A 143613-nucleotide genomic window follows, 5' to 3' on the forward strand; every position below is an offset into this window, starting at 1 on the left:
CAACAAATTCCAGACTTTAATTGTGCGTTGAGTAAAAAAGAACTTTCTCCGATTAGTTTTAAATGTGCCCCATGCTAACTTCATGGAGTGCCCCCTAGTCCTTCTATTATCGGAAAGAGTAAATAACTGATTCACATCTACCCGTTCTAGACCTCTTATAATTTTAAACACCTCTATCATATCCCCCCTCATTGTGTGTCCCCTGCCCTTTGTACTTTTTGAAAGAGTAAACAACTGGTTAACGATTACTCGTTCCATACCACTCATTATTTTATAGTTCTCCATCATATCGCCCCTCAGCCATCTCTTCTCCAAGCTGAAGAGTCCTAACCTCTTTAGCCTTTCCTTATAGGGGAATTACCGTATTTTTCGCTCCATAAGACGCACCTGACCATAAGACGTACCTAGGATTCAGAGGGGGGGAATTAAAAAAAAAAATTGTGCTAAACCGGCTCTGTCCCCGGGCGTCTAGGCGTCTTATGGAGCAAATTAGGGGAGTGCATAACATTTTTTTTTCTCCCCATTTTGTTTTCGGGTCTGGGGAGGGCCATTTCGGTCCATTCCCCAGATCAGAAAACTTTTGTCTTTCTAATTCTGTGGGAAACATCCCCCCCCCCAAAAAAACCCCCATCCCAACCCTTTAAATTAATTAACAACCCCCCACCCTCCTGACCCCCCCAAGACCTGCCAAATTAATTAAATACAACCCCCCACCCTCCTGACCCCTCCCCTCCTGACCCTCCTGACCCCTCCCCACCCTCCTGACCCCTCCCTCAGGAGGGTGGGGGGTTGTATTTACTACAGCCCCCCACCCTCCTGACTCCCCCCAAGACCTGCCATAAGTCCCTGGTGGTCCAGCGGGGGTCCAGGAGCGATCTCCTGGATTTGGGCCGTCGGCTGCCAGCAATCAAAATGGCGCCGACGGCCCTTTACCCTTACTATGTCACTGGGGTCGACCAATGCCAGCGGTAGCCCCTGTGACATAGTAAGGGCAAAGGGCCATCGGCGCCATTTTGATTGCTGGCAGCCGACAGCCCAGGTCCAGGAGATCGCTCCCGGACTGCTCCTGGACCCCCGCTGGACCACCAGGGACTTTTGGTAGGTCTTGGGGGATTCAGGAGGGTGGGGGGCTGTAGTAAATTAATTTGGAAGGTCTGGGGGGGGTTCAGGAGGGGGTGGGGGTTTTGTTAGATTTTTTTATTTTTTTATATTTTTATATTGGGGGGGGGGGGGGAATTGCGTCTTATGGAGCGAAAAATACGGTATTCCATCCCCTTTATCATTCTGGTCGCCCTTCTCTGTACCTTTTCTAATTCTGCTATATCTTTCTTGAGATGTGGTGACCGGAACTCCCCTTGATCCTTTTTTACAAATTGGCATTACACTGGCAACCCTCCAGTCTTCAGGTACCATAGCTGATGTTACTGATAAGTTTACAAGTTTTCAATAACAGGACTGCAATTTCATTTCTCAGTTCTTTCAGCACTCTGGGATGTATACCACCTGGTCCAGGTGATTTGCTACTCTTTAGTTTATCAATTTGCTCTAGTACATCTTCCAGGTCTGCTTCACCTATACCAGCCCCCTCCTCTGCAGGTTGAGTCCTTGGATTCAAGAGCTGGCAGGACTCAGGCAAGGGTCACGTAGAGGACAGACAAAAGCCAAGGAGCAGACAGATCAAGGAAGGTGGCAGACAGGCACGTTGAGATCCAGGCAATGTTTCCAAGCGGGCAGCAGACAGGCACGGTTGTGAACTAGGCAATGATCAAGGCAGGCAGCAGACAGGCACAGTCGAAGTCCAGGCTGTAGTCAAACACGAGAGATCAATCCAGGGGAAAGGCAAGGCTGGGACAAAGCAGGGAGGAGCAAGGCATGACAAGGAGGGGCAGAGGCAAATTGGAGCAAGGCAGAGAAGACACGGCAGGCAAGACAAGGCAGCCTGAGATTAATCAAGGCAGGAGCGAACGAGGCAGGGACTAGCAACACACACTGCAGAGCTACAGGACCTGTTGCTGAGGCACGGTCCTGTAGCATGGCTGGGGTTTAAATCCCCAGCCGCGTGACATCATCAGTGAGGGCCTGCACTGTCGCTTCCTGCCGCATGGCTTAGAAGTAGCAGTGCATGCGCATGCCTAGGAGGAGCCAGCAAAGAGGAGTTATGACGGCGCCCGTTTCCTGGCGTCCCAGGGCACGTGCAGATGATCATGGGAGCATCCCGCGGCCGGCCAAACACGGCAGGAAGTCTGGCTTTACCAATCTTATAGATTTTTTCGAAGGTGTAAATAAAGATGAGCCTGTTGATTATTGTGTACTTGGATTTTTAGAAGGCGTTTGACAAAGTCCCCCCCGTGATAGACTCCTCAGGATGTTACAAAGTCATGGGATAGGAGGCAATGACCTGTTGTGGACTGATAACTGCTTAAAAGGCTGGAAACAGAGAGTAGGACTAGATGGTCAGTTTTCCAAATGGAGAAAGGTCGTTAGTGCAGCAGCACAGGGAACCTGTGCGGTTCCACATATTCATAAATAATCTGGAGAAGGAAAAGCGAGAGAAGGTGATTACATTTGCAGACGAGTCAACATTTTTTTCAAAGTTGTTAAAACAACAGCGTTTTGTGAAGCACTGTAGAAGGATCGTGTGAGACCAGGAGACTGGGCAACTGAATGGCAGATGAAATCTAATGTAGAAAAGGTACAAAGTGATGCAGATGGGGAAAAATAATCCCAGCTTCAGGTACACACAGTGCTGGGTTCTGTACTGGGAGTCACTCCCCAGGAAAAGGAGCCTGGAGTCCTTGGAGACGAGACAGTGAAATCCTCAGCCCGGGGCGTGGTGGCAGCCAAAGAAGCAAAGAGAAAGTTAGGAATGAACTGAAAAGAATGGAGAATAAAAGGGAAACTATCACACTGCCTCTGTATGGAGCCATTTTATGACTGCACCGTGAGTATTGTGTACAGTTCTGGCACCCTCAAGGCTCTTCTTTATCCCCGACCCTCTTCAATATCTACTTACTGCCCCCTCTGCCATCTGCTCACAAACCTAAAATTAACACACTACCTCTATGCAGATGATGTTCAGATATTGATCCCCATAAAAGAATCCCTGCCAAAAACGCTTGACTACTGGGAAAATTGCCTGAAATCCATAAAAAACCTCCTCTCCAGTCTGAACCTGGTTCTCAACGCTTCCAAGACGGAAATCCTTCTTATCTCCCCTGAACACTCGACAAACACCGATTTTACAGCTCTCGACCCACAGATTTCTCAAACAAGAGATTTAGGAGTTATACTAGACAATCATCTGAATTTAAAGAAATCAGTTAACAAAATCACCAAGGACTGTTTCTATAAGCTTCAAGTTCTAAAAAGAATCAAACCCCTTCTCCACTTCCAGGACTTCAGAACCGTCCTTCAATCTACGTTATTCTCGAAAACTGACTACTGTAATGCTTTACTCCTGGGACTTCCCATCTCAGCCACAAAACCTCTACAAATGCTCCAGAACGCAGCAGCCAGAATCTTAACCAACACCAACCGACGTGCTCACATCACCCCCATCCTCCGAAACCTACACTGGCTGCCAATAAAATACAGAATTCTACATAAAGCACTCACTATAATCCACAAAACCATCCACAAACAGCTCACCCTAGACCTTCAGACCCCTTTCAAACACCACTCTTCGGAAAGACCCATCAGAGAAGCATATAAAGGAACCCTACAAGTCCCACCTGCCAAATCCACCCGTCTAACATCCACCAAAGAACGTTCCTTCTCCACAGCAGGCCCAGTCCTTAGGAATAAACTGCCGACTGACCTAAGACTGGAACCCTGCCTTCTTACCTTTCGAAGAAAACTTAAGACATGGCTTTTCCTCCAAGCCTTCCCCTAACTCAAAAATGTCACGTCAGACTCAGCCCAAGGAATGGGATGTTTACTAATCCCATATCCCGTCATATATTATTACTAATCCCATATCCCGTCATATTATTTACTTGTAGTTAGTTCCTCTCTGTCTACTTCCTGGCTACTATAGCCCCCAAGTTCAATCCCCTTGTTGAATGTAACTTTGCTTGCCTCGGCTTTCTTGTTTGGTTTCACTTGTTAATCCCCAAGTTCCATGTAAACCGGCCTGATATGAATCCCTTTCATGAAGTCCGGTATAGAAATATGTTAAATAAATAAATATCATAAGAAAGACACAGTGGAGCCAGCAAAGGTGCAGAGGAAGGTGACAAAAATGATAAGGGGGATGGAGCATCTCTCCTATGGTGAGAGGCTACGCAGGCTGGGGCTATTTAGCTTGGAAAAGAGACGGCCGAGAGGAGACACGACAAAGGTTCATAAAATCAGGAGTGCACATAGAGGACGGTTATTTACCCTTTCAAATGTACTTATTTAAATTACTTTTATACCGCCTACACCAAGGCGGTTTACATATGCAACATACACAATAAGATAATACAAACATCACAGCAGAGATTTTAATACTAAAACAGGGGCACATTCCACGAAACTGACATCCAGCAGATTCAAAGCAAATCCTAGGAAATACTTTTGTCACTCGATAGTGCGCTGTCAAGCTGTGGAATCTGCTGCCAGAGGACGCGATCAAGGCGACGGGCGCAGCAGGGTTTAAAAGAGGGCTCGGGCAAGTTCCTGGAGGAAGAGTGCATGACACATTATTAGCCAGGAAAGGGATCTGCCGGGTACTCGCGGCCTGGGTCGGCCTCTGTCGGAGACAGGATGTGTGCGGGGGGACCCCAGTGGATCTTGTCCTATCCCAGCGTGGCGATTCTTATGTTCTTAAGGTGAGAAAGCGGACGCAGTGCCGGAGAGCATTTTGGGGACATGCTGTGACTCTCTATGAGTGTAACTTTAATTCTGAAGAAGAATGTGTGCGTGTTACATGATCATTTGAAATGTGTAAAGCTGCACACTTATGGGTAAGCGACATAGGAACCAGACAATACCGCGGTGCCTTGTGTTTGAAAACAGAGTTCTTTTGTAGGGGTTTACTGTCACTTGGGTCACTGCATGCATGCGCCTGGGAGAGAGAAGTTTCCTGAAAACGTGCAGCAAAGGAGAGAGGGGAGCAAGAGAATTTAAAGGGAAACCCTTAAATCCAAGAACTGAGAGTAAAAGTGCCAGAGGGAGGAGAGAGACCGAGGAGGCTGCAGGGGATAAAGAGCAGAACTTTCCTTTCTCTACCCCTACCTTCAAAGAAAGAAGCCTTTTTACAGGCGGGTTTCCTTATTGCAGGATTTCCTCAAGTCTCGGTTTTCCCGGTAAGTGAAAGCTCATCCTAAGAGAGGCGGGAGAGTTTGAGAGTAAAAGTCCTACCTTGTTCTCCAGCGCCTGCAGCCGCTTAGCATGAGCGGAGATTGTCTTCTCCTGGGTCCCTGAGCGCAGCTCCAGCGAGGAGATTTCCCCTTGAATCCTTTCCAACTTGCTGCTCATTGTCGCTTCCAGCCGCACCAGAACCATCCACAGACAGCCCAAAGTCCTGGGCTGCAGTGGATCTGGGAAGGGGGACGCGGCCACATCTGGAACCTCCTCTGAACTGGGGGGCTCAGCCAGAGGCTTCCCCGAGGAGGAAGGGACCCCCAATGTCGTCTTCCTAACCTTCCTGGGCTGGCCCACAGAACCAGCAGCATCCATCAGGGACGGACGAGATTCGGACTTTCCCTTTCTTTTCGATGTCCTCGGCATCAGAGACAGGTCGGGCTGAGGATGAAAGAAAGAGAGAATTTGGAGAGTTAATTCCCTCCTGTACCGGGCACTCTGGGAAGTAACACAAAACCCTGCAGAAAACACTCTCAGCACCAAAACCTCTCCCACCAACACATCAGTAACTGGCTGGACTCAAAAAGAAACAAACCTACCTAGGAAAAGGCAGCACTGCAAATACTGGATGGCACCTTAGAACAGCTGGCGGGAGGAGCCCAGCACAGAAGCTACAAGGCAGCAGAGCAAAAGGGAACTAGAAATCCCAGGAAATCAGACTCTGCGGGCAAAGCAACACTGGAGTCAGGAGAGACAGAAATGCATTTCCTCCTGCGCTGTGCAACAATGCAAAGAGATCAGAGCTGCAGGTTTCCCAGGGCTGAGAGAGGGAAATCCAAGACTTCCCACAAATAGAGGAGCAGGGAAAACTCCTGGGGGGAAAGAGGAGAATCAGCGGCTCCAGCAGCAAAATCTGTGGGCTCCTGCCACCAGGCCAGAAACGACCAGGAACAATACGGACCAGCACCTGAACACGGAAAGGATCCTCGTTTTCGTGCTTTCTGGATCCTGTAATTTTATTTTTCTCCTCTTATGTTAACCACTTCGTGTGCTACCGACTCTAAATAACTAAAAGCACCGTCATCCTGGGATCCTCCCCAGCAGCTTCTCTCCTACTGAATTCAGAGAGCGGTAAGGAGGAGGGAGGGAGGGAGGCTGGAGGAGATTAGAGAGGGGGGAAACAAGAGGGAGGGAGGGAGGCTGGGGCTGAGCGGCCTCTGACTGCTGCCATCTGCTGCACCCGCCCGGCACTGACAGCAGGAGCTGATCCTGCAGTGCAGGCAGCATCTGGGAAGGAGGGAGAGGGGAAGACCAAATCCGACCCGGAAACCCCAAGAAGCCCAACCCTGGAGAAAGAGAAACAGAAAAGCATTTCCTCCTGCGCTGTGCAAAACGCAAAGAGATCGGAGCTGCTGAGAGAGGAAAATCCAAGCCTTCCTACAAAAGAATGGGCTGAAAAAAACCCCTCTAATTCCTGGGGAAAGAGGAGAAACAGCGGCTCCAGCAGCAAAATCTGTGGCATCCTGTCACCAGGCCAGAAATGAAACCTGAGCAGGGAGGCCAGAACCTGAGACCTGGCCCTGATCTTTTACTTTCTGTAACCCGTATCTGTACCTGACTTATTACCATTTTGTAATTTTTCCCTTTTCCTTTTGTCATTGGCTGTGTTACTTTGGCAGCCAATCCTGCCAATAAAGTTGCCTGAATCTGAATCCCCTGCTGTCAGTGCTGGGCGGGAGCAGGAGGTGGCAGCAGTCAGAGGCCACTCAGCCTCCCTTCCGATTCAGATTCAAATAACTTTATTGGCATTGACAATTGTACATGTGCTACCCTTCTCCCTATGCTCCCTCCCTCTATCTCCCAGGAGAGACGCTGCAGAGAGAGGGCAGGGCTCGGAGTTTCTCTGATCCTGACTATCAGGCCGATTCAGTAGCCCCCGTTTGGATGCGCGTTTTCCACGCGCTATCTTTACCCCTTATACAGTAAGGGATAATAGCGCGTCCACAACGCGCGTCCAACCCCCCCCCCCTCGAAACTAATAGCGCCCGCAACATGCAAATGCATGTTGCGGGCGCTATTAGTTATTCCCACACGATACAGAAAGTAAAATGTGCAGCCAAGCCCCACATTTTACTTTCAGAAATTAATGCCTGCCGGCACCAGGAAAGTGTACAGAAAAGCAGAAAAAACTGCTTTTCTGTACACCGTCCGACTTAATATCTTAGCGATATTAAGTCGGAGGCCCCAAAATTAAAAAAAAATCAAAAATTAAAAAAAAAATTTTTAGATCGGCCGGCGGCCCGCGGGTTAGAAGACGGACGCTCAATTTAGCCGGCGTCCATTTTCCGAACCCGTGGCTGTCAGTGGGCTCGAGAACCGACCCCTGAAAAATTGAGCGTCAGCTATCAAACCCACTGACAACCGCTGCTCCTGTCAAAAAGGAGGTGCTAGGGACGCGCTAGTGTCCCTAGCGCCTCTTTTTACCGCGGTCCCTAATTTGCATCTTCTTCCCCCCTGAATCGCATGCATAGGAGAGTGACCTATGCGCACGCCGGGAGAGCGGGCACTCTCCCGCGACTTTTACTGAATCGACCCGCTCAATACAGAAAGTAAAATGTGCAGCCAAGCCACCTGTGGCATAGCCACCCAACTGACACGAACTGCAAGGCTATCGCGGAATCCCATCCCCGTGACAGTGATGAGGAGGACCCAGGCCTGGCGCGCCATCACGGCACACATGGAGAAGTGGTCCTACAGCCATATGGCCGACCGATCTTCCATCCCCCCAAGCAGGAAGATCAGCTGGCCTCTCCTGCTGCCACCGGCCTCCTGCTATCTTTGGGCCGTACGGCCGACCGATCTTCCTGTTTGGGGTGGGGGGGGGGAGAGCGGAAGCGCCGCACACAGCTTCTGCTCCCCCCCCAGCAGGAAGATCGGTCAGCCGAACAGCCCGAAGATAGCAGGAAGCCGGTGGTAGGAGAGGCCAGCTGATCTTCCTGCTTTGGGGGGAGGAAGCGGAAACTGTGCACAGGCTTGAATGTGTATGTGTGGATGAGATTGGGAGCCTTGGTGTGTGTGTGGTGAAAATCGGAGCCTGGGTGTGTATAGGAGTGAGAATGGAGTCTTGAATGTGTGTGGGTGAAAATGGAAGCTTGAATATGTGGGTGAGAATGGAAGCTTGAATGTGTATATGTGTGGGCGAGAATGGAAGCTTGAATTTGTGGGTGAGAATGGAAGCTTGAATATGTGGGTGAGAATGGAAGCTTGAATGTGTATGTGTGGGTGAAAATGGGACCTTAAATGTGTGTATGTGTGGGCGAGAATGGAAGCTTGAATTTGTGGGTGAGAATGGAAGCTTGAATATGTGGGTGAGAATGAAAGCTTGAATGTGTATGTGTGGGTGAAAATGGGACTTCAAATGTATGTATGTGTGGGCGAGAATGGAAGCTTGAATATGTGTATGTGTGATTGAGAATGAGCGTCTGGGTTTGTGTGTGTGGGTGAGAATGGGTGCTTGGATGTGCGTCTGTGTGTGCATAAGAATATAAGCCTGGGAAGGGTGAAAAGGAATTAGGAAATGAGCGACAAGGGACAAAATGGGGAAAAGAGACCAGGACCAACTGATTAAATAAATACAAAGATCAGACAACAAAGATAAAAATATATATATATTTGAGATGTTAGCAATTTAAATATGACACTCCAATTGATCAAAGTGAGGATACTGTAATTTTGTGTCAAACTGTATCGGAAAAACCCAACATCAGTTTTCAAACCAATCCCAGTTTGCCTTCACCTTACAAATTTCGACGCAGTACTGTAATAGGTACTCATATCCTTATGACCTTCATAAAAGGCATCATCGTAATTGCTTTCGCGTATATCAACTCTGCCTTATATATAATCATTTGGTCATTTCAGTCCCGATTTTTTAACTGAATCAGTTCATTATTATTTTTCAAAAAATTTTTTGTGTTTTCACTTAAAAGATTCTTTAAAAATATATATATATGGTGCTTAAATTCTGCACTTATCTTCACACTCTTTGTTCTCCAAGAGCACAATCAACACTAATGGAGAACAAAGAGTGTGAAGATAAGTGCAGAATTTAAGCACCATATATATATATTTATTATTTATTAGTTATTCCCGCGCGATACAGAAAGTAAAATGTGCAGCCAAGCCGGCACCGGGAAAGTGTTTTTCTGTACACCCTCCGACTTAATACCATAGCGATATTAAGTCGGAGGCCCCAAAATTAAAAAAAAATCAAAAATTAAAAAAATTTTTTTAATTGGCCAGTGGCCCGCGGGTTGGAAGACGGACGCTCAATTTAGCCGGCATCTATTTTCCGAACCCACGGCCGCCAGCAGGTCCGATAACCGATGCCGGTATAATTAAGCATCAGCTGTCAAACCCGCTGACAGCCGCTGCTTCAGCCAATAAGGAGACGCTAGGGATGCGCTAGTGTCCCTAATGCCTCCTTTTTACCGTGGGCCCTCATTTGCATACTGAATTGCACACGCTCGCCTTGGAGCGCCGGCTCTCCCGCGCATTTTACTGAATCGGCCCGTGTGTGGGATAGAAAGGGAAAGTGGGAATCTCGCCCCTCTCTCGGTGCTGGCAGGAAGGGGTCCGCTCCCTCCTCGGTGCAGCCTCTGGCAGAGCCCCCGGGATCAGAGGAGGGGGCAGGGCTGGCTCTGGATCCACTGCAGCCCAGGACTTCGGGCTCTCTGTGGATGGTTGTGGAGCGGCCGGAAGCAACAATGAGCAGCAAGTTGGAAAGGATTGAAGGGGAAATCTCCTCAGTGACCCAGGAGAAGAAAATCTCTGCTCAGGCTAAGCGGCTGCAGGCCCTGGAGAACAAAGTGGGACGTTTCCTCCCTCATCCCTCTTCCTCCCTCAAATAGACAGGAGAAAATCTTGCAATAAGGAAGAGACTTCTCTGTGAAGCTTGAAGCCCTTAGGGTTTGAGTTTGGGGGGAAGAAATGAAAGTTCTGCTCTTTATTCCCTGCAGCCCCTCTGCCTCTCTCCCCTCACACGGCAGCCGCTCCCACCCCCCTTTCTGGCACTTTTGTGGTTTTCAGGTTTCTCTTTATATTCACTTCTCACCTTAACTCTCTCCTTCTTTTCGGTGCCTTTGCAGTAACATTTTTTTACAGAGTTTCGGAAATGATATTAAACCCACAAGTGACACCCCAATTTTCAAAAGCAAGGAGCCGCGTCAGCTGGGGTTGGACACTGGGGTGGGGGTCCTGCGTAACTTTCCACATTTCAAGGCAAGGCGTGTGTTGCAAATGTGATCGTCATGCTGGCTACATGCTCACTATCTCAGAATCAAAGTTACACCAAATACAACCCCCCCCCCCCCCCACCCCCAAAATGCTGTACCCAGAGCTCCCCTCATTATGAGGTCTGTATTCAGTCACTGTCCGGATAGCAGGGTTAGCCTGATAAACGTTGGCTGCTAAGGTTAGAGGTATATTCAAGAGTGCAGCCACACTACTGAGTACGGCCGGCTATCTTTAGGGCAGCTCTATGACACGACCGGACTCAGCCGGTTAACTCTGAATATCAGCGTTAGCTGCTTAACGTAGCCAGCTAACTCAATCCCCCCCAGATCATAGCCAGATAACTTATTAGCCAGCTAGAATTCAGCCAGCTTTTTGGGACAGGAGTTATGGCAGGGGATGTTTCAGTGGATGGGGGATATGATTCCTGGCTTAGCTTCTATTACACAGGGTCAGGCATTATTGGGTTTAAAAATTCCAGGTATAGTGGAAGAACATAACAGATTGGCTCATTATATTTTGACAGCTACTCGTTGCGAAATAGCAAAAGTTTGGAAGTCATCTGGGGTTCCCACGGAAGCAACCATATAACTAAAGGTGGACAAAATATGTTTACTGTCTAAAATTACTGCTCATCAACACAAATGTGTCCTTAAATTTGAAAAGACTTGGCAAGTTTATTCAACATGGAAATCTGCACAGGACTCCGGTTCTACATCTTAGATCACTGTTTGATGTGATGCTCTATGTACATTATTTTCACAGCAGCTAGAGATATGGATTGTCTATTTGTTCTACCCTTGCATTGACTTCTACTTATTGTTACATATATAGGAGGCGGGGGGGGGGGGGGGGGGTTTGGGATAGAAAAACTGTCAGGGATAAGATGTCGGTGGGTGAATCAACAACACATTTGCCTCAAACGCTATCCATGGGGTTTCTGTTGTTTTAATCTCGATGTCTGTTATAATGATTTGTTTCTGTAACATTCTCATATCGTTATGTTACACCATATGATGTAACGGATTCACTGTTTATTAGTGGCATGATGCCATTCAAACATATATCAGACTGCTTCTGGTCCAGATTTTTTCCACATATAATGAGCGGGGGTTTTTAATGGTGGTTCCGATATTTGTTTACTGAGTAAATCTCCCATTTTGTTTTCTCTCAAGTAGCGATTCTTTATCTGATAACAGACACTCTCCTTTCATGTCAAATACACCTTATATTCAAGATTTCCGAAGAGATCTGGTATCCCCTTGTCTATTCTAGCGTTTATTTTTTATGGTGTACTTTTATTGTCTTTTTGCCCCCCTTTTTCTCTTTTTTTTTTTTTTTCTTTTCGTTTTCTGTGTTTTTATTTATTTATTTATTTTTATGCCATAAGCAGGGGTGCACTTCCCATACTTTTCCTAACCTTTTCCTAGGCTATATTCCCAGGGAATTAGTCTCCCTGTATTTTTGGTCCATCTAGACTGTCCCAGCCTATTTACCTTAGGCTGCATATAAGAAAATTATTACTTACCTGCTAATTTTCGTTCCTGTAGTACCATGGATCAGTCCAGACAGTGGGTTATGTCCCCAATCCAGCAGATGGAGTCAGCACAAGCTTTGAGGGGGCATATCCATATATACTACTACCCCCTCTGCAGGAGTTCAGTATCGAGTATATCAAAGCCAGAGTAGAAACCCCCGAAGGATCAAGTTTGTGGAAACAGATAATGAAAACAATTGTAACCGCAACAAGTAACTGCAAACATCCTACCAACTTGTAGGGAGCTGTGAAAAACAGCGAAAAGAAACGACTGTGAAGACACAGAACACTGCGAGCAAGAAGTAGCGCAGAGCTGAGCAGGATCAAGAACCCAAACGCGGTGGGCGTCTGGACTGATCCATGGTACTACAGGAACGAAAATTAGCAGGTAAGTAATAATTTTCTTTTCCCTGTACGTACCTGGATCAGTCCAGACAGTGGGATGTACCCAAGCTTCCCTAAATCGGGTGGGGTCCTGCGAGGCCTGCCCGGAGAACCTGCTCGCCAAAGTGTCCAGAGACCGAAGAGGCGAGGTGCAGGCGATAGTGCCTCGAGAACATGTGTAACGATTTCCAGGTGGCTGCCCTACAAATTTCCTGCGAGGATACCGAGCGAACCTCCGCCCAGGAAGCCGCCTGAGAACGTGTAGAATGCGCTACGATTCCGGGTGGGGGAGTCCGACCCGCCCCAATGTAGGAAGCAGCAATGCCGGCCTTCAGCCATCTGGCAATGGTAGTCTTCAAGGCCTGAGACCCCTTCTTAGGACCGGCCCAGAGTACGAAGAGATGGTCAGAGGTCCGGAACTCATTTGTAGCCTCCAGATAGAGGCGCAGAGTGCGCTTGACATTCAAGAGACGGAGAGACTTCGGCTCTGAGGAAGAGAAGGACGGCAACTCCACCGTCTGGTTCACATGGAATGCAGAAACCACCTTCGGAAGGAAGGAGGGAACGGTGCGAAGCGAAACTCCAGAGTCGGAGAAACGGAGATAGGGCTCTCTACACGACAGAGCCTGCAGCTCCGAGATGCGTCGAGCGGAACAGATGGCCACAAGAAATACAGTCTTGAGAGTGAGATCCTTTATCGTTGCGCTGCGCAGCGGCTCGAACGGTGGTCCCGACAGGGAGCGAAGCACAAGGTTAAGACTCCAGGAGGGACAAGGGTCCCGTAACGGAGGACGCATATGCTTGACACCCTTGAGAAAACGAGCAATGTCAGGATACTGTAGAAGAGAGCCCCCATCGCTCAACAGCGAACCAAGGGCGGCCACCTGAACCCGTAGTGAATTATAGGCGAGCCCTTTTTCCACCCCCGCCTGTAGAAACTGAAAGATCTGAGGTACAGAAGCCTTAGCGGGTCTCGTGGCCTGGCTGGTACACCACAGCTCGAACACCTTACAGACTCGAACATAGGCCGCCGACGTCGATGTCTTTCGTGCCCGCAATAGCGTGGATACTACCTCCTCCGGGTAGCCCCGACGCCGGAGGCAGCGCCTCTCAAAAGCCAGGCCGCAAGACAGAAGAGTTCTGCCTACTCGAAAAATACCGGGCCCTGATGTAGGAGCTGGGGGAGGTGCCCCAGCCTGATTGGCCCATCGATCACCAGCTGTAGCAGGTCCGCAAACCAGGATCGCCTGGGCCATTCTGGGGCGACGAAAACCACGGTCCCCTGATGGCTTTCTATTCTGCGGAGCATCCTGCCCACCAGGGGCCATGGTGGAAAAGCGTAGAGCAGAAGATGTGGCGGCCACGGGAGGACCAGGGCATCCTCTCCCTCCGCGCCGCGCTCTCTCCGGCGACTGAAGAAGCGTGGAGCCTTGGCGTTGAGAGCGGACGCCATCAGATCCAAGTGGGGGGCCCCCCACCGATGGACGAGAAGTTGCATCGCTTTGTCGGAGAGAGACCACTCTCCCGGGTCCAGCAGTTGACGACTGAGGAAGTCCGCCTGGACGTTGTCCACACCGGCGATGTGCGAGGCTGCTAGCCGGACGAGATGATGCTCCGCCCATTGCATCAGCAGCGCCGCCTCGAGCGCGACCTGCGGGCTGCGCGTGCCTCCTTGTCGGTTGATGTAGGCCACGGTGGTAGCGTTGTCCGATAGGATTCTGACTTCCCAGTTCCGAAGAAGCGGGAGGAAATGTCGCAGAGCTAGCCGGACCGCTCTGGTTTCCAGACGGTTGATTGACCACTTCGCCTCCACCGTGGACCACGTCCCCTGCGTGGCGCTTCGATCGCAGACTGCACCCCAGCCTGCTAGACTGGCATCGGTGGTCACCACCACCCAATTTGGCAGATCGAGGGACACGCCACGGGCCAGGTTCGGCGGATCCAACCACCAGCCCAGACTGTCCCTGGCATTCTGCGGAGTGGGAGAATCATCTGGTAGTCCTGCGATACTGGTTTCCAACGGGAGAGGAGCGCCCACTGTAAGATCCTGAGGTGCGCGAAAGCCCAAGGTACAAGGTCGATGGTGGACCCCATCACTCCCAGGAGTTGCAGGTAGTCCCAGGAGGTGGGCTCTGGTAACGCAGAGAACCGTCGTGTGTGATCCCGCAAGGATTGAGCTTTGTCCTGGCGCAGAAAAACTTTGCCCAGTAGGGTGTCGAAGGTCGCCCCCAAAAAAAACCCAAGCGTTGCGAGGGCATGAGGGAGCTCTTGGAGAAGTTCACTACCCATCCCAGGGAATGTAGAAACCGTACTACTTGAGTCACCGCTGAGCGTCCATGATCGAATGACTTCGCCCGGAGGAGCCAATCGTCCAGATAAGGAGGAACCAGGATGCCCTCCTTCCGGAGTGCTGCCGCCACAACTACCATGATCTTGGTGAAGGTGCGCGGCGCCGTCGCCAATCCGAACGGGAGAGCCGTGAACTGAAAATGCTGGTCCAGAATTTTGAAACTAAGGAAACGGTGGTGGTCCGGGCGGATGGGAATGTGCAGGTAGGCCTCCATTAAGTCCAGGGAGGCGAGGAACTCCCCCCGATGCACCGCCGCAATCACTGACCGGAGCGTTTCCATGCGGAACCGAACGACTCGAAGGGATTCGTTGACTTCCTTGAGGTCTAGGATAGGCCGGAAGGAACCGTCCTTCTTTGGTACGACGAAATAGATGGAATAGTGGCCCGAGCCCACCTCTCCGAAGGGCACGAGCGCAATAGCGCCTATCTCCCGGAGTCTGTCCAGAGTCAGCTGCACCGCTCCTCTCTTGAGGTCCGAGCCACAGGGGGAAAAGATGAACCTTCCCTGCGGGGGGGCGGACAAATTCCAATGCGTAGCCGTGTTTTATAGTATCCAGGACCCACTGGTCCGAGGTGATCCGTGCCCACTCCGCGTAGAAATACGTTAGTCGGCCCCCAATCCTGGGGACAGGGGAGTGGGCGAGACTGGCATCATTGTGAAGACTTGGTAGAGGGGTTCCCGGTTCCGGGAGTAGTGCGTGCGGGCCGACACCCGCGAAAGGAGCGCGACCAGGGCTGAGACCTGGGGGCGGATGACCGGGAGCCCGCCTGTCTGTATCCCCTGTAGCGCCGTTGCGCTCTGGTCCGAGAAGAAGAAAACGCTGTGGATGGTCGAAACCTATCCTCCGGCAGCCGATGAACAGCGTTCTCCCCCAGGGACTTGATGATCTGGTCCAAATCCTCCCCGAAGAGGAACTTGCCCCTGAAGGGAAGAGAGCCCAGACTCGACTTAGAGGACGTATCAGCCGCCCAATTGCGTAGCCACAGTAGTCGTCGTGCTGCCACTACCGAAACCATGGATCTTGCGAGGACCCGAAAAAGGTCGTACGAGGCGTCCGCCCCATACGCCACTGCGGCTTCTAGCCGATCTGCCTGGGCAGCCTCATCGGACGGCAGGTTCTGAGACGTGAGGAGTTGTTGCACCCAAAGGAGACTAGCCCGCTAGGCAAGCGAACTGCACATCACCGCCCGCATACCCAGAGCGGAGACCTCGAAAACCCGCTTAAGGAAAACTTCCAACTTACGATCCTGTGTGTCCCGCAACGCCGCACCTCCCGTCACTGGGATAGTCGTCCTCTTCGTGACCGCCGACACTGCGGAGTCCACCTTTGGGACCTTGATGAGGTCCAGAAAATCTTCGGGGAGTGGGTACAGCTTTTCCATAGCCCGGCTGCTCTTCAGGGAGGCCTTCGAGGTGTCCCATTCCCTGGTGAGAAGTTGTAAAAACGAGTCATGAATGGGAAAAGCCCGAGCCCTCGGCCGGAGTGCCGCCAGGACAGGATCTCCCTTCCTTGAAGAAGTGACGACAGCGGGAGCTACTGGGGCAGGCGGGTCTGGTGGCGGGTCCAAATCTAATTCTTGGATGATCTGCGGGATGAGGTCGTCCAGCTCTTCCCTCTGGAAGAGGCGTAGGGTACGCGGATCATCCCCCTCCTGCGTGCCGTCCCCTTGTCCCCCGTCCGGGAGGTCAAGTCCATGTCCCGCTGGGTCTGGCACCGCCCCCACTGCCGCGGGCGTGGATCGGACCCGGGTAGGAAGGCGGGAGGCCCCCACTCCCGGAGGGTCGGGGGGGACCGGCGTCGAGGGCGACATCCGAGGGATCTTAGGAGGGGGGGGGATCCCACAGGTGCTTCCAGCCCCTGCAGATAAGCGGTATGCATGAGCAGGATAAACTCCGGAGAGAACCCCGGCCTGCTCGGGTGCGCTTCGGGGGCGGCGTGGTTCCTGCTCCCTTGCCCTGGGTGCTTGGTTCCTGCACCAAAATCGGGGGAACACCCCCGCTGGTAGAGTCCTCCAGGGATCCGTTCTCCCTCGTGGCCTCCAGGGATCTGTTCCCCCTCGTGGCCTGCGCCTCAGGGCGCTCAGAATGTAAAATGGCCGCCGTTCCCGCCAAAAATGGCGGAGTGGCCGGCCCGCGCCGCCCGGGCAAAAAAGAGAAATCAGTCAGGGACTGTGAGGTACCTTCCCCCCCGGGAAGGCATCGTGCACAGATGTCCTCCCGGGAAATCCGGGACCCCGGGTCTCCGCAGGCCGCACAGCGGGACGGCCGCGGCATCGGGATCGCTGTACGAGAAAAGAAAAAGCCACGGGGGGGGGCCACGCGCACAAAAGCGCTGCTGCGGGGGGGCCCGGTCGGCCCGCACTGCCCGCTGTCCGAAAATAGAGGAGGGTGCCGCGGGGGGCCCTTCCCGGCCACACGACCCGCCCCAGACATCTTTCCCTAAATGGCTCAGCAGCCCATGAGGAGCTGTAAAATGGCCGCGGGTGAGGGAGTAAAGAGCGAAGAGGCCGGCTCCACCGGCTTTCGCGGGCACCGGGGGCTGAGCTGTGAAGGAAAAAACTACAAAGGAAAAACAAACTTACCCCTGGCTGCAACGAGAAATAAACAGCAAGGCCGCAGAGAAGAGACAAGGAAGAGAAGCCACTCCCCAGAAGTTGAAAGAACTCTGCCTTTTTTTTTTTTTTTTAAACTTAATACAAACTTGATACAAACTTGATCCACAGAAAAAGACAACAACAAGCCATAATCAAGCAAGAAAGTGAAGAAAAAGGAAAAGGAGGGGAAGCCTGATTCCCCTACTCGCATCTGCTGGAGTCAGAAGATACTGCACTCCTGCAGAGGGGGTAGTAGTATATATGGATACGCCCCCTCAAAGTTTGTGCTGACTCCATCTGCTGGATTGGGGACATAACCCACTGTCTGGACTGATCCAGGTACGTACAGGGAATTACTCTTTACCTGAGCTCAGCCCATCCTGGCTAGTATAGAGTCGGTCTCCAGCTGTGGGAGAAGAGAGCAAAGGTCTTCACCTCCACGCTTGGTTTCCTGAACCTGCTAGGCTCTCAGTTGTTTCTCTCTCTACAGCTAAGTCCACACAGGAAAACCAGCTACCGGACTGAGGCACTCTACAGAGGGAAGGATCCGCAGATATCACCTCAGGACAACTCGGCTGAGGGAGGGACCATATGGTATCACCTCAGGACAACTAGACTGAGGGAGGGACCATATGGTATTGCCACAGGAGAGCGGGGCGAATTAATTTTTTTCTTTCTTCTTTTCTCATTCTAAAAACTTTAAGCAATCCCCAGTAGGGAAATGCACATCCAGCAATCGGCCTGGTCGAAAAATACAGGCCCCTGACGAAGGAGCAGATGAAGATGGCCTAGCCGCAGAGGTCCGTCTGTCGCTAGGTTGAGGAGATCAACGAACCACGGCCTGCACGGCCACTCAGGTGCTACCAGAACCACGGGACCCCGGTGGAGTTCCATTCTTTTGAGAACTTTCACCACCAAGGGCCATGGGGGGGGGGGGGGGGAAACACGTAGAGAAGGACGTCCGCCGGCCAAGGGAGAGCCAAAGCAATCCACGCCCTCCAAGCCGTGCTCCCTCCAGCAGCTGAAGAACCGATTCACTTTGGCATTGCAAAGGGTTGCCATGAGGTCCAGGTGGGGGGACCCCACCTGTCGACGATTAGATCCATGGCCTCGTCCGAGGTTCCTACTCCCCTGGATCGAGCGACTGACGACTGAAAAAAATCGGCCTGAACATTCTCCTTGCCCGCGATGTGGGAGGCTGCCAGGCACTGTAGATGACGCTCTGCCCAGGCGAAGAGACGGTTGGTTTCCAGGGCCTCCAGTGGACTGCGGGTGCCACCTTGACGATTGATGTAAGCCACGGTGATGGAGTTGTCAGACAAGACCTGTACCGCCTTGCCACGGATGAGGGGGAGAAACTCCTAAAGCGTTAGGAACACCGCCCGAGCCTCCAACCGATTGATGTGCCAGCGAGACTGAGCTGCTGACCAGATCCCCTGGGTGGACTGGGAGAGACAGACTGCACCCCAGCCCGAGAGACTGGCGTCTAAGGTTACTATCGTCCACTGTGGGGCTTGGAGAGGCATACCCTGTAGCAGATGAGGAAGTCGGCGATGGTAGAGTCCAAAAACGGGAGGACTAGGTGAAACTGTTCCGACACTGGCTGCCAACAGGTGAGCAAAGCTTTCTGTAACAGTCGCATATGAGCAAAGGCCCGTGGGACTAAATCGATGGTGGATGCCATGGAGCCCAAGACCTGTAGGTAGTCCCAAACCGTGAGAGAAGGCAGCGAGATCAGATTCTGAATCTGGTCGATCAACTTGAGGGCCCAAGCGCGAGGTAAGAAGACCTTGCCTACTCGGGTGTCGAAGTGAGCTTCCAGGAACTCCAACTCCTGGGAGGGCTGAAGGTTGCTCTTGGAGAAATTCACTATCCACCTGAGAGACGCAAGCAGAGACAAGACGCGATCCACTGCCTGCTGGCAAAGAACCTCCGACTTGGCCCGGACAAGCCAGTCGTCCAGGTAGGGGTGAACAAGAATTCCTTCCTGACGGAGAGCTGCCACCACCACCACCACCATGACCTTGGTGAAGGTGCGAGGTGCTGTCGCGAGACCAAAGGGGAGCGCTTGGAACTGGAAGTCCTGGTTGAGGATGTGGAAACGAAGAATCTTCTGGTAGTCGCGATGAATCAGAATATGGAAGTACGCCTCTGTCAGATCGAGTGAGGCGAAGACCGCTCGCAGGGTTTCCCTGCGGAAATGTGAGATCTTGAGGACCCGGTTGACTCTTTTGAGGTCTAAGATCGGACAAAAAGAACTGTCCTTCTTGGGAACGACAAAGTAAATAGAATACTGGCCTGCGCCAAGTTCCTTCTCCGGAACCGGGACCACCGCGCCCAGACACATCAGCCTGGCGAGAGTTTGCTCCACCGCTTCCCGCTTGGACCTCCCGCACAGGGAAAATAGAAAAAGATCCGGAAGATCGCGACCAATCTCGAAGGCGTACCCGTCTCTGATAATGTCGAGGACCCACTGGTCCGAAGTAATTTTGACCCATTCCTCGAAAACCAGGGAGAGGCGACCGCCTAGGAAGGGGACTGAGGAATGAGTCAAGTGAACTTCATTGTGTGGCAGGCTTATGGGTTGAGCGCGCGAGCTGGCCCTCACGAAAGGGACGGCGCCCAGAAAAAGGCTGCGACCAAGACTGCGACCGAGAAGAAGAAAAACCCCTCAAGGAGCCACTCCGCCCGCGTGGGGTATACAGTCTCTGGACCCGAAAACGTGGACGAGAGGGTGTAAAGGTATGGGAGGGTTTCAGACAGTCCTCCGGAAGCTTATGGACCTTATTTTCCGCTAAGGAATCCATAAGCTTCTCAAGGTCCTTGCCAAAGAGCAGTTTACCTTTGAACGGCAACGTGCCCAACCGGGCTTTGGAGGACGGATTGGCCGACCAATTGCGCAGCCAGAGGAGCCGTCTGGTGGACACCGCCAAGGCCATCGCCTTTGCCTGGACGCGGAGAAGGTCGTACAGTGCATCGGCCCCATAAGCGACGATGGCCTCGAGACGCTCCACCTGCTCAGCCTCTGCCGACAGGAGGTCCTGGGTGCAGAGTAACTGTTGAACCCACCTGAGACCTGCCCGCAGCATGAGACTGCTGTAGATAGTCACACGAACCCCCAGCGCCAGGACATAAAAAATGCGCTTCATAAGAGCCTCGAGCTTGCGGTCCTGGGCGTCCTTGAGAGCCATGAAACCCTCCACCGGGATGATGTTATGTTTCGTGACCACAGAAACAGAGGGGTCCACGGAGGGATTTTTTAAAAGATCTAAGCATTCCTCCGGGAGGGGGTAAAGCTTGTCCATAGCACGGCCCACCCGGAGTCCCGCCTCGGGAGCCTTCCATTCCCGCAGGAGTAGCAACTTGTGCATGGGATGGAAGGGGAAGGCGCTTGCCCGATCCCTGATTCCCGCCAGGACCGGGTCCATATCTTTGGGCAAAGAGGCCGTACAGGTGTCCGCGGGGGGCCCCTCCAACCCCAATTCCTGAAGGACAAAGGGGATGAGGGGCTCCAGTTCCTCCCTGTGGAACATCCGTAGGACCCTGGGGTCGTCCCCCTCTAGGGGTGGAAGGGCATCCTCCGCATCTGGACTGGCGGCAGGATCCGGGGGGTACCGGATCCACCAGGGGGGTCAGGGGGGCCACCCCTGGGACCACCCGCACCCGAAGAGACCCCAGGAGCTCCGCAGCCGGTTTAACCATCAACGGCGTGGAGCGTGGAATTTTCACTGGGTGGGGGGTCAAGGGGGGGGGCCTTCCTCCTCCTCCTGCAGGCTAGCTAAATAGGATTTATGCAGGAGGATAAATTCTGGTGAAAAACGAGCCCTAGAGTTCCCGGGGAGGGGGGTCAGGGAACCCATCCTGGGGGGCTTCAGGGCTCAAATCGGGGGGGGGGGGGGTGACTGAGAAAAAAATCAGCCCCCCAGCCCCAGGGAGCTCCGAAAACGGAGCCGATGAAAAATCCAAGATGGCCACCGTTCCCGGGCTTTCACTACCGGGGAATGGCCTGGCCATGCTCAGGGAACTCGGTCCCTGGGCTAAATTTGCCTGCCCTGCCGAGGAGGGACCTTCCCCACCTGGCAGACAGGCAGAGCAGAGGCCCTCTCGCGAAAAACGCGAGGAGGGCTGACCACAAGAGAGGCAGGCTGCCTGCCGCAGCATAGGGAGAGCCGCACTGAGAGAAAAAAAGCTGCAGAAAAAAAGTTTGATTGACAGCCTGCAGGCCCGGAGTGAAGCAGGTGGGAAACCTGCTGACGCCTGCCTGTCTGGCTGCCGATTCAAGCCCTCCGAAGACCAAAAATAAAAAAGATGGGTCTGCTGCTGTAGGTAAGTAAAAAAAGCATTTTGAATACTTTTAAACTTAAACCAGTTGTTTTTGTTTTACAGACTGAGCACAGCAGCGGGGATTTAAGACCCCTCGGCAGCCAGAGGAGGGGGAGACGAGAACTGGACCACCAGACTCAGTCCCCACACCTGGAAGTGGTAACGGACACAGGCTATGCACTGCACAAGGGGGAAAGCCCCCCTGAGTCCGGCAAGAGCCAGGAGACTGAGCCGTCTCCTGAAGAAAAAAACCAAAAGCTACAAACTTCCTGACTAACTTATTTTATTTTATTTTTTTACAAGAAGAAAACCACAAGAGATCCCTAAGGAATAAGTACTTGCTTGATCCCAGAAGTAAGGAAGAAAAGAAGGCTGACTAGCCTAGATCAGGAAACCGAAGGGAGACCTGCTGCACCTGCTGGAGACAGACAAATACTGAAGGGTTACAGGAGAGGCTCTGTCCTCATATAGGATATCCTTTCAGTTTTAGTCTGTCTCCACCTGCTCGAAAGGAGGCTCAATCCACAGTCTGGACTGATCCGGGTACGTACAGGGAACCAAGGAATGCCCACCTGTCTCCCTGGAGAGCTGACTACATACCTAGATTTAGCTATAATACTAACTGAGAAGACTCATAAGGCAACACCCACATGGTGCAGTAGTTTAGTTTATTGTCAACACTGCACATGGTCAGTAGTTTAGTTTATTGTCTTTTATATACCGTTACATCAGACGTACCTTTACAACGGTTTATGAAATAAAACGTATATGGAAATACAATATTTCATAATGTAGTTACAGCTAACACTACAAGAATTAGTCAGAAATAAGTTAGCTGTTGAGAAAAAATAAAATCAAATAAAAAGATTAAAATTAAGTAAAAATAAATCTACGCTAACTTAATACAAACTGAAAGAACAACGTACTAAAAACAGAAATAAAACAGGAAGGCCAAACAGTTAATAACAACAAATCATCTGGTGTTATATAGCTCATAGTTGATGCTTCATGCTCAATTCTGGAGTTTCCTACTCTGCGAATGTACAGTTAAATAAAATAAGAACGTTTGAAACCGAAAATGATATTAAATGATCCGGTATTATTTAGCTCATTGATGTTGCTTCATGCTCAGTTCTACAGTTTCATACTCTGCGAATGCACATTTAAATAACCAAGTTTTTAAATTCAACTTGAATTGTTTTTTTTCTGAAGACAGTCTCAAGTGTGTTGGTAAGAAGTTCCAAAGTTTTGTTCCCGCAATAGATAAAACACGATCTCTAACGTGGCTGAGTCTTGCTGATTTAATAGTAGGCACTGATAAAAGACCCTTATTCACGGATCTCAAGTCTCTCTGTGGTAGATGAAGGCGCATGGATGTATTAAGCCATTCGGTATTTTCTCCATATATAACATTATGAATTAAACAGGCAACTTTGTATTGTACACGATAATGAATCGGAAGCCAGTGTAATTTAATCAAAACAGGAGTAATGTCATCACATTTTCGATGGCCTGTTAGAACACGCGCAGCAGCAATCTGTAGAACCTGAAGAGGCCGTACACGTGAGGCAGGCAAACCAAGCAGTAAAGAGTTGCAGTAATCTAAATTTGCAAAAATAAGAGTTTGCAAAACCGTCCTGAATTCTTTATGCTCTAAAAACGGCTTTAGTTTTCGTAGAGTTAACAATTTAAAATAGCCGTCTTTCAACTTAGTGGCAATATGTTTTTTAAAAGAAAACTCAGTATCAATAATCACACCCAAATCGCGGGTATAAAAAGAAAGGCATATTTGAGTATTGTCATTTAAAAACAGTGCAGGGATAGTATTAAAATAAGATTTGCGTTCAAGTAACACAATTTCAGTTTTCTCCATATTTAAAACTAAACGTAGATGCTGGCGTAATTGTTTTAGGGACAATATATAAATTTTAACAATTTCTAATGTATCCTCCACTGATTTTTTAATAGGAACTAAAAATTGAATATCATCCACATAAAAATAAAATTTTAAACCTAGACCATTTAAAAAATGACAGATCGGTAAAACATAAATGTTAAAAAGAGAAGCAGATAAAGTGGACCCCTGAGGTACACCTGTTTGGAAGAAATTTTTTTTAGAAGTAGCATTGTTAAGTTTTACTTGATAAGACCGACTACTGAGAAAAGACACAAACCAATTTAAAACTGTATCATTGATCCCAATTTCAGTTAACCGATTCAATAAAATGCCATGGTCGACATTATCAAAAGCAGATGATAAATCTAAAAACACTAAGAAAACTAAGAAATAGCTTTTACCAGTATCGAAACCTCTTAAAACTGTGTCCATGAGGGCGATTAAAAGAGATGGGTCTATAATTTTTTAATTGGGTATTATCTAGAGAGGGCTTTTTCAAAATTGGTTTAATTATAGCAGTCTTTAAAATATCTGGGACAATACCTTCAGTCAGTGAGGCATTAACAATGTCAGTGATCAAAGGCGCTATAGTGTCAGCCATGGATTTAAGGAAGAAACCTTGAATAGCATCTATTGGGTGTTTAGTTGGGTTAAGTTTTTTTATGAGACTCAATTTCCAATAAGGAAATGGAATGAAAAGTGGCCCACTTAATGTCTGGTTTAGTTGGCATTTTAACTTCTTGAGTTAAACAGAGATTGTTATCAGAAATTAATGAGTCAATTTTTTCTTTAAAAAATAGAGCAACCTCATTATACTTATCTTCGGCTAAGCCTACTAATTTTACTCAAATTATTAACAATCTTGAAGAGTTCTCGAGGATTATACAAAGACATCTCCAATTTTTTTTTGAAAAATTCCTGGAGAAACAAGTCCCTCCAGTGCTGCCAGATGGCATAACCCATATGTAATGGCTAATTAATCCTGCTAGTTACAGAAAACACTGTTTATGGAAAGCAAACTTGCTATCCATGCCATACTGACTTATTCAGCATTAACTGGTCACTGGTTCCATATGCCCCTCTTTTGTTGAATTTCTATTATACTGCCATGATTTTCTTAACATCAATATGTTTATATATTCTGTCTGCATATATTACTGTAGCAGCTTTTAGCCCATTACCAGCTGATAATATTTAGGGATTTTGCTTTCTTTCCTGCATGGGTTCTTTGGTGCCATTGTAGCCGTGATAAATAAATGAAGCCTTTATCACACACAGTACAGGTAAATGGTTTCTGTCCCGTGTGGGTCATTTTATGCCTTTTCAGACCCCAAGATTGGGTGAAGCTTTTATTACACTCAATACAGTTAAATGGTTTCTCCCCTGTGTTAATTCTTTCATGCATTTTAAGACCTACTATATAATAGAAACCTCTTTTACATTCAGTACACGTAAATTGTTTTACTCCTTTATGGATCATTTTACGGCTTCTCTCCTGTGTGAGTCTTTTTGTGTCTATTAAGCTCTGATAAACAATAGAAGCCTCTTTTACATTCAGTACATGTGAATGATTTCTCTCGTGTGTGGATCCTTTCATGCACTTTAAGATGTGATAGATAATAGAAGCTTTCTTTACACTCAGTACATGTGAATGGTTTCTCTCCTGTGTGGATCCTTTCATGCCTTTTAAGATCTGATAGACGAGAGAAGCCTTTTCTACACTCAGTGCATGTAAATGGTTTCTCTCCTGTGTGTGTCTTTTCGTGTCTTTTAAGATCTGATGAATAAAAGAAGCATCTTATGCACTCAGTACATGTGAACGGTTTCTCTCCTGTGTGGATCTTTTTATGCTTTTTAAGATCTGATAGATAAGAGAAGCTTTTTTTACACTTAGTACATGGGAACGGTTTCTCTCCTTTGTGGATCCTTTCATGCACTTTAAGTTGTGATGGATAATAGAAGCTTTCTTTACCCTCAGTACATGTGAACGGTTTCTCTCCTTTCTCTCCTGTGTGGATCCTTTGGTGCATTTTCAGATGACACAGATAAAGAAAGACTTTATCACACTCGGTGCATATAAATATATTATTTTCTGTGCCTGTTTTCTGGTGCTGAGTTAGTTCTTGCTTTTGAATGGCGCTGTCTCCACTTTCAGAATACGAAGATGTTCTCTCTCCTGTCTGCATATTCTGCTGAATTACTGAAACAAAATTCCCACTGTAAGATTGGCCATGTTGAAGAGAATGAAAGGGTATCTTCCGTGTGTGTTTCCTTAGGTGTATTAGTAAGGATTCCTTGCAAGAGAAACTTCTCTTACATTTATTACATGTGAAATTGGTCCTTTGCTTATGGATTCTCTGGTGTAATTTCAGAATTAATTTTTGTTTGAAACATTTTGCACACTGAGCACATGGAAAGGTTCTCTGCCCAGTGTGAGTTCTCTGATGCAATAAGAGATAATATTTCCTGTCAAAGCTTTTTTTACAGATCTCACACCAAAAGGACTTCTGCTTTTTCCCCTCACTCTGATGAATGTTAAAAGTAATTTGGTCACTGTTATTACTTTGGAAGGGTCTCTCTACTGTCAGGTCAGAACTCATGTGATCACTGTTATTACTCTGGAAAGGTCTCTCTACTCCCAGGTATCTCTGGTGGAGGTCAGAAGTCATTTGATCACTGTTATTACTCTGGAAGGGATTCTCTCTTCTCGGGTGTCCCTGGTGCTCAGCGATGTCTGTGAACTCCCTGTCACTTCTCTCACAAGCAGCGACTCCATCCAGTGACTCTCCTGCAGGGTCTTGCTCCTTTTTCTCTGATTCCTGCTGTCTTTGGCTAATGTCTCCCTCCTCAGTCCTCTGGGCAAGATTCTCGCAGAAATTTCCTGATTGTCTTGGTGTAAGTGCCAGTATGATAGGGTGTTCTTCTCGATTCTCCTCCCTCTTCACTTCCTGTATGACCTCATTACCTGCTGGATATAAAAAGAAAAGCTAAATTTATAAACCCAAACAATATAACATGAAAAAATTATGAATTCAAAAAGAGACCTGTTATATGGATGTCAATAATCTGAGTGTACCTTCATACGATGCTGTTGTGACTGTAAAGCCTATGTGGAGGCTTTAAAAATCATTAGGTACCCCAGTATTGGAATGCAAACATTTTTGTAGTGCTCACTGTCCACTGTGCAATTGTTGCTGAAATGATCACGTGGATACTGTTGCAATATTCACTTATCTCAAAATTGTAGTCGGTCTTGCCTCAGCCGACATCCTGATGTTTCGGAGGCTGGCTCCTTCTTCAAGGGCTGGATATGCGCAAGAGAGACCGGTATTCCAGTGAAACATTAGATGTTGTGACAGTGAATTTGATTACTGTGCCAGCAATGTTCAACTTGTTAGGTTTGTTTAGCGGTCTGTGAAGCTCCGTGAAAAACAAGCGGCTGCTCCCACGACTCTGTGCTGGCGCCAGCACAGAGTCGTGGGAGTTGAACATTGCTGGCACAGTAATCAAATTCACTGTCACAACATCTAATGTTTCACTGGAATACCGGTCTCTCTTGCGCATATCCAGCCCTTGAAGAAGGAGCCAGCCTCCGAAACATCAGGATGTCGGCTGAGGCAAGACAGACTACAATTTTGAGATAAGTGAATATTGCAACAGTATCCACGTGATCATTTCAGCAACAATTGCACAGTGGACAGTGAGCACTACAAAAATGTTTGCATTCCAATACTGGGGTACCTAATGATTTTTAAAGCCTCCACATAGGCTTTACAGTCACAACAGCATCGTATGAAGGTACACTCAGATTATTGACATCCATATAACAGGTCTCTTTTTGAATGGATATAAAAAGAAGGCATTAATCAAGTGTCTGTGGCTATAGAAAACCACCAGTGACCTGGATCAAACTTTGTCAGGGATCATGCAATGACCCCATGGGACCTCTGATGTTTACTGAATTCCATGCTTTAGCAGAAGCTTTCTGAGATGACAGTGAAAACTCCTGTGTGATGTCTTTATATAAATCTTCGGAGAATACAAAAAATAAATAAATAAATAAATAAATACAACAAACTACAAAAGCGAAGCAAATCATTGGTTTTCCCTTTCATTATTTGTGTGTAATGATGCCACCTGTTGGATTAAGGACAAATTCATGTGGCATTCATGTGAAGTTTATTGAAGATTTTTGTTTCAGCTTTTGTAGGAATTGTATTTATTGGAATTGCTTTGCTGGCATTTATATTATTTTGTTTCTGGTTGTAAGAATGTTACCTTTGTGGTACTGTTCCTCGCTTTTGAGTTCTCTTTATTTTAAAACCGCGCAAGTTTAAATCAAGCAAACAGCTCCCTGGAAAATGTGAGGGCCACTCACGTTCAGGTGCCCTTTTGTACACACAGGAAACGATGTGTTTTGGAGGACCGTGTCCCAGCGCATCAACCCAATATGTCAACTAGCAGCAACCACCCTCTTTGCTTAAAGGCATAACAGACCAATAGGATGCAATCTAGGGGGCTATCTGGTTAAGGAATGTTGAGATTATCAGGTAAGTAATCTCCTTTTCCTTAGTGTAGACAGATGGACTCAGAACAAGTGGGTATAGTGTGCTCGTGCTAGCAGTTGGAGACGGATCTGACGTCAGCACGGGTACATATACCCCACAGGAAGTGAGACAATTCAGTAATCTTCCTTGCAAAAGCTGTTATGGATATATGTGTACTGACTGATCAATGAATTAGTGAGAACAGGATTCCCCTGACCGATTGATAGTAGCTGGAGACCGCCAGCATTCCCAACCGGAAGGCGTCGTCACCTGGTAGAGTGGACGCACTCATGTAAGAAGTGATAAGGCTTACCTGGAATCGGTGAAACCCCCGTATACCGGCAGCCGGGCGGGATGCTGAGTCCATCTGTCTACACTAAGGAAAACGAGATTATCAGGTAAGTAATCTCAACATTTCCTGTCGTGTAGCCAGATGGACTCAGAACAAGTGGGATGTACAAAAGCTACTCCCGGACTGGACGGGAGGCTGCCCGAGGTCCATTCAGGACCGCCCTTGAGAATGCTGAGTCCTCCCTGGCCTGGACATCCAGACGGTAAAATCTGGAAAAGGTATGGAGGGAGGACCATGTCGCTGCTTTACATATCTCCGCAGGCGACAGCATCCTAGATTCTGCCCAAGAGGCCGCCTGCGCTCTGGTAGAATGAGCCTTGACCTGCAGAGGCGGTGACTTCCCGGACTCTCCGTAGGCCGCTCTGATAACTTCTTTAATCCAGCGGGCGATTGGTGGGCCGAGAGGCCGCTTCCCCTTGCTTCTTCCCACTGTGAAGGACGAACAGATGGTCCGTCTTTCGTACTGCTTCTGTCTTTTCCAGGTATCTGGGCAGCAATCTGCCGATGTCGAGATGGCGTAGCAAACACCCTTCTTCTGATTTCTTCAATCCCACCGTGGTTGGCAAAGATATGGTTTGGTTGAGGTGAAATTGTTTTTTTTTTTTGTATTCAATATTTTTATTGAACCAACAAGCATGTACAAACCAAACTTCACATGCAAGTGTACACATATTATGCACTCGTAAATGGAATTAACACAGGGAACAGCCTGTACCTAATATGGTAAACAATAACATAGTACAACATAATCCATACCAGCCTTCCCCTCCCACTGCCTATACATGGTTCATTTGACTATTATACCCCTCCCCCCGTTGCTTCACATGTACACAAAGACAAAGATCAAGGAGATAATCAAATGAGGCATATACCAGAAGAATGCAAAAAATCAACTCAAGATATCCTGGATCGACAGATCGAGATTTGAGCCATTCCGGGGTCAAAACACTATTCAGGTCCCCATTGCCCCCGACACCTTGGTATACCATTTTTGGTAGGGAAGCCAAGTTCGCTCGAAGTGGGACACTCTCTTATTTTTATAAGCTGTAATTTGAGATAACCTATAAATCTTCCGGACTTTACTCTGAATGTCCTCGATTGTAGGAGGGGAAGGGGATTTCCACAATCGCGCTATCTCACAGCGGCTGGCTGTGAAGACATACTGGGCTAACTGATTAGATGACTGTGACATTCCAGAAATCGCCTGACCCAATAGCCCAGATGCAGGAGTGAAAACAGGCATGCCAGGAAAGATTGCACGGAGCCATTGATGCACCTGCCCCCAAACCCCTTGGACATGGGAGCAGGCCCACCACATGTGGAAAAATGTGCCCTCCTCCGCACAGCCTCGCCAACATGTATCTGGATAAAGAGGTGTAAATTTATGTAATTGGGAAGGACACCTGTACCATCGATATAGCAGCTTATAGGAGTTTTCAATAAGAGAAGCCGCAATATATCCCCTGCCGAGCCGCTGAAATATCGACTTCCAAATTTGGGGGGACCAGCTAACCTGGAGGTCCTGCTCCCAAGCCCTCTGGAATGGGAAAATAGTGGTATCCTGCAACCCTAACATTCGATACAGCCGGGATAAAATTCGAGTACAACCATGCGCCCTTTCACACAGTTTTTCAAAATCCGACTCGCCCTGGACCAAATGTGTAGCAAGTAGGTTAGACTTAGCAAAGTGCACTAATTGAGCATAGGAGTACCTGGCCGACTCCGGTAAGTCATAAACCCGCTGGAGATCAGCAAAAGGGCGTAAAGAGGAGGAGCCCCAAACATGACCCCATATCCTGATGCCCCTTCTCCTCCAGTCTGAAAAAGCTTTACTCTCAAAGCCCGGGCGAAAATCCTTATTAAAATGAATATGCGTATTGACATGATATGCCCTAGTTCCGACTAAGGAAGCACCGTACCGGTGCCATAACCGAAACAACATAAGTGTAGAAGGGGGCAACACGGAATCCAGGTCTACCAGCCATGTGTGTTTAGGTTGCCAAATAAAACTACTAAGTGGTATATCCCCGATAAGTTCCTGGTTAAGAAGCACCCATTGCTTTTGACGTCTAGTTAGATGCAAATCCACAATTTTTTTAAACTGAGCAGCGCGAAAGTAGCGAATAAGATCCGGCACTCCCAAACCTCCTGTACACCTTGGCTGATGTAGGACTCGCCGCGCCACCCGTGGTCGACGTCCCGCCCATATAAAATTCATACAACGCCTTTGCCACTGTTTTAACATGGATACGGAGACCAGGACAGGAAGGGTCTGAAAAAGATACAACAACTTCGGTAGAATATTCATCTTAAAAACAGCCATCCTTCCCAGCCAGGAAATCTGGTAGCGGCTCCATTCCTCCATGTCTTTAGATAGTTTACACCATAGGGGGTTATAATTAATGGTAATTAGGTCCTGAGTGGCACTTAATTGAATCCCTAAGTATTTAATTTGGGTTTTGGCCCATTTGAAAGGAAACAACTCCTGGAGGAGACTAACCGAACGGGGGTGTAGGTTAATATTGAGAACCTCCGATTTATCCCAATTAACCGTGAAGCCGGACACCCGCCCAAAGTCCTCCATCTCTTCAATTACACAATCGAGGGAATTGGCTGGATCAGTAAGCGTGAACAATATGTCATCCGCGTACAAAGAAATTTTTGTGGTAATATCCCCCACGGTCACTCCGGCTATATTGGTATTTCTACGGATATGGATAGCAAAGGGCTCTAAAAAAATAGCAAACAGGAGAGGAGAGAGTGGGCACCCCTGCCGAGTCCCCCTACCCACCTCAAAGGGGGCAGAATAACCACCATTAATCTTCAAACAAGCCCGGGGGGAATTATAAAGCTGACCCAACCATTGCAAGTACGAGGCACCAAAACCCATAGTTTCCAAGGTGTGAAAAAGATAAGGCCAATGCACGCGGTCAAATGCCTTATCCGCGTCAATGGACAAAGCCACCGCCGGGATCCTATGTCCTTGGGCGTACCATATAGTATCTATAATTTTGTGTACATTGTCCGCGGTAGTTCGACCTGGAATGAATCCAGCCTGATCAACCCCTATCAATTGAGGAATAAAACAATTTAATCTATTCGCCAAAATCTTGGCGAGGAGCTTCACATCAATGTTCAGCAGGGAAATGGGTCTATACGACCCGCAAATAGAAGGGTCCCGGCCAGGTTTGGCCAACAGAGTAATCCCAGCCGTATTTGTCTGGGCAGGCAAGGTAGACCCTGTCCGCATGGAGTTAAAAAACTTCAATAATATGGGGGAGAGGGCCGATGCAAATCTTTTATAAAATCGGGGGGTGAACCCATCGAGACCGGGCGATTTTCCCACCTTCAGTGAATTAATAGCTTCTTCCAATTCAATGGCCGTAATATCTTTATCGAGAAATTGTCTTTGGGCGGAGGTCAGCTGAGGCAAAGGTATCCGAGAGAGGTAGGCCTCAACTGAGGCCACCTGTATATCGGTTGCCCCCTTATATAAGGTTGAATAAAATTTATGAAAACAATGCCTAATCGCGGTGTTATCGGTGAGGAGTCCCCCCGAATCATCCTTGATTTTGGAAATATGAGCCTGTGCCTGCTTCCTCTTAAGTCTGTGAGCTAAGTAGCGGCCAGCCTTATTCCCGCCCTCAAAAAATTGTTGTTGGGCCATTTCCAATTGATGGGCCAACCGTGCGGAGTCTAAAGCCCCAATCTTACCCCGCAGCTCCTGGATATGACCCCGCAGAGCTTGGGTACCCCTCCCCTGCATGTGCGCCCGCTCCAGTCCCGCTAACTCTGTCAACATAATCTGGCGCTCCCGCTCGCGTAACCGTTTGACGTGAGCTGCCCGCGCTATGCAGGATCCACGTAAGACACATTTCAAGCATTCCCATAACGCCCCATCTCCCACCTCTCCTGTGTCATTTAAGCTAAGATATTCTTGAATTTCTTGAGACAACTGTTTCTGAAAAAGATCATCTTCCAACAGAGAATCATTCAGCCGCCAAAAACGTTGGCCAGTATCTGACTGACCCACCACTAGTTGGAACCATATGGGAGCATGGTCAGACCAAACCTTAGGTTCAATATCTATAGTTTGGACAGCATTAAGTTTAGTTTTATCAAGCAAGAACATGTCTAAACGCGAATAACTGTTGTGTGGGGGTGAGAAAAAGGTGTAGCAGCGAGATGTGGGAAATCGGGACCGCCACAGATCCACCCCAGAAGTAAGAGTAAGTATCTTCTTTAAAGCCTTCCGTGCAAGGGCAGGGTCAGTGCTAGACCCAATCGAATTATCCAAGCGGGGATTCAGCGTGAGATTAAAATCCCCACCCAGAATGACACTACCCACCGCATGGGTTGCCAGTACGTCATACAGCTTAAGATAAAATGCCTCCTTCTGAGAAGTGGGACCATAGACAGAGCATAAAGCGTAAGATTCCCCACCCATGATAACATTGAGGAGTAAAAATCGTCCCTGTGGGTCAGAAAAGGTAGTCTGCACTTCAACTTGAATATCTTTGTGAAATAGAATACCCACACCTGAATATTTAGAATCAGGGGTCGCTGCAGCCCAAAATTGCTTCGGGTATTTATCGGAGCGTAATAGGCCCTCATATCTCCTACGCAGGTGGGTTTCCTGCAAATAAAGGATCCCAGCTGAAAGTCGCTCCGCCTCCTGGTATAATAATTTTCTCTTCCTGCCGGAGTTTAAACCCTTAACATTAAGGGAAAGAAAGGTAATCGTGGCCATAATGTTTAAATCCTTTCACCACTCACCACCTGCGGGGACAAGCAATATATGCCAGATGGACCTAGCTCCTCCCAGGATAGGGCCGCAGCATACCCCAAGGCATATGAGCCCAGCATCTCGTCAATTCCCAGCAACCTCAGTACCCCAATGTTAATGTGTACCCTGTGAAGCAAATTCCCCCAGCCCCCCACCCCCCATCCCCTGAGTACCCTGGATGGATTCCCACCCGCCAGGAAAAGTAGGGAGGAAGTTACCATGCCAGAGAGCGGTTCCCTCCACCCCCCCCAGAGCATCCCTTTATGTCACTTATATCAATAGCAGAGCAAACTGAAACTGCAATTACCCACTCCATTGCCCAGCATTACTATCAAAGTCAGTAAAAACTTTAGAAATGGCTATTAAGAAAAACCGGTCCATGAGGAACAAAACCAGCAGGCCCTCCAGAAAGTTCAGGTAGCCGTTGCATCCACCCCGACTGCACTGGTATTCCTGCGAAGCCGGCGGCCTCCTTTGTTGACACGTTGCCATCTCGGCGTCGCTGGTCTCGCTTGGGAGGATCCTGTTGCTGTTGTCGTCGGTAGGGCCACTGGGAGTCCCAGGTCTTTTAAAGCTTGTACCACTGCATCCAACGTACGGACCTTGTAGGACTTTCCTTCCACCTGAAACCACAAGCTAAAAGGGAAAAGCCATCTATAACGTATGGATGCAGCGGTCAGGGCCGACGTGACTGGTCGGAAGGAGATGCGCTTGCGGAGAGTGCTGGCCGCCAAATCAGCATACACGGAGATCTCATTGCCTTCCCAAATCCATATACGTTGTCGCCGGGCTGCTGCTGCAAGTTTTTCTTTATACACAAATGAATGAAAGCAAACTACTACATCGCGGGGCCGATTCCCCACCTTGGGACCCAGAGACCGATGCGCACGTTCAACCGGCGGCTCAGCAGGGGTGCCACCAGCTTCATTCTCCACGCCTCCGAGAATCAAAGAGCAGATTTTTTGAATTAGGAGGACACAGTCCTGGTTCTCCTCTGTCTCTGGGATGCCTTTGAATCGGAGATTGCAGCGCCTGGACCTGTTCTCCAGGTCTTCAAGTTTGTCCGCTAGGTCCATCTGCGCTGATTGCAATCCGGCCACCTCTGTCTGTTGCAGCTGCCAGCGTTCCTCCTGTTCATCGAGCCTCGTGTCCGCCTCATCCAGCCGCCGGCCTAGAGCCGCATGGTCCTCCCGTATTTCTTGCAGCGTGTCTGCGATCTCCGTTTTGAAAGCTTTGATGTCACGCCTCAGCTCCATAAACCATGAGCGCATCTCCGAACGCAGAGGTCGATCGGAGTCCAGGAGCTCCGAGGTGGTCCCTTCAGTCTCTGAGTCTTCTGACTCGACAGCCGCCGCCATTTTGGGATCAGAGGGGTCCGGGATTTCACTTCCCTTAGTATAAGAATACTTTTTGAAATCGACCAGTTTTTTCTTTTGTGCCATGCTCCTGCCGGTATCCGCTGCTGGAATCGCTAAAAATCGCTGCGATTCGGGGGGTTTTTCGTGGTTTTAGCTGCTGAAAACGCTCCGGGGGCAGAGAGCTCCGCTAAAACCCTCCCGGCATGGGAAGTGACGTCACTTCCTCCTCTGGTTGAGGTGAAATTGTGAGACTACTTTAGGTAAAAAAGAGGGAACCGTGCGAAGATGGATAGCCTCTGGAGTGATTCTCAGAAAGGGATCACGGCAGGACAGCGCTTGTAGCTCTGAGATGCGGCGTGCGGAACACACTGCCAGCAAGAACACCACCTTCAAAGTTAGCGAACGGAGAGACAGGCCCCGAAGGGGTCTGAAGGTGGATCCCGCGAGGAAATCCAAAACTATGTTGAGGTTCCACGGCACTGGCCACTTCAGTGGCGGACGAACGTGCTTGACTCCTTTCAGGAAGCGGGAAACATCTGGGTGCGTGGCAATGGACTTGCCATCCCTCCTGGGACCATAGCAAGACAGTGCAGCCACCTGAACCTTGATGGAGCTGAGGGACAAACCCTTCTGAAGCCCATCCTGCAGGAAATCCAGAACAATCGGGATTGTGGTCGCATGTGGATTGGTGCCATGAGTGTCGCACCAGGCTTCAAATACTCTCCAGATCCTTATGTAGGTGAGGGATGTGGAAAACTTGCGCGCTCGGAGGAGTGTATCTATCACTGGCTCTGAGTAACCTCTTTTCTTCAGTCTAGCCCTCTCAATGGCCAGACCGTAAGAGAGAATTGAGCTGGATCCTCGTGGAGGATGGGACCTTGAAGCAGCAGGTCCCGGAGCGGAGGCAGGGGAAGAGGCTCCCCTGTCAGTAGTCTTCTCATGTCCGCGTACCAGGATCTTCTTGGCCAGTCCGGTGCCACTAGAAGAACTAGGCCTCTGTGCCTCTGAATCTTGTGTATAAGGGCGCCCAGCAGGGGCCATGGAGGAAAGGCGTATAGCAGGGTCCCTGGAGGCCATGGCTGAACCAGGGCGTCGATCCCGTGAGAGAACGGATCTCGCTTGCGGCTGAAGTATCTGGGTACCTGAGCATTGGACCTGTCCGCTAGTAGGTCCATGTCCGGAGTCCCCCACTGATCCACGATCATCTGGAAGGCTGTGGGGGACAGCTGCCATTCTCCCGGATTTAGGCTTTCCCTGCTGAGGAAGTCTGCCGCGGTGTTGTCCCTTCCGGCAATGTGGACGGCGGAGATGTCCTGGAGATTCGCCTCTGCCCAAGCCATCAGCGGGGCTAACTCTAGGGGCACCTGTTGGCTTCTGGTTCTGCCCTGTCGGTTGATGTATGCCACCGTGGTGGCGTTGTCGGACATCACTCTGACTACTCTGTTCCGCAGTCCGTGAGCAAATTGCAGGCAGGCTAACCGGACTGCCCGTGCCTCTAGACGGTTGATATTCCACCCCGACTCTTCTCTGTTCCACCGCCCTTGGGCGGTGAGCTCTTCGCAGTGCTCTCCCCATCCGCTCAGGCTGGCATCTGTGGTGAGCAGAGTCCACGTGGGGGAGGACGTCTTCGACCCCCTGCTCGTGTGGTTGGACTGCAACCACCACCGTAGCTGGGTCCGCACTCTGGCTGGTAGAGGTAGATGCACAGAGTAATTCCGGAAGCGTGGGCTCCATCGAGAGAGGAGGGAGCGTTGTAATGGTCTCATATGGGCCCGCGCCCAGGTTACCACTTCCAGGGTGGATGCCATGAGACCGAGAACCTGCAGATAGTCCCAAGCTATGGGCCGGCTGGCTCCCATCAAGGACCGTAGACGCGTCTGGAGTTTGAACCTTCTCTTGGTGGTGAGGCTGACTTTGTCTGCCTGGGTGTCGAACCGGACTCCCAGGTATTCCAGTGATTGGGAAGGCTGCAGGCAGCTCTTGCTTAGGTTGACTACCCATCCCAGGCTTTCCAGAAGGGCGATCACTCTGTTGGTTGCCTGATGGCTCTCCTCTCGGGATTTCGCCTTGATCAGCCAATCGTCTAGGTAGGGATGGACAAGGATTCCTTCCCTCCTGAGCGCCGCTACCACTACGATCACCTTGGTGAAGGTCCGCGGTGCTGTGGCTAACCCGAAGGGCAAAGCCCGGAATTGGAAGTGTCGTCCCAGAACCTTGAAGCGTAGGTAGCGCTGATGATCCCGATGGATCGGGATATGCAGGTAGGCTTTTGACAAGTCTAAGGCCGTGAGGAACTCCCCTGGCTGTATTGCGGTCTTGACTGAGCGCAGAGTTTCCATGCGAAACCTCGGGACCCTTAAGTATCGGTTGACTGACTTGAGGTCCAATACGGGCCGGAAAGTGCCCTCTTTCTTGGGTACCATGAAATAAATGGAATAGTGCCCAGAATCCATTTCCCATGCAGGTACTGGGATTATGGCTTTCAAGGACAGGAGCCTCGCTAGGGTAGCTTCCAATGCTGCCTTCTTGTGGATTGGACACGAAGATTCCACAAACCTGTCCGGAGGGATGTGATGGAAGTCCAGATAATACCCCTCTCGGATGATGGCGAGGACCCACTGGTCCGACGTAATCTCGACCCACCTGGGGTAGAAGAGGGTTAACCTGCCCCCTATGGCTCAGTCCCCCGGATGGATCGGCTGATTCTCATTGTGGGGTGCGATCGGGACCCGAACCCGAGCCAGCTCCCCTCTTGTGCTGCTTGGTCCAAAAGGACTGGTTCCTGGCCTGAGGACGAGGTGCCTGGTAGCGACTCCTATAGGGAGTGAAGCGTTGGGAGCTTCTACCTCTGGAGGGCCTCGGAAAGGTGCGCTGGTTCCTCTTGGACCTGTCTTCCGGCAGTCTAGGTACTGGAGAGGCACCCCATGTGCTGGCCAGTTTATCTAGGTCGCTGCCGAACAGAAGAGAACCCTTGAACGGCATTCTAGTGAGACGTGTCTTAGAAGGAGCGTCGGCTGACGACTTCCATATCCAGAGCTGCCTCCTGGCTGCTACTGAGGATGAGACCCCCTTGGCTGTCGTACGGACTAGGTCGGAGGCGGCATCCGTAAGGAACGATAGAGCTGACTCCATGTCTGCTGCCGGAGCATTGTTTCTGACCTGTGACAAACAGGAACGCGTTACTACTGTGCAGCAGGTTGCGATTCGCAGAGACAGAGCTGCCACCTCAAAAGTTTGTTTCAGGATGGCGTCCAGGCGTCTGTCATGAGCCTCCTTGAGGGCAGCCCCCCCCTCCACTGGAAAGGTAGTGCGCTTGACCACAGCGCTAACCAAGGCGTCCACCTTAGGGCACGCCAGCATATCCTTGATTGCCGGGTCCAGGGGGTACAAGCCGGACAGGGCCCGACCCCCTTTGAATGAGGCCTCCAGCGCATTCCACTCCAAATCGATCAGCTGTTGTGCCGCTTGCAGGAAGGGGAAATGGCGGGCTGTGGGACGAAGACCCTCCAACAGGGGGTTCTGCATAGATGCCTCCATGGCACTGGGGCCTGGAATAGCCAACTCCGTCAGGCACTGAGAAACTAGGTCAGAGAGATCTTCCTTGGGGAAGAACCGCCTCATAGTTCGATATGGCTCTATCCCCGAGGGAAGTTCCCCCTCATCGGGAAGTCCGGACTCGTCTTCCGAGACATCAGGATCCGCATTAGCCGGACTGCCCGGAGGCGGGTGCCCGCGGTAAGGGCGAGAGGGTCCGGGAGCAGGGTCAGCCGGGGCAGCAGGGCCTGGATGGGAAGCCGACTGCATCTGTACAAAGGCGTGGATCCCCTTAAATAAGTCCACCCAGGAAATGGAAGCGGTCTCTAGACGTCGGGGTACCAGGTCCCCCGGGATTCCTGGCTGTTCGAGACGGCCCGCTAGATCCGGGGTGGCCCCTGGGGAACTGTCGGTAAACCTCGGTTGAGACTGGTCCTGGCCCGAGGCTCCCACGGCCTCCTCACATTGGGCACAAAGGGAGTCTGGTTCCTCGCTCTGTGTGGCTCTAAGCTGGCACGCTGAGCACAGGCCAAGAGCTTTCACGCCGGAATCAGGAGGTGCCGCCTCTGGAGACGCCGGGGCGTTTAAGTGTTCCATCGCGTCTTGAGAATGCAGGGCGCCGGTGCTTATGCGATATGCTTTCAGCAATATGCGCTCAATAATTGTTATGTTCGTGGACCCTTGGGCTGGTTGGAACAGAAGATGGAGTACAGTGGAGGTCCACAACGAATGTCCCAACCAGGAGGCGGCTCGGAAGTTCGGTGCTGGCTGACGCTCTGGTCTATGGTGAAGTCTTTTACGACCAAGGACGAGACCCTCAGTGGACGGATGGACAGTGTTGGCCCGAAGAGGAGAATATTCTTCGCCCTGGAGACTGGTACTCCCCCGGGAGGAGCCCTTAGGAGTCCAGCCGCTGGGACTTTAGGAGATTCGCCCTGGAAGCCGAAATCCCCCCAGGAGGAGCCCGTAGGGACACGGCCGCTGGGACTTAGGTGACTTCCTGAGGATGCGGGTGGTCCGGATGCAGGCGCCTCCTCCAGGTCGTGGTTCCGGACGGCTGGCGCCTCCAGCAGGTCGTGGGAATTCCAGAAGTCAATCCAGGAGTCGGAGTCCAAGGATGGTCCGCAGCCAATCCAGGGGTCGGTATCCAGTGAGCGGTCCGTAGCCAGTCCAGGGGTCAGAGCCAGAAGAATGATCCGAAGCCGGTCCAGGGGTCAGAGCCAGAAGAAGATCCAAAGCCGGTCCAGGGGTCGGAGCCAGAAGAAAATCCGAAGCCGGTCCAGGGGTCAGAGCCAGAAGAAGATCCGAAGCCGGTCCAGGGGTCAGAGCCAGAAGAATCAGCAGCGGAGGGAAGGCAGAAGCAGGACGAAGACAACCAAGACCACAGCAGCACAAACCAACTCCAGGAACCTTGTTGCAAGGCGCTGGAGTGAAGTAGATGCAGGGTACATATACCCTGAAGGCGTCTGACGTCATCCACAGGTGCAGCAGCTGAATAGAAGATTTTCCTGCGCTGGCCCCTTTAAGGAAGGCTCCTCCCCGCGCGCACGCGCATCAGGGGGCGGGGCCAGCCACGCTGAGCCGTCGACGTCTCTCCCGAGGAGGGAGAGACGTGCTGAAGGGCCTGCAGGCCCGGGGAACCTCCGAAACGGCCCAGGCCGCCCCCGAGGTAGGTGGAGGGACCGGGGCACGGCCCGGGACCGCAACAATAATATGCGCTCAATAATATACAATATGCACTCAATAATATGCGTTCAGCAATATGCGCTCAATAATATACAATATGCGCTCAATAATATGCGTTCAGCAATATGCGCTCAATAATATGCTTTCAGCAATATGCGCTCAATAATATACAATATGCGCTCAATAATATGCGTTCAGCAATATGCGCTCAATAATATACAATATGCGCTCAATAATATGCGTTCAGCAATATGCGCTCAATAATATACAATATGCGCTCAATAATATGCGTTCAGCAATATGCGCTCAATAATATGCTTTCAGCAATATGCGCTCAATAATATACAATATGCGCTCAATAATATGCGTTCAGCAATATGCGCTCAATAATATACAATATGCGCTCAATAATATGCGTTCAGCAATATGCGCTCAATAATATACAATATGCTTAGCAAGCTATATGCTGCGTTGTGCGCCTAGCAACAGGCGCCTATCCATGGGCGCTCAATACCTGAACAAGGCAGACAAAATGGCGACCTCCCCGGCGTGCCGCATGCAGGCAACACCGCCGATCCTCGTACCTCGGAGACCAAAAGTAAGAGATGTACGCCTTACCTGATCTTCGGCGCTTCCCGGCTGCAACCCGGGCGGTCTCTGGCTGAGGTGGGAGAGGGGAAATACCTGCACCGCCGCTCTCGAGGAAGTGCACCCGCTGCCTCTAAGCCACCGAACTCGTCTCGCTCGGGGCTAAGTCCCCGCCGGGACCGAGGTGCCTCTCAACCACACCCAAGCCCTTCTAGCTTGGGGGCTAGATCCCTGCCGCGGTTCGGCCACCGGACCGAGGCGTAGACCTCCGAGGGATCGCGGAAATCACCTCGGGAAACTCAACTGGGGGAGGGACCCGAGGGTATCACCGCAGGAGTGCGGGGCTCGTCGCTGGTATCTTCTTAGAAATTTAGAAAGTAGTATTGGAAAACACGCTCAGCGAGCGTGCAGGCGCTCCAAACTGCTTTGGAGACGGAAATTACTAAGTTGCTTCACTTCCTGTGGGGGTATATGTACCCGTGCCGACGTCAGATCCGTCTCCAACTGCTAGCACGAGCACACTATACCCACTTGTTCTGAGTCCATCTGCTACACGCTAGGAAAGGAATAATTTTCTTTTCCCTGTACGTACCCGGATCAGTCCAGACCGAGGGATGTACCAAAGCTTCCCTAAACAGGGGGGGGCCCCGGATAGCTCCGCTCGAATGACCTGGTTGCCAAAAGAGCTCAAAACTGGAGGTTGTAAATTTAAACGATAGTGACTCGCAAACGTGTGTAAAGATTTCCAAGTAGCCGCTCTACATATCTCCTGAGGAGACACAGCTTGGCTTTCCGCCCAGGAAGTCGCTTGTGAACGAAGCGAATGCTCCTTAACACCTTCCGGAAGACGCTTGCCAGCGCCAACATACGCAGCCGAAATTGCTTCTTTCAACCAACGAGCGATAGTGGATTTAGTGGCCTTGTTTCCTCTCTTGGGACCGCTCCAGAGGACAAATAGATGATCCAACAAATGGAAGTCATTGGTGACCTCCAAATAGCGCACGAGGACATGCTTAACATCGAGCCGCCAAAGATCTACGTAGTCCGCCTCCTGAAAAGCTGGCAGCACCATCGACTGATTTAGATGGAAATCTGGCACCACCTTAGGGAGAAAAGATGTGGTCAGAGTCACTCCTAAATCTGTGAAACGGAGGTACGGTTCTCTGCAGGACAAAGCTTGAAGTTGCAAGATTCTGCGGGCCGAGCAGATAGCCAACAGAAAGATGGTCTTTAAAGTTAAATCCTTGAGGGTAGCTCTCCTCAGAAGCTCAAAAGGAGGGTCGCACAGAACCCGAAGAACCAGATTGAGACTCCACAAAGGACACAAGGCATGGACAGGCGGTCTCAGGTGCTTTACTCCTTTCAAGAACTGAACAACGTCTGGATGTGAGGCCAGAGGAACTCCATCTCGACACCCGACAAGGGAGCCGAGGGCCGCCAACTGAACCCAAAGAGAATTGTACGCCAAGCCCTTACTGAAGCCCTTCTGTAAGAATGAGAGGATCTGAGCCACTGAAGCACAACGAGGAGTAACCGCCGCCTCTTCACACCATAAGAAATCGCCATGCTGGGTCAGACCAAGGGTCCATCAAGCCCAGCATCCTGTTTCCAACAGAGGCCAAACCAGGCCACAAGAACCTGCCAATTACTCAAACACTAAGAAGATCCCATGCCACTGATGCAATTAATAGCAGTGGCTATTCCCTAAGTAAATTTCATTAATAGCCGTTAATGGATTTCTCCTCCAAGAACTTATCCAAACCTTTTCTGAACCCAGCTACACTAACTGCACTAACCACATCCTCTGGCAACAAATTCCAGAGCTTTATTGTGCGTTGAGTGAAAAAGAATTTTCTCCGATTAGTCTTAAATGTGCTACTTGCTAACTTCATGGAATGCTCCCTACATAGAAACATAGAAATGACGGCAGAAGAAGACCAAACGGCCCATCAAGTCTGCCCAGCAAGCTACGCACTTTATCCATTTTTTTTCCCTTTTTCTCTCTCCCACCTGTTACTATTGGCTTCCAGTACCCTCCAGGCCTAATTCCCCTCCACCCAATTTAGAGAGCAGCTTTGAATCTGCATCCAAGTGACATCCAGCTCAAATGGGGGTAGCAACTGCTGTAACAAGCAGGCCACCCCCTTGCCCCATACTCTTACCCACCCCTGTTTTTATTTTTTTGTTTTGTTTTATTTATTGTTTTATTTATTTATTTATTTATTTTTGGAAATAGCAGCCCTCCATCCTTCCGCTCCGTGAAGGTGGAACACCAACTACTGGCCACTGGCATCCCGCTCCGTGAATGCCTCTGTGGCTACTGCCGCTCCGTGCAGTGTTTGAATGCCTCTGTGGCTACTGCCGCTCCGTGCAGTGTTTGAATACCGCTGTGGCTACTGCCGCTCCATGCAGTGTTTGAATGCCTCCACTTTATTCACGCCCTCTAGACTTGATGGATCCACAGTGTTTATCCCACGCCCCTTTGATGTCGTTCACAGTTTTAGACTTCACCACTTCCTCCGGAAGGGCATTCCAGGCATCCACCACCCTTTCCGTGAAGAAATACTTCCTGACATTGGTTCTTAGTCTTCCTCCCTGGAGCCTCAGCTCGTGACCTCTGGTTCTGCTGATTTTTTTCTGACGGAAAAGGTTTGTCGTTGTCTTTGGATCATTAAAGTTTTTCAAGTATCTGAAAGTCTGAATCATATCACCCCTGCCCCTTTCCTCCAGGGAGTACATATTTAGATTCTTCAATCTCTCCTCGTATGTCATCCTATGAAGACCCTCCACCTTCCTGGTCGCCCTTCTCTGTACCGCTTCCATCTTGTCCTTGTCTCTTTGTAGATACGGTCTCCAGAACTGAACACAGTACTCCAGGTGTGGCCTTACCAAGGATCTGTACAAGGGGATAATCACTTCCCTTTTCTTACTCGATATTCCTCTCTCTATGCATCCCAGCATTCTTCTGGCTTTTGCTATCGCCTTGTCGCATTGTTTCGCAGACTTCATATCATTAGACACTATCACCCCAAGGTCTCTCTCCTGCTCCGTGCACATCAGCCTTCCCCCCCCCCCCATCGAATATAGTTCATTCGGATTTCCACTCCCCATATGCATGACTTTGCACTTCTTGGCATTGAATCTCAGCTGCCATATCTTCGACCACTCTTCCAGTTTCCTTAAATCCCATCTCATTCTCTCCACTCCTTCCGGCGTGTCCACTCTGTTGCAGATCTTAGTGTCATCCGCAAAAAAACAAACCTTACCTTCTATCCTGTCCGCAATGTCGCTCACAAAGATATTGAACAGGACCGGTCCCAACACCGATCCTTGCGGTACACCACTTAAAACCTCTCTCTCTTCAGAAAAAGTTTCATTTACCATCACGCATTGTTTTCTGTCCGTCAACCAGTTTTCAATCCAGGTCACCACCTCAGCACTCACTCCTAAGCTTCTCGTTTTATTCACCAGTCTCCTGTGCGGAACCGTATCAAAAGCTTTGCTGAAATCCAAGTAGATGACATCGAGCGCTCTTCCTTGATCCAATTCCTTGGTTACCCAGTCAAAAAAGTCAATCAGATTTGTCTGACAGGATCTTCCTCTGGTGAATCCATGCTGCCTCTGGTCCATCAATTCTCCGGACTGTAGATAGTTCACTATTCTTTCAACAGTGACTCCATTACTTTTCCCACCACCGAAGTGAGGCTAACCGGTCTGTAGTTACCAGCCTCCTCTCTGTTCCCACTCTTGTGAAGCGGGACCACCACCGCTCTTCTCCAATCACTCGGCACCACTCCCGTTTCTAGGGGTCTATTGAACAGGTCGCACCTCGGTCCCGCCAGCACATCTCTGAGCTCCCTCAGTATCCTTGGATGAATCCCATCAGGCCCCATGGCTTTGTCCACTTTCAGATTCTTTAGCTCTTCCCATACATTATCTACTGTAAATGGATTTTCATCTGTTCCACTTCCCTCCAGTTTCTTGTTGTATAGAGATGGTCCTTCTCCAGGGTCTTCTTTAGTGAACACAGAGCTGAAGTATTCGTTTAATATTTCTGCCATTTCTTCGTCTCTCTCCACACATTGATCATTTCCACCTTTCAATTTCACTATACCACTTTGGACTTTTCTCTTTTCGCTGATGTATCTGAAAAATGTTTTGTCATCATATTTTATCTCTTTGGCAATCCTCTCTTCCGCTTGACTTTTTGCCAACTTGATTAATTTCTTCGTCTCCCTCAGTTGAATCAAATATTCTTCTTTGTGCTCCTCCCTTTGGGATCTTTTATATTTCTTGTATGCTGTTCTTTTAGCTTTAATTTTGTCAGCCACCTCCTTTGAGAACCAGATAGGTTTCATTTTTCTTTTGCTTTTCTTTACATTTCTAACATATAGAGCAGTTGCCTTGGCGATTGCTCCTTTTAGATTGGACCACTGCTGATCCACATCTCTCTCATTTTCCCATCCATTTAGTTCTTCCTCTAGGTACTTCCCCATTTCCTCAAAGTCTGTGTTTTTGAACTGTAAAACTCTGGTCTTTGTGCTTCTTTTCCATATTCTTTTAGTGATATTAAACCATACCGTTTGATGATCACTGGTGCTGAGGTGGGCGCCCACCTTGACATCAGAGACGTTATCTCCATTATTGAGCACTAAGTCGAGTATAGTTCCTTCTCTCGTGGGTTCCAATACCATTTGTTTGAACAAAGATACTTGCATGGCATCCACTATTGCTCTACTGTTTTTAGATTCTGCAGATGGGATTTTCCAGTCTACATCTGGCATATTAAAGTCACCAACGATCACCACTTCCCCCTTCTTACCTATCTTATGGATATCTTCTACCAGATCTCTGTCCAGCTCTTCCTTTTGGTTTGGAGGCCTGTAAACCACTCCAATATAAATGGATGCTCCATCATCTTTTTTTAGGTCGACCCATAGTGCTAGATCTCTAGTCCTTCTATTACTCGAAAGTGTAAATAACCGATTCACATCCACTCATTCAAGACCTCTCATGATCTTAAAGACCTCTATCATGTCCCCCCTCAGCCGTCTCTTCTCCAAGCTGAACAGCCCTAACCTCTTCAGCCTTTCCTCATAGGGGAGCTGTTCCATCTCCTTGATCATTTTGGTTGCCCTTCTCTGTACCTTCTCCATCGCAACTATATCTTTTTTTGAGATGCGGCGACCAGAATTGTATACAGTATTCCAGGTGCAGTCTCACCATGGAGCGATATAGAGGCATTATGACATTTTCCGTTTTATTAACCATTCCCTTCCTAATAATTCATAACATTCTGTTTGCTTTTTTGACTGCTGCAGCACACTGAGCTGACGATTTTAAAATATTATCCACTATGATGCCTAGATCTTTTTCCTGGGTGGTAGCTCCTAATATGGAACCTAACATTGTGTAACTACAGCAAGGGTTATTTTTCCCTATATGCAACACCTTGCACTTGTCCACATTAAATTTCATCTGCCATTTGGATGCCCAATCTTCCAGTCTTGCAAGGTCTTCCTGTAATGTATCAATCCGCTTGTGATTTAACTACTCTGAATAATTTTGTATCATCTGCAAATTTGATAACCTCACTCATCGTATTCCTTTCCAGATCATTTTACATATATTGAAAAGCACTGGTCCAAGTACAGATCCCTGAGGCACTCCACTGTTTACCCTTTCCCGCTGAGAAAATTGACCATTTAATCCTACTCTCTGTTTCCTGTCTTTTAACCAGTTTGTAATCCACGAAAGGACATCGCCTCCTATCCCATGACTTTTTAGTTTTCATAGAAGCCTCTCATGAGGGACTTTGTCAAACGCCTTCTGAAAATCCAAATACACTATATCTACAGGTTCACCTTTATCCACATGTTTATTAACCCCTTCAAAAAAATGAAGCAGATTTGTTAGGCAAGACTTCCCTTGGGTAAATCCATGTTGACTGTGTTCCATTAAATCATGTCTTTCTATATGCTCTACGATTTTGATCTTAAGAATATTTTCCACGATTTTTACCGGCACTGAAGTCAGGCTCACTGGTCTATAGTTACCCAGATCACCCCTGGAGCCTTTTTTAAATATTGAGGTTACATTGGCAACTCTCCAGTCTTCAGGTACAATGGATGATTTTAATGATAGGTTACAAATTTTAACTAATAGATCAGAAATTTCATTTTTTAGTTCCTTCAGAACCCTAGGATGTATACCATCCGGTCCAGGTGATTTGCTACTCTTTAGTTTGTCAATTTGGCCTACTACATCTTCCAGGTTCACAGTGATTTCGTTCAGTTCGTCTGACTCATCACCCCTGAAAACCATCTCTGGAACTGGTATCTCCCCAACATCCTCATTAGTAAACATGGAAGCAAAGAAGTCATTTAGTCCTTATGCAATGGCCTTATCTTCCCTAAGAGCCCCTTTAACCCCTCTGTCATCTAATGGTCCAACCGACTCCCTTACAGGTTTCTTGCTTTGGATATATTTTAAAAAGTTTTTATTATGAGTTTTTGCCTCTATGGCCAACTTCAATTCAAATTCTCTCTTAGCCTGTCTTATCAATGTTTTACACTTAACTTGACAATGCTTATGTTTTATCCTATTTTCTTCAGATGGATCCTTCTTCCAATTTTTGAAGGATTTTTTTTGGCTAAAATAGCCTCTTTCATCTCACCTTTTAACTATGACGGCAATCGTTTTGCCTTCCTTCCACCTTTCTTAATGTGTGGAATACATATGGACTGCGCCTCTAGGATTGTATTTTTAAACAAAGTCCATGCCTATTGAACACTTAACCTTTGCAGTTGCACCTTTCAGTTTTTTTATTTATTTATTTATTTATTTAATGTCTTTTTTATACCGATAGCCGTTCACACATCGTATCGGTTTACAGTTAAACAGGAACCATTGGGCAGAACCCTTACATATAACATTGCAAACAGGTTAACTTTTGGGCAGGGCCCTTACATAAAAATTGAGAACAGCAAAATCACTATATACATAACATCAAAACTATATACAAAAGATAAGTACATAAATAGCCGAGTCAAAGTACAAAATCGATAGGCATACAACGTCATCCGAGAAATAAATCATAAGTCGCGTATCAGATTCTAGGAGAATCACTTATTTAATCAGTAAGGATTTATGTAATGGGAGGTGATTTTTCTAACTATTTCCCTCATTTTATCAGTTTCCCTTTTGAAAGTTTAGTGTTAGAGCTGCAGATTTACTTATTGTCCCCCTTCTAGTTATTAGTTTAAATTTGATCATGTTATGATCACTTTTGCCATATGGCCCCACCGCTATTACCTCTCTCACCAAATCCTGTGTTCCACTAAGAATTAAATATAAATAGATCCCTTTCTTGTTGGTTCCTGAACCAATTGCTCATTAAGCAGTCATTTATTACATCCAGGAACTTTATGTCTCTAGCAAGTCCTGATGTATTGGGGTAATTGAAATCTAATCCAAGACCAACAGTACATAGGAGCAAAATCCTGCACTCCAAGCAATATCGCAGAAAACACAAGTGCAGGCGCACAGTTCAATCCTGACAGAGCACTCACAACCGGTGTATATATTAAATTCTTTTAATTCTTCAATATGGCAACTCCTCTGACTCATACAGGCAACAGACTTAATGGCGTCCCCCGACACAGTACCCGTGTTTCGCCGCGGGCTGCATCGGGAGGGCTCGCCAATAGGGGTTCATAAGAAAGCTGTGAAAGATAAATATACGTCAGGACAACAAAACAGGACTTATAACCGAACATAAAGTGCAGCATTATACAACATCATAACATACCTGACAGCATAGGAGTTAAAAGTGACAGGGAGCGCACTACCCTTTCCCACTGACAGGTATTTAAAGCTGATTAAGGCACCAAAACAGGAAGGCAAACCACGTGGGACTTCACCGTCCCATTCATTGGCTGCCGTTCCTGTGACGCGCCTCAGCAGGGTTGTAAACCAAACAGTGCTTATGAATGACCAGCGCTAAGAGAGAGCTCTATGTGAACAGAAACCATTCGATGTCTCGATTTAAACCCTTAGGAGAAACTGAATCTAAAGTGAAAATCCAACGTTGTTCGATACGACCCAGTTGTTCAGAATAGTTACCCCCTCGTGGGGACCGCGGGAATACCTCAAGAACACTGTATGCGAGATCTGACAAAGTGTGTGATTTTTTTACCCAATGGTCTACGAGGGGTTCATTTTCACGGGAATGACGAATGTTAGAGCAATGCTCTATAATTCGAGTTTTTACCATACGGGATGTTTTCCCGACGTAGATCAGAGGACAAGGGCATGTAATAACATAAATCACTCCAGCCGTAGTACAATCGGAGTAAGAACATAACCTAAAAGTTTTTTTGGAAACTGGATGAATAAAACTAGTGGAGGGTGAAGTATGGGAACATACAGTGCATCGTCCACACGGGTGGTGACCAAGTACACTATCAAGATTCCGTGGCACCGGAATATCAGTATGAATAAGTTTATCACGTAAATTTTTTCCTCGTCGGAAAGTGAATCTGAGGGGACCAGGGAATAAAGTGTGTAAGGACAGAGCCTCCCAATGTCTGCGAATCATCGCAGTAATCTGGCGGCTGGAGACAGAAAAATACTGAAGGGACGCAGAGGGCGCAACTGGTTAATAGAGGGCACCCTACAAGTTTTTCCTCTGTCTCCATCTGCTGGAAGGGAGGCATAACCCACGGTCTGGACTGATCCGGGTACATACAGGGAACTATAGATTATAAAACTGTGCCTGTATGAGTCCCTCCTTCAGTCTCACTGTGAGTCTTATACCCACTGTGAACTCAAACCCGCTGTAAGCCTTATATCCATCAAGATCCTCACTCTCAACATAAGCCTTATAACCAATGTGAACTCCAAACCCGCTGTGAGCCTTTTACCCATCGTGATCCTCTCACCTTCCACGACTCTCATTCTCACCATGAGCCTTATATCCATTGTAAGCCTCAGATCTGCCCTGATGCTCATTCTCAGACCTGCCATAATCATTATATCTGTCCTCATTCTAAAACTGTGCCAATGAAATGTGAATATCATCTCAGCAGCTCACTGGACCCAGCTGTACCTGTGACCTCCAGGAAGTGTTACAAAGCGGGGCTACACAGATCTCGGTACACAGCTCTGCTGCCGCATTTCTACCTCTTCTGCCCCTCAGTAAACAGCTGTAAACCTGCAGATGAGTTTCCCCAGGGTGTGTCGCCAACTCATCCTGTGCTCTGTAATTCTCCCTCTTACTCTGTACAGTATTTTCTATTATTACTCACCTGTGTATGAGTGAGTAACCTCTCTCTCTCCTGATTCCTGGGGATCCCAGACATTTGGCTCTTCCTCTGGGTTGACAAGAATGATAATTTCATGGCCTGAATGTGAGAATGTAAAATTGATTGAGCTATATTATTCCTCTCCTGTACTCCGTAATACCTCCCATTACTCACCCATACCCTGTAATCCCTCCTCTTGCTCTGTACAGTGTTATAGGATACAGGTGAGAAATAATTTCTCCTCTTGCTCTGCACAGAATGTGCTATTATCTCTCACCGGTACTCTGAAATACTTCCTCTTATTCTGTACAGTATTTATTATTACTCACCTGTGTATGAGTGAGTAACCTCTCTCTCTCCTGATTCCTGGGGATCCCAGACATTTGGCTCTTCCTCTGGGTTGACAAGAATGATAATTTCATGGCCTGAATGTGAAAATGTAAAATTGATTGAGCTATATTATTCCTCTCCTGTACTCCGTAATACCTCCCATTACTCTTTACAATTATATATTACTTACCCCATACCCTGTAATCCCTCCTCTTGCTCTTTACAATGTTATAGGGTACAGGTGAGAAATAATTCATCCTCTTGCTCTGCACAGAATGTGCTATTATCTCTCACCGGTACTCTGAAATACTTCCTCTTATTCTGTACAGTATTTATTATTACTCACCTGTATATGACTGAGTAACTCCTCGCTGTCCTGACTCCTGTGGATCTTGGATTTTCAGATCTTCTTCTTGTGAAATCCTCACTGTATCAGGATTGATAATTTCATGGCCTGTGTGGAAGAATGGAGAGGAACCTCAGTTACCTCATCACTCCCCTGTATTCTGTAATATCTCCTATTACTCTGTACAGCGTGTGTGTTATTTCTCACCAGTGCCTGAGTGAGTAACTTCTCCCTCTGCTAACTCATGGGAATCCTGGACATACGGCTCTTCTTCGTGTTTAATCCTCGATAATGTATTAGGATCAGGATTTATCCTTTCTTGGCCTGTATCCAGGGATATAAAAGAGAAAGAGAAATTACTACTTAACTGATAATTTCCTTTTCCTTAATGAAGAGAGGTTAATCCACAACCAATAGGTTATGCACCTGTACCAGCAGATGGAGACAGAGGAAAGCTGACATCACAGTATATATACCCCTGCACTGACATCAGCCCGCCAATATTCTCTGCAAAAGCAGACTGTGGACAACTAAATAAAACATGATCATAACTATTAACAGACAACCATTCAAACACTTAGTTAACAGGAAAACATTGAGCTCAGCAAGGAGTGTAATATCACTAATCTGGAGACTGGATCTGACACTTACCAGTAATCCCCAGAAACGCAGCCAGTCTGGAGGACAAAAGCACCACCATCCGGCAGCCAAGGGCAGGAAGGTGGATTAACATTATCAGGGAAGTAGTAATTTCTTCTCTCTTAGCATTCAGACAGGTTAATCCTCGACCAGTGTGATGTATGAAAGCAACTCCTGAACAGGGAGGGAGGCTGCCCGCGGTCCGATCAACTCCACACGCGTGAAGGTTGCGTCCTTCCGGACCTGCACATCCAAGCGGTAACGCGTGGAAAAGTTGTGTAAGAAGGACCACGTCGCAGCTCGGCAAATCTCAACGGGTGACAACAACCTAACTTCCGCCCATGACACTGTCTGAGCCTTAGTGGAATGAGCCCTAAGCTGACTACACAACGGCTGCTCAGTATCTGCATACGCGGCCGTGATAACCTCCTTAATCCAGCGGCTACCACAGCCTGCAATGCCAGCTCGCCCTGTTTACCCCCACCATAGAGTATAAACAGTCGGTCCGTCTTCCTGAGAGGTTTAGAAACCTCCAGATAAGGAAGTGATGTCACTCCACCGACTGGCAGCCTAGGGAACGAGCTCCCGAACCCAATCTTCAAACTTGCAGGTTTAGTAAGCAGGACCTCCAATTTCGCAGTGAAACGAGTGGACGGGCTGTGAGATATACACGGGATGTCTGTGAGAAAAAAATTAGGCGAGTTAAAACATTTCTCCTTTGAACCAGTGCGGTCGCGGCCTCCCGGAGTTGTGATGGAGGAGGGAGAAGCCCACGAAAATGGCGGTGAGACTGGGCCTGAGGCGGTGAGTGTTGCGCCCGAGCCCCCGATTTCCACCGAGGACTCGCTTCCTCTTACCCGCGGGGACTTTCAGGCCTGGTTGGGGGAACTTAAGGAGGAGGTGGGCACCCTGAAGGCAGAAATAAAGGTGATGATTGGGGAGCTGCGTCATGACCACGAGGAATTGGAAGACCACGTGGGAGCAGCAGAGCAACGAGTAGAAGAGGTGGAGGATCAGCAAGAGTCCCTGCAACGAGAACTGAAACTACTGCAAGAGTCCAATAGAGAACTAAGGACCTGGGTAGACGACTTGGAAAATCGCTTGAGGAGGGGCAACTTGAGATTTCGGGGGATTCCCGAGGAATCTGCTTATATGGATTGCACAGTGGTGGTAAAAGATATCTGTGAATTGCTACTGTTTGACAATAACCCCACGGAAGGAAGATCGGAGGTTATCTTGGATAGGGCCCACAGAGCCCTGGCTAAACCCCGGGGTAATCAGCCAAGGGACATAGTAGTGTGCTTCCACTCTTATCCGATTAAAGAAAGAGTACTGGCGCAAGCAAGGAAAAGGAAGGACATTATTTGTCAGGGATATCCTATTGAAGTATTCCAGGATTTGTCTGCTCATACCATCAGGAAGCGGCGGGAGTTTAAGGATATCGTGGCGGTTCTACGTAAAAGAGAGGTGCGATACAAGTGGCTTTTTCCTTTTGGACTCTCTTTCACCATCAGAGGATCCACATCTAGAGTTCAAACTGTGGAAGATGCCAAGAAAATCATGGCCGCTACTGGGATGTCACCCTTGCATGGAGGAGATGAAGCACAGCCTGCAGAGATTGATCGGAGAGATCATCTTCAGAGATGGCAGAGGGTGCAATCCGGAGGAAAGAGGCTACAAAGGAATTCGGAAGGCAATACTCCATCCTTGGTTCCAAACAGATGAAGTTCTATATCTGCAATCTTTTTCAAGTTGACTGTTCTTTCTCTTTTTAAAGTTGGAGGTCCATAGACATTCGAGACTTCACACTTTAATTGTTCTGCTGTAAGTTTTGGACAGAGTTTGAGTGATATTTTATTAATGCTGCCTGTTATTTACCAGTTGGGCATTCAGTATTTGAGGGGTCAGATTCGGGTTCCCAAGGAGACCTTTGAGTGATCACTCCTTCTAAAGAAGTAGGGGGAGGGGAGGGAGGACGGGGTGGGGGGGGGGAGAGCGAGGAAGGGCGATTAGAGGATTGGTACTATATTAGACTGGGGGAGGTAGGCGGATTAGGAAGAGGGGTAGATTTTCTCGTAAGTGTGATTGGTGTATAGTATGCAGGGCTATAGGGGGAGTTCCTATCTATGGCGGGTGCAATTAAAATTTTATCATGGAATGTGAAGGGCCTACATTCTCATTATAAACGTAAACGTTTGCTACAGATGCTCTCAATGCCAAAACGGATATTTTGTTATGTCAAGAGACGCATCTAAGGAAGCGACATGAGAAACTGATGACTTCTCATCATTTTCCAATTCAGTTTTATGCGGCGGCTATAGTTAAAGGCAAATATAGTGGGGTTGGCATCCTTTTTTCAAAAAATATAACGGTTGATGTGCAGACAGTGATCCGGGACACGGAAGGTCGTTATATTCTTTTGAAAATCAAAATAGGACATCAAGTTTACACGATAGTGAATATATATGCTCCTAATACAAGCCAAGGTCCCTTTATTGATAAAATAGCTGCCGTTTTGAGACAATGGGCAAAGGGAGTGGTGATAGTGGGTGGGGACTTCAACTTGCCTTGCTACCCCTACCTGGATACTAGTACGGGTACATCTGCTTATTCTAAGATGCATAGAAAATGTCTAAGGAACTTTATGAAGGAACGGGATCTGGTTGACATCTGGCATCATATTCATACCTCTGAGAAGTATTACACTTTCTTTTCTGCGGCACATGGTTCATATTCTAGGATAGACATGTTCCCTCATAGATAAAAGCTTAGTTAATTTTGTAAAGGATGCCAGTATTGATGTGCTCACCTGGTCGGATCATGCAGCGATAAGCATTTCATTACAGGGATTGGGTGATCAAGGGGGGGAAAGATTTTGGAAACTCAATGAGAGTTTATTGGAAGACAGTCAGTATGAACTTCAATTTCGTCAGGAAATGGAACACTATGTCGTAGAAAATGATTCTGGGGATATATCTCCTATTACAGTGTGGGATTGTCTTAAGGCGATAGCAAGAGGTAAGCTTATCGCACGCACCACCCATGTTAAGAGGCAGAGAGAGTGTCAGAGATTTACTAATCTCCAACAAATAGGAAAATTGGAAATTCGTAATAAGCGGAGCCCAGATCCCCAAGTTTGCTCTAAACTAAAATGTTTAAGGAGCGATCTTGAACAACTCAATCTGAGAAGCATCGCATACCAACTAGATAGGGCAAAACAGGAATACTTTGAGGGAGGTAACAAAGCAGGTCGGTTGTTAGCTAGACCTCAAAGCCCGGATGAGTCTTAATCAAATACTTAAGATTCAAAATGAGAAGGGAGAAATGTTATCAGAGAATGCGGCCATCAGAGACCCATTTACTCAATTTTACCAACAATTATATTCCAGACGACAGGATATTTCACAGGGTGATATTCAGGCTTACTTGTCTGACATTCATCTTCCGCAACTGGGGGCTCTCCAACAGGTGATGGTAAATAAGGAAATAACAGAATTTGAGGTGGTGCAAGCTATTAAGGGTTTAAAAATGGGTAAGTCCCCTGGGGTGGATGGCTTCTCCGCAGGCTTTTACAAAAAGTTGAACGCAGTGGTCTCTGGGCCCCTAACTAGAGCTTTTAACCATTTACTCTCTGACAGGAAAATATCAGCTCATGCCAATAAAGCAGGGATTACGATTTTGGCCAAGCCAGGAAAAGACCCGACGCAGTGTGGGTCTTATAGGCCTGTATCGCTAATCAATTTAGACTTGAAGCTTTTAGCTAAGATATTGACTAATTGGCTGTGGGGTGTCGCGACATCTTTAATTCACCCCGATCAGACTGGATTCGTCCCTGGCAGGCCTGCAGCAGATAATGTGAGATGGGTTTTAGATTTGATATGGTGAGGACAGAAAGAACAAGTGCCCATGGTCCTTCTCACAGTTGATGCTGAGAAAGCATTTGATATGGTGCACTGGGATTACCTATTGGCAATATTAGATAAAATGGGGCTAGGAGGCAATTTTTCAACCTGGATTAAGGAGCTGTATTCGGAGTCCCAATGCCTGTATCAAAGTAAATGGGGGTTATTCCCCGTTTCAAACTGAACGGGGAACGAGGCAGGGATGTCCTCTCTCGCCCTTATTATTCGCCCTTTATCTTGAACCATTAGCGGAGGCGATCAGATCACAGGGAGAGATACAGGGATTATGAGTGGGAGATCAAGAATATAAACTTTCTATGTTCGCTGACGACGTTTTATTTAGCATTTCTTCTCCTGAGTTGTCACTAGCACATTTATTGTCTACACTGACTAGGTTTATTGCTGTTTCTGGCTACCACCTGAATGCAGAGAAATCTGAATTGCTAAATGTTTCAGTCCCATCGTCTCAATTTGACAGGTTACAGAAGATATTTCCGTTTAAGGAGTTCATAAAAGCCTGAAATATTTAGGAGTTAAAATTGGCCCTAAATTAGAACATTTATTACAGCTTAACTATGGGGGACTATGGTCCAAAACTGTGCAGGATTTGCAAGCGTGGGAAAGATTAGGCTTATCGTGGTTAGGCCGCATAGCGACGGTAAAACTGAATATCTTGTCTATGTTTAATTACTTATTTCAAACTCTGCCTATTGCTATTCCACGGGAATCTTTCACTCTATGGCAAAAGAAGTTATTGCGATTTATCTGGCGGCCGTTGTCATAATTGTTCCATCAGTTTCCTTCTCCTCAGGGGAGAGGGGAAGACTTTGTTCTGTTTGGTGTCGAAACAGGCCCCCAGATACTCTAGAGATTGAGAGGGCTGAAGGCTGCACTTGCCCGTGTTCACGACCCGAGTTCCTGCAGTAGGTTCTTGACTCTGCTGATCACCTGCCGGCTCTCTTCCGAAGACTTTGCCCTGACCAGCTTGTCGTCCAGGTAAGGGTGTACCAAAATCCCTTCCTTCCTCAGTGTTGCCACCACGACCACCATAATTTTGGAGAATGTTCTGGGGGCGGTTGCTAGGCCGAAAGGTAGCACTCTGAACTGGTAATGGTGACCCAATATTGCAAAGTGTAGAAAGCGCTGGTGATCTTGATGGACTGGAATGTGAAGGTAGGCCTCGGAGAGGTCCAGGGAGGTTAGAAACTCTCCTGGTTGTACTGCCATTATTACGGAGCGAAGAGTCTCCATGCAGAAGTGTAGTATCCGCAGATGACGGTTGACGTTCTTGAGATCCAAGATGGGTCGGAATGAACCTTCCTTTTTGGGAACGATAAAATAGATGGAATAGTGTCCCATATTTTGTTGGGGTGTAGGAACCGGAGTTATTGCCTTCAGACTGAGTAGTCTTGTCAGGGTGGCTTCCACTGCCAGTCTTTTGGTGTGGGAGTGGAAGGGTGACATCATAAATTTGTCTCAAGGGATTCTGTGGAACTCCAGAGAGTAACCTTCTCAAATGATGTTTAGTACCCATTTGTCCGACCTGATCTTGACCCATCTTTGGAAGAAGAGGGCAAGTCGACCCCCTATTTCCTCTTCCTGTGGATGGGTTGGCCCATTCTCATTGGGGAGCACGGCTGGAGCCTGCCCCAGGCCTGTTCCTCTCTTGGTCTGTCAGTTCCGAAAGGGCTGAGACCTTACGGAGGGGCGAGGTGCCTGGAACTGCAAGTTCTTGTAGGGTCTAAAGCATTGCGAGCCTCTGCCCTTGGTTCTTCTGGGGGAGGGGCGCTGAGATCTTTTACCCCTGTCTTCCGGTAGCCGAGGCACTGGGGATTCGCCCCATTTGCTGGCTAACTTCTCCAATTCGCTTCCGAATAAGAGAGATCCTTTAAAGGGCATTCTTTTTTCTTTGCTGTAATTCTTAACACTATTCTAGTGTGTGGGATAGTGTCCACATCTGCTAGGAGACTGAGAGATACTGAAGAGCTGAGATTACTGCAAGGGTATATCTAGAGTGACGTCAGCTTTGAAATCTGACTCCGTCTCCCATCTGCTAGCAGAAGAGCACATAACCCACTGGTCCCGAGTCCATCTGGCTACACGCTAGGAAAACGCAACGTAGTTCTATACGTCCCCAATCCCGGAGGAATTTCCCCATCCTCCAGGGAGTAAGGATCCCCTTCATCATCCGTGCCATCTGGGTCCCCCATCAGTGTGACCCGCAGCAGGTCTAGACGTACTCTGATGCTCACTCACGGCAGCAGCCGTGCGGGGATCCGCAGCCTGCAATCCTGAACGCTTAGGTTCGGCCAGGGTCAAGGACTTCGCCTGAAGAAAAGATGCAGTCCTTGAAAAAATTCCACCCAAGAAAAAAGGCAGAGGGGTCCATGCCAAAACCAGGGGGCGTCGGTCCTGCACTCACAGAGTTGCCTTCCCCTGCTGACAAACCAGTTAGGGGAGCCCCAAAACCAGGTGAAACCTCTGACAGGTCTCCCTCCGGTCCCATTCCCGCATCATGCTAGGAAGGACCGGGCTTAGCAAAATCAGCCGGAGACCACTCTCCCTAAGCCTCCAAGCAGCGCTGAAACAAGTTAGGGGGAACGCCGGGCTGAGATGGCTGAATACGACAAACAGCTCAAAGGGAAAGGCGCTTAGGCTTCTTTGTTACCGGTGCCATGGATAAACACCCACTAGCAGCACGCTCCCAAAGGCGTCCTACAATCGTGTGCCCAACTGCACATTCGCACAAATGAGCCAGGATAGAGTGCCCAAAAATGAACTTTGGCAATAAGTGCACATTACGGATGCCCAAAATGTAGGTGCCCAATACGCGGTCCAGATAGCCACCCACCTGAGGGCCTATCCAGGAGCGCAAACGCTAACAGACGTCAGACGCTGTTTTGCGGCAGACTTGCGAGTAGAAAAGCGTGCAAATGTCACCACGGCCTACCACACAGCATCTGAGCAAAGCTTGAGAGCGGGGCCTAGCCAAAAGGCTGTTCAACCCGCCACAACTACCCAAGCTACCTGGAGGTGGTATCTAACATCGGATCGGCGCACCAAGGCTCAGAGACCAGGAGGAGTATGGAATCCCTCACTCCTTTTTTTTTTAATATTTACTCTTTACCTGAGCTCAGCCCATTCTGGCTAGTATAGAGTCGGTCTCCGGCTGCGGGAGGAGAGAGCAAAGGCCTTCACCTCCACGCTTGGCTTCCTGAATCTGCTAGCCTCTCAGTTGTTTCTCTCTCTACAGCTAAGTCCACACAGAAAAACCAGCTACCGGACTGAGGCACTCTACAGAGGGAAGGATCCGCAGATATCACCTCAGGACAACTCGACTGAGGGAGGGACCATATGGAATCGCCACAGGAGAGTGGGGCGAATTACATTTCTTTCTTCTTTTCTCATTCTAAAAACTTTAAGCAATCCCCAGTAGGGAAATGCACATCCACCATCTGCTGGAGACGGAGAATACTGGTAGGCTGTCAGAGAGGGGTATATATACTGTGATGTCAGCTTTGCTCTGTTTACATCTGCTAGTAGAGTTGCATAACCCGCTGGTCGTGGATTAACCTGTCTGAATGCTAAGAATCTGAGTTATATTTCTCCTACATTCACAGAAAAATACACAGCTGCAATTCTCAGGGGAGTGGTTCTGATGGGTGGAAGGCTAGGAGTGAGGTTCGACTGCTGACTCCAAGCATAAAGCAGAGGGATATAGGGGTCAAACGTTATAAGACAAGCATGGGAGAGAGTCAGAGGTATTCCGAGAGAGAGAGATGTACAAACAGCAGATAAAAGCAGATTTTAAAATCTTTCTACAAACCGGTAAGACATTCACTGTATCCAGGGGTGGAGAAGGAATCCCCAGGAGGACAAAAAGAGAGAGTGGAGTCTGTCAGAGGAGGAGGATAAGAAAATTACTTCCTTACCTGCTAATTTTCGTTCCTGTAGTACCAAGGATCAGTCCAGATGGTGGGTTATGTCCCCCGTCCAGCAGATGGAGTCAGACAAAGCTTCGGAGGGTGCTGACATATCAACCAGTACACCCTCCCTAGATCCTCAGTATAGAGAATATCAAAGCCAGAATAACAAACTAGAAAGGATTGGATCAAGTGTATCTGAAAGTAGATCAAATGATACTACCAATTGAAACTTGCAAAGAGAACTGTCGAAAAGCCTCGAGGAACGGAGGCGAAAGACCAACAGAAAACCAAAAATAGCAATGTAATGGCAGATCGAGCAGGCAAACCCCAGTATCCCAGTAGTAACCGGGAGGGCGTCTGGACTGATCCTTGGTACTACAGGAACGAAAATTAGCAGGTAAGGAAGTAATTTTCTTTTCCCTGTACGTACCAGGATCAGTCCAGACGGTGGGATGTACCAAAACTTCCCTAAATCGGGTGGGCCCCTGAAAGCCCTTCTCGAATGACCCGGTCACCAAAGTATCCGGAGGTTGGCGACTGTAGATGCAGATAGTAATGTCTTGCGAAGGTATGCAGTGTCTTCCTAGTCGCAGCCCGACAAATTTCCTGAAATGAGACGGACTGGGATTCCACCCAGGAGGTTGCCTGTGAACGGAGTGAATGGACCTTGACCCCCACTGGAGGAGTCCGACCCGCACCGACATATGCGGTCACTATTGCTTCCTTGAGCCATCTCGCGATCGTGGTCTTTGTGGCCTGCGACCCTTTTCGTGGCCCCGACCAGAGGACAAACAAGCGGTCGGAAGTCCTTAAGTCTTTAGTAACTTCCAAGTATCGGATTAGGCTGCGCTTGACGTCCAAATGTCGTAGAGATCTTGGCTCGCCGGCTGCGAAGGACGGGAGCTCTATAGTCTGATTCACATGGAAAGTTTAGACAACCTTGGGAAGGAAGGCACTGTTCGTAAGGATACCCTGGTGTCCGTAAAACGGAGAAATGTTTCCCTGCACGAGAGTGCTTGGAGTTCTGAGATGCGGCGTGCGGAGCTAATAGCCACCAGGAAGACTGTCTTCAGGGTGAGGTCCTTGATGGTGGTGTGGCGAAGGGGCTCGAAAGGAGGACCTGCGAGAATCCTGAGGACCAGGTTAAGACTGCAAGAGGGGCAAGGGTCCCGGACCGGAGGCCGTAGATGTTTCGCTCCCTTGAGGAAACAGGTGATATCCGGATGAGACAAGAGAGAAGGGTGATCGGTTGACTGAATGAACGAACCCAACGCAGAAACTTGTACTCGCAGAGAATTGTAGGCGACTCTTTTGTCCAGGTCATCCTGTAGGAATGCGAGGACCTGGGGTATCAAAACCCTGCTAGTATGAGTGTTGTGGTCAGTGCACCATGACTCAAAGACCTTCCAGACCCTCATATAGGCGACCAAAGTGGAGGTCCTCCTAGCCTGTAGAAGGGTTGAGACTACTGCGTCAGGGTAACCTTCAGGCCGCAAGACAGAAGCATTCTGCCTGGTCGAAAAATACCGGCCCTTGATGGAGTAGACGAGGAAGATGTCCGAAGCGCAGCGGGCCGTCCTCTGCGAGGTTGAGCAAGTCCGCAAACCACGGTCGTCGCGGCCACTCCGGGGCTACCAGGATGACGGGCCCCCGATGTATCTCTATTCTTCGTAGCACCTTGCCCACTAGAGGCCAGGGCGGGAATAAGAGGAGGAGGAGATGACCCGGCCAGGGGAGGACCAGTGCATCTACGCCCTCCGCCCCATGTTCCGGCCTGCGACTGAAGAATCGTGGCGCCTTGGCGTTTTGAGGCGTCGCCATGAGGTCCAGCCAGGGTGTCCTCCAACGACTGATGAGGAGCTGCATCGCCTCGTCGGAGAGAGACCACTCCCTGGGATCCAGAGTCTGTCGGCTCAAGTAGTCCGCCTGAATGTTGTCTACGCCTGCGATGTGGGAAGCTGCCAGACGTGTGAGGAACCGCTCTGCCCACGCCATCAGGAGGGCTGCTTCGAGAGCCACATGTCGGCACCTCATTCCGCCTTGGCAGTTGATGTAGGCTACAGTGGTCGCGTTGTCAGACAGGATCCGCACTGCTCGATTTCTCATGAGAGGCAGGAAATGAATAAGCGCAAAAACGCACCGCCCTCGTTTCCAGGCAATTGATTGGCCAGACGGCTTGCGCCTTTGTCCACTGCCCCTGGGCGGAGCTCCATTGACACACTGCTCCCCAACCCGTCAGGCTGGCATCGGTGGTGACCACCACCCAATCCGGCATTTTGAGCGAGGTGCCTTGTGCGAGATGCAGTGGATCCAACCACCAAAGGAGGCTGGATCTGGCAATCGAGGGGAGAGGGAGGACGAGCTGGTAGTCCTGTGATACCGGTTTCCAGCGCAAGAGTAGTGCTGCTTGTAAGGGACGCAGATGCGCGAATGCCCATGGTACTAGATCGATGGTGGAGGCCATGGATCCAAGGATCTGCAGATAATCCCAAGAGGTGGGCTCCAGAAGCGCGGCGAAGCATTGGATCTGGTCTCTGAGAGATTGCGCCTTGTCTGGGCGTAGGAAACCTTGCCCTGAACTGTGTCGAAGCTTGCGCCCAAGAAATCCAAATGCTGCGAAGGCCTAAGACTGCTCTTGGCGAAGTTCACCACCCAGCCGAGAGATTGAAGGAGTTGAACGACCCAAGAGAAGGTCTTCGCCCGGATGAGCCAATCGTCCAGGTAGGGATGGACTAGGATTCCCTCCCGTCAGAGAGCCGCTGCCACTACAATCATGATCTTTGTGAACATCCGCGGTGCAGTCGCCAATCCAAAGGGGAGAGCCTGGAATTGAAAGTGCTGGTTGAGAATCTTGAAACGCAGAAATCTCTGATGAGCCTTGCGGATTGCAATGTGGAGATAGGCCTCTGTCAGGTCCAGAGAGGCGAGGAATTCTCCCTAATGTACCGCCGCGATCACGGAACACAGGGTCTCCATTCGGAAGCGAAGGACTGGAGGGACTTGTTGACCTCCTTGAGATCCAAGATTGGGCGGAAGGCTCCGTCCTTTTTGGGTACGACGAAGTAGATTGAATAATGGCCTGAACCTACCTCTCCGGAGGGGATGGGCGAGATGGCCCCGAGATCCAGGAGCCTGTCGAGGGTTTGTTGCACAACTTGTCGCTTGTGACTCAGACCGCACGGTGAGAAGAGAAATCTGTCCCTTGGGGTGCGAGCAAACTCCAATGCGTAGCTGTTCCTTAGGATGTCTAGGATCCACTGGTCCGAGGTGATTTGAACCCACTCCTCATAGAAGAGGGAGAGTCGTCCTCTGATCCGGGTCTGCGCCCACGAAAGGAACGGGGCCACGACTGTGTTCTGGTGGATGGAGCCCAGGGCACCATCTGCCGGGGTCCACGATAGCAGCGTTGAGCGCGGGGCTGACCCCGGAAAGAAGTGAACGATCGATTAGGCCGCTGGCAGTCCTCGGGCAGACGATGGAACGCATTTTCCCCCAAAGACTTAACGATCTGGTCGAGGTCGTCTCCGAAGAGAAACTTGCCCTTGAAAGGAAGAGATCACAGGCTGGACTTGGAAGCGGAATCTGCCGACCAGTTGCGAAGCCAGAGGAGGCACCTTGCCGAGACCATGGACCATGCTAAGACCCGGAGCAGATCGTACAGAGCATCCGCTCCGTAGGCTATGACGCCCTCCAGGCGATCCGCTTGGACTGCGTCCTCCGGCGGTAGTACCTGGGAGGTGAGAAGTTGTTGGACCCAACGGAGTCCAGCCCTCTGTGCAAAAGAACTACAAATGGCAGTGCGAACACCCAGGGCCGAGACCTCAAAAACCCTCTTTAGGTAGACTTCCAGCTTCCTATCCTGGAGGTCACGCAGGGCCGTCCCACCAGTGACCGGTATTGTAGTCTGTTTGGTAACCGCCGACACCACTGAATCCACCTTAGGAACCCTGAGGAGCTCCAGGAAGTCCTCTGGAAGCGGATAAAGTTTTTCCATCGCCCGGCAGATCCTGAGGGAGGCTTCGGGAGTATCCCATTCCCTGGCCAAGAGCTGTAGGAAGGTGGCGTGGGTGGGAAAGGCCCGGGACGAGGGGCGCAGGCCAGCCAGAACTGGATCCCCTTTCTTGCTAGAAGAGGCGACGACTGGCGCAGGGGGTCCTGGGGGGTCTAGGGGAGGCTTGAGGTCCAGTTCTTGCAGGATATGAGGGATTAGGTCCTCTAGCTCCTCCTTTTGAAAGATGCGAAGGACCCGCGGATCATCTCCTTCCAGTTGCTTAGGGAGGAGCGGATCATCCCCAAGTGAAGATGGCGGATCTCCCCCCCAGATCCGGGAGAGGGGCTGCCCCTCCCCCAGAGGGGAGGGCAAAATGTATCCTGGGTGCCCCCTGGTCCGGCCCTGGTGCCCCCCCTCCGAAGTGCCCTGGGCCCCCATGGGTGTCTCTGATAGCCGGGGAGCCTTGGTTGGTAGTGGCTCGAACCCGGAAACCCTAGGATTCTCCAGGCGCTGCAGGTAAGCATTGTGCATAAGCACAATGAACTCCGCCGAGAACGCGGGGGGGCCTGAGGGGGGGAATCAGTAGGGGAGTCCCCTGGGGGTACCGAGAGAGCTAGCAAGGGAACCGGGGTAAGCATCAGCGGGGGTATGTCAAAGAAATCCTCCCCTGCATCTCCTGATGGCTGCTGCACGTTGTCCCCTGCTTCCAAAATGGCCACCGTTCCCGCTAAAAGCGGGGCCGGGGCCGGCTCCTGTAGTCCACGGCATGCTGGAGCGAGCGAAAAAGCTTTATCCCGCGGCAGGGAGGTGTCCTCCCCACCAGGGAGGCACCTTTCACAAAGACCCTCATGTGACCCTCGCGACCCCAGGTCGCCGCATGCCGAGCAGCGGGACCGCAGCATGTTCGGGGGCGACCGGGGGGGGGGGGGGGAAAGAGGAGGGAGGTGAGCCGCTCGGAGCCGACAAACGAAGAGCGCCGCAGGGAGCAGGAAAGACGCCTTCGCTGTACCCTTATCCCCGGCAAGTGACAGCAGAGGAATGTGCCTCGGCTGAGGCGGCCCTGGGGAATGCGAGGCGGGGAGGGGCTGGTACCACCAGCATCCACCGCCCTAACAGTAAAGAGGCTAGAACCTGTAGGAGGAAACAGGAGAAAAATAACAGAAAAGCCCGAAGGAGCCACTTACCCCACCGAAGGAGGGATGGGGGAAGGGAAGGTGCCCACACAGCACTGCTTGCAAGAGATGAGAAAACTCCCACACAGAGCTTCTAACTTTTTTAAAACTCTTTTTTTTTTTTTTTAAAACAAACCTGATCCAACCTTTAGAATAGAAGAAGAAAAAATAGAATTGTGGAGAAAAGTCCACCAAACAGGGGAAGCACACAGTTCCCCTACTCCTATCTGCTGGAGTCAGAAAGATACTGAGGATCTAGCGAGGGTGCACTGGTTGATATGTCAGCACCCTCCGAAGCTTTGTCTGACTCCCATCTGCTGGAAGGGGGACATAACCCACTGTCTGGACTGATCCTGGTACGTACAGGGAAGACGATGCAGAGTCTGTACCATAAACACTATGGGCCACATTTTCTCAGCTGCCCTTTTGTGAGGTAAAAATAGACTTCACCCCCCTACACCAATTACATCCAGCTAAATGGATTAGTCCGTAGAGCCTACACTCGCACTTTCATAACTTATGAAACCCTTGGGGGTTGTACTTCTATGCAGGGGGCTGTTCTTGGGGCTGATTGGCCCTTTTAAGCAATGATGGGCCCCCCAGTCCTAGGGTCACTATCGCGTGTTGGCTGGGGAACATTCAATGCCATGGTATTTCTCCTCAATGGGACATTTACTGTGGCTATGTGACTCCCTGTGGTATTTTTCCCTCACGGCTCAGTGAATGACCCCCTAAGTTCACACCTGAGTCAATAAAGTTGAGTGAAATGATTTGCCCAATGTCTCAATGAGCATCACTGGGAAAAGCGGGATTTGAATCCTGGCTTCCCTGGTTTTCAACAAGAAAATTATTCCTTACCTGCTAATTTTCGTTCCTGTAGTACCATGGATCAGTCCAGACGGTGGGTTATATCCCCCGTCCAGCAGATGGAGTCAGACAAAGCTTTGGAGGGTGCTGCCTTATAAACCAGTGCATCCTCTGCTACTCTTCAGTAATAAGAATATCAAAGCAGGATACACAGAGAAGGATGGATCAAGGAAACCGGACAAGTGTAACTTCAAATAGTGTGAAAGGCAAAATTACCAACTGCTGCCAAAGGGCAAACTTGCAAAAAGAAGTATTGAACGGCCCCATAAGAGAGAGAGGCCAATGCAGAGGACAGTGAACAGCGAAGCAAAAGCAAGATAGTCAAGCAGTAAATCCCAAAACAAATATCCCAGCAAGGCTTAGGGAGGGGGCCTGGACTGATCCATGGTACTACAGGAACGAAAATTAGCAGGTAAGGAATAATTTTCTTTTCCCTGTTCGTACCAGGATCAGGCCAGACTGTGGGATGTACCAAAGCTTCCCTACTTCGGGTGGGCCCTTGATAGACCTGCTCGAATGACCCTTTCACCAAAGGAGCCAAAAGATGACAGCTGGAGATTCAAGCGATAGTGCCTAGCAAAAGTATGCAACGACTCCAGGTGGCCGCCCGGCAAATCTCCTGGGCAGAAACAGACTGGCTCTCCGCCCAGGACGCCGCTTGAGAACGAAGAGAGTGGGCCCTGACGCCCAGTAGGGGTTGTCACCCTGCGCCTATATACGCCGCCACAATAGCATCTTTTAGCCAGCGAGCGATCGTTGTCTTCGTGGCCTTGGATCCCTTTTTGGGACCATGCCAAAGGACAAACAGATGAGCCGACAAACGAAACTCATTAGTGACCTCCAGGTAACGGATCAGGATGCGCTTGACATCAAGCTTACGGAGCTCTCGAGGCTCATTAAAGGAGAAAGAGGGGAGCTCCACTGTCTGATTCAGATGAAATGCCGAGACCACCTTAGGCAGGAAGGAGGGCACCGTGTGTAAGGTGACCCCGGAATCCGTGAAACGGAGGTAGGGCTCCCTGCAGGACAGAGCTTGGAGCTCTGAAACCCGGTGGGCAGAGTAAATGGCCACGAGGAAAACCGTCTTGAGAATGAGATCCTCGAGGGTAGCGGAACGCAGAGATTCGAACGGAGGACCTCCCAAGATCCGTAGGACCATGTTGAGGCTCCAGGAAGGACAAGGAGCTTGAACCAGAGGCTTTAGATGCTTCACCCCTCCTTGAGAATCCGGACGATATCCAGGTGAGAGGAAAGCTGAATTCCCTCCTGTCGATGTACCAGGGCTCCAAGCGCAGAGACCTGAACTCTCAGTGAGTTGTAAGCGAGGCCCTTCTCCAGGCCCGCCCGGAGGAACGAGAGGACTGGGGAACAAAGGCCGTCCGTGGCAGTGCCGAATGGGAAGCGCACCAGGATTCGAAAACTTTCCACACCCGGACATAAGCGAGGGACGTAGAAGTCTTCCGAGCCTCGAGGAGAGCTGAAACTACTGCCTCCGAATATCCCCGGCATCTCAGTCTACGCCTCTCAAAAGCCAGGCTGCAAGACAGAAGCGATCTGCCTAGTCGAAAAATACTGGCCCTTGATAAAGTAGAAGCTGAAGATGGTAGAGCCAGAGAGGGCCGTCCACCGCCAGGTTGACCAGATCAGCGAACCTCGGGCGGGGGGGGGGAGGGGGGCCATTCCGGCACCACTAGAATCACCAGAACCAGGTGGACTTCGATTCTCTAGAGGACCCTGCCCACGAGGGGCCACGGTGGGAACACGTAGAGGGGAAGGAGACTTGGCCATGGGAGTACTAGCACGTCCACCCCTTACGCGCCATGCTCCCTCCTGCGACTGAAGAACCGCGGGGCCTTTGCGTTGTGAGAGGTGGCCATGAGATCCAGGTGAGGGGGCCCCCCAACGCTGAATGAGGAGCTGCATCGCCTCCTCAGAGAGCTCCCACTCTCCCGGATCGAGACGTTGTCGGCTCAGGAAGTCCGCCTGAATGTTGTCTACCCCAGCGATGTGGGAGGCCGCCAACCGGGACAGGTGGATCTCCGCCCACGCCATCAGCTTGTCCGTCTCCACCGAGACATGACGACTTCTCGTGCCTCCCTGGTGATTGATGTAAGCTACCGTGGTCTGAGAGAATCCTGACAGCCCGATGATGGACGAGAGGAAGGAAACTTCTCAGCGCCAGGCGAACCGCTCTGGCGCTGAGAAACCGCTCTGGTTTCCAAGCGATCGATTGGCCAGGTAGCCTAAGCCCATGTCCACTGCCCCTGAACCGAGCTCGTTTGACAGACTGCTCCCCAGCCGGAGAGATTGGCATCCGTGGTAACCACTACCCAGTCTGGGATGTCCAAGGGCATTCCCTGCGCCAAGTGGCGCAGGTCTAGCTATCAACTCAGGCTGTCTCTGGCTGACTGTGGGAGTGGAAGGATGACTTTGAACTCCTGCGACACCGGTTTCCAGCAGAAGAGTAACGTTCTCTGCAGAGGCCGCATATGCGCAAAAGTCCAAGGTACTAGATCGATCGTAGATGCCATGGAACCCAAAAGCTGTAGGTAATCCCAGATCATGGGCAAGGAGAGGCAAGAGAAATGTTGAACCTGTGTCAAGAGCGCCTGGGCGCGATCCGGCCTGAGGAACACCTTGCCCATCGCTGTGTCGAACCGTGTCCACAGAAAGTCCAGAGACTGCGAAGGAGTAAGTCTGCTCTTGGCATAATTGATAACCCAACCGAGGGATTGCAGCAGCTATACCACTCTAGTGACCGCCTGATGACCCTGGAGCAAGGTCTTCGCTCGAATGAGCCAGTCGTCCAGATATGGGTGAACCAGAATTCCTTCCCTGGGGAGAGCTCCCGCTACCACCACTCCCAATGCGGTAAGTAGCTGGCTTGTTACGGCGGTTACTACCCCAAACCAAATGTGCCTGATACTTCACTTTCGATGCATATCCAGCATAGCTCTCTGCTTCAACGGCATGAGAGAAAGACTGATACATCACGCATATCCAGCATAGCTCTCTGCTTCAACGGCAGGGGAGAAGAAAAACAACCAATAAGGGCTGTATAACATAGTCTGGGTAAAACAGATGGGCATGGGTGTAGCTTGCTTATTGCGGCGGTTACTACCCCTACTACCCCTAACTAATCAAGCTAGATATTTCACTTGGATGCAGCTCCATCACTGCTCTCTGCATTAATGGTGGGGGTGGAAGGGAAATAGAACCAAGAGCTAAGAGAAACAGATAAGTATGAGAGAAAAAATGTGTGAGGCTTGCTGGGCAGACTGGATGGGCTGTTTGGTCTTCTTCTGTCGTCATTTCTATGTTTCTATGTTTCATTACCTTCGTGAAAGTTCGGGGGGCGGTCGCCAGACCAAAGGGTAGTGCCTGGAACAGGAAATGCTGCCCTAGAGTCTTGAAACGCAGGAAACGCTGATGCTCCTTGAGGATGGGAATGTGAAGGTAAACCTCCGTCAGATCTAGGGAGGCCAGGAATTCCCCTTGATGGACTGCAGCGATCACAGAGCGCAAGGTCTCCATCCTGAAGGGAGGGACCTTGAGCGACTTGTTGACCAACTTGAGGTCCAGAATGAGGCGGAAGGAACCCTCCTTCTTGGGGACCACAAAGTAAACTGAATAGTGGCCGGAGCCCAGTTCCGTGGGGGGCACTGGAATGATGGCCCCTAGAGCCAGGAGTCTGTCAAGAGTCTGTCGCACAATGAGCTGCTTTTGAGGCGATCCGCAGGGAGAGAAGAGGAATCTGTCTCTTGGGGGTCGAGCAAAATCCAATGCGTAGCCGATATCAAGGATCCACTGATCCGACGAGATCCTGACCCACTCCTTGTAAAAACGAGAAATCTGGCTCCCGATCCTGGGAGTCGGGGAGTGGGCCCGCCTGGCATCATTGTGTAGACATAGAGGATGCGCCTTGTGCCATCCCGTCCCTTGTCGGTCTACGGCCTCAAAAAGGATGGAACCAAGACTGAGAGCGGGAAGAGGGCATCCTAGGCGTTGCCTATCTAGTGGTGCGGAAGCGATGTTGACTGCAGAAGTGGCTTCTGGAGGCAGTGAATGATCTGGTAGTTCGCGGCCGATCTTCCGGGAGCCTATGTACCGTGTTCTCTCCCAGAGATTTGATGATCTGGTCCAGATCATCCCCGAAGAGGAATTTCCCTTTAAAAGGGAGGGATCCCAACCGTGTCTTGGAGGAGGAATCCGCCGACCAGTTGCGGAGCCAGAGAAAACGGCAGTCAGACACTGCCACTACCATTGATCTGGCCAGCACTCAGAGGAGGTCATAAAGTGCATATGCTCCGTAGGCAATAACGGCCTCCAGGCGGTCAGCCCGACGTGCTTCCTCCAGAGGTAGATCGTGAGAAGTGAGGAGCTGCTGAACCCAGCAAAGTCCCGCTCTTTGCGCCAGCGAGCTACAGATGGTCGCCCGGACTCCCAGCACGGAGACCTCGAATACCCTTTTGAGGTAGACCTCTAGCTTTCTGTCCTGTAGATCCCGTAGCGCTGTGGCTCCCGTCACCGGAATAGTTGTTCGCTTCGTGACTGCCAAAACCGCCAAGTCAATCTTCGGGACCGTAAGCAGCTCTAGGAAATCCTCAGGGAGAGGATACAGTTTTTCTATTGCCCTGCTGACCTTGAGGAGGCTTCGGGCGAGTCCCATTCCCTAGCTAACAGCTGGAGAAAGTTAGGATGAGTAGGAAAGATCCTATTCGGAGGGCGGAACCCCGCCAGAACGGGGTCCCCCTTCTTCACCGAAGGAGTGGGACCAGGTGGATCCAGAGGCGGCACAATGTCCAGTTCTTGTAGGATATGAGGGATAAGAGTGTCCAACTCGTCCTTTTGGAAAATCCACAATACTCTGGGATCGTCCCCTTCCATTTGCGAAGCAAGCAGGGAATCCTGGGGATCATCCAAGTCTGGGTCTGGCCCCTGATCCACTCCCCCCCCCCCCCCACAGGGGGGAGGACCAAACGCACCCGAGAAGACCCCTGAGGGACCGCTGGGGCCTGTACTCCCTGGGGAACTCCCACAGGAGGGTCAGCCTTCCTGGGGACCTTGGGCGGCAGGGGCCCAGGGAGAGGATCCAAAGGCTGTGACATCCTGGTCAGATAGGCATTGTGAATGAGAAGCACAAAATCTATAGAAAACGGGAGCGGGCACGAGGGAGGCAGAAACGAAGGATCCCCCGCAGGCAGAACGGGCTCCAGAGGAGAAACCTGTGTTAAAACCGGTGGAAACAGCGTCAAAATATTGTCCGATGTGTCCTCTATAGGGGCCGGGCCCCGGCTCTGCATCCAAGACGGCCGCCGTTCCCACGCTCAGCGGGATAGGGGCCTGCCTCTGCCTGTACGAGCGCGCTTGGCTTTGCGAAATTGTACTTCCCGCCGGCTGCGAGGTGCCCTCCCCCCCCCCAGGGAGGCACCTCGTGCAGATCCCCTCGCGGGAGAGCAGTGACCTGGGTTCCCCACACGCCGAACATCTGAAGGCCCTCGGCATGACCGGGGGGAGGGGAGCCACGAGGAAAAGGCAGGTAGTGCCGCGGAGAGCGGGAAAGGACGACCTCCGCTTCAAAACTCACACCGACCCTAGGAGCTCCTGCTCCTTTCTGTCAGGCACCACAGAGGAATGTGAGCTCTCTGCGGCTGGCAGCCCCGGGGAATGCGCGTCTTGGGGCCACAGGTCGGAACGCGGCGGGGGGGGGGGGGGGGGGGGAGAGGTTGAAACCTCTAACATGCACCCGCAGTCGGGCTGTATCGGGAAATAACCTGAAGAAAGCAAAGTATACATACTTACCCCTTACAGCCAGAGGTGAAGAGAAAAATAAAACACCAGACAGAGAGAAAGAAGGAACAAATCTGTCTGCAAGTTTGAAAGTATAAAATCTCTTCTTTTTTTTTTTTTTGAAACTAGAGAGCTTGATCCATCCAAGGAAGCTTAATAGAGTTAAGAGAAAAGAACAAGTACACTGACAATGTTCCCCTGCTCCTATCTGCTGGAGTCAGAAAGATACTGGAGAGTAGCAGAGGGTGCACTGGTTTAAAGGCAGCACCCTCCGAAGCTTTATCTGACTCCATCTGCTGGACGGGGGATATAACCCACCGTCTGGACTCATCCTGGTATGTACAGGGAATTATTGTTCTAACCACTTCTCCACTTTCCTGAAGTTTTATGTTTAAACGATTTTTATTGGGTTTTCAATGAAACAATACAAAACATAACAAACTAAGGTGGGAGTAGCTCTGATCCCGCCTCAGAACAATACCACCAATATGAAATGACAGAGATCTTCCACATTAACCCGCCCCCCAACCCCTCGTGTAGAAGTGAGTCTAGTATTGGCATTATACATCAAACCAATCCATCAGTCAGGTTGCACACATTAAAGAAAGGGGGAGACCAGTTAATCATTAATAACAAGACTGCGAGCCTGATGTGAAAGCGACTGAAAATAAAGCTGCCACTCAGCGAGGAAGCGCCGGCGTTGCTTTTCTTGAAGTTTTCAAAATGTAAATAATGCAAGTCTTACCAACTGAGCTTAGGGTCTCATAATTCTCCTTCATCACCTCCCTGTAAAGTTCCTTCTGCCCTTCATCTAAATACTCCCACTCCTCCTGGGAGAAAGAGACAGCGATGTCCTCAAACGTCACCGGCATCTGAAACACAAGCCAGAAACATTCAGACACGTGGAGGGGCTCAGCGTGCATTAGATCTCAGCTGGATTTGTTCTCTTTATGGAGGAATTAGAACATAAGAACTTAAGACTTGCCATATTGTGTCAGACCATAGGTCCATCAAGCCCAGTATCCTGTGTCCAACAGTGGCCAATCCAGGACACAAGTACCTGGCAGCATCCCAAGGATTAGGTGGATTCCATGCTGCTTATCCAAAGAATAAGCCGTGGATTTCTGCAACTCTCCCTTAATAATGGTTAATGGACTGTTTCCTCCAGGAACTTATCCAAACCTTTTTAAAACACAGCTATACTACAGCTTTCACCACATCCTCTGGTAACGAATTCTAGAGCTTAATGGAGAAATTACTTACCTGATAATTTTGTTTTCCTTCGTGTAGCAGATGGACTCAGGACCAATGGGTATAGTGTACTCCTGCTAGCAGTTGGAGACAGATCAGATTTCAATCTGACGTCAGCCCCTAGTACATATACCCCTGCAGGAAGTGCAGCTCTTCAGTATTCTCCTTGGAAAGCATTGTGGATATATGTGTGAACTGACTAACTTAATAATCTGATTAACTTGAATAACTTCATAACTTGGTTAAACGTTAAAACTTGATTAACTTGAACTGGTTGATTGACTATAGCTGGAGACCGCCAGTGTACTCAACCGGAAAGCGTAGACACGCGGCAGGGTGGATGCCCTAGGTAAATGAAACGTGGCTTACCCTTGAATCATTTGAAAGACCATGTGTAGTGGCAGCCAAGAGTGGGATGCTGAGTCCATCTGTCTACACTAAGGAAAACGAAATTATCAGGTAAGTAATTTCTCCATTTCCTAGCGTGTAGCAGATGGACTCAGGACCAATGGGAAGTATAAAAGCTACTCCCGAACCAGGTGGGAGGCTGCCCGTGACTCACTTAGTACTGTCCTTGCAAATGCAGTGTCCTCCCGAGCCTGAACATCCAGACGGTAGAATCTGGAGAAGGTATGGATGGAGGACCATGTCGCCGCCCTGCAGATCTCAGCCGGTGACAGCATTCTAGTTTCTGCCCAGGATACTGCCTGCGCTCTGGTAGAATGGGCCTTGACCTGTAGAGGCGGTGGCTTGCCTGCTTCTACGTAGGCCGCCTTGATGACTTCCTTGATCCAGCGGGCTATGGTTGCCCGCGAGGCCGCTTCCCCTTGTCTCTTTCCGCTGTGGAGGACAAAAAGGTGGTCCGTTTTTCGTACGGGTTCCGCCATTTCCAGATATCAGGATAAGAGTCTGCCGATGTTGAGGTGGCGTAGACTATGGGCTTCTTCCGAATTCTTCAATCCATCCGCCGTTGGTAGCGAGATGGTCTGGTTAAGGTGGAAGTGTGAGACCACTTTGGGGAGGAAGGAGGGAACAGTGCGTAGTTGGATGGATCCCGGGGTGAGCCTAAGGAACGGTTCATGGCAGGACAGTGCCTGTAGTTCCGAGATGCGGCGGGCTGAACAAACTGCGAGCAAAAACACTGTCTTTAAGGTTAACAGGTGGAGGGACAGGCCTCGGATGAGTTTGAAGGCGGTTCCCGCTAGGAAATCCAATACGAGATTGAGATTCCACAGAGGTACTGGCCACTTTAGTGGTGGGCGAATGTGTTTGACTCCTTTCAGGAAGCGTGACATGTCCAGGTGAGAAGCTATGCTGTTGTAGCATGACAATGCGGCCACCAGAACCTTGATGGAGTTGAGGGACAGTCCCTTCTGTAGCCCGTTCTGTAAGAATTCCAGGATCACGGGAACTTTAAATGAGTGTGGCTTGATGTTGTGGTCTTCGCACCAGGCTTCAAATACTCTCCAAATCCTTATGTACGCTAACGATGTGGAGAACTTGTGTGCTCGGAGGAGGGTGTCGATTACAGCCCCCGAATATCTGCTCTTTCTCAGGCGGGCCCTCTCAATGGCCAGACAGTAAGAGAGAATTGAGCTGGGTCCTCGTGGCGGATCGGACCTTGTTGTAGCAGGTCCCTGTGTGGAGGCAGGGGTAGGGGGTTCCCTGCCAGCAGTCTTCTCATGTCTGCGTACCAGGGTCTTCTTGGCCAATCCGGAGCCACCAGAAGGACTAGCCCCCTGTGTAGCTGTATTTTGTGAATGATTGCGCCCAATAGGGGCCATGGCGGGAAGGCGTATATTAGGGTCCCCGGTGGCCAGGTCTGTACCAGGGCATCGATCCCTTGGGACTGCGGTTCCCACCTGCGGATGAAGTATCTGGATACTTGGGCATTGGATCTGTTTGCCAGAAGGTCCATGTCCGGTGTCCCCCACCGATTCACTATCATTTGGAAGGCTGCGGACGGCAGCCTCCATTCTCCTGGGTCTAGACTTTCCCTGCTGAGGAAGTCCGCCGTGATGTTCTCTTTCCCGGTGATGTGGACGGCTGAGATCTCCTGGAGATTTGCTTCCGCCCACGCCATCAGGGGGTCTATTTCTAGGGATACCTGTTGGCTTCTGGTTCCCCCCTGTCGGCTGATGTAGGCCACTGTTGTGGCGTTGTCAGACATTACTCCGACCGCTTTATCTCAAAGTCTGTGAGCGAACCGCAGACAGGCTAGTCTGACTACCCATGCTTCTAGGCGATTGATGTTCCATCCTGCCTCTTTTGTGTTCCACTGCCCTTGGGCGGTTAACTCCTCGCAGTGTGCTCCCCATCCTTGTAGGCTGGCATCTGTGGTGAGTAGGGTCCAGGTTGGGGAGGATAGTCTTGATCCCCGGCTCATGTGCTGGCCTGCAGCCACCACCGTAGTTGGGTCCGGACTCTGCCTGGGAGTGATAGACGTACGATGTAGTTCTGGGATCGTGGGCTCCACCATGATAGAAGTGAGCGCTGTAGGGGCCTCATGTGGGCTCGCGCCCATGGCACAACTTCCAGTGTGGATGCCATCAGCCCGAGGACTTGCAGGTAATCCCATGCTGTCGGATGAGGGTCGTTCAGCAAGGTTTGCAGCTGGCTCCACAGTTTTGATCTCCTTGTGGGGGTCAGGCTGACCCTGTCCTCTTTGGTGTCGAATCGGACTCCTAGGTATTCCAGCGACTGTGAGGGCTGTAGGCAACTTTTGCTTGTGTTGACCACCCATCCCAGGTTCTCCAGTAGAGTTATGACTCTGCTAGTTGCTTGGTGGCTTTCCTCCGGTGACTTTGCCCTGATCAGCCAATCGTCTAGGTACGGGTGAATGAGGATTCCTTCCTTCCTCAGTGTTGCCGCCACCACTACTATTACCTTGGTGAATGTCCAGGGTGCTGTGGCTAACCCGAAGGGTAGTGCCCGGAACTGGTAGTGTTCCTGATGAATTGGGATGTGTAGGTAGACCTCCGAAAGATCCAGGGATGTGAGAAACTCTTCCGGTTGTAGCGCCCTTATTACGGATCATAGGGTTTCCATGCGGAAGTGGGGAATCCTCAGGTGGCGGTTGACCGACGTAAGGTCCAGGATGGGCCTGAATGTTCCCTCTTTCTTGGGGATGATAAAATAGATGGAATAATGTCTAGTATTTATTTCCTGTGGAGGCACTGGGGTTATGGCCTCGAGGGCCAGTAGTCTGGACAGTGTGACTTCCACTGCCGCCCTTTTGAAGAGGTCGTGGCAGGGGGACTCCACGAACTTGTCCGGAGGGGTTCGTAGAAAATCCAGGTAGTAGCCCTCCCGAATGATGGCTAGGACCCACTTGTCTGAGGTTATCTCGACCCATCTGCGGTAGAATAGGGCTAGTCTGTCCCCTATGGCTTCTCCCCTTGGACGGGTCGGCTGAATCTCATTGTGGGGTGCGGCAGAGGCCTGTCCTCAAGCTGGTTCCCCTCTTGTTGTGCTTGTTCCGAAAGGACTGGTTTCTGCCCGTAGGGCAGGGCGCTTGATAGTTGCTCCTGTAAAGATTGAAGCACTGCAAACTTCTGCCCCTAGAGGACCTGGGGAAGGGTCGCTGGTTTCGCTTCGTCTTATCCTCCGGCAGGCGCAGCAATGGGGACTCGCCCCATTTGTTGGCTAGCTTCTCTAGTTCGCTGCCAAACAGGAGGGATCCTTTGAAGGGCATCCTTGTGAGGCGCGTCTTGGAAGATACGTCAGCCGACCAGCTTCGGAGCCAGAGTTGCCTCCTGGCCGCCACCGCAGATGACACTCCTCTGGCCGCTGTGCGCACTAAGTCAGAGGCAGCGTCTGCGAGGAATGATACTGCTGGTTACATGTCTTCTCCCGGGGTGTTGTTCCTGGTCTGGGATAAGCAGGCACGTGTCACCACGGTGCAGCAGGCCGCAATTTGTAGAGACATAGAGGCTACGTCAAATGACTGTTTGAGGATAGATTCCAGACGTCGGTCACATGCATCCTTGAGCGCTGCTCCTCCCTCTACTGGGATGGTGGTACGCTTAGAGACCGCGCAGATCATGGCATCAACTCTTGGGCATGCAAGAAGATCTTTGGTTGCCGGGTCCAGGGACTCCGGAACATTCCATTCCAGGTCAATCAGTTGTTGTGCTGCTTGTAACAGAGGGAAATGGCGAAAAGTCTGGCGAGGACCTTCCAGCAGGGGGTTCGGTTTAGGTTCCCCCTAAGTACCTGGGCCCGGGATGGCGAGCTCCGTCAGACATTGGGTGACCAGGTCCGGGAGCTCATCCTTTGTGAATAAGTGTCTCATGATTTGGTGAGGCTCTGTTCCCGGGGGGAAGCTCCCCCTCTTGTAGGGGCTCGTCTTCCTCTTCAGAGATATCCATATCCCCATAGGTGGGGCTTCTGGGTAGTGGAAGCCTGTGTCTAGGTCTTGAAGGGCCTGGGGCATGAGGGTTCTCCGGTGGAGCATGTGATTGATCAGCCAGAGGTTCAGTTCGCATTTGAACAAAGGCGTGAATCGCCTTGAAGAACTCCACCCATGAGATCGACGCTGGGTCCAAGCTGAGGGGCGCTGGTTCCCTGGGGGTCCTAGCCTGTGGAGGGGGTCCCACTGGGATCTGCTAGATCCGGGGTACCCCCGGAGGAGCTAGTGCTCGGGCCTGGGTGGGACTGGCCCTGAGAACTGGATCTCCCAGGGCCTCCTCACACTGAGTGCACAGGGCGTCGGCCTCATCGCTTTATGCGGCTCTGATGTGGCATGCTGGGCAGAGGCCTTGAGCCTTTATCCCTGAGTCTGGTGGTGCCATGGCTGTTGGCGCGTAAACTCTTATGCGCTCCGATGCGCTTAAAATGAGCGTGTGAGTTGTGCGCGCAGCTGTGCGTCCAGCTGTAGATATACGCACAGCTCTGTGCGTGCAGCTTATGCACACAAGGGATTATGTGCGTGTAAGTCTGCGTGCACATGTGCTTTGTGCGCCTAGGTTGGTTTTGTGCACTCGGACTGAACGGCGAGGCGAATAGGGCCAAGATGGTGACGACGATCACGCGGGCAATATGACGACCCCTCGGAGGATGTCCACGTGGGTAGACCCTTGGAAATAGCCGGGGCCTGGCCCTGCTAGGGCGCATCAACCCGGTGGCACTGGTCCCAACTGTAGAGTGTGCTCCTCCTCGATCCTCGGAGACCGGATTCAAGCAGAAGATTTCTACCTTACCTTGTCTTCGGTGCTTCCCAGTTTCGTCCCGGGCGTTCTCCGGCTGCGGGGGGAGAGGGCAAATACCTTCACTACCGCGCTCGATGGTGCACCCGCTGCCTCTCAGCCGCACCCGAGGATCGGGGGCTAGGTCATCGCCGTGATTCAGCCGCCGGACCGAGGCTCACCTCCAAGGGCCCATGGAAATCACCTCAGGAATCTCAACTGGGGGAGGGATCCGAGGGCATCACCGCAGGAGAGCGGGGCTTGTCTTCAGGTAGGTTTTTCCTTTTAAATTTGGTTTTCTTCTTTGAATTCGGTTCTAACGCTGTGAGAGCATGCAGATAGTCCCTAACTGCTATGGGGACTGAAAATACTGAAGAGCTGCACTTCCTGCAGGGGTATATGTACTAGGGGCTGACGTCAGATTGAAATCTGATCCGTCTCCAACTGCTAGCAGGAGTGCACTATCCCCATTGGTCCTGAGTCCATCTGCTACACGCTAGGAAATTATGCATTGAGTACAAAATTATTTTCTCTTACTAGTTTTAAATGTATTACCCAGTAACTTCATTGTGTGTCCCCTGCCCTTTGTACTTTTTGAAAGAGTAAACAACTGATTAACGATTACTCGTTCCATACCACTCATTATTTTATAGTTCTCCATCATATCGCCCCTCAGCCATCTCGTCTCCAAGCTGAAGAGTCCTAACCTCTTTAGCCTTTCTTTATAAGGGAATTATTCCATCCCCTTTATCATTCTGGTCACCCTTCTCTGTACCTTTTCTAATTCTGCTATATCTTTCTTGAGATGTGGTGACCGGAACTGCACACAATGCTCAAGATGAGGTCTTGATAATTTCTACCATTTTTCTTGGCACAGATGTCAGACTCACTGGTCTGTAATTTCCTAGATCACCTCTTGATCCCTTTTAAAAATTGGGATTACACTAGCAACCCTCCAGTCTTCAGTTACCATAGCTTTCTCAGTTCTTTCAGCACTCTGGGATGTAGACCACCTGGTCCAGGTGATTTGCTACTCTTTAGTTTATCAATTTGCTCTAGTACATATTCCAGGTCTGCTTCACCTATACCAGCCCCCTCCTCTGCAGGTTGAGTCCTTGGATTCAAGAGCTGGCAGGACTCAGGCAAGGGTCACGTAGAGGACAGACAAAAGCCAAGGAGCAGACAGATCAAGGCAGGTGGCAGACAGGCACGTTGAGATCCAGGCAATGGTCCAAGCGGGCAGTAGACAGGCACGGTTGTGAACTAGGCAATGATCAAGGCAGGCAGCAGACAGGCACAGTCGAAGTCCAGGCTGTAGTCAAACACGAGAGATCAATCCAGGGGAAAGGCAAGGCTGGGACAAAGCAGGGAGGAGCAAGGCATGACAAGGAGGGGCAGAGGCAAATTGGAGCAAGGCAGAGAAGACACGGCAGGCAAGACAAGGCAGCCTGAGATTAATCAAGGCAGGAGCGAACGAGGCAGGGACTAGCAACACACACTGCAGAGCTACAGGACCTGTTGCTGAGGCACGGTCCTGTAGCATGGCTGGGGTTTAAATCCCCAGCCGCGTGACATCATCAGTGAGGCCTGCACTGTCGCTTCCTGCCGCATGGCTTAGAAGTAGCAGTGCATGCACATGCCTAGGAGGAGCCAGCAAAGAGGAGTTATGACGGCGCCCGTTTCCTGGCGTCCCAGGGCACGTGCAGATGATCATGGGAGCATCCCACGGCCGGCCAAACACGGCAGGAAGTCTGGTTTTACCAATCTTAAGGATTTTTTCGAAGGTGTAAATAAAGATGAGCCAGTTGATTATTGTGTACTTGGATTTTTAGAAGGCGTTTGACAAAGTCCCCCCCGTGAAAGACTCCTCAGGATGTTACAAAGTCATGGGATAGGAGGCAATGACCTGTTGTGGACTGATAACTGCTTAAAAGGCTGGAAACAGAGAGTAGGACTAGATGGTCAGTTTTCCAAATGGAGAAAGGTCGTTAGTGCAGCAGCACAGGGAACCTGGAACCTGTGCGGTTCCACATATTCATAAATAATCTGGAGAAGGAAAAGCGAGAGAAGGTGATTACATTTGCAGACGAGTCAACATTTTTTTCAAAGTTGTTAAAACAACAGCGTTTTGTGAAGCACTGTAGAAGGATCGTGTGAGACCAGGAGACTGGGCAACTGAATGGCAGATGAAATCTAATGTAGAAAAGGTACAAAGTGATGCAGATGGGGAAAAATAATCCCAGCTTCAGGTACACACAGTGCTGGGTTCTGTACTGGGAGTCACTCCCCAGGAAAAGGAGCCTGGAGTCCTTGGAGACGAGACAGTGAAATCCTCAGCCCGGGGCTTGGTGACAGCCAAAGAAGCAAAGAGAAAGTTAGGAATGAACTGAAAAGAATGGAGAATAAGGGGGAAACTATCACACTGCCTCTGTATGGAGCCATTTTATGACTGCACCGTGAGTATTGTGTACAGTTCTGGCACCCTCCCTATCATAAGAAAGACACAGCGGAGCCAGCAAAAGTGCAGAGGAAGGTGACAAAAACGATAAGGGGGATGGAGCATCTCTCCTATGGTGAGAGGCTATGCAGGCTGGGGCTATTTAACTTGGAAAAGAGACGACCGAGAGGAGATACGACAAAGGTTCATAAAATCAGGAGTGCACATAGAGGACGGTTATTTACCCTTTCAAATGTACTTATTTAAATTATTTTTATACTGCCTACACCAAGGCGGTTTACATATGCAACATACACAATAAGATAATACAAACATCACAGCAGAGATTTTAATACTAAAACAGGGGCACATTCCATGAAACTGACATCCAGCAGATTCAAAGCAAATCCTAGGAAATCCTGCCTCGCCTCCATAAGCGCCTTGCTATCTGAACTCCACCTAGCCCTAAATACTTCAAAAACAGAACTACTCGTTATCTCTAATCAGCCTGAACGTTTCACTCTCCCCACACGACAAAACACTCCCCAGAAGACAACCACAGCCCCCTCTCAGCCCCAGTCTGTAAGAGACCTAGGCGTCTTCATAGATCAGCACCTAAGTTTTAAACCCCACATCAAAGCTCTCCTAAAGGGAGGTTTCTATAAGCTAAACATCCTAAAAAAACTCAAACCCCTCCTCCACACACACGATTTCCGCACAGTCATACAGACCACTATGCTCACGAAACTAGATTATTGTAACTCTCTGCTACTTGGACTCCCCGCCACCTCCATCAAACCCCTTCAGATCCTACAAAATTCCATGGCGAGAATCATAACCGGTACGCGTAAAAGGGACCACATCACCCCTATCCTAAAGGACCTACATTGGCTGCCCATTTCCTCCCGCTCACAATACAAAACTCTCACCATCCTTCACAACTCCCTACATAAACACAATCACACCTGGCTCGATGAAATGCCTCGTTTCCGCGCCTCTGACCGCCCCACAAGAACAACCCAGACAGGCACTCTCCACACCCCGTCCCTCAAATCAGCACATTCAACTCACACCAGAGGAAGAGCTTTCTCCGTCGCTGGCCCCACCCTCTGGAACACCCTCCCCACCTTCCTACGCCAAGAGTCATCCCTCCACATTTTCAAGAAAGGAGTCAAGACATGGCTCTTCCGGCAGGCCTACCCCGACACTAACCAAACTTAACTTCTCCTCCCAACTCCACCCGCCCGACCTTTCACTCCTGCTACCACACCTCTCAGTTCCCCCCTGCCCTTTCATCCACCCTTTACTCCCTTCGCCCAACCCATCCCCATCCCCTCTCCCCACCCTAGCCACCTTTAGATCCCTGGGCCACCCGGCCTCCACCTTCTCCCCCTGTACTCCTCTCTCCCTCTACACCCCCAGTTTCCCTTTAATTAAGTTATATCCTAGTGAATACCGCCGCCCATTCAATACGGCCGGTTTTCCAATACTTCCGTAGTACTACTTAAGTTAACAGTACCTGTACATATTCCTACTGTACATAGTCTCCCTCTATTCTATTTTTATCTTTGTTTTATATTTCATCTAGATATGCCTTTTCCCCTCCCGCTCCCCAGCCCCCCTTTCCCACTCCCCCCTATCCTCCCTTCCTACGACCTTCCTCCCCCCTTTTGTTATTACTCCATTTTGGTTCATTTTGTATTCTGATTCTTGTTTCTGCTATCAATGTTATATTGTTATTTTGTTATTTTGTTTTATTGTATTTCCCGCCTGAGTTCTTTGTAAACCGGCATGATGTGTTTCACGAATGTCGGTAAATAAAAGTTAATAAATAAATAAATAAATAAATACTTTTGTCACTCGATAGTGCACTGTCAAGCTGTGGAATCTGCTGCCAGAGGACGCGATCAAGGCGACGGGCGCAGCGGGGTTTAAAAGAGGGCTCGGGCAAGTTCCTGGAGGAAGAGTCCATGACACATTATTAGCCAGGAAAGGGATCTGCCGGGTACTCGCGGCCTGGGTCGGCCACTGTCGGAGACAGGATGTGTGCGGGGGGACCCCAGTGGATCTTGTCCTATCCCAGCGTGGCAATTCTTAGGTTCTTAAGGTGAGAAAGCGGACGCAGTGCCGAAGAGCATTTTAGGGACATGCTGTGACTCTCTACGAGTGTAACTTTAATTCTGAAGAAGAATGTGTGCGTGTTACATGATCATTTGAAATGTGTAAAGCTGCACACTTATGGTTAAGCGACATAGGAACCAGACAATACCGCGGCGCCTTGTGTTTGAAAACCGAGTTCTTTTGTAGGGGTTTACTGTCACTTGGGTCACTGCATGCATGCGCCTGGGAGAGAGGTTTCCTGAAAACGTGCAGCAAAGGAGAGAGGGGAGCAAGAGAATTTAAAGGGAAACCCTTAAATCCAAGAACTGAGAGTAAAAGTGCCAGAGGGAGGAGAGAGACCGAGGAGGCTGCAGGGGATAAAGAGCAGAACTTTCCTTTCTCTACCCCTACCTTCAAAGAAAGAAGCCTTTTTACAGGCGGGTTTCCTTATTGCAGGATTTCCTCAAGTCTCGGTTTTCCCGGTAAGTGAAAGCTCATCCTAAGAGAGGCGGGAGAGTTTGAGAGTAAAAGTCCTACCTTGTTCTCCAGCGCCTGCAGCCGCTTAGCATGAGCGGAGATTGTCTTCTCCTGGGTCCCTGAGCGCTGCTCCAGCGAGGAGATTTCCCCTTGAATCCTTTCCAACTTGCTGCTCATTGTCGCTTCCAGCCGCACCAGAACCATCCACAGACAGCCCAAAGTCCTGGGCTGCAGTGGATCTGGGAAGGGGGACGCGGCCACATCTGGAACCTCCTCTGAACTGGGGGGCTCAGCCAGAGGCTTCCCCGAGGAGGAAGGGACCCCCAATGTCGTCTTCCTAAGCTTCCTGGGCTGGCCCACAGAACCAGCAGCATCCATCAGGGACGGGCGAGATTCGGACTTTCCCTTTCTTTTCGATGTCCTCGGCATCAGAGACAGGTCGGGCTGAGGATGAAAGAAAGAGAGAATTTGGAGAGTTAATTCCCTCCTGTACCGGGCACTCTGGGAAGTAACACAAAACCCTGCAGAAAACACTCTCAGCGCCAAAACCTCTCCCACCAACACATCAGTAACTGGCTGGACTCAAAAAGAAACAAACCTACCTAGGAAAAGGCAGCACTGCAAATACTGGATGGCAGCTTAGAACAGCTGGCGGGAGGAGCCCAGCACAGAAGCTACAAGGCAGCAGAGCAAAAGGGAACTAGAAATCCCAGGACATCAGACTCTGCGGGCAAAGCAACACTGGAGTCAGGAGAGACAGAAATGCATTTCCTCCTGCGCTGTGCAACAATGCAAAGAGATCAGAGCTGCAGGTTTCCCAGGGCTGAGAGAGGAAAATCCAAGACTTCCCACAAATAGAGGAGCAGGGAAAACTCCTGGGGGGAAAGAGGAGAATCAGCGGCTCCAGCAGCAAAATCTGTGGGATCCTGCCACCCGGCCAGAAACGACCAGGAACAATACGGACCAGCACCTGAACACGGAAAGGATCCTCGTTTTTGTGCTTTCTGGATCCTGTAATTTTATTTTTCTCCTCTTATGTTAACCACTTCGTGTGCTACCGACTCTAAATAACTAAAAGCACCGTCATCCTGGGATCCTCCCCAGCAGCTTCTCTCCTACTGAATTCAGAGAGCGGTAAGGAGGAGGGAGGGAGGGAGGCTGGAGGAGATTAGAGAGGGGGGAAACAAGAGGGAGGGAGGCTGGAGGAGATTAGAGAGGGGGGAAACAAGAGGGAGGGAGGCTGGGGCTGAGCGGCCTTTGACTGCTGCCATCTGCTGCACCTGCCCAGCACTGACAGCAGGAGCTGATCCTGCAGTGCAGGCAGCATCTGGGAAGGAGGGAGAGGGGAAGACCAAATCCGATCCGGAAACCCCAAGAAGCCCAACCCTGGAGAAAGAGAAACAAAAAAGCATTTCCTCCTGCGCTGCGCAAAACGCAAAGAGATCGGAGCTGCTGAGAGAGGAAAATCCAAGCCTTCCTACAAAAGAATGGGCTGAAAAAAACCCCTCTAATTCCTGGGGAAAGAGGAGAAACAGCGGCTCCAGGAGCAAAATCTGTGGCATCCTGTCACCAGGCCAGAAATGAAACCTGAGCAGGGAGGCCAGAACCTGAGACCTGGCCCTGATCTTTTACTTTCTGTAACCCGTATCTGTACCTGACTTATTACCATTTTGTAATTTTTCCCTTTTCCTTTTGTCATTGGCTGTGTTACTTTGGCAGCCAGTCCTGCCAATAAAGTTGCCTGAATCTGAATCCCCTGCTGTCAGTGCTGGGCGGGAGCAGGAGGTGGCAGCAGTCAGAGGCCACTCAGCCCCAGCCTCCCTCCCGATTCAAATACAAATAACTTTATTGGCATTGACAATTGTACATGTGCTACCCTTCTCCCTATGCTCCCTCCCTCTATCTCCCAGGAGAGACGCTGCAGAGAGAGGGCAGGGCTCGGAGTTTCTCTGATCCTATCAGGCCGATTCAGTAGCCCCCGTTTGGACGCGCGTTTTCAACGCGCTGTCTTTACCCCTTATACAGTAAGGGATAATAGCGCGTCGAAAACGCGTGTCCAACCCCCCCCCCTCGAAACTAATAGCGCCCGCAACACGCAAATGCATGTTGATGGCCCTATTAGTTATTCCCGCACAATACAGAAAGTAAAATGTGCAGCCAAGCCGCACATTTTACTTTCAGAAATTAATGCCTGACGGCACTGGGAAAGTGTACAGAAAAGCAGAAAAAACTGCTTTTCTGTACACCCTCCGACTTAATATCTTAGCGATATTAAGTCGGAGGCCCCAAAATTTAAAAAAACCAAAAATTTAAAAAAAAATTTTTTAGATCGGCCGGTGGCCCGCAGGTTAGAAGACAGACGCTCAATTTAGCCGGTGTCCGTTTTCCGAACCCGTGGCTGTCAGCGGGCTCGAGAACCGACGCCTGAAAAATTGAGCATCAGCTGTCAAACCCACTGACAGCCGCCGCTCCTGTCAAAAAGGAGGTGCTAGGGACGCGCTAGTGTCCCTAGCACCTCTTTTTACCGTGGTCCCTAATTTGCATCTTCTTACCCCCTGAATCGCATGCATAGGAGAGTGGCCTATGCGCACGCCGGGAGAGTGGGCACTCTCCCACGACTTTTACTGAATTGACCCGCTCAATACAGAAAGTAAAATGTGCAGCCAAGCCGCCTGTGGCGTGGCCACCCCGTGACAGTAAAGAGGAGGACCCAGGCCTGGCGCGCCATCACGGCACACATGGAGAAGCGGTCTTGCAGCCATATGGCCGACCGATCTTCCATCCCCCAAAGCAGGAAGATCAGCTGGCCTCTCCTGCTGCCACCAGCCTCCTGCTATCTTTGGGCCCTATGGCCGACCGATCTTCCTGTTTGGGGGGGGGAGGAGAGCGGAAGCGCCGCCCACAGCTTCTGCTCCCCCCCCCCCCCAGCAGGAAGATCGGTCAGCCGAACAGCCCGAAGATAGCAGGAAGCCGGTGGTGGCAGGAGAGGCCAGCTAATCTTCCTGCATTGGGGGGAGGAAGTGGAAACTGTGCACAGGCTTGAATGTGTATGTGTGGATGAGATTGGGAGCCTTGGTGTGTGTGTGGGTGAAAATCGGAGCCTGGGTGTTTATGGAAGTGAGAATGGAGTCTTGAATGTGTGTGGGTGAAAATGGAAGCTTGAATATGTGGGTGAGAATGGAAGCTTGAATTTGTGGGTGAGAATGGAAGCTTGAATACGTGGGTGAGAATGGGCGCTTGAATGTGTATGTGTGGGTGAAAATGGGACCTTAAATGTGTGTATGTGTGGGTGAGAATGGGAGCTTGAATATGTGTATGTGTGGTTGAGAATGAGCATCTGGGTTTCTGTGTGTGGGTGAGAATGGGTGCTTGGATGTGCGTCTGTGTGTGCATAAGAATATAAGCCTGGGAAGGGTGAAAAGGAATTAGGAAATGAGCGACAAGGGACAAAATGGGAAAAAGAGACCAGGACCAACTGATTAAATAAATACAAAGATCAGATAACAAAGGTAAAAATATATGTATATTTGAGATGTTCGCAATTTAAATATGTCATCTTTAGGAATGTGCATTTCTTATATTTTTGAATTTTGCTCTTTCTTAAGTATTCCACCATTCAGACATTTTAGTTTCTCAGGCTTTCTATTTTGGCTTTATCTGCATGTTTCAGTTTCTAATTTACTAGCCGTTAAGCCCGTAACAATGGGCTACATTAAAAAAAAATGTTTCGGTCCATATCCTTCCGCCTCATTCTCCCTCCCATCTCCCCCCTCATTCTCCCTTCCACCTCATTCTCCCTCCTCTCCCTTCCAACTCTACCTCCACCTCCCCCTCATTCTCCCTTCCACCTCCCCCTCCCTTTCATTCTCCCTTCCACCTCCCCCTCCCTCTCATTCTCCCTTCCACCTCATTCTCACTCCCCCTCCTCCTCCCTCCCCCTCATTCTCCCTCCCACCTTCCACTTTCCCCTCCCCTCCCACCTTCTCCCTTCTACTTCCCACCTTCTCCCTCCTCCCTTCCACTTCCCCCTCCCACTTCTCCCTCCCACCTCTATTCTCACCTCACTCTCTCTTCCCTCCCCCTCCCCTCAATCACTCCCCTCCTCTCCCAGCTCATTCACAACCCCTTTGGATGGTGCACACACGCGCCGCCGCCGGTCCGGGTCTTTGCTGCCGGTCCGGTTCCTCGCCGCCGCCACCGCCAGTCCGGGTCCTTGCCGCCGGTCCGGGTCTTCGCCGCCGCCGCCGGTCCAGTTCCTCGCCGCCGCCGGTCCCGGTCCTCGCCGCCGCCGCTACGGGTCCTCCTGGTCCTTGCCGCCGCCGCCGCCGCTACGGGTCCTCCCAGCGCCATTTTTTAAAATAGGCCAACTCTGGCCGACGTGCTCACATGCGCGGTAGAGCTGCTCTCTACTGCGCATTTGCGGCACGTCGGTCCCATCCCATTTATATGGTAGATTGTCTCTTACCGTATTTCTATATTAGGTAAGAGTCGGTCTCAGTTTTGCCTGTGTGTGACTGAAATGCAGTATTTCTAGCATATAGTTTCTCTGTAGTAGTAGTCCAGCTTGTTCTTTATTCCAGTAGGTGATGTATTAATGTTCTAGGGCCTGGTGTAGTATTTGCATTGCTGCTTTTTCATAAGGTTGCTGTTTGAATCCTGAGAGTCAGTGCTGTGACTGTATGGCAAGGTTCTAGATGCCTCTTTCTTTGCAAGAGTTTGTGTTACTTCACAAAATAGCAGTGGAGGGTTATTTTTTGCTGAGATGACACCAGAATGTAATGTGAATTGCCCTAGCTCTGCGCTGCACCTGTTCTGATGATTAATTATATTTTATTGTATTTATGAAGATTTCTGGGTTTCTGCAAAGACAGTTCATGAAAGAATACATTCATTTTTGTTTTATTACACGATTGGATCTGATTGTTTTCTATACTTGTGCATTTATAAACTGCAATAAATATAAAATAAATTCTGATTAATATGGAATTTTTAATGCTGGTAAGTGCTTGAAATAATTGAAGTAAATTATTTTAAAGTTTCATCAATGATACATAATGGCTGTTGCAAATTATTTAAGCCATTCTAGGGTACAGTATATGGCATTATTTATCAATAAGAAAACAACTAGTAGGTCTTAGACCTGCGTGCCTACAGCCCACCCAACCTTATGCCCACCCAAAAAATCAATTCTGGCTACGCCACTGGAAGCCGCACATTTTACTCTCAGAAATTAACGCCTGCCCAAAGGCCCCAAACGCCTGCCCAAAGGCCCCAAAAATAAAAAATCTTAAAAAAATAAAATCTGCCCGCGGGTTGAAAAACGGATGCTCAATTTAGCCGGTGTCCGTTTTCCGAACCCATGACTGTCAAATCCGTTGACAGCCGCCGCTTCAGCCAATAAGGAGACTCTAGGGATGCACTAGTGTCCCTAATGCCTCCTTTTACCGCGGGCCCTCATTTGCATACTGAATAGCACACGCTCGCCTCGGAGCACCGGCTCTCCCGCGCATTTTATTGAATCGGCCCGTATGTGGGATAGAAAGGGAAAGTGGAAATCTCGCCCCTCTCTTGGTTCTGGGGCTCGGGTGGAGGGCAGGAAGAGGTCCGCTCCCTCCTCGGTGCAGCCTCTGGCAGAGCCCCCAGGATCAGAGGAGGGGGCAGGGCTGGCTCTGGATCCACTGCAGCCCAGGACTTTGGGCTCTCTGTGGATGGTTCCGGTGCGGCTGGAAGCGACAATGAGCAGCAAATTGGAAAGGATTGAAGGGGAAATCTCCTCAGTGACCCAGGAGAAGAAAATCTCTGCTCAGGCTAAGCGGCTGCAGGCGCTGGAGAACAAGGTGGGACGTTTCCTCCCTCATCCCTCTGCCTCCCGCAAAAGAGACGGGAGGAAATCCTGCAATAAGGAAGAGACTTCTCTGTGAAGCTTGAAGCCCTCTTAGGGTTTGAGGGGAGAAAAGAAAGTTCTGCTCTTTATTCCCTGCAGCCCCTCTGCCTCTCTCCCCTCACACGGCAGCCGCTCCACCCCCCCCCCCCCCTCCCTTTCTGGCACTTTTGTGGTTTTCAGGTTTCTCTTTATATTCACTTCTCACCTTAACTCTCTCCTTCTTTTCGGTGCCTTTGCAGTAACATTTTTTTTCAGAGTTTCGGAAGTGATATTAAACCCACAAGTGACATCCCAATTTTCAAAAGCAAGGAGCCGCATCAGCTGGGGTTGGACACTGGGGTGGGGGTCCTGCGTAACTTTCCACATTTCAAGGCAGGGCGTGTGTTGCAAATGTGATCGTCATGCTGGCTACATGCTCACTATCTCAGAATCAAAGTTACACCAAATACAACCCCCCCCACCCCCAAAATGCTGTACCCAGAGCTCCCCTCATTATGAGGTCTGTATTCAGTCACTGTCCGGATAGCAGGGTTAGCCTGATAAACGTTGGCAGCTAAGGTTGGAGGCATATTCAAGAGTGCAGCCACACTACTGAGTACGGCCAGCTATCTTTAGGGCAGCTCTATGACACGACCGGACTCAGCCGGTTAACTCTGAATATCAGCGTTAGCTGCTTAACATAGCCAGCTAACTCAATCCCCCCAGATCATAGCCAGATAACTTATTAGCCAGCTAGAATGTAGCCGGCTAAGTGCCCAAATCTTCATTTAGCCGGATAACTTCTGAGTTATGGTTTGAAATACAGGCCTTGTTGTGACCAAATTTCTGTAGGCTATGAACATAAGGCACATCCAGCCAATCTATATACGTACATAACTCCCTCTTTTACATGCAGAAGTCTTCATGGTGCCTTTAAGAATTGGTTCCTTTGTGTGTACATGTAAAAATGATTACTTATATTTCAGTTTAATGCATCACTTTATTATATCACATGTAAACTATAGATGCAGTTAGAAATTGGAGCCGTGTTACTGCCCAGGACACAGAACTCCTCCGTTCCATTAGGATTTAGCATCCATGAGTTCTGCTGTAATAGTGTCAGGTGTCCATGAGTCTGTTTCTGGTTTGTGTTTCAAGTGCCGTGACATTGTTGTGCTCCGCGCCTGCGGCCGTCCGCGGGCGCGACCCCCTACCTGACCTCTGTGCCAGGCTGCCGGCGGCAGCGTCGGGGCAGATTGCCCTACATCTGGGCCCAGTGACCCCACGCGTCAGCGCGGGCCTCCGGGCTAGCCGCCGGGTCAGGACCTGCCCCTGCTCCTCCCTCGCGGCAGCTAGCGGCTCTCCTCCGTGGCCCGAGATCCAAGATGGCCGCTGCCATCTTAGGCGCGAGGCCGCGCCTCCTCACCAGAATTAAAGGGACCTCGTCCCTTTAATTGCCTACAGCTGATTCCAATCCACCGGGCCAGAGGAAGTATATAAGGAGACATCCTCTGACCATTCCTTGACTTGGCAACGTCCTCCAACGCTGTCTAGTCTGCTTGCTTCGGTGAGGTCCTTGAGCTTGGATTCTGGTTCCTGTTTCGTCTTGGTGTTCCTGGTTCCTGACTTTGGATTGGCAAGCGGTGATTCTCTGGCGTGTGACTTTGGCCTGGCAAGTGGTGATCCCTCGGTGTGTGACTTCGGACTGGTAAGCGACGACCCTCTGGCACTCGACCTTGGACCTCCACTCGACCATCATCTCCAAGGGCCCACCTAAGTCCCAGCGGCCTGGGTCCCTACGGGCTCCTCCCGGGGGGACCGCAGGCCTCCAGGGTGAAGCTCCAGTTAACCCTTGCACCGACCTCTCCAAGGTTCACCTAAGTTCCAGCGGTCTGGGTTCCTACGGGCTCTTCTTGGGGGAACCGCGGACTTCCAGGGCTGAAGACACAGCTCCTCTTTACGACTCTTCCTCCGCCGCCACAGTCTCCAGTGCCAAGGGTCAGCTGGTCACATCTTCTGCTCAACCTCGCCACCTGACGGGAGAACCTTCGGACCTCCCTCTTAAGGAATTCCATCCTCCCGTTGGCCCAAGGGTTCACAACCCGAGCTTAACAGACGTTTGAGGACATCGCTGTCTCTTTCTCCCAGGAGGACCAAAACTGTGAAGGACTTCAAAGGGGCGTGGGATAAACATTGTGGATCCATAAAGTCTAGAGGTTGGGAATGAAGAGAGGGTGGCTTGCGGGAAAGACAGCTACTACCTGGAGATAATACCCTTATTCAATAAACATACACACGGTTAATGCGGCTCCAACATTGCTCTATGGAAAAAAGGATATGCATTCACAAAAAAGCAGGAAGTAGCTTGCTTGTTGCTGCGGTTACTACCCCAAACCAAATAAGTGTGATACTTCACTTTCAATGCATATCCATATCCAGTGTAGCTCTCTGCTTCAATGGGAAAGGGGAATGAAGAAAAGATGATCTTATATTCAGACAACAACCAACAAGGACTGAATTACATAGTCTGGGCAAACAAATAAGCATGGGTGTAGCTTGCTTGTTATGACGGTTAATACCCCAAATCAATTAAGCCTGATTCTTCACTTTCAATACATATCCAGAGTAGCTGTCTGCTTCAATGGCAGGGGGAAATGAAGAAAAGTGGATTTATATTCAGATAACAACCAACAAGGACTGAATGGCACAGGCTGTGTAAACAAATAAGTGTGGGAGTAGCTTGCCTATTGCGGCGGTTACTACCCCTAACCAATTAAGCTAGATACTTCACTTAGAAGCAGTTCCAGCACTGCTCTCTACATTAATGGCAGAGGTGGAAGGGAAATAGAACCAAAGGTTACATTAATGGCGGGGGTGGAAGGGAAATAGAACCAAAGGATTACTAAAGGCCAAGAGGAACAGATAAGTATGAGAGAAAAAAAAAGTGTGAAAGCTTGCTGGGCAGACTGGATGGGCCATTTGGTCTTCTTCTGCCATCATTTCTATGTTTCTATGGAGTGGGGGCATTTAGATGATGAGCAGAAGGAGCTTTACAGGGAGGTGATGAAGGAGAATTATGAGACCCTGATCTCCTGATCTCCCTGGGTAAGGATTGCATTATCTGCATTTTTAGTACTTACAGTAACTGGGCAGAAGGCTCAGGATGGTAACGCCCATATCTTCTTTAAATCAGCCAGTGGTTCCTTCCCTTCCCCAACCCTCACCCCCTCTTCTCTGAGATGAGGTACAAACCCCAGGCTCTTATGCAAATGTTAAGGTATCACCTGAGAATCCCAGACTCCAGCTCCTGCATTCCTCATAGAAACATGACAACAGAGCCCACGCAGCCCCCACACCAACTAATTCAGCTTTACAATGCCTACCACTCCCCCAGAGATCCCCTGGGTTTATCTCATGCTTTCCTGCATTCAGATACTGTTTTTGTGTCCACCAGCTCCAGTGGGAGGCTGCTGCATGCATCCACCACCGTCTCTGCAAAGAAAAGTTCCCTAAACATATTCCTGCATCTACCCCCCTTTCAACTTTATCCCATAACCCCTCGTTCTACAACCCCTCATTAGATCAAGTTTTTTTTTCAGCAGGGTGGCGTCTGCATTAGTGCAGACAACAGAGATTTTCTTTTCTTGTTTGTTTATGTTTGTCACTGCCTCAGGCCTGATGAGAGTGGGGGCAGGGAGCAGAGTCAAGCCCAGAGCAGGCTGCCAGGACAGGAAATGGGAGGTGTGAAGAGAAAGAGAAGAGGCTGCTGCTGCTGCTGCTGCTGACAGCCTTCAAGATAGCTCAGGAGCAAACGAAAGTAAACAGAAACCGGCACAGGAGGGATCAGCTGATCGGCAGTGATCTGCTGAGCAAAATCACTGTCTCTGCCCATGGCCTTCCCCTTCCGTGTGGGAAGCATCAGAGGTGACAGGAGAGAGCGGCTGCTGGTGTCAGGAGGATCAGAGAGCTTGTAGGTGAGTTGTTTGTTTTTTTGTGAAGGGAGGAATTCTGTCCAGCTTGGGTGGGCTGGGGTTCTGATGCAGACCCAGGAGAGGACAGTTTATGTGATGTCATTAATGATGTCATAAGGGACCCCATCTTAAGTGGGGGGAGCATATTAATTTTAAGTAAAAGAAAAAAAATTAAGAATTTGTTAAAATAAATGATACTGATAGCCTGAAACAGAGGTTTAAGCCACTTGAAGGAGATAAGTCCAGGATAACAGAAACGTTTTTCATTTTCTAAATAGACTCAATGAACATCCTGATGTGTTAAAAACTAAAGTAGCCTTTAAAACTGAAAGGAAAATTTAGGAAGGAATTGAAACAGTTTAAATAAAGCGTAGTTACTTTAGTTAAATATTAGTAACGAGTCTAAGTTGTAATTTGAATGAAATATGTATACTTATAATGTTTGGGTGAAGGGTGAAAGTGTAAGAAGGAATTAAAATACTAGGGAGGTAAAGAGAAAATATGTAAAATATTTTTATTACAGTTAGGAAAGTTATAATAGTCTGATAAAGTAAAATGAATAAATTAATAGTCTACTTGGAATAGTCTGAACACCCCTATGTAGGATAGTATCATCTAAAACAACTTTGAAAAATAAGGGGGTAACTAAGTAGTGATGTCAGTAGCTTCCTTGCTTACAAGTAACAAGGTGTGCACAAGTGCACTAATTTGAGCCTTAGCACTGAATAACATAGGGACTTGATACTAGCTGTTCGTGCAATACATACACATACTTGCCCCCTCTCCCTGAACAAAATGCGCAGAACAACAATGTGGCATTAAATAACGGCCGCAGTTTATTAAAATATAACCCGAGCCAGCAAATTATACAAAATTCCAAAGTTAATTCCCCCAAACCTCCACCGCCCCCATGTCCCTCTTCGCTTACCACCGCGTCTCAATGGTAAGCCGACTTTAGGCACCCCCCCCCCCCCATCACTCACCCCACCACGGCACCAAGCGAGGGTAAGCATGCGGCCTGAGCATCGGCCCCCCCCCTTTGCTCTTTAGGCCTTCCCGTGTAGCTGCCCCAAACTACACGAGCATTTCCCCCCCCCCCCCCAATGTCCTTTACAATTCCAAATAATACATTAAACATATGGCTCGGGTTTTTCCGCCACAAACAAAGGCAAAATATTTGCCTTTGTTCCCCCACTGCGGCCAATTAACCTAAAAGCTGCTGCTTGAAACCTTCCTCCAGAGCATTATTAAATAAATCAATGCCCACACCAGAAAGATGAACCCCATTTCCCAAGAAAAACCACCTAAGGTTTCCCATGACCATGTCCACCTTGTTGAACTAACCATTTACCGACTTGCCTATTCAATTTATTTTTTAACACCCTTTCGCCATAAAGGCTCCGTGGAGTGTTTAATACGAATTATAATATCAGACCAGCAATTTTAGTATTATGCATGTAATTCAGGATAGTAGCCAAATCTTTGCGTATGATCGCTACTAATTCACGACATGTGAATTTACCAATATCATTACGCCCCAGATGAATAATAACAATCTTCGGAATTCCCCATCTTATCGTTTTATTCTGGAGAAAGGTAAGCAGATTCCCCCAACGCATTCCCCCGTTGCCGAACCAGCGAACAATCCATTCTTTATGATTCAGATTCTGGTTTTCGCCATAAGGCCTCTTCCCCGCTCTTCACAGAGCACGATGCAAAAGAATGGCCCACGACCCAAGCACATTCACGGATCCACGCCACCCTTTTTATTTCTGCAAAACAAATTTTTTCAATTACTTTCATGCAGAACATCGTATTCCCATATTCCAAGAAAAAGCTACTTCCTTACATAACTACGATAAACCTCCGACTTCCAGCGTCCCAGCGCTTGAATTCTCTGGGCAGACCACCCCAATTCCGCAGCTGTAGTTGCTGCACCGATCCTAAATGAATGTGCCGAATATTGCCCCGCTTCCCACCCCAAACCAACAACCGCACAGAATAAACTGAACCACTGCTCTTTCATCAACTTCTCCCCCATTCCTTCCCAAAGAAGACAAAAAACGAGACACTAATCCTCTGCCTGCTAAGTATGATCTCCATGTAGCTGGAGCCAGGGATTGTCTGATCAAATTCCACATTTCTTCGTGCCAAGATGCCAAAGGTGTTCTGGTATGCTCTCTCCCAACAAACTGGCATGAGGAGCTTCGGCCCTGAAGACATCCCACTTAAAACGTGAAAGAGCATCAGCAATCATATTCAAATTCCCCGGTACATGTCTTGCCCTTATGGTTACATTCAGTTTTAAACATAACATCACCATTTCTCTTAACAAAGCAGAAACTCTCGAGCACTTTGCTGTTTGCTTACTGACTACTTGGACCACGCACATATTGTCACACCACCAAACTACCTTCTTGTTAGACAGTTCCTTGCCCCATATAGTTAAAGCAACGATGATAGGAAAAAGCTCCAAGAAAGTTATATTCAATACTAAACCATCTGAAACCCATAGCTCTGGCCACTGCGCTGCACACCACTTGCCCCTAAAATACACACCGAACCCAGTTGCACCTGCTGCATCTGAATACAATTCCAAGTCTATGTTAGAAATCTCATTCTCCTGCATCAAACAAATGCCATTAAAAGAATTCAAAAAGTCTCCCATATTGCTAATTCTTCTTTGACTGCTTGTGTAATCCTAATAAAATGGCGACCAGCACGAATTCCTGATGTTCTGGCAGACAACCTGCGAATGAATGCTCTACCCATCGGTGAATTGGTAATAACCGAAAAGCTGATTCAATAACAGCTTTGGCTAACAAGGCCCCAGGACCTGCCTTACGGACCAAGTCAATGGCTTCATCGAATGATGCATACTTGACTGAGCACGCCTGTTTAGGGACGAAATCATTAACTGAAGATCTCTCAGGGTATGACAAATTAAGAATTAACCTAAATTTTCCCGGCGTTTTTTTTTTTTTTTTAATTACTGCTAATGGTGATAAGTGCATATGCTCAAAAGGTTTACAAGGAAATGGCCCTGCTACTCTTCCACACTGAAGTTCCACCTGTATTTTATCTCGTGCGCCCTCAGCCATCCGATAAATGGATTTAGAATTCTTAGCCCTCCCCCCTACCCCGGGACCTTCATAAGGGATATGGAAGCCGCATCTAAATCCCTCAGACAACATAGCAACAGCATCTGTTGGGATACGATTTCAAACCTTCAACTAAAGCTGCAAAAAACTATGGGAGAGTCAGCCCTGCTATACCATGGAGATTCACTTAGCGCTTTTGATAACACTGGCCCCTTGACCTTTCTGACATTTGACAGCCGAATGTGCCCCACCCCCCCGCAAGTGGCACATGCGTACCTGAATTTACATTCAGGTAACAGGCAAGTGAGCTTATTAAGCCTCCAACAGATGTCAGACTCGCTTCCTCTACTTTTCGTACCAGACTCGATTTTGCGAAAAGTTCCGAGACCACAAAAGGAAGTATTCTTAGCAATACTGGAGGATAAAGTACCGGAACTAGCACCAACGCCAGCACTCCCTGTCCCACTTTTACTAAAATTGGTTGCGTTGTTGGTCATCTGAGTTAACCATAAATGAATGTCCTGAGAACCCCATGACCTAAATTTGTTCCCAGCCATTTTATCCCAGAACTTTTCTTCATAATCGGGCCATGCCCAACCCTCATAATCCTTAAAAGCTCCTAGAATACTATCCGCGTAGGACAGAAGTGCTCCGTACTGAGTAGGATCAAAATGACTAACAACACTTGCTAATCGCAAAAACCCCCATACCCAATTGACTATATTTAGTTTATTTAATACCTATTAAGAATGTCAATGTAAAGCCTGTTGCTAAGTTATTGTTTAATGTAAACCGCGGTGATGTATTTCCTTACGTACTGCGGTATATAAAAACCCTTAAATAAATAAATAAATATATTCTTAGACATTTTTTGGGCCAGCACTACCTTTCTTATTCTTCCTTTTAGACTTCTTAGATGTTTGACTTCTTAGATGTTTTCCTCCCCCCTTTCTTCCCTCGAACAATTTAAAATATTAACAAATTTTATTTTTTTTTTTTGCCTAATCCTTTTAACTAACCGGGTAGGCACCTCCTCCCAAAGCTCCATTAAAGAAGCTAAAGCCGGATGACCCATATCATAACATGGCCCTACAGATAAAGCCGTATGCTGACCTGGCCCCTTGTCGCTAGTACTCTAGGAAGACGAAGAAGAGCTTAAACTACTACTAGAATGAGACCTCCTTCTCCTCTTACTATCTTTCTTACTCTCCCGAGCACTATCTTTTGAAGTCTTACCTTGCTCAGCTCCCAAAACACTGCTGCCTTGTGTTCCCGATGCCACTCCTGTCATCCGCAACATTCCTCTTCATTCCTTTCTGATCTCCCTGAGCAGTAAAGGCTTGCGCTGCCGTATCCAACTCCCTCCAGGCCTCACGACTGGAAGGTCCAGGCACCTCATCATCGGCTTCATCTGCAAAACAACCTGTATCCTCAACAATCCCCTCCCCCCCCGCCACCAAATCCCCCTTTAGTGCTCCTAAATGCAAAGGGATCTTTTGTAAAGGAGCCCCTTTTTGCTTGCCCACAAGGGGCCACCCTTTTATTCCAACATCCTGAGGATAAATCTGATTGCCGAAAGATGCTCCTAATTCTGAGGGCCAACCTCCTATACCTTCCTCACCTCTCCCTCCACTCCCCACACCTGCAGAAAATTAACAAATCCAGCTTTAGCCATGTGACCTAAAATATTTGCAATAAAGGCAGCTGACTCCTCGGCGCTAGCACCGACGGGCACCGAAGGGGCAACTGGCTGACTGGGAAGTCTGCTATCAGATTCATTATCCCCTGCTGGGAACTTGCTCTGGGAAGAATCTATTAACTCGCTCTTTACTCTGCTGCTTGCCTGTTCTAGCAGCTCCCGTAAAACACTGCCCTTAAAAGAATATCCCGTCATAACAGGAGATCTAGCAGGCAGGCGTCGGCTAGAGAATGGGGGTTTTCTACTGACACTAGAGCAGGCATGCTCCTTCTGTTTCTTAGCCTTTATCGGATTCACATTTAAATGTAAATCACTCTGTAACCCGAAACCAATAGGTTTCTTCCCAGTAACCTCAGCACTGACTGCCTCCTTCACAGGGAGGCGAAAAAACAGGTACAAGGTTGAGGAAACCGGAAGCAGTAGGAACACTGACACGAGGCTGTCCCATAGGGGCTGGGCTTTGCCTGAAAGGAGAAGAGGAAAAAGGGAGGGAAACAGCAGGTTCTGGGCCGCTTTCACCTGAATCCGTGAGGGAGGAGGGACAGCAGGGCAGGAGGGAATTGGGGGGGAGGGGAAGGGAACGTCAGTGGGTGAAGACGAAGCCGGCCGGGGTCCAGACCGACAGTCACTTAGCAAATGAGGCCTGCTGTGATCTGTAGAGACCGTCCCCCTGCCAGCCCCTGACGACCTCGCTGAGGAACGGGATGAAGTTCTACCCGATGCGGCCACCTCCGGTTTGTTGTTGGCTCTCTTCATTTTGCTAAATAACTAACTAAAAGACCGCGAAACCGTGAAAATGACAGTTGGAAAATCCCCAGCGCAGCAAAGCAAAAACCTGCCCTCTGCTTGCTGTGGAATTCCCAACTGCCGTTCTGAGCTCTGCTCCAGCCCATTGTTTAACTACTGACCAATAGCAGAACAGCATTCAAATTGCTGATGCTGCTATGGGTTACCGAACTCCCCTTTTTTCCCCCTCCCCCACCCCCACCCCCACCTGCCTTTGCTAATCCTATCCCTTACTCACAGCTGCTCAAGCCCATGTTATCTGCGTCGGGCAGGGACAAGCCCGGACCGCCTTCCCTTAAAGTAGCAAATAAGAAGGGATTTTATTAATAAACAAACAATCTATTACAATTTTTCTGATATTGAAATTAATAAACCCAAGTAGAAATGAACATGAGGGGAAAGACAGAACATATATAGTGAGCAGTGCTGTGCACTATTTAGAGCAATGGCATCAGCAGGAGACTGAATCTTAGGATCTAAGAAAAGAAAGAGACAGTTAGAGAAACAGTGAGTTGAGAGGTAGAAGTGTAATAGTACAGAGGTGCTGTCATGATTCTCTGTACTTTAGGCCTAGTTTGCAGTATAAAACATCGTGAAATAATGAAAGAGCATGCACTATAAATAGAATGAATGAAAATATGTATGTGTTTGTATGAGGGTTCCTGTTAAGATAAGGTAGGCAAAATAAACTATTATTAAGTAATTAAAAATTGTTGTATCGCGTTCTAAAACAGCATTTAATAGGGTAAATATACTGTTTGAGTGAATAGAATTTTTTTATTTTTTGGAAGATATGGAATGGCAATAAAATTGAGCATTATAAAGTGTATTATATTTTAGTGACAAAAACTGCAACAACAGTCACTATAAAGAAGATATCACTATAATAGCTCAATTACCATACATGCTATTAAGCAGAGGATACAAATTACATATGGACCAACACAGTGGAACTCTCTCCCTCCAGACCTCCGGCTTGAACATTGCCCAGTCACTTTTAAGAAAAGACTCAAAACCTGGCTGTTCAAACAGGCCTTTGCTTAAATCAGATGCCTGTTGAATTAAATCAGTTCACTCACTAGTAGTCCATTGAGTTTTTCCAACCTTCTCTCGATATAGACGAACACCATTTATCCATCCTAAGTCCCAATCCCAAGATCCTTTGCCAATACCACTGTCTCAAATCTAATCATAACCCTACTAGCCTTTTATTATAGTTTTTGAGTTATACCCTTGGTTTTTTTCATCAGTTTCTTGATCCTAGTTTTGTATTCCCTTGTTTCAATGTAAATACACTCTCTGAGGCACTCTTACTGTTACAATGTAAACCGAAGTGATTTGTAAACTCTTACAAGAATTTCGGTATATAAAACTGTTAAATAAATAAATAAATAAATAATAAATAAATATGGAAATATTGTATGGCGAAGTAAAATTGTATCCAAAGAAGTTTTGTCTGTATCCAATGAATAATTTAAGAAGGAACTCATAAGTGTGGAAGAATATCAAAAAGAGAGTTGTATGAAAGTATTTATAGTGGAATTGTTCTTTTAATTATAAAAGAGAAAGAAGAAGAAAAGATAGGGAATACAAATTATCTTTTGATTTAATTTAGCTAGTCAAACAGTAACAAGTAGCTCTGTCAAAGACAGAATACACAGGTTGACATATATAGATATATATTTAGTTACGGAAGATCCAGGAGCAGTATCAGGGAGTTAGTATTTGTTACTAGTTTATTTAAAGTATAAGTTAGGAGGTACAAGAAAGAAGAAACAGCATACGAAGAAAAAGAAGAGAAAAGAAGAAGACTAAAGGACAAGAGATCGACAAGATTATCATCTGGCCAGCAACGAAAAGAAGAAAAAACAGATAAGTTTAATAGTAGAACTTAAAACTTCTATTGCCAGGCCTGAGCATATTGTTTTACGTGTGCACTTGAGAACAATTACAAACAATAAGTAAGAAAAGACACTAAATACAAAAGGAAAGTAAAAGACTATAACAAAAAAAAAAAAAGTTTACTTATCTGAATACAACCAGGAGCAGATATACTGGACTTAAATAAAAGAAAGAAAAGAAAAGAGAATACAAATGTTGAGATTACTTACCTGATAATCTCCTTTTCCTTAGTGTAGACAGATGGACTCAGAACGAATGGGTATAGTGTGCTCGTGCTAGCAATTGGAGACGGATCTGACGTCAGCACGGGTACATATACCCCCACAGGAAGCGTAGCAACTTAGTAATCTTCCTTGCAAAAGCTGTTATGGATGTGTGTACTGACGCTCAGTGAAATAGTGAAACAGGATTCTCCTGACCGATTGATAGTAGCTGGAGACCGCCAGCATTCCCAACCGGAAGGCGTCGACACCTGGCAAAAGGGGACGCTCTTATGTAAACAAATGACATGGCTTACCTGGAATCGGTGAAACCCATGTACACAGGCAGCTGGGCGGGATGCTGAGTCCATCTGTCTACACTGCTCGTGTGGTTGGACTGCAACCACCACCGTAACTGGGTCTGTATTCTGGCAGGCAGAGGTAGGTGCGTGGAATAGTTCCGGAAATGGGGGCTCCAGCGAGAGAGCAGGGAGCATTGCAGAGGTCTCATATGGGCTCTTGCCCAAGGTACCACTTCCAGGGTGGATGCCATGAGGCCGAAAACCTGCAGATAATCCCAAGCTATGGGCCGACTGGCTCCCATCAAGTACCGGATACGCGTCTGACGTTTTAACCTTCTCTTGGTAGTGAGATTGACTGTGTCTGCCTGGGTGTCGAACTGTACTCCCAGGTATTCCAGCAACTGGGAAGGCTGTAGGCAACTCTTGCTTAGGTTGATTACCCAGCCCAAGCTTTCCAGAAGGGCGATCACTCTGTTGGTTGCCCGATGGCTCTCCTCTCGTGATTTCGCCCTGATCAACCAATCGTCTAGGTAGGGATGGACCAGGATTCCTTCCCGTCTGAGTGCCGCTGCTACCACTACGATCACCTTGGTGAAGGTCTGCGGTGACGTGGCCAACCCGAAGGGCAGAGCCCGGAATTGGAAGTGGCGTCCCAGAACCTTGAAGCATAGGTAACGCTGATGATCCGGATGGATCGGGATATGCAGGTAGGCTTCCGACAAGTCTAAGGCCGTGAGGAATTCTCCAGGCTGTACTGCGGTCTTGACGGAGCGCAGAGTTTCCATGCGAAACCTCGGGACCCTTAAGTATCGATTGACTGACTTGAGGTCCAGTACGGGCCGAAAGGTGCCCCCTTTCTTGGGTACCATGAAATAAATGGAATAGTGTCCAGAATTCACTTCCCATGCAGGTACTGGGATGATGGCTTTCAGGGACAGGAGCCTCGCCGGGGTAGCTTTCAATGCTGCCTTCTTGTGTATGGGACAGGAAGATTCCACAAACCTGTCCGGAGGGAGGTGATGAAAGTCCAGATAATACCCCTCTCGGATGATGGCGAGGACCCACTGGTCTGACGTAATCTCGACCCATCTGGGGTAGAAAAGGGTTAACCTGCCCCCTATGGCTCCGTCCCCCAGATGAATCGGCTGAATCTCATTGGGAGGCGCGGCCGGGACCTGAGCCCGAGCCGGCTCCTCTCTTCTGCTGCTTGGGCCGAAAGGACTGGTTCCTGGCCTGAGGACGAGGCGCCTGGTAGCGACTCCTGTAGGGAATGAAGCGCTGGGAGCTTCTACCCCTGGAGGGCCTTGGAAAGGCGCGCTGGTTCCTTCTGAACCGATCTTCCGGCAGTCGAGGTACTGGAGAGGTGCCCCATGTGCTGGCCAGTTTATCAAGGTCGCTGCCAAACAGGAAAGAGCCCTTAAAGGGCAATCTGGTGAGGCGTGTCTTCGAAGGAGCATTGGCTGACCATCTCCGGATCCAGAGCTGCCTCCTGGCGGCTACGGAGGATGAGATCCCCTTGGCTGTTGTCTGGACTAGGTCAGATGCAGCATCTGTGAGGAACGAGAGAGCCGACTCCATGTCTGCTGCTGGAGCGTTGTTCCTGACCTGTGACAAACAGGCACGCGTCACCACTGTGCAGCAGGTTGTGATCCGCAAAGATAGAGCTGCCACCTCAAAAGTCTGTTTCAGAATGGTGTCCAGTCGCCTGTCATGAGGCTCCTTGAGGGTCGTCCCCCCCTCAACTGGAATGGTAGTGCGCTTGACCACAGAGCTAATCAAGGCGTCCACCTGAGGGCACGCCAGCAGGTCCTGGATAGCCGGTGCCAGAGGGTACATGCCCATCAGGGCCCGACCCCCTTTGAATGAGGCCGCTGGTGCAGCCCATTCTAAATCTATCAATTGCTGTGCCGCTTGCAAGAATGGAAAATGGCGGGCTGTAGGACGAAGACCTTCCAGCAGGGGGTTCTGCGCAGAGGGTACCGTAGCGCTGGGACCTGTAATATCCAACTCCGCCAGGCACTGAGACACCAGGTCGGAGAGATCCTCTTTAGGGAAGAACCGCCTCATGGTTCTATATGGCTCAATCCCTGAGGGAAGTTCCCCTTCGTCCAGGAGTTCGGACTCGTCCAGTGAAACCTCCTGGTCCGACTGATCCGGACTGTCTAGCGGCGGGAGGTCCCGCTCACGATAAGGGCGTGAGGGTCCAGGAACAGGATCCACTGGAGCTGCAACCGCAGCAGCAGCCGCCGCAGTCGCAGCCACAGCAGGAACAGCAGGAACCGCAGGGCCTGGATGAGAAGCCGTTTGCATCTGTACAAAGGCATGAATCCCCTTAAAGAGATCCACCCAGGAAATTGAGGCAGTCTCTAATCGCCGGGGTACAAGATCCCCCGGGATTCCAGATTGGTCGAGACTGCACGCTAAATCCGGGGTAGCCCCTGGGGAACTGTCCGCAAATCATGGCTGAGACTGGTCCTGGCCCGAGGGTCCCATGGCCTCCTCACATTGGGCACATAGGGAGTCTGGCTCTTCACTGTGCGTGGCTCTAAGCTGGCATGCGGAGCAGAGACTGAGGGCTTTAATGCCGGAGGCAGGAGGCGCCCCCGCTGAAGACGCTGAGGCGTTCTGTTCCATTGAAAAGTATGCGCTTAATGATATGCGGCAGCAATATACGCTTAATATAACAGGCGCTTAATAATATGCGATCAGCAATATACGCTCAATGATATTCAATATGCTCTCAGCAATATGCAGCTAGCACTACATGCTCAATAGTATTAAATATACTCTCAGCAATATACGGTCAGCAATACACGCTCAATGGTATTCAATATGCTCTCAGCAATAAGCGGTCAGCAATATACGCACAATGATGTATATAATATGCGCTTAGTCATAGACAGGCGCCTATCAAGGGCGCTCAATACCTGAACAAGGCCAACAAAATGGCGCCCTCCACGGCGTGCCGCCTACAGGCCACGCCACCGATCCTCGGTTCCTCGGAGACCAAAAGTAAGAGATGTACGCCTTACCTGATCCTCGGCGCTTCCCGGCTGGAACCCGGGCGGTCTCCGGCTGCGGGGGGAGAGGGCAAGTACCTTCACCGCCGCGTTTGAGGATATGCACCCGCCGCCTCGTCCACGCCGGGACCGAGGCGCCTCGCTCGCCACGCCCGAGCCTCGCCCGGGGGCTACGTCCCTGCCGCAATTCGGCCACCGGACCGAGGTCTTAAACCTCCGGGGGATCACGGAAATCACCCCGGGAAACTCTACTGGGGGAGGGACCCCAAGGGTATCACCGCAGGAGCGCGGGGCTCGATGTTGCAGTAGAAATTTAGTAAGAAGAAAGTAGAAAGTAGATTGGAAACACGCTCAGCGAGCATGCAGGCTCTACAAACTGCTTTGGAGACGGAAATTACTGAGTTGCTACGCTTCCTGTGGGGGTATATGTACCCGTGCTGACATCAGATCCGTCTCCAACTGCTAGCACGAGCACACTATACCCATTCGTTCTGAGTCCATCTGGCTACACGCCAGGAAAGAATACATTTTCTTTTATTTAAAAGAAATGATATAAGAAACATTAAAGTTAATATTCAAGAAAGAATAAGGACAAATATTTATCTGATAAATAGATGAGTTGGAAGTAGCTGGAATATATTATTTTATGATTGCTTGTTTGTTTACAGTTATTAATCTGTGATAGGGAAAAGAAATATATTTTAAGGTTTGTTAAGAGAATTGTTATTTGAATACTCACAATAGTATTAAGAAATAGTATGATTTCATTAAAAGAGTATTTTTAAATAAAATTATTAAAAAAAATATACACAATATCTTACTTATCCTTGCCTCCCCTCTTAACTGGCAAGAGACTGCACTGGGGGGGTGGTAGCAATTAGAATCCCAACTGAACCCCCTTCTGAAAAGAGACCCAGTAGGGAGGAAGGCCTTAAACAGCACCCCTGGAGGGCAACACCTGAGAGCTCGCTGCCCTGTACATATTTCACGACTACATTACGGATACCATCAACCTCGGTCACGACAGCAATCTTCAACCCTGCAGGGGCGGCGGTTTATAGTACCAAGGTGGTGAATGACTCGGAGAAGACACGTAGTGGTGAATGATGCTCACTTAAGAAGAGACGAGTGATAAGTGGAGTGCCACAGGGATCGGTTTGGGGGCAGGTTCTGTTCAGTATCTTTGTGAGAGACATTGCGGAAGGGATGGAAGGTAAAGTTTGTCTATTTGCAGATGGTACTAAGATCTGCAACAGGAGTAGAGAGAATGAGAAGCGATCTAAGAAAGCTTGGGGAGTGATCAAAATTGGTAGCTAAGACTCAGTGCAAATAAGGGCAGTGTCATGCAAAAACCCAAAGGAGTTTTATGTGATGGGGGGGTGAGAGACTGATGCGCACAGACTGAGGACGAGACCTCAAGGTGATACTTTTCAGCTAACAGATGGCAGCAAAGCAATGGGACGAGGTGGTGAGTAGAGCCAGAGGGACGCTGGGCTGCATAGAGAGATAATCAGCAAGAAAATCCCCAGAGAACAATGACCCTCTACAGCAGGTCTTCCCAAACCTTTAGCCAATGCGATTCCCCCCCCCCCCCATTGTAGCACCTGAAAATTCGCACGACCAAAACAAATTAACAGGGATGCGGCCTCCCTCCTACAATCGCTCCACTCTCACCCATCCCCGCACCTCAGCCGATCCTTTTCTCTCCACCTCCACCCTCTCTGGTCAATCTCCATCCCCTTCAGAAGGCCGCATCCCCCCTCTCTGGACTTCCTGACAGCGCAGAAACTCGTGCGAGGGAGGGGACCACTTCACGAGTCCCCACACTGACTTTCACTGGGAAGAAGAGCGCTGACCTTCAGGCACTTATGATCCCCGGCCCACAGTTTTGGGAAGCCTCGCTCTACAGGCTCATTTCCGGTACGAATAAAAGAGATCATATTACCCCTGTTCTTGCTGCGTTACACTGGCTACCAGTCGAATTCAAAATTAAATTTAAGATTTTATGCTTAATACATAAAGCAATCTATGCAGAGCAAGTAGACTGGATGACTGCAGTCATACGCATTCATACCCTGCAACGAAATCTGCGTTCAGCTGGTAAAGGGTTCCTTACAATTCCTTCTATCGCCACTGCCAGACTCACTTCCGTCAGGGAAAGGGCTGTTTCATTGGCTGGTTCAGGTTTGTGGAATTCATTACCCACTGAATTAAGGCTCCAGGGTGATTTAAAAGAGTTTAAGAAAGCACTGAAAACCTGGTTGTATGTACAAACATTTCAAGTAGAAGCCAGTTAGGAATTTGCTATGTTATTTTATTATTTTAAGTTTAAGACTTTTGCTTTTACATTTGAGTATTTTAATTTGTTATGTAATTTTATTTTATTTTAAGTATTTATATGATTGAAATTCTTTTTTAAGAATGGTTTAAATTTCAGCGTATTTTGTTTTTTTTATGAAATATTGTATTTTATGTTTATTTTAAGGAAATATTGTAAACCGGTGTGAAGGTATATACCAACATCGGTATAGAAAATTAAGAAAATAAATAAATAAATAAATACAGATCAGAGGTGAGGCCTCGCCTGGCGGACCTTGTTCAGTTTTGGAAGCCATTCCTGCAACACTGTAAACATCCAGGAAGGAACGGAAAACATGAGGCAGGATCTAGTAAAGCTCGAGGAATGGTCAAACGTAAGGCAGCTGAGATTTAATGCTAAAAAATGCAGGGTAATGCATTTAGCAGGCAAAGGCCTAAGGGAAAGGTGCAGTATCGGAGGTGAAATCCTTCTAAGCACAAAAGAAGAGCGGGATCTAGGGCTGATTGCATCTGATGATCTTAAGGTGGATAAAGAAACAGCAAAAGCCAGAAAAATGCTCGACTGCACAGGGAGAGGAACGGTCAGCAGAAAAGGGGAGGTGATATTGCCCCTGTATAGGTCCCTGGAGAGACCTTATTTGCAGTATTCTGTACAATTCTGGAGACCGCACCTTCAAAAGGATTCTTAAGTTGTCCCATAAAATTCAGCTACTGCGTTTGTTCCGTCAGCAGGGCACAGTGGAATATGGGGGAAACCGCATTCTTATATTCAATGATTTTTCATCAGGCACTACTGCACAGCAGAAGGAAATGTCACTGGTGTGCTCAGAGCTTCATAAATGTGGGATCCATTTCGCGCTGCTGTACGCAGCTAAACTGAGGGTGCATCACGACAACAAAGTGTTCTTTTTCAGTAAAAAAGAAGAGGCGGCAGCTTTTTTGGCCACCCTGCCCTCAGACAGTATTTCCTGAGTGCCCATGCAAATAGTTTTGACTGCCTCTTACTCTGATCTCCGGAAAAGACTGGCCAAATGTCTCGTTTACTATAAATAGCACGTGAAGGCAGGGCAGCTGTCTGGGCCCTTTAATTTTTGTTAACTGATTTGGTCTGGTTATGACATTTACTGTTTAAGATTTCTGACATCTTGCATTTTCTTTTTTGGTGTTCTGTCTTTATTATGCTGATGTTCTGTAGATTCTGAATCCTGTACGTTGAATTGCTAAATTTTTGCCTCAGGTTTACCCTACCAAGGAGGTGGTGGGGGGCGGGATGAGTGGAGGGGGGCCTAGGGGAGGGTATTCCCCCACATGCTTGTTGTTTTGAGTCCGGGTGTGGGGAGACCCTGTGCCCCTTGGAGTTGGAGTGAGATGACGGTATCTGTGATGTGAGATGGTGTTGGATGAATGAGTGTGCATTGGGTTGTGAATGTGAAGGTGATTTGTTGGGGGGTGGGAGGTTCCAATGGGGTAAGGGCAAGAGACCAAGTGGGGATTAACCTGAGGACCGTGTTTACTATGCACTGCATGGCACGGAGCGGCAGTGGCCACAGAGGCATTCACGGAGCGGGATGCCAGTGGCCAGTGGTTGGTTTCCACCTTCACGGAGTGGAAGGATGGAGGGCTGCCATCTCCAAAAAACAAACAAACAGGGGTGGGTAAGAGTATGGGGCAGGGGTGTGGCCTGCTTGTTACAGCGGTTGCTACCCCTAATTGAGCTAGATGTTCACTTGGATGCAGATCCGGCACTGCTCTCTACATTGGTGGTGGGGTGGAGGGGAATTAGGGCTGGAGGGTACTGGAAGCCAATAGTAACAGGTGGGTGAGAGAAAAAGATTAAAAAAAAAAAAAGATAAAGTGCGTAGCTTGCTGGGCAGACTGGATGGGCCGTTCGGTCTTCTTCTGCCGTCATTTCTATGTTTCTATGTTTCTATGTTTCTATGTAAACAGGATGGAGTCGGTCCAGGAATGAGGCTACCAAAATGGACAGTGCTCTTCGTTCTAAAGCTCATAGGGACAGAGTGAAATTTCTAAACGTTATACCCAAGAACAGTGGATCTCAACCCAGTCCTAGGGGCACATCTAGTCATTCAGGTTTTCAGGATATTCACAATGAATATGAATAAGACAGATTTGCATACAATAGAGGCAGTGGATGCAAATCTCTCTCATGTATATTCTTTCTGGATACCCTGAAAACCAGACCTGTTTGTGGTTCTCGTGGACTGGAGTTGGCCACCCCTGTAGTATCATGTGAGGCAGCAATTTAGTACAGGGATAGCTAACTCCAGTCCTCAAGATCCACAAGCAGGCCTAGTTTTTGGGATGTCCATAATGAATGTGCTTATGAGGGATTTGCATGAATTACCTCCATTGTCTGGAAATCTCTCTCATGCATATTCATTGTGGATATCCTGAAAATCTAACGTGTTCGGTGGTATCCCAAGGTCTGGACTGAGAACCCCTGCCCTGGAGGAAAAGGCGGGATGGGGAGCTATGATAGAAACATTTGAATACCTCCAAGGTTTTCATGCACAGGAGGTGAGCCTTTTTCAATGGGAAGGGGATTGTAGAACGAGGGGTCATGGGATAAAGTTGAAAGGGGGGTAGATGCAGGAATATGTTTAGGGAACCTTTCTTTGCAGAGACGGTGGTGGATGCATGCAGCAGCCTCCCACTGGAGCTGGTGGACACAAAAACAGTATCTGAATTCAGGAAAGCATGAGATAAACCCAGGGGATCTCTGGGGGAGTGGTAGGGATTGTAAAGCTGAATTAGTTGGTGTGGACGGGCAGAATAGATGGGCTGCGTGGGCTCTGTTGTCATGTTTCTATGAGGAATGCAGGAGCTGGAGTCTGGGATTCTCAGGCGATACCTTAACATTTGCATAAGAGCCTGGGGTTTGTACCTCATCTCAGAGAAGAGGGGGGTGAGGGTTGGGGAAGTGAAGGAACCACTGGCTGATTTAAAGAAGATATGGGCGTTACCATCCTGAGCCTTCTGCCCAGCCACTGTAACTACTAAAGATGCAGATAATGCAATCCTTACCCAGGGAGATCAGGGTCTCATAATTCTCCTTCATCACCTCCCTGTAAAGCTCCTTCTGCTTGTCATCTAAATACCCCCACTCCATAGAAACACAGAAATGACGGCAGAAGAAGACCAAAATGGCCCATCCAGTCTGCCCAGCAAGCTTTCACACTTTTTTTTTCTCTCATACTTATCTGTTCCTCTTGGCCTTTAGTAATTTTTTGGTTCTATTTCCCTTCCACCCCCGCCATTAATTAATTAATTAATTTATTTAGAATTTTTATATACCGACATTTCCTCTTGCTGTTGAAGCTTAGAGCGATGTTGGAGTCACAGTAAGCATGTGTATGTTTATTGAATAAGGGTATTGTGTCCAGGCAGTAGCCATCATTCTGGCGAGTCACCCACTCTTCATTGGCGGCCTCTTGACTTTATGGATCCACAGTGTTTATCCCACACCCCTTTGAAGTCCTTCACAGTTCTGGTCTTCACCACTTCCTCCGGAAGGGCATTCCAGGCATCCACCACCCTCTCCGTGAAGAAATACTTCCTGACATTGGTTCTGAATCTTCCTCTCTGGAGCCTCAAATCGTGACCCCTGGTTCTGCTGATTTTTTTCCTATGGAAAGGGTTTGTTGTTGTCTTTGGATCATTAAGACCTTTCAAGTATCTGAAAGTCTGTATCATATCACCTCTGCTCCTCCTTTCCTCCAGGGTGTACATATTTAGATTCTTCAATCTCTCCTCGTATGTCATCCGATGAAGATCCTCCACCTTCCTGGTCGCCCTTCTCTGTACCGCTTCCATCTTGTCTTTGTCTCTTTGTAGATACGGTCTCCAGAACTGAACACAGTACTCCAGGTGAGGCCTCACCAAGGACCTGTACAAGGGAATAATCACTTCCCTTTTCTTACTCGATATTCCTCTCTCTATGCAGCCCAGCATTCTTCTGGCTTTTGCTATCGCCTTGTCGCATTGTTTCGCAGAGTTCATATCATTAGACACTATCACCCCAAGGTCCCTCTCCTGCTCCGTGCACATCAGCCTTTCCCCCCCCCCATCAAATACAGTTCATTCGGATTTCCACTCCCCATATGCATGACTTTGCACTTCTTGGCATTGAATCTCAGCTGCCATATCTTCGACCACTCTTCCAGTTTCCTTAGATCCCGTCTCATTCTCTCCACTCCTTCCGGCGTGTCCACTCTGTTGCAGATCTTAGTGTCATCCGCAAAAAGACAAACCTTACCTTCTATCCCGTCCGCAATGTCGCTCACAAAGATATTGAACAGGACCGGTCCCAACACCGATCCTTGTGGTACACCACTTAAAACCGCTCTCTCTTCAGAGACCGAAGGATCTCTCTCTTCAGAGACCGAAGGATCACCACTTGCCAGGCCAAAGTCACACGCCAGAGAATCACCACTTGCCAATCCGAAGTCAGGAACCAGAGAATCATCATAAGCCAATCCGAAGTCAGGAACCAAGAACACCAAGACGAAACAGGAACCAGAATCCAAGCTCAAGGACCTCACTGAAGCAAGCAGACTAGACAGCGTTGGAGGACGTTGCCAAGTCAAGGAATGGTCAGAGGAAGTCTCCTTTTATACTTCCTCTGGCCCGGTGGATTGGAATCAGCTGTAGGCAATTAAAGGGACGAGGTCCCTTTAATTCTGTTGAGGAGGGGCGGCCATCTTGGATCTCGGGCCGCGGAGGAGAGCCGCTAGCTGCCGCGAGGGAGGAGCAGGGACAGCTCCTGACCCGGCGGCTAGCCCGGAGGCCTGTGCCGACGTTCGGGGGCACAGGGCCCAGATGTAGGGCAATCTGTCCCAACGCTGCCGCCGGTGGCCCGGCACGGAGGTCATGTAGGGGTTTGCGCCCGCGGACGGCCGTGGAGCACAACAGTACCCCCCACTTTAGGGCGCCTTACCGGAGGCCTGGGCTTAGACGGATGGTCTCTGTGGAATTTCTCTAGCAGATTCCGGTCCAGGATGTTAGCCAATGGCTCCCAGGAGTTTTATTCGGGACCAAAGCCCTCCCATGCCAATAGATATTCCCACTTCTTCCGATGTTTTCTCACATCTAAAACCTCCTGGACCTGATAGGTGAGGTCATCCTCAGAGGTGACAGGTTGAGGAGTTGGAGGCGTGCTGGAGGGCCACGACAATACCAGAGGCTTCAGGAGGGAGACGTGAAGCGTGTTGTGTATTCTAAGAGACGGAGGGAGACGAAGTTGATATAAGACAGCACCCAACTGTCGGATGATGGGAAACGGTCCGATGAATCGTGACGCCAGTCTCGACGATGGCAGCTTCAAGCGGATTTACTGCATACTCAACCATACCTTTTGGCCCGGTCGAAGAGCTGGGTATGGTCTTCTGTGCTGGTCAGCATACCTGTTAGCTGCCTGGCTGGCCTTGATCAGGGCACATTGCGTGGATATCCACAGGCGGTGCAGCTCATCAGCAGAGAGCTGAGCTACCGGACACGTTACTGTGATGGGGACAGGTAGTGGCGGCCGTGGCTGTTCCCCATAAACTATCTGAAACGGGGAGCATCCCGTAGCCATGGAGATATGGGAATTTAGCGCAAATTCGGCCCAGGGTAGCAGGCTAGCCCAGTCATCTTGTTTTTCATTGACGTATAGGCAGAGGAATTGTTTCAACGTCTGGTTTGTTCTCTCTGCGAGACCATTGGTCTGTGGGTGGTAACCGGACATATAGTCTAAGGTGACATCGAACTTCTGGCAGAGGGCCCTTCAGAACTTGGCAGTGAATTGCGGCCCTCGATCCGACAGAATGCCTTTAGGTAGGCCATGTAGCCTGAAGATGTGCTGGACGAACAGCTGTGCCAGCTGTGGAGCGGATGGCAACCCTGGCAACGGCACAAAGTGCGCCATTTTACTAAAGCGGTCGACGACCACCCAAATTACCGTGTTGCCGCTGGATAGTGGCAGGTCTACCACGAAGTCGGTTGCCACATGGGTCCATGGTTCAGAAGGCGCAGGCAGTGGCTGAAGTAAGCCTAGGGTCGAACTGAAGATTCTCTTGTGGCGGGCACAGGACTGGCAGGACTCCACGTACGCTCGGACATCCTTGTTAACCTTTGGCCACCAGTAGTAGCGGCGCAGGGTCTGTAGTGTCCGGGATTGCCCTGGGTGACCGGAACAGCGGGAATAGTGGGCCCATGCCAGGACTTGTTTCAGCAAACTCAGCGGAACCAGAGTCTTCCCAGGAGGGATGGTCGTGGTAGCAGACAGGAGGATACGAGACGGCTCGATGATGTATTGTGGTTCCTCAGAACCTTCCGTTGATTCAAATACCCATGATAGGGCGTCGGCCTTGGCATTCTTCCCCGCCGGTCTGTAGCGGAGCACAAAATTAAACCGGGTAAAAAACAGAGCCCAGCGCGCCTGCCTTGGGTTGAGCCGTTGTGCCAGGTGCAGGTATTCGAGATTCTTATAGTCTGTGTAGACCGTGAATTGGTGCTGTGCTCCCTCTAACCTGGGACGCCATTCTTCGAGGGCGACCTTGATCGCTAACAGCTCCTTGTCGCCTATGGCATAGTTTCGCTTCGCCGGGGAGAACTGGCAAGAGAGGAAGGCACACGGACGTAGTTTGTGGCTATCAGAAGTCTGGCTCAAGACGGCGCCTACGCCTTCCGATGAGGCGTCTACTTCAATGATGAACGGCCGCTGTGGGTCCAGATGCCGAAGGCATGGTTGTTGCAGGAACGCCTCCTTGAGGCGATGAAGGCGGTCTCCGCTCCCGGAGGCCACTTCTTGGGATCCGCGCCCTGACCCGGAAGGGCCCCAATGACAGGCCCCAATAATAATTTGCGAACCCCAGAAATCGTTGGAGTGCCTTTAATCCGGACGGCTGGGGCCAATCCCGAATGGCTTTCAGCTTCTGAGGATCCATACGGAACCCTTCACTGGAGATGATGTATCCCAGGAAGGGAAGGGACTCCTTCTCAAAGAGGCATTTTTCCAGTTTTGTATATAACTGATGTTCTTGGAGCCATTGCAATACTTGGATGACGTGCTGGCGGTGAGCGGTCAGGGAATCCGAGAATACTAAAATGTCATCCAGGTACACCACTACGTACTTGTACAGGAGATCACGGAATATCTCATTCATGGTGTTCTGGAACACCGCGGGAGCTTTACAGAGCCCAAACGGCATCACTAGAAACTCATAGTGGCCATCTCGGGTATTGAAGGTCGTCTTCTACTCATCACCCTCCTTGATTCAGATGAGGTTGTAGGCCCCTCGAAGGTCCAATTTGGAAAAAACCCTTGGAGAGGTCGGTGCAAGGGTTAACTGGAGCTTCACCCTGGAAGCCCGCAGTCCCCGCGGGAGGAGCCCGTAGGGACCCAGGCCGCTGGGAGTTAGGTGGGCCGTTGGAGATGATGGTCGAGTGGAGGTCCAAGGTTGAGTGCCAGAGGGTTGTCGCTTACCAGTCCGAAGTCACACACCGAGGCATCACCACTTGCCAGGCCAAAGTCACATGCCAGAGAATCATCGCTTGCCAATCCAAAGTCAGGAACCAGGAATACCAAGACGAAACAGGAACCAGGAACACCAAGACGAAACAGGAACCAGAATCCAAGCTCAAGGACCTCACCGAAGCAAGCAGACTAGACAGCGTAGGAGGACGTTGCCAAGTCAAGGAATGGTCAGAGGACGTCTCTTTTTATACTTTCTGTGGCCCGGTGGATTGGAATCAGCTGTAGGCAATTAAAGAGATGAGGTCCCTTTAATTCTGGTGAGGAGGCGCGGCCTCGCGACTAAGATAGCGGCAGCCATCTTGGATCTCGGCTCGCGGAGGAGAGCCGCTAGCTGCCGCGAGGGAGGAGCAGGGACCCGTCCTGACCCGGCGGCTAGCCCGGAGGCCCGCGCCAAAGTTATCCGGCTAAATTCTAGCTGGCTAATAAGTTATCTAGCTATGATCTGGGGGGGGGGAGAATGAGTTAGCTAGCTACGTTAAGCAGCTAACTCTGATATTCTGAGTTAACCGGCTGAGTCCGGTCGTGTCATAGAGCTGCCCTAAAGATAGCCGGCCGTACTCAGTAGTGTGGCTGCACTCTTGAATATGCCTCCAACCTTAGCTGCGAACGTTTATCAGGCTAACCCTGCTATCCGGACAGTGACTGAATACAGACCTCATAATGAGGGGAGCTCTGGGTACAGCATTTTGGGGGTGGGAGGGGGGGGGGTTGTATTTGGTGTAACTTTGATTCTGAGATAGTGAGCATGTAGCCAGCATGACGATCACATTTGCAACACACGCCCTGCCTTGAAATGTGGAAAGTTACGCAGGACCCCCACCCCAGTGTCCAACCCCAGCTGACGCGGCTCCTTGCTTTTGAAAATTGGGGTATCACTTGTGGGTTTAATATCACTTCCGAAACTCTGAAAAAAAATGTTACTGCAAAGGCACCGAAAAGAAGGAGAGAGTTAAGGTGAGAAGTGAATATAAAGAGAAACCTGAAAACCACAAAAGTGCCAGAAAGGGGGAGGGGTGAGGGGAGCGGCTGCCGTGTGAGGGGAGAGAGGCAGAGGGGCTGCAGGGAATAAAGAGCAGAACTTTCTTTTCTCCCCTCAAACCCTAAGAGGGCTTCAAGCTTCACAGAGAAGTCTCTTCCTTATTGCAAGATTTTCTCCCGTCTATTTGAGGGAGGAAGAGGGATGAGGGAGGAAACGTCCCACCTTGTTCTCCAGCGCCTGCAGCCGCTTAGCCTGAGCAGAGATTTTCTTCTCCTGGGTCACTGAGGAGATTTCCCCTTCAATCCTTTCCAATTTGCTGCTCATTGTCACTTCCAGCCACACCGGAACCATCCACAGAGAGCCCGAAGTCCTGGGCTGCAGTGGATCCAGAGCCAGCCCTGCCCTCTCCTCTGATCCCGGGGGCTCTGCCAGAGGCTGCACCGAGGAGGGAGCGGACCCCTTCCTGCCAGCACCGAGAGAGGGGCGAGATTCCCACTTTCCCTTTCTATCCCACACACGGGCCGATTCAATAAAATGCGCGGGAGAGCTGGTGCCACTCTCCTGGGCGCATAATTCAGTATGCAAATGAGGGCCCGCGTTAAAAAGGAGGCATTAGGGACACTGGCGCATCCCTAGCGTCTCCTTATTGGCTGAAGCGGTGGCTGTCAGCGGATTTGACAGCTGACGCTTAATTTTACCGGCGTCAGTTGTCAAACTTGCTGACAGCCATGGGTTCGGAAAATGGACACCGGCTAAATTGAGCGTCCGTTTTTCAACCCGCGGGCAGATTTTTTTTTAAAGATTTTTTATTTTTGGGGCCTCTGACTTAATATCGCTATGATATTAAGTGGGAGGCTGTACAGAAAAGCATTTTTTTCTGCTTTTCTGTACACTTTCCTGGTGCTGGCCGAAATTAATGCCTGCCTTTGGGCAGGCGTTAATTTCTGAGAGTAAAATCTGCGGCTTCCAGTGGCATAGCCAGACTTGATTTTTTGGGTGGGCACAAGGTTGGGTGGGCTGTAGGCACGCAGGTCTAAGACCTACTAGTTGTTTTCTTATTGATAAATAATGCCATATACTGTACCCTAGAATGGCTTAAATAATTTGCAACAGCCATTATGCATCATTGATGAAACTTTAAAATAATTTACTTCAATTATTTCAAGCACTTACCAGCATTAAAAATTCCATATTAATCAGAATTTATTTTATATTTATTGCAGTTTATAAATGCACAAGTATAGAAAACAATCAGATCCAATCGTGTAATAAAACAAAAATTAATGTATTCTTTCATGAACCGTCTTTGCAGAAACCCAGAAATCTTCATAAATACAATAAAATATCATTAATCATCAGAACAGGTGCAGCGTAGAGCTAGGGCAATTCACATTACAGCTAACCTGAAAAAAAAAATTCAAATTCTGGTGTCATCTCAGCAAAAAATAACCCTCCACTGCTATTTTGTGAAGTAACACAAACTCTTGCAAAGAAAGAGGCATCTAGAACCTTGCCATACAGTCACAGCACTGACTCTCAGGATTCAAACAGCAACCTTATGAAAAAGCAGCAAGGCAAATACTACACCTGGCCCTAGAACATTAATACATCACCTACTGGAATAACAGAACAAGCTGGACTACTACTACAGAGAAACTATATGCTAGAAATACTGCATTTCAGTCACACACAGGCAAAACTGAGACCGACTCTTACCTAATATAGAAAACCGGTAAGAGACTATAAATTAGAAACTGAAACATGCAGATAAAGCCAAAATAGAAAGCCTGAGAAATTAAAATGTCTGAATGGTGGAATACTTAACAAAGAGCAAAATTAAAAAATATAAGAAATGCACATTCCTAAAGATGACATATTTAAATTGTTAACATCTCAAATATACATATATTTTTACCTTTGTTGTCTGATCTTTGTATTTATTTAATCAGTTGGTCCTGGTCTCTTTTTCCCATTTTGTCCCTTGTCACTCATTTCCTAATTCCTTTTCACCCTTCCCAGGCTTATATTCTTATGCATACACAGATGCACATCTAAGCACCCATTCTCACCCACACACAGAAACCCAGATTCTCAACCACACATACACATATTCAAGCTCCCATTCTCGCCCACACATACACACATTTAAGGTCCCATTTTCACCCACACATACACATTCAAGCGCCTATTCTCACCCACATATTCAAGCTTCCATTCTCACCCACAAATTCAAGCTTCCATTCTCACCCACATATTCAAGCTTCCATTTTCACCCACACACATTCAAGACTCCATTCTCACTCCCATACACACCCAAGCTCCGATTTTCACCCACACACACACCAAGGCTCCCAATCTCATCCACACATACACATTCAAGCCTGTGCACAGTTTCCGCTTCCTCACCCCAAAGCAGGAAGATCAGCTGGCCTCTCCTGCTACCACCGGCTTCCTGCTATCTTCGGGCTGTTCGGCTGACCGATCTTCCTGCTGGGGGGGGGGAGCAGAAGCTGTGTGCGGCGCTTCCACTCCCCCCCCCCCCAACAGGAAGATCGGTCGGCCGTACGGCCCAAAGATAGCAGGAGGCCGGTGGCAGCAGGAGAGGCCAGCTGATCTTCCTGCTTTGGGGGATGGAAGATCGGTCGGCCATATGGCTGCAGGACCGCTTCTCCATGTGTGCCGTGATGGCGCGCCAGGCCTCGGTCCTCCTCTTCACTGTCACGGGATGGGATCCCGCGATAGCCTTGCAGTTCCAGTTTCAGTTGGGTGGGCCAGGGTGTAAACTGGGTGGGCAGCTCCCCATCCAGGCCCACCAGTGGCTACGCCACAGGCGGCTTGGCTGCACATTTTACTTTCTGTATTGAGCGGGAGAGTGCCTGCTCTCTCGGCGTGCACATAGGCCACTCTCCTGTGCACGCGATTCAGGGGGGGGGAAGAAGATGCTAATTAGGGACCGCGGTAAAAAGAGGCGCTAGGGACACTAGAGCGTCCCTAGCACCTCCTTTTTGACAGGAGCGGCAGCTGTCAGTGGGTTTGACAGCTGACGCTCAATTTTTCAGGCGTCAGTTCTCGAGCCCGCTGACAGCCACGGCTTCGGAAAACGGACGCCGGCTAAATTGAGCGTCCGTCTTCTAACCCGCGGGCCGCCGGCCAATCTAAAAAAATTTTTTTTTAAATTTTTGATTTTTTTTTTAATTTTGGGGCCTCCGACTTAATATCGCTAAGATATTAAGTCAGAGGGTGTACAGAAAAGCAGTTTTTTTTGCTTTTCTGTACACTTTCCCGGCGCCAGCAGGCTTTAATTTCTGAAAGTAAAATGTGCAGCTTGGCTGCACATTTTACTTTCTGTATTGTGCGGGAATAACTAATAGGGCCATCAACATGCATTTGCATGTTGCGGGCGCTATTAGTTTCGAGGGGGGGTTTGGATGAACGTTTTCGACGCGCTATTATCCCTTACTGTATAAGGGGTAAAGATAGCGCGTGGAAAACGCGCATCCAAACAGGGCCTACTGAATCGGCCTGATAGTCAGGATCAGAGAAACTCCAAGCCCTGCCCTCTCTCTGCAGCCTCTCTCCTGGGAGATAGAGGGAGGGAGCATAGGGAGAAGGGTAGCACATGTACAATTGTCAATGCCAATAAAGTTATTTGAATCTGAATCGGGAGGGAGGCTGAGCGGCCTCTGACTGCTGCCACTTCCTGCTCCCGCCCAGCACTGACAGCAGGGGATTCAGATTCAGGCAACTTTATTGGCAGGACTGGCTGCCAAAGTAACACAGCCAATGACAAAAGAAAAAGGGAAACATTACAAAATGGTAATAAGTCCAGTACAGATACGGGTTACAGAAAGTAAAAGATCAGGGCCAGGTCTCAGGTTCTGGCCTCCCTGCTCAGGTTTCATTTCTGGCCTGGTGACAGGATGCCACAGATTTTGCTGCTGGAGCCGCTGTTTCTCCTCTTTCCCCAGGAATTAGTCAGAGTTTTGTTTTTTTTTCAGCCCATTCTTTTGTAGGAAGGCTTGGATTTTCCTCTCTCTGCAGCTCCGATCTCTTTGCGTTTTGCGCAGCGCAGGAGGAAATGCTTTTCTGTTTCTCTTTCTCCAGGGTTGGGCTTCTTGGGGTTTCCGGATCGGATTTGGTCTTCCCCTCTCCCTCCTTCCCAGATGCTGCCTGCACTGCAGGATCAGCTCCTGCTGTCAGTGCTGGGCAGGTGCAGCAGATGGCAGCAGTCAGAGGCCGCTCAGCCCCAGCCTCCCTCCCTCTTGTTTCCCCCCTCTCTAATCTCCTCCAGCCTCCCTCCCTCCCTCCTCCTTACCGCTCTCTGAATTCAGTGACAGCTCGATCCAGTAAAGTGTGCTCCGTCGGAGCGCACTGTCACCCTGCTCTGGACGCGTGTTTTCCCTTACCCCTTATTCAGTAAGGGGAGGAAAACACGCGGCCCACCCGCGGCACCTAATAGCGCCCTCAACATGCAAATGCATGTTGATGGCCCTATTAGGTATTCCTGAGCGATCCAGTAAGTAAAATGTGCAGCCAAGCCGCACATTTTACTCTAAGAAATTAGCGCCGCCCAAAGGTCGGCGCTAATTTCTTCCGGCGCCAGGGAAGTGCACAGAAAAGCAGTAAAAACTGCTTTTCTGTGCACCCTCCGACTTAATATCATAGCGATATTAAGTTGGAGGTCCCCAAAAGTAAAAAAAAAGTAAAAAAAAAAAAAAAAAATAAAAATAAAAAAAAAAATAAAAAAATTTTGAATTCGGCCCGCGGCTGTCGGGCCGAAAACCGGACGCTCAATTTTGCCGGCGTCCGGTTTCCGAGCCCGTGGCTGTCAGCGGGCTCGAGAACCGACGCCGGCAAAATTGAGCGTCGGCTGTCAAACCCGCTGACAGCCGCCGCTCCAGGCCAAAAGGAGGCGCTAGGGACGCGCTAGTGTCCCTAGCGCCTCTTTTTCCTCGTTTGCACCGCGTCGCCTAATTTAAATACTGGATCGCGCGCACCGGCGAGGGGCCGGTGCGCGCGCCGGGAGAGCGGGCGTTAGTCCGCTCTCCCACGGACTTTACTGGATCGAGTTGTAGGAGAGAAGCTGCTGGGGAGGATCCCAGGATGACGGTGCTTTTAGTTATTTAGAGTCGGTAGCACACGAAGTGGTTAACATAAGAGGAGAAAAATAAAATTACAGGATCCAGAAAGCACGAAAACGAGGATCCTTTCCGTGTTCAGGTGCTGGTCCGTATTGTTCCTGGTCGTTTCTGGCCTGGTGGCAGGAGCCCACAGATTTTGCTGCTGGAGCCGCTGATTCTCCTCTTTCCCTCCAGGAGTTTTCCCTGCTCCTCTATTTGTGGGAAGTCTTGGATTTTCCTCTCTCAGCCCTGGGAAACCAGCAGCTCTGATCTCTTTGCATTGTTGCACAGCGCAGGAGGAAATGCATTTCTGTCTCTCCTGACTCCAGTGTTGCTTTGCCTGCAGAGTCTGATTTCCTGGGATTTCTAGTTCCCTTTTGCTCTGCTGCCTTGTAGCTTCTGTGCTGGGCTCCTCCCGCCAGCTGTTCTAAGGTGCCATCCAGTATTTGCAGTGCTGCCTTTTCCTAGGTAGGTTTGTTTCTTTTTGAGTCCAGCCAGTTACTGATGTGTTGGTGGGAGAGGTTTTGGTGCTGAGAGTGTTTTCTGCAGGGTTTTGTGTTACTTCCCAGAGTGCCCGGTACAGGAGGGAATTAACTCTCCAAATTCTCTCTTTCTTTCATCCTCAGCTCTGATGCCGAGGACATCGAAAAGAAAGGGAAAGTCCGAATCTCGCCCGTCCCTGATGGATGCTGCTGGTTCTGTGGGCCAGCGCAGGAAGCTTAGGAAGACGACATTGGGGGTCCCTTCCTCCTCGGGGAAGCCTCTGGCTGAGCCCCCCAGTTCAGAGGAGGTTCCAGATGTGGCCGCGTCCCCCTTCCCAGATCCACTGCAGCCCAGGACTTTGGGCTGTCTGTGGATGGTTCTGGTGCGGCTGGAAGCGACAATGAGCAGCAAGTTGGAAAGGATTCAAGGGGAAATCTCCTCGCTGGAGCTGCGCTCAGGGACCCAGGAGAAGACAATCTCCGCTCATGCTAAGCGGCTGCAGGCGCTGGAGAACAAGGTAGGACTTTTACTCTCAAACTCTCCCGCCTCTCTTAGGATGAGCTTTCACTTACCGGGAAAACCGAGACTTGAGGAAATCCTGCAATAAGGAAACCCGCCTGTAAAAAGGCTTCTTTCTTTGAAGGTAGGGGTAGAGAAAGGAAAGTTCTGCTCTTTATCCCCTGCAGCCTCCTCGGTCTCTCTCCTCCCTCTGGCACTTTTACTCTCAGTTCTTGGATTTAAGGGTTTCCCTTTAAATTCTCTTGCTCCCCTCTCTCCTTTGCTGCACGTTTTCAGGAAACCTCTCTCCCAGGCGCATGCATCCAGTGACCCAAGTGACAGTAAACCCCTACAAAACAACTCTGTTTTCAAACCCAAGGCGCCGCGGTATTGTCTGGTTCCTGTGTCGCTTAACCATAAGTGTGCAGCTTTACACATTTCAAATGATCATGTAACACGCACACATTCTTTTTCAGAATTAAAGTTACACTCATAGAGAGTCACAGCATGTCCCCAAAATGCTCTCCGGCACAGCGTCCGCTTTCTCACCTTAAGAACATAAGAATTGCCACGCTGGGATAGGACAAGATCCACTGGGGTCCCCCCGCACACATCCTGTCTCCGACAGTGGCCGACCCAGGCCGCGAGTACCCGGCAGATCCCTTTCCTGGCTAATAATGTGTCATGGACTCTTCCTCCAGGAACTTGCCCGAGCCCTCTTTTAAACCCCGCTGCGCCCGTCGCCTTGATCGCGTCCTCTGGCAGCAGATTCCACAGCTTGACAGCGCACTATCGAGTGACAAAAGTATTTCCTAGGATTTGCTTTGAATCTGCTGGATGTCAGTTTCGTGGAATGTGCCCCTGTTTTAGTATTAAAATCTCTTCTGTGATGTTTGTATTATCTTATTGTGTATGTTGCATATGTAAACCGCCTTGGTGTAGGCAGTATAAAAATAATTTAAATAAGTACATTTGAAAGGGTAAATAACCGTCCTCTATGTGCACTCCTGATTTTATGAACCTTTGTCGTGTCTCCTCTCGGCCGTCTCTTTTCCAAGTTAAATAGCCCCAGCCTGCGTAGCCTCTCACCATAGGAGAGATGCTCCATCCCCCTTATCGTTTTTGTCACCTTCCTCTGCACCTTTGCTGGCTCCGCTGTGTATTTCTTATGATATGGAGGGTGCCAGAACTGTACACAATACTCACGGTGCAGTCATAAAATGGCTCCATACAGAGGCAGTGTGATAGTTTCCCTTTTATTCTCCATTCTTTTCAGTTCATTCCTAACTTTCTCTTTGCTTCTTTGGCTGCCACCACGCCCCGGGCTGAGGATTTCACTGTCTCGTCTCCAAGGACTCCAGGCTCCTTTTCCTGGGGAGTGACTCCCAGTACAGAACCCAGCACTGTGTGTACCTGAAGCTGGGATTATTTTTCCCCATCTGCATCACTTTGTACCTTTTCTACATTAGATTTCATCTGCCATTCAGTTGCCCAGTCTCCTGGTCTCACACGATCCTTCTACAGTGCTTCACAAAACGCTGCTGTTTTAACAACTTTGAAAAACACTTTTGACTCGTCTGCAAATGTAATCACCTTCTCTCGCTTTTCCTTCTCCAGATTATTTATGAATATGTGGAACCGCACAGGTTCCAGGTTCCCTGTGCTGCTGCACTAACGACCTTTCTCCATTTGGAAAACTGACCATCTAGTCCTACTCTCTGTTTCCAGCCTTTTAAGCAGTTATCAGTCCACAACAGGTCATTGCCTCCTATCCCATGACTTTGTAACATCCTGAGGAGTCTATCACGGGGGGGACTTTGTCAAACGCCTTCTAAAAATCCAAGTACACAATAATCAACTGGCTCATCTTTATTTACACCTTCGAAAAAATCTATAAGATTGGTAAAGCCAGACTTCCTGCCGTGTTTGGCCGGCTGCGGGATGCTCCCATGATCATCTGCACGTGCCCTGGGACGCCAGGAAACGGGCGCCGTCATAACTCCTCTTTGCTGGCTCCTCCTAGGCATGCGCATGCACTGCTACTTCTAAGCCATGCGGCAGGAAGCGACAGTGCAGGCCTCACTGATGATGTCACGTGGCTGGGGATTTAAACCCCAGCCATGCTACAGGACCGTGCCTCAGCAACAGGTCCTGTAGCTCTGCAGTGTGTGTTGCTAGTCCCTGCCTCGTTCGCTCCTGCCTTGATTAATCTCAGGCTGCCTTGTCTTGCCTGCCGTGTCTTCTCTGCCTTGCTCCAATTTGCCTCTGTCCCTCCTTGTCATGCCTTGCTCCTCCCTGCTTTGTCCCAGCCTTGCTTTTCCCCTGGATTGATCTCTCGTGTTTGACTACATCCTGGACTTCGACTGTGCCTGTCTGCTGCCTGCCTTGATCATTGCCTAGTTCACAACCGTGCCTGTCTACTGCCCGCTTGGACCATTGCCTGGATCTCAACGTGCCTGTCTGCCACCTGCCTCGATCTGTCTGCTCCTTGGCTTTTGTCTGTCCTCTACGTGACCCTTGCCTGAGTCCTGCCAGCTCTTGAATCCAAGGACTCAACCTGCAGAGGAGGGGGCTGGTATAGGTGAAGCAGACCTGGAAGATGTACTAGAGCAAATTGATAAACTAAAGAGTAGCAAATCACCTGGACCAGGTGGTCTACATCCCAGAGTGCTGAAAGAACTGAGAAAGCTATGGTAACTGAAGACTGGAGGGTTGCCAGTGTAATGCCAATTTTTAAAAGGGATCAAGAGGTGATCTAGGAAATTACAGACCAGTGAGTCTGACATCTGTGCCAAGAAAAATGGTAGAAATTATCATAAAGACCTCATCTTGAGCATTGTGTGCAGTTCCAGGTCACCACATCTCAAGAAAGATATAGCAGAATTAGAAAAGGTACAGAGAAGGGTGACCAGAATGATAAAGGGGATGGAATAATTCCCTTATAAAGAAAGGCTAAAGAGGTTAGGACTCTTCAGCTTGGAGAAGAGATGGCTGAGGGGCGATATGATGGAGAACTATAAAATAATGAGTGGTATGGAACGAGTAATCGTTAATCAGTTGTTTACTCTTTCAAAAAGTACAAAGGGCAGGGGACACACAATGAAGTTACTGGGTAATACATTTAAAACTAGTAAGAGAAAATAATTTTTTACTCAATGCATAATTTCCTAGCGTGTAGCAGATGGACTCAGGACCAATGGGTATAGTGTACTCCTGCTAGCAGTTGGAGACAGATCAGATTTCAATCTGACGTCAGCCCCTAGTACATATACCCCTGCAGGAAGTGCAGCTCTTCAGTATTTTCAGTCCCCATAGCAGTTAGGGACTATCTGCACGCTCTCACAGCGTTAGAACCAAATTCAAAGAAGAAAACCAAATTTCCCTGTACGTACCAGGATCAGTCCAGGACACCTGGGTTGTGACTCCGCACCAGTAGATGGAGACAGACTAAAACTTGTGGGCGGAGCCATATATGCCCCTGTGCCAGTCACAGCCCCTCAGTCTTACTCTGTCTCCAGTAGATGGTGCAGGTCCGGTCACAGCCCTGCCTGCCCTGGTTCTGGTATTCCGTCAGGGTCGGTTCTTTTGATTTGTTAGGCCAGTTTAGGCTACGGGTTTCTATTTGGGAATATTTTGTTTTCTAAATTGTCCCTAGGTCCCTTCCGCCCTGCCTCCCAGGGGGGTTGTGAGGTTCTGAGGGGACCACCCCCCCCTGGTTGAGGCCGCTGCTAGGGTCGAGGACCCAGCTGGCCTAGTAGCAGCGTCAGGGGTGACACCGGGGAGCCCGGTTCACTCACCCCTGCTGGATTAGGGCTCCAGGACCGTGGACAGCGACAGGCGTTTTTGTTAAAAAAAAAAAAAAAAAGGTTTGTTTTTATTTTCTGTGCCGGCTCTCTCTTGCTTCACGTCGCCGCTCGTGGTGGGGGCGCCGCTGTCGGGGGGAGGCCGTTCGCTCAAATTTTTTTATTTTTCTTGCTCCTCTCGCGCCGTTTTCGCGCCTCTTCGCCGGCATGCCTCGCGGCTCGGTCTGCCGGGCCTGTGGCTCGGCGCGCGTGCGTGTTTCGCGCGAGAGTCTGTGCGCCGCTTGCATCCCGGGCGGAGAGGGGTCGTCCGGGGCGCCTCGGGGACCTCGTTCGCGACCCGCGCGATCGCCTCCGCGCGGGGGGAGGGGCGCCGTAGAAAAGCCCCAAGAGCTTTTCCCGCTTAACGCGGGAGTGGCGGCCATTTTGGCCACGGGCCGCGAAATGGCGCGGGAAACGACAGGGCCTTCGGCCTTGCCTCCCGCGCTTTCCCCGCAGCGGATCGCGGTCGGAGGGGGTCCCTCGGGGGACCCAGGGTCCCCGGGGAGTCCCGCTGACTTTTCTTCAGATTCGAGCTCGCTTTCGGAGGACCTTGCACTTTTGTTGCGCAAAGTCCTGAAATACAAAAAAAGCAAGCGCGGCCGGAGTGAAGCTCGCAGGGCTCCACCGCGGAAGAAGTCCAGGAAGCCTTCGGGGGTCGCGGAGGGGCCCCAGGGCGCCTTGCGGGGGAAGCGGCCTCCACGTGGCGCCCCACAGGAGGCGGACACCGATTCCTCCCCTGAGGCGGACGCTGATTCCCCTGACGAGACCCAGAAGGGACCCGACGATGTGGGAGCGGACGGCTCCGCTACGTCCGGCGTAGGAAAGGGTTCACAGGCAGTGGAGGGAGACGATCCCAAAGTGGTCCGGCTATTCCGTAGGGAAGAATTGCCACCTCTAATTCCAGCCATTCTTCAGGAACTGGGAATAGACCCCCCTCCGGCGGTGGTTCGTCAGGAAGCGAACATGGATCCGGTCCTGTTAGGCCTCACGGGTCCGGCAGTTGCTTTTCCGTTCCATTTTTCTTCAATGGACATCATGTTCCGGGAATGGGACACTCCGGAGTTAGGTTTGAAGGTCAGCAAGGCCATGGACAAGCTTTACCCGCTCCCGGAGGATGCGCTGGACCTTCTCAAGTTTCCCAAGGTGGATTCAGCGGTTTCGGCGGTAACGAAGAGATCTACTATCCCGGTTACGAGTGCGACAGCCCTTCGGGACCTTCAGGACAGGAAGCTGGAAGTACAGCTCAAGAAGATTTTTGAGGTTTCAGCGCTAGGAATTCGGGCCGCCATGTGTACGAATTTCGCTTTGAGAGCTAGCTTACGCTGGGCTCAGGTCCTCCAAGCCAATGCGGATCTTTCGGCAGACGAGGCAGCGCAAGCGGATAAGTTGGAAGCGGCAATAGCATATGGCGCAGATGCACTCCACGATCTGCTGCGCACTTCGTCTAGATCCATGGTGGCGGCTGTCTCGGCGCGCCGCCTCCTGTGGCTACGCAACTGGGCGGCGGATGGCTCTTCTAAGGCTCACCTCGGGGCGCTGCCATTCAAGGGTAAGTTACTGTTTGGCAAGGAATTAGATGATTTAATGGCTTCCCTGGGGGAAAATAGGGCTTTCAGGTTGCCCGAAGATAGATCCAGGTCGCGGTCTTCCTTTGCAGCCAGGCCCCGCTTTCGTGGGCCCAGGAAGTCGCGACCTCAAAGGTCGTCGGGGGAATCGTACAGGTCTTCCTCCTCCCGTACCCCACAGTGGCAGCAGCAGCAGTCCTTTCGTGGGTGGCGCTTTGGTAGACCAGGGGGTGCCCTGGCCATCACGGCGCCCAAATCTTCACAATGAAAGGGGGTCGGCCCTTCTCCCGCCGCAGCCTCAGCACGCCGTTTCCAACGTCGGGGCGCGGTTGCTGTCATTTTACGAGAGATGGGCCGGAATAACGTCGGACCAGTGGGTCCTCACCGTGATAAGACACGGCTACGCGTTAGATTTTGCTCGCATTCCAGTGGACAAGTTCCTTGTGTCACCCTGCAAGGCTCCCGAGAAGAAGGCGGCGGTGCTAGACACCATCCGCCGCTTAGAGGACTTGGGAGCTATCTCCCCCGTTCCGGTCAGCCAACACGGCAAAGGCCGTTACTCCATTTACTTCATCGTACCAAAGAAGGACGGCACGTCCCGACCAATTCTGGATCTCAAAGGGGTGAACCGATGCCTTCGCGTTCCTCGCTTCAAAATGGAGACGATCCGGTCAGTCATCGCTGCGGTCCGGCCGGGCGAGTTCCTGGCCTCCCTGGACCTCACGGAGGCGTATCTTCACGTAGGCATTCAGCCGTCGTTCCAACGCTTCCTCAGATTCTGCATTCTGGGACGGCATTACCAGTTTCGGGCGCTCCCGTTTGGGCTCGCAACGGCCCCTCGTACATTCACGAAGGTGATGGTCGTAGTGGCGGCGCAACTGCGCCGAGAAGGTCTCCTGGTCCATCCTTACCTGGACGATTGGTTGATTCGGGCGAAGTCCGAGGATCAGTGTCGGATGGCGGTGGCCAGGGTCCTCCATCTGTTGCAGTCCCTGGGATGGGTGGTCAACTTCAGCAAGAGTCATCTGACACCCACGCAGACCTTGGAATATCTGGGAGCTCTTTTCGACACGAAGCAGGGCAAGGTGTTTCTGTCGCTCGAACGGATGGGCAAACTGCAAACTCAGGTGCAACGCTTGTTGTCTCTTCGCCAGCCGCGGGTCTGCGACTACCTTACGGTCCTAGGGTCTATGGCTTCCACGCTGGCGCTGGTTCCCTGGGCGTTCGCTCATCTGCGACCCTTACAGTCATCCTTGCTTTCCCGCTGGAAGCCGGTCTCGGAGGACTTCCATTTACCGCTTCCTCTAGCGGGACACGCGAGGTCCAGCCTGCGTTGGTGGCTGGACCCCAGTCATCTGTCCGCCGGAGTCTCTCTCCTGGTACCCAGTTGGACAGTGGTGACCACGGATGCCAGCCTCTCCGGTTGGGGAGCGGTCTGCCTAGGGAGCTCAGTTCAAGGCCTATGGTCAGTGTCGCAAGCCCAGTGGTCTATCAATCGCCTAGAGACCAGAGCGGTCCGTCTGGCCCTGCAGGCTTTTCTACCATTGCTGCGAAGAAAGGCAGTCCGAGTGTTGTCGGACAATGCGACCACCGTGGCATACATCAACCGTCAGGGGGGAACACGGAGCCCCCAGGTGGCGGAAGAAGCTCAGCGCTTGATGGCCTGGTCGGAGCTACATCTCAGCAACCTCGCAGCGTCTCACATTGCGGGAGTCGACAACGTGCAGGCGGACTATCTCAGCCGTCATCGTCTGGATCCCGGAGAGTGGGAGCTGGGGGACAAAGCGTTTCTTCTCATTTGCGAAACGTGGGGTGTGCCCCACATGGATCTGATGGCCACGTGGCACAACGCGAAGGCCCCGCGATATTACAGTCGACGTCGAGAGCGGGGGGCAGAAGGCGTCGATGCGTTGGTGCTTCCCTGGCCGACGGATGTGCTACTCTACGTGTTTCCCCCGTGGCCGATGATCGGCAAGATTCTACGGCGCATAGAGTTGCATCCGGCCAACGTGATCTTGGTGGCACCGGAGTGGCCTCGCCGGCCGTGGTTCGCAGACCTCGTACAACTGGCAGTAGCGGCACCCATTCGGTTCCAGGGAATGGCGGCCCTGCTCCATCAGGGCCCCGTCTGTTTGGAGGATGCGGATCACTTCTGTCTCGCGGCATGGCTTTTGAGAGGAATCGACTGAAGAGAAAAGGTTATTCAGATGCGGTGGTGGTCACGCTACTGCGTTCCAGGAAGCAGTCGACGTCTTTGGCTTACGTCCGTGTCTGGGTGGTCTTTGAGAACTGGTGCGTGCAGTGTGGGGTGGACCCCACTTCGGCTTCCGTCTCTGATGTTCTGGCGTTCCTCCAGGCGGGTCTGGCCAAAGGTCTGGCGTGCAGTTCCCTACGGGTCCAAGTGGCGGCGCTTGGGTGTTTGCGAGGTAAGGTCCGTGGTACGTCTCTAGCGCTTCACCCGGATATTGCTCGTTTCCTTCGGGGTGCTAAGCACCTTCGCCCCCCGTTACGTCTTCCTTGTCCGGCTTGGAACCTCAATTGGGTTCTCTCCGCTCTATGCACGGCGCCGTTTGAGCCCTTGAAACGCGCAACTCTTAAAGATCTCACTTTAAAAATGGCATTCTTGGTGGCGATTGCCTCGGCACGGCGCGTTTCCGAGTTACAGGCCCTGTCCTGTAGGGAACCTTTCTTGCGTATCTCCGATTCGGGGGTTTCCTTACGGACGGTTCCTTCCTTTCTTCCGAAAGTGGTCTCGTCGTTTCACGTGAATCAATCGGTGGAGTTGCCCGCTTTTGCGTGCGGAGACTCCTCTGTTCCAGAAGAGAGGGAGTTACGGAAGCTTGACGTGCGGAGATCCCTTCTCCGATATCTGGAGGTCACTAATCCGTTTCGGGTCACAGATCATCTGTTTGTCCTGTTCTCTGGACCAAAGAAAGGAGCTGCAGCGTCCCGCACAACGATCGCTCGTTGGCTCAAGGAGGCCATTGGTTCGGCGTACTTGGTGCGGGGAAAACCTCTTCCCGTGGGGCTGCGGGCTCACTCGACTCGATCTCAAGCAGCGTCTTGGGCGGAAGCTTCTCAGGTGTCGCCTCAAGAGATTTGCAGGGCGGCTTCCTGGAAGTCGTTGCATACTTTTATCCGGCATTACCGGTTGGATGTCCGGGCTACCGATTCCGGGGGTTTTGGAGAGAGGGTACTCCGAGCGGGACTCTCTGCTTCCCACCCTCAGTAGGTTGCTCTGGTACATCCCAGGTGTCCTGGACTGATCCTGGTACGTACAGGGAAAGGAAAATTAGTTTCTTACCTGATAATTTTCGTTCCTGTAGTACCAAGGATCAGTCCAGGATCCCGCCCGCAGTGCTGCGCTGAAGTAATGGAGAGTCCGCTCTGTGTTTTGATTTGCTCTGTTCCGCTTGTTCGCTCTCTCGGTTGGAGAGTCCGTTTCCAGAAGGGGTTTATTTCCCCGTTAGTTTAGCGGTATCTAGTTGTGTTTACTTCTCTGGTTGTGTTCTACTTTGACATTCCGTAAGACTGAGGGGCTGTGACTGGCACAGGGGCATATATGGCTCCGCCCACAAGTTTTAGTCTGTCTCCATCTACTGGTGCGGAGTCACAACCCAGGTGTCCTGGACTGATCTTTGGTACTACAGGAACGAAAATTATCAGGTAAGAAACTAATTTTCCTTTAAAAGGAAAAACCTACCTGAAGACAAGCCCCGCTCTCCTGCGGTGATGCCCTCGGATCCCTCCCCCAGTTGAGATTCCCGAGGTGATTTCCGTGGTCCCTCGGAGGTGAGCCTCGGTCCGGCGGCTGAATCGCGGCGAGGTCCTAGCCCCCAATCCTCGGGTGCGGCTGAGAGGCAGCGGGTGCACCATTGAGCGCGGTGGTGAAGGTATTTGCCCTCTCCCCCCGCAGCCGGAAAACGCCCGGGACGAAACCGGGAAGCACCGAAGACAAGGTAAGGTAGAAATCTTCTGCTTGAATCCGGTCTCCGAGGATCGAGGAGGAGCACAGGTCTCCAGTTGGGACCAGTGCCACCGGGTTGATGCGCCCTAGCAGGGCCAGGCCCCGGCTATTTCCAAGGGTCTACCCACGTGGACATCCTCCGAGGGGTTGCCATATTGCCCGCGTGATCGCCGTCACCATCTTGGCCCTATTCGCCTCGCCGTTCGGTCCGAGCGCACAAAACCAACCTAGGCGCACAAAGCACATGTGCACGTAGACTTACACGCACAAAGGGGGTCATTTTCAAAGGAGTTACGTAGCAATTTTCAAAAGCTATTTACTCGAGTAAAGTGCACTTACTTGAGTAAATCCTATGGACAATTCAATGGCATATATTGTAGCAATTTTGAAAAGCCCACTTGAGTAAAGTGTATTTACTCGAGCAAAAACCGGTTTTGCTCGAGTAAATGCTTTTTAAAATCCGCCCCATAATCCCTTGTGCGCATAAGTTGCACACGCAGAGCTGTGCGTATATCTACGGCTGGACGCACAGCTGCGCGCACAACTCAGACGCTCATTTTAAGCGCATCGGAGCGCATAAGAGTTTACGCGCCAACAGCCATGGCACCACCAGACTCAGGGATAAAGGCTTAAGGCCTCTGCCCAGCATGCCACATCAGAGCCGCATAAAGCGATGAGGCCGATGCCCTGTGCACTCAGTGTGAGGAGTCCCTGGGAGATCCAGTTCTCAGGGCCAGTCCCACCCAGGGCCGAGCACTAGCTCCTCCGGGGGTACCCCGGACCTAGCAGATCCCAGTGGGACCCCCTCCACAGACTAGGACCCCAGGGAACCAGCGCCCCTCAGCTTGGACCCAGCGTCGATCTCATGGGTGGAGTTCTTCAAGGGGATTCACGCCTTTGTTCAAATGCGAACTGAATCTCTGGCTGATCAATCACATGCTCCACCGGAGAACCCTCATGCCCCAGGCCCTTCAAGACCTAGACACAGGCTTCCACTACCCAGAAGCCCCACCTATGGGGACATGGATATCTCTGAAGAGGGGGAACAGAGCCTCACCAAACCATGAGACGCTTCTTCACAAAGGATGAGCTCCCGGACCTGGTCACCCAATGTCTGACGGAGCTCGCCATCCCGGGCCCAGGTACTTAGGGGGAACCTAAACCGAACCCCCTGCTGGAAGGTCCTCGCCAGACTTTTCGCCATTTCTCTCTGTTACAAGCGGCACAACAACTGATTGACCTGGAATGGAATGTTCCGGAGTCTACATTCAAAGGGGGGGCGAGCTTTGGCAGCCATGTACCCCCTGGACCCGGCAACCAAAGATCTTCTTGCATGCCCAAGAGTTGATGCCATGATCTGCGCGGTCTCTAAGCGTACCACCATCCCAGTAGAGGGAGGAGCAGCGCTCAAGGATGCATGTGACCGACGTCTGGAATCTATCCTCAAACAGTCATTTGACGTAGCCACTATGTCTCTACAAATTGCGGCCTGCTGCACCGTGGTGACACGTGCCTGCTTATCCCAGACCAGGAACAACACCCCGGGAGAAGACATGTAACCAGCAGTATCATTCCTCGCGGACGCTGCATCCGACTTAGTGCGCACAGCGGCCAGAAGAGTGTCATCTGCGGTGGCGGCCAGGAGGCGACTCTGGCTCCGAAGCTGGTCGGCCGACGTATCTTCCAAGACGCGCCTCACAAGGATGCCCTTCAAAGGATCCCTCCTGTTTGGCAGCGAACTAGAGAACCTAGCCAACAAATGGGGCGAGTCCCCATTGCTGCGCCTGCCGGAGGATAAGACGAAGAGAAACCAGCGACCCTTCCCCAGGTCCTCTAGGGGCAGAAGTTCGCAGCGCTGCAATCCTTACAGGAGCAACTATCAAGCGCCCTGCCCTACGGGCAGAAACCAGTCCTTTTGGAACAAGCACAACAAGAGGGGAACCAGCTTGAGGACAGGCCCCAGCCGCACCCCACAATGAGATTCAGCCGACCCATCCAAGGGGAGAAGCCATAGGGGGCAGACTAGCCCTATTCTTTTTTTTTTTTGATTAACATTTTTATTGAAATGTATAGCAACAATCAACATGAGCATAAACAGATAAGTGTTCAAATAACCACAAGATTCATTTACAAGTCATTGTTCCATCAAGCAAGTAAAGACTAGCCCTATTCTACCGCAGATGGGTCGAGATAACTTCAGACAAGTGGGTCCCAGCCATCATTCGGGAGGGGTACTACCTGGATTTTCTACGAACCCCTCCGGACAAGTTCGTGGAGTCCCCCTGCCACGACCTCTTCAAAAGGGCGGCAGTGGAAGCCACACTGTCCAGACTACTGGCCCTCGAGGCCATAACCCCAGTGCCTCCACAGTAAATAAATACTGGACATTATTCCATCTATTTTATCATCCCCAAGAAAGAGGGAACATTCAGGCCCATCCTGGACCTCAAGTCGGTCAACCGCCACCTGAGGATTCCCCACTTCCCCACTTCCGCATGGAAACCCTACGATCCGTAATAAGGGAGCTACAACCGGAAGAGTTTCTCACATCCCTGGATCTTTCGGAGGCCTACCTACACATCCCAATTCATCAGGAACACTACCAGTTCCGGGCACTACCCTTCGGGTTAGCCACAGCACCCTGGACATTCACCAAGGTAATAGTAGTGGTGGCGGCAACACTGAGGAAGGAAGGAATCCTCATTCACCCGTACCTAGATGATTGGCTGATCAGGGCAAAGTCACGGGAGGAAAGCCACCAAGCAACTAGCAGAGTCATAACTCTACTGGAGAACCTAGGATGGGTGGTTAACACAAGCAAAAGTTGCCTACAGCCCTCATAGTCGCTGGAATACCTAGGAGTCCGATTCGACACCAAAGAGGACAGGGTCAGCCTGACCCCCACAAGGAGATCAAAACTGTGGAGCCAGCTGCAAACCTTGCTGAACGACCCTCGTCCGACAGCATGGGATTACCTGCAAGTCCTCGGGCTGATGGCATCCACACTGGAAGTTGTGCCATGGGCGCGAGCCCACATGAGGCCCCTACAGCGCTCACTTCTATCATGGTGGAGCCCACGATCCCAGAACTACACCGTACGTCTGTCACTCCCGGGCAGAGTCCGGACCCAACTACGGTGGTGGCTGCAGGCCAGCACATGAGCCGGGGATCAAGACTATCCTCCCCAACCTGGACCCTACTCACCACAGATGCCAGCCTACAAGGATGGGGAGCACACTGCGAGGAGTTAACCGCCCAAGGGCAGTGGAACACAGAAGAGGCAGGATGGAACATCAATCGCCTAGAAGCATGGGTAGTCAGACTAGCCTGTCTGCGGTTCGCTCACAGACTTTGAGATAAAGCGGTCGGAGTAATGTCTGACAATGCCACAACAGTGGCCTACATCAGCCGACAGGGGGGAACCAGAAGCCAACAGGTATCCCTAGAAATAGACCCCCTGATGGCGTGGGCGGAAGCAAATCTCCAGGAGATCTCAGCCGTCCACATCACCGGGAAAGACAACATCACGGCGGACTTCCTCAGCAGGGAAAGTCTAGACCCAGGAGAATGGAGGCTGCCGTCCGCAGCCTTACAAATGATAGTGAATCGGTGGGGGACACCGGACATGGACCTTCTGGCAAACAGATCCAATGCCCAAGTATCCAGATACTTCATCCGCAGGTGGGAACCGCAGTCCCAAGGGATTGATGCCCTGGTACAGACCTGGCCACCGGGGACCCTAATATACGCCTTCCCGCCATGGCCCCTATTGGGCGCAATCATTCACAAAATACAGCTACACAGGGGGCTAGTCCTTCTGGTGGCTCCGGATTGGCCAAGAAGACCCTGGTACGCAGACATGAGAAGACTGCTGGCAGGGAACCCCCTACCCCTGCCTCCACACAGGGACCTGCTACAACAAGGTCCGATCCGCCACGAGGACCCAGCTCAATTCTCTCTTACTGTCCTGCCATTGAGAGGGCCCGCCTGAGAGAGCAGATATTCGGGGGCTGTAATCGACACCCTCCTCCGAGCACGCAAGTTCTCCACATCGTTAGCGTACATAAGGATTTGGAGAGTATTTGAAGCCTGGTGCGAAGACCACAACATCAAGCCACACTCATTTAAAGTTCCCGTGATCCTGGAATTCTTACAGAACGGGCTACAGAAGGGACTGTCCCTCAACTTCATCAAGGTTCTGGTGGCCGCATTGTCATGCTACGACAGCATAGCTTCTCACCTGGACATGTCACGCTTCCTGAAAGGAGTCAGACACATTCGCCCACCACTAAAGTGGCCAGTACCTCTGTGGAATCTCAATCTCGTATTGGATTTCCTAGTGGGAACTGCCTTCAAACTCATCCGAGGCCTGTCCCTCCATCTGTTAACCTTAAAGACAGTGTTTTTGCTGGCAGTTTGTTCAGCCCGCCGCATCTCGGAACTACAGGCACTGTCCTGCCGTGAACCGTTCCTTAGGCTCACCCCGGGATCCATCCAACTACGCACTGTTCCCTCCTTCGTCCCCAAAGTGGTCTCACACTTCCACCTTAACCAGACCATCTCGCTACCAACGGCGGATGGATTGAAGAATTCGGAAGAAGCCCATAGTCTACGCCACCTCAACATCGGCAGACTCTTATCCTGATATCTGGAAATGTCGGAACCCGTACGAAAAACGGGACCACCTTTTTGTCCTCCACAGCGGAAAGAGACAAGGGGAAGCGGCCTCGCGGGCAACCATAGCCCGCTGGATCAAGGAAGTCATCAAGGCGGCCTACGTAGAAGCAGGCAAGCCACCGCCTCTACAGGTCAAGGCCCATTCTACCAGAGCGCAGGCAGTATCCTGGGCAGAAACTAGAATGCTGTCACCGGCTGAGATCTGCAGGGCGGCGACATGGTCCTCCATCCATACCTTCTCCAGATACTACCGTCTGGTTGTTCAGGCTCGGGAGGACACTGCATTTGCAAGGACAGTACTAAGTGGGTCACGGGCAGCCTCCCACCTGGTTCGGGAGTAGCTTTTATACTTCCCATTGGTCCTGAGTCCATCTGCTACACGCTAGGAAATGGAGAAATTACTTACCTGATAATTTCGTTTTCCTTAGTGTCGACAGATGGACTCAGCATCCCACTCTTGGCTGCCACTACACATGGTCTTTCAAATGATTCAAGGGTAAGCCACGTTTCATTTACCTAGAGCATCCACCCTGCCGGGTGTCTACGCTTTCCGGTTGAGTACACTGGCGGTCTCCAGCTATAGTCAATCAACCAGTTCAAGTTAATCAAGTTTTAACGTTTAACCAAGTTATGAAGTTATTCAAGTTAATCAGATTATTAAGTTAGTCAGTTCACACATATATCCACAATGCTTTCCAAGGAGAATACTGAAGAGCTGCACTTCCTGCAGGGGTATATGTACTAGGGGCTGACGTCAGATTGAAATCTGATCTGTCTCCAACTGCTAGTAGGAGTACACCATACCCATTGGTCCTGAGTCCATCTGTCTACACTAAGGAAAACAAAATTATCAGGTAAGTAATTTCTCCATTAAGCTCTAGAATTCATTACCAGAGGATGTGGTGAAAGCTGTAGTATAGCTGTGTTTTAAAAAGGTTTGGATAAGTTCCTGGAGGAAACAGTCCATTAACCATTATTAAGGGAGAGTTGCAGAAATCCACGGCTTATTCTTTGGATAAGCAGCATGGAATCCACCTAATCCTTGGGATGCTGCCAGGTACTTGTGTCCTGGATTGGCCACTGTTGGACACAGGATACTGGGCTTGATGGACCTATGGTCTGACACAATAGGCAAGTCTTAAGTTCTTATGTTCTAATTCCTCCATGACGAAATGTGAGGAGAATAAAATCCAGCTGAGATCTAATGCACGCTGAGCCCCTCCACGTGTCTGAATGTTTCTGGCTTGTGTTTCAGATGCCGGTGACGTTTGAGGACATCGCTGTCTCTTTCTCCCAGGAGGAGTGGGAGTATTTAGATGAAGGGCAGAAGGAACTTTACAGGGAGGTGATGAAGGAGAATTATGAGACCCTAAGCTCAGTTGGTAAGACTTGCATTATTTACATTTTGAAAACTTCAAAAAAAGCAACGCCGGGGCTTCCTCGCTGAGTGGCAGCTTTATTTTCAGTCGCTTTCGCATCAGGCTTGCAGTCTTGTTATTAATGATTAACTGGTCTCTCTCTTTCTTTAATGTGTGCAACCTGGCTGATGGATTGCTTTGATGTATAATGCCAATACTAGACTCACTTCTACATGAGGGGTTGGGGGGCGGGGTAATGTGGAAGATCTCTGTCATTTCATATTGGTGGTATTGTTCTGAGGTGGGATCAGAGCTACTCCCACCTTAGTTTGTTATGTTTTGTATTGTTTCATTGAAAAACCAATAAAAATCATTTAAACATAAAACTTCAGGAAAGTGGAGAAGTGGTTAGAACAATAGTTCCCTGTACATACCAGGATGAGTCCAGACGGTGGGTTATATCCCCCGTCCAGCAGATGGAGTCAGACAAAGCTTCGGAGGGTGCTGCCTTTAAACCAGTGCACCCTCTGCTACTCTCCAGTATCTTTCTGACTCCAGCAGATAGGAGCAGGGGAACATTGTCAGTGTACTTGTTCTTTTCTCTTAACTCTATTAAGCTTCCTTGGATGGATCAAGCTCTCTAGTTTCAAAAAAAAAAAAAAAAGAAGAGATTTTATACTTTCAAACTTGCAGACAGATTTGTTCCTTCTTTCTCTCTGTCTGGTGTTTTGTTTTTCTCTTCACCTCTGGCTGTAAGGGGTAAGTATGTATACTTTGCTTTCTTCAGGTTATTTCCCGATACAGCCCGACTGCAGGTGCATGTTTAAGGGTTCAACCTCTTTCCCCCCCCCCCCCCCCCCCACCTGCCGCGTTCCGACCTGTGGCCCCAAGACGCGCATTCCCCGGGGCTGCCAGCCGCAGAGAGCTCACATTCCTCTGTGGTGCCTGACAGAAAGGAGCAGGAGCTCCTAGGGTCGGTGTGAGTTTTGAAGCGGAAGTCGTCCTTTCCCACTCTCCGCGGCACTACCTGCCTTTTCCTTGTGGCTCCCCTCCCCCCGGTCATGCCGAGGGCCTTCAGATGTTCGGCGTGCGGGGAACCCAGGTCACTGCTCTCCCACGAGGGGATCTGCACGAGGTGCCTCCCTTGGGGGGAGGGCACCTCGCAGCCGGCGGGAAGTACAATTTCGCAAAGCCAAGCGTGCTCGTACAGGCAGAGGCAGGCCCCTATCCCGCTGAGCGTGGGAACGGCGGCCATCTTGGATGCAGAGCCGGGGCCCGGCCCCTATAGAAGACACATCGGACAATATTTTGACGCTGTTTCCACCGGTTTTAACACAGGTTTCTCCTCTGGAGCCCGTTCTGCCTGCGGGGGATCCTTCGTTTCTGCCTCCCTCGGGCCCGCCCCCGTTTTCTATAGATTTTGTGCTTCTCATTCACAATGTCTATCTGACCAGGATGTCACAGCCTTTGGATCCTCTCCCTGGGCCCCTGCCGCCCAAGGTCCCCAGGAAGGCTGACTCTCCTGTGGGAGTTCCCCAAGGAGTACAGGCCCCAGCGGTCCCTCAGGGGTCTTCTTGGGTGCGTTTGGTCCTCCCCCCTGTGGGGGGGGAGAGTGGATCAGGGGCCAGACCCAGACTTGGATGATCCCCAGGATTCCCTGCTTGCTTCGCAAATGGAAGGGGACGATCCCAGAGTATTGCGGATTTTCCAAAAGGACGAGTTGGACACTCTTATCCCTCATATCCTACAAGAACTGGACATTGTGCCGCCTCTGGATCCACCTGGTCCCACTCCTTCGGGGAAGAAGGGAGACCTCGTTCTGGTGGGGCTCCGCCCTCCGAATAGGACCTTTCCTACTCATCCTAACTTTCTCCAGCTGTTAGCTAGGGAATGGGACTCGCCCGAAGCCTCCATCAAGGTTAGCAGTGCAATAGAAAAACTGTATCCTCTCCCTGAGGATTTCCTAGAGCTGCTTACGGTCCGGAAGATTGACTCGGCGGTTTCGGCAGTCACGAAGCGAACAACTATTCCAGTGACTGGAGCCACAGCGCTACGGGATCTACAGGACAGAAAGCTAGAGGTCTACCTCAAAAGGGTATTCGAGGTCTCCGTGCTGGGAGTCCGGGCGACCATCTGTAGCTCGCTGGCGCAAAGAGCAGGACTTTGCTGGGTTCAGCAGCTCCTCACTTCTCACGATCTACCTCTGGAGGAAGCACGTCGGGCTGACCGTCTGGAGGCCGTTATTGCCTACGGAGCAGATGCACTTTATGACCTCCGCCGAGTGTGGCCAGATCAATGGTAGTGGCAGTCTCTGCCCGCCGTCTTCTCTGGCTCCGCAACTGGTCGGCGGATTCCTCCTCCAAGACACGGTTGGGATCCCTCCCTTTTAAAGGGAAATTCCTCTTCGGGGATGATCTGGACCAGATCATCAAATCTCTGGGAGAGAACACGGTACATAGACTCCCGGAAGATCGGCCGCGAACTACCAGATCGTTCACTGCCTCCAGAAGCCAGTTCTGCAGTCAACATCACTTCCGCACCACTAGACAGGCAACGCCTAGGATGCCCTCTTCCCGCTCTCAGTCTTGGTTCCATCCTTTTTGAGGCCGTAGACCGACAAGGGACGGGATGGCACAAGGCGCATCCTCTAAGTCTACACAATGATGCCAGGCGGGCCCACTCCCCGACTCCCAGGATCGGGGGCCAGTTTTCTCGTCTTTATTCCCTTGTTAACATGTTTTATCTGTTCCATGTAAAGCGCCATGCATGGCGTATATTTGCGTTACACTGTGAACCGATGTGATATCCTGGATGAATGTCGGTATATAAAAAATTTTAAATAAATAAAATAAAATAAATATAAGGAGTGGGTCAGGATCTCGTCGGATCAGTGGGTCCTCGATATCCTAAGACACGGCTACGCCTTGGATTTTGCTCGACCCCCAAGAGACAGATTCCTCTTCTCTCTCTGCGGATCGACTCAAAAGCAGCTCATTGTGCGACAAACTCTTGACAGACTCCTGGCTCTAGGGGCCATCATTCCAGTGCCCCCCACGGAACTGGGCTCCGGCCACTATTCATTTTACTTTGTGGTCCCCAAGAAGGAGGGTTCCTTCCGCCTCATTCTGGACCTCAAGTTGGTCAACAAGTCGCTCAAGGTCCCTCCCTTCAGGATGGAGACCTTGCGCTCGGTGATCGCTGCAGTCCATCAAGGGGAATTCCTGGCCTCCCTAGATCTGACGGAGGTTTACCTTCACATTCCCATCCTCAAGGAGCATCAGCGTTTCCTGCGTTTCAAGACTCTAGGGCAGCATTTCCTGTTCCAGGCACTACCCTTTGGTCTGGCGACCGCCCCCCGAACTTTCACGAAGGTAATGGTGGTGGTAGCGGCAGCTCTCCGCAGGGAAGGAATTCTGGTTCACCCATATCTGGATGACTGGCTCATTCGAGCGAAGACCTTGCTCCAGGGTCATCAGGCGGTCACTAGAGTGGTATAGCTGCTGCAATCCCTCAGTTGGGTTATCAGTTACGCCAAGAGCAGACTTACCCCTTCGCAGTCTCTGGACTTTCTGTGGACACGGTTCGACACAGCGATGGGCAAGGTGTTCCTCAGGCCGGATCGCGCCCAGGCGCTCTTGACACAGGTTCAACATTTCTCTTGCCTCTCCTTGCCCACGATCTGGGATTACCTACAGCTTTTGGGTTCCATGGCATCTACGATCGATCTAGTACCTTCTACCTTTGCGCATATGCGGCCTCTGCAGAGAGCGTTACTCTTCTGCTGGAAACCGGTGTCGCAGGAGTTCCAAGTCATCCTTCCACTCCCACAGTCAGCCAGAGACAGCCTGAGTTGGTAGCTAGACCTGCGCCACTTGGCGCAGGGAATGCCCTTGGACATCCCAGACTGAGTAGTGGTTACCACGGATGCCAATCTCTCCGGCTGGGGAGCAGTCTGTCAAACGAGCTCGGTTCAGGGGCAATAGACAAGGGCTTAGGCTACCTGGCCAATTGATCGCTTGGAAACCAGAGCGGTTCGCCTGGCGCTGAGAAGTTTCCTTCCTCTCGTCCATCATTGGGCGGTCAGGATTCTCTCAGACAACGCGACCACGGTAGCTTACATCAATCGCCAGGGAGGCACGAGAAGTCGTCATGTCTCGGTGGAGACGGACAAGCTGATGGCGTGGGCGGAGATCCACCTCTCCCGGTTGGCGGTCTCCCACATCGCTGGGGTAGACAACATTCAGGCGGACTTCCTGAGCTGACAACGTCTCGATCCGGGAGAGTGGGAGCTCTCCGAGGAGGCGATGCAGCTCCTCATTCAGCGTTGGGGGGGGGGGCCCTCACCTGGATCTCATGGCCACCTCTCACAACGCAAAGGCCCCGCGGTTCTTCAGTCGCAGGAGGGAGCATGGCGCGGAAGGGGTGGACATGCTAGTACTCCCATGGCCAAGTCTCCTTCCCCTCTACGTGTTCCCACCGTGGCCCCTCGTGGGCAGGGTCCTCTAGAGAATCGAAGTCCACTGGGTTCTGGTGATTCTAGTGGTGCCGGAATGGCCCCCCCCCCCGCCCGTGGTTCGCGGATCTGGTCAACCTGGCGGTGGATGGCCCTCTCTGCCTCTGCCATCTTCAGCGTCTACTTCATCAAGGGTCAGTATTTTTCGACCAGGCAGATAGCTTCTGTCATGCAGCCTGGCTTTTGAGAGGCGTAGACTGAGATGCCGGGGATATTTGGAGGCAGTAGTTTCAGCTCTCCTCAAGGCTCGGAAGACTTCTACGTCCCTCGCTTATGTCCGGGTGTGGAAAGTTTTCGAATCCTGGTGCGCTTCCCATTCGGCACTGCCACGGATGGCCTTTGTACCCCAGTCCTCTCGTTCCTCCGGGCGGGCCTGGAGAAGGGCCTCGCCTACAACTCACTGAGAGTTCAGGTCTCTGCGCTTGGAGCCCTGGTACATCGACAGGAGGGAATTCAGCTTTCCTCTCACCTGGATATCGTCCGGATTCTCAAGGAGGGGTGAAGCATCTAAAGCCTCTGGTTCAAGCTCCTTGTCCTTCCTGGAGCCTCAACTTGGTCCTACGGATCTTGGGAGGTCCTCCGTTCGAAACTCTGCGTTCCGCTACCCTCAAGGATCTCATTCTCAAGACGGTTTTCCTCGTGGCCATTTACTCTGCCCACCGGGTTTCAGAGATCCAAGCTCTGTCCTGCAGGGAGCCCTACCTCCGTTTCACAGATTCCGGGGTCACCTTATACACGGTGCCCTCCTTCCTGCCTAAGTTGGTCTCAGCATTTCATCTGAATCAGACAGTGGAGCTCCCCTCTTTCTCCTTTAATGAGCCTCGAGAGCTCCGTAAGCTTGATGTCAAGCGCATCCTGATCCGTTACCTGGAGGTCACTAATGAGTTTCGTTTGTCGGATCATCTGTTTGTCCTTTGGCATGGTCCCAAAAAGGGATCCAAGGCACGAAGACAACGATCGCTCGCTGGCTAAAAGATGCTATTGTGGCGGCGTATATAGGCGCAGGGTGACAACCCCTACTGGGCGTCAGGGCCCAGTCTCTGCTTTGATATTAATTATACTGAAGGGGACGCAGGTGGCATACCGGTATGTAAGGGGGTGACTTTTCAGTTTTCTCTGACTCCATCTGCTGGAGGGGAGGCATAACCCAGCAGTCTGGACTGATCCATGGTACTACAGGAACAAAAATTAGCAGGTAAGAACCAATTTTCCTGTCTCCCACCAGCTTCGTTTTCAAAGCATCCCAGAGTGCTAAAGTGTGGCATATTGTGGGTGCAACATATTTAAGAACCGGCCTATCTGCTTTTCGCAGCCAGAGTAGGGAGCTAGGTCCCCCTCCCCGAATCAGATCCCTTTCCAATTCTACCGATCTCCTCCCTTTCCCTGATGTATGCCAATAGATGGCCGAGCATAACTGCGCAACAACATAATACCAGGACAAGCACGGTACCTTTAGGCCACCCCCTCTGCTTTGTGAGATATAACACCTGTCTACTGACTCCGGGTGGTCGGTGACGCCAGATAAATCGCAATAACTTCTTTTGCCATAGAGTGAAAGAATCCAGTGGAATAGCAATAGGCAGAGTTTGAAATAAGTAATTAAACCTAGACAAGATATTCAGTTTTACCGTTGCTATACGGCCTAACCACGATAAGCCTAATCTTTCCCACGCTTGCAAATCCTGCACAATTTTGGACCATAGTCCCCCATAGTTAAGCTATAATAAATGTTCTAATTTAGGGCCAATTTTAACTCCTAAATATTTCAGGCTTTTATGAACTCCTTAAACGGAAATATCTTCTGTAACCTGTCAAATTGAGACGATGGGACTGAAACATTTAGCAATTCAGATTTCTCTGCATTCAGGCGGTAGCCAGAAACAGCACTAAACCTAGTCAGTGTAGACAATAAATGTGCTAGTGACAACTCAGGAGAAGAAATGCTAAATAAAACGTCAGCGAACATAGAAAGTTTATATTCTTGATCCCCCACTCATAATCCCTGTATCTCTCCCTGTGATCTGATCGCCTCCGCTAATGGTTCAAGATAAAGGGCGAATAATAAGGGCGAGAGAGGACATCCCTGCCTCGTTCCCCGTTCAGTTTGAAACGGGGAATAACCCCCATTTACTTTGATACAGGCATTGGGACTCCGATACAGCTCCTTAATCCAGGTTGAAAAATTGCCTCCTAGCCCCATTTTATCTAATATTGCCAATAGGTAATCCCAGTGCACCATATCAAATGCTTTCTCAGCATCAACTGTGAGAAGTACTATGGGCACTTGTTCTTTCTGTCCTCACCATATCAAATCTAAAACCCATCTCACATTATCTGCTGCAGGCCTGCCAGGGACGAATCCAGTCTGATCGGGGTGAATTAAAGATGTCGCGACACCCCCTAGCCTTTTAGTCAATATCTTAGCTAAAAGCTTCAAGTCTAAATTGATTAGCGATATAGGCCCATAAGACCCACACTGCGTCGGGTCTTTTCCTGGCTTGGCCAAAATCATAATCCCTGCTTTATTGGCATGAGCTGATATTTTTCCTGTCAGAGAGTAAATGGTTAAAAGCTCTAGTTAGGGGCCCAGAGACCACTGCGTTCAACTTTTTGTAGAAGCCTGCGGAGAAGCCATCCACCCCAGGGGACTTACCCATTTTTAAACCCTTAATAGCTTGCACCACCTCAAATTCTGTTATTTCCTTATTTACCATCACCTGTTGGAGAGCCCCCAGTTGCGGAAGATGAATGTCAGACAAGTAAGCCTGAATATCACCCTGTGAAATATCCTGTCGTCTGGAATATAATTGTTGGTAAAATTGAGTAAATCGGTCTCTGATGGCCGCATTCTCTGATAACATTTCTCCCTTCTCATTTTGAATCTTAAGTATTTGATTAAGACTCATCCGGGCTTTGAGGTCTAGCTAAACAACCGACCTGCTTTGTTACCTCCCTCAAAGTATTCCTGTTTTGCCCTATCTAGTTGGTGTGCGATGCTTCTCAGATTGAGTTGTTCAAGATCGCTCCTTAAACATTTTAGTTTAGAGCAAACTTTGGGGATCTGGGCTCCGCTTATTACGAATTTCCAATTTTCCTATTTGTTGGAGAATAGTAAATCTCTGACACTCTCTCTTCCTCTTAACATGGGTGGTGCGTGCGATAAGCTTACCTCTTGCTACCGCCTTAAGACAATCCCACACTGTAATAGGAGATATATCCCCAGTATCATTTTCTACGACATAGTGTTCCATTTCCTGACGAAATTGAAGTTCATACTGACTGTCTTCCAATAAACTCTCATTGAGTTTCCAAAATCTTTCCCCCCCTTGATCACCCAATCCCTGTAATGAAATGCTTATCGCTGCATGATCCGACCAGGTGAGCACATCAATACTGGCATCCTTTACAAAATTAACTAAGCTTTTTATCTATGAGGAAACATGTCTAGCCTATAATATGAACCATGTGCCGCAGAAAAGAAAGTGTAATACTTCTCAGAGGTATGAATATGATGCCAGATGTCAACCAGATCCCGTTCCTTAGACATTTTCTATGCATCTACCTTATAAATGGGCTCTGACCGACGGCCCGCAAATGCGCAGTAGAGACCAGCTCTACCGCGCATGTGCGGGCGAGCACGTCCGTCTGAGCCAGCGTCAGATAAAAAATGGCGGCGT

At 49.9% G+C, this 143613-nt stretch overlaps 1 protein-coding gene across 1 annotated transcript; it reads right to left on the minus strand.

Moving 5' to 3' along the window:
* Positions 1–24573: 24573 nt before the first annotated feature.
* On the minus strand, positions 24574–71583 carry LOC115083652 (gastrula zinc finger protein XlCGF57.1-like). Its single transcript, XM_029587598.1, has 6 exons — positions 71529–71583; positions 50704–50820; positions 50497–50604; positions 50150–50245; positions 49824–49919; positions 24574–26632 (listed from the first exon to the last, which is right to left on the minus strand). The coding sequence occupies exons 1-6, from the start codon at positions 71560–71562 to the stop codon at positions 25146–25148; spliced, it is 1938 nt and encodes a 645-aa protein (XP_029443458.1). The 5' UTR covers positions 71563–71583; the 3' UTR covers positions 24574–25145.
* Between the last annotated feature and the right edge of the window lie 72030 nt (positions 71584–143613).

Source organism: Rhinatrema bivittatum, chromosome 2 (assembly GCF_901001135.1).
Source record: "Rhinatrema bivittatum chromosome 2, aRhiBiv1.1, whole genome shotgun sequence".
Classification (NCBI taxonomy): domain Eukaryota; kingdom Metazoa; phylum Chordata; class Amphibia; order Gymnophiona; family Rhinatrematidae; genus Rhinatrema; species Rhinatrema bivittatum.

Bases quoted from the DNA above. Each gene is read 5' to 3' on its own strand.
- LOC115083652 (XM_029587598.1), bottom strand. From the start codon at position 71,562: ATGAAGGAGAATTATGAGACCCTAAGCTCAGTTG. The intron at 50,605-50,703 runs GTGAGAAATAAC...TCTTCCACACAG, and splicing joins AGTTACTCACTCAGGCACTG to GCCATGAAATTATCAATCCT. The intron at 50,246-50,496 runs GTGAGTAATAAT...TTTCACATTCAG, and splicing joins AGTTACTCAGTCATATACAG to GCCATGAAATTATCATTCTT.